General features: G+C 39.5%; 1 protein-coding gene across 7 annotated transcripts; it reads right to left on the reverse strand.

The window, feature by feature from the left end:
- Positions 1-10,094: 10,094 nt before the first annotated feature.
- Positions 10,095-108,748, reverse strand: LOC109402290 (protein Teyrha-meyrha). Of its 7 annotated transcripts, none has more exons than XM_062860847.1 (11): positions 107,339-108,748; positions 95,378-95,608; positions 95,119-95,308; positions 82,627-82,698; positions 13,101-13,327; positions 12,803-12,994; positions 12,288-12,600; positions 11,944-12,196; positions 11,675-11,894; positions 11,518-11,592; positions 10,095-10,929 (listed from the first exon to the last, which is right to left on the reverse strand). In XM_062860847.1, exons 1-11 carry the CDS (start codon positions 107,453-107,455, stop codon positions 10,858-10,860), a joined length of 1,962 nt encoding a protein of 653 aa, XP_062716831.1. In that variant the 5' UTR covers positions 107,456-108,748; the 3' UTR covers positions 10,095-10,857. The 7 variants fall into 7 exon arrangements, 6 of the variants coding, with proteins under 6 accessions (XP_062716831.1, XP_062716830.1, XP_029713045.2 ...); XM_062860846.1 differs by having other exon boundaries at positions 95,119-95,323; positions 107,339-108,746; XM_029857185.2 differs by having other exon boundaries at positions 11,675-11,882; positions 107,339-108,744.
- Between the last annotated feature and the right edge of the window lie 35,431 nt (positions 108,749-144,179).

Raw genomic sequence — 144,179 nt, forward strand, 5'->3', positions numbered from 1 at the left:
AATAAACATATTGTATATATTAAAAAAATTTGTTTGAGAAGAATAAATTTTCTTCGTACAATCACTGGAACATGGTGGGGTGCTCATCCTACTGATATGATAACTCTTTATAAAACAACCATTCGTTCTGTTATGGAATATGGTTGTTTCGCTTTTGGATGTGCTGTACAAACACATTTTTCCAAACTTGAAAAAATTTAGTTTCGAAGTTTAAGAATCTGCTTAAAACTGTTGAATTCTACTCATACAAAATCCGTAGAAGTTTTAGCTGGTGTTGTTCCACTCAAAAATCGTTTTCATGAATTAAATAGTAAATTTTTGATCCATTGTTTTTCAATTAGTCATCCACTAATCGATACATTAAAAACACTCAATGAAATCAATCCCTCTAGCAAAATTTTAAGTTCTTTTATTTTCTGTTCTACAGAAAATGTTGTTCAAAATTTTTCCCCCGGTTTTCATGAATATAGTATGAGTGTCCATTCATATCGTCCTTGTATTGACTTATCATTACTTGAAGAGTTGAAACACATTCCTCATCAGGATTATCCTCGATTTGCCAATTTGTTATTTAAACGAAAATTAATTGGGATTGAAAATGATAAAATTTATTACACAGATGGTTCCATGATTGACGGTGTTGCAGGGTTTGGAGTGTTTAATTTGCATTTGGTCCATTTTTATAAATTGTTATCCCCATGTTCCAATTTCACAGCTGAATTAGTTGCTCTATATTTTACATGTAATTTGATTAAAAATTGTACACCTAGCATATACATGGTGTGTTCTGACAGTTTGAGTTGTCTTTTGGCTCTAAATTCAATAAACTTTCATTTCAAAACTAACCATATAATTTTGTCAATCAGAGGGTTACTACATGATTTAAATTCTCGAGGTTATTTTATAAAATTTGTTTGGGTTCCAGCTCATTGTAGTATTTTTGGCAATGAACAAGTCGATTATTTGGCAAAATTAGGTGTTTTTCGTGGAATAATTTATAATCGTGATATTTTTTCCTATGAATATTTCTCCAAGCTGAAGAAATATTCATTGAACAATTGGCAAATTTCTTGGAATGAAAGTGAACAAGGACGATATTGTAATTCCATTTGTCCAAGAATTAAGAATCATCCTTGGTTTAAAAACTTGGATGTTGGACGTAATTTTGTTTGTTCTATTTCAAGATTAATGTCTAATCATTATATTTGTAATGATTATTTGTATCGTATGAATATAATAGATTCTAATCTTTGTGCATGTGATAAATCATATGAAGATATAGATCATATTGTTTTTGAATGTCCTCGTTATAAATTACCTAGACAAAAACTTATGGATAGAATGGTTTGCTTGAGCAATGATATTCCTGTGTCTGTTCGAGATATTTTGGCCATTAAATTTCTGCCCATCTTAAAAATAGTATATCAATATTTAAATGAAATTTTTTGTCAAATTTGATGCTCACTGTTTTGTTTTTCCTTTTTATTTTTAGAAACCACTTCCCTAGGATACGATTCCGATGATTCCGATCAAGTATTTGACCCCTGATTTCCATACGTGTGGTGGCCCATTGGATGTCGTCGGCTCTGGCATGGAACAATTCCGGATGAGCCTTTAATATTAAGTTTTCTTTATTTTGTAATTACTGTTTTTTTTTTTTAAAGAAAAAGAGGTTTTATGCCTTTTTGAGAACGATTTCGTAATGTAAGGAAATCACTCAAAGGGGCTTTTCCCTCTTTCAAAATCAGAAGTTAAAAAATAAACATAATTATAATAATAATAAAATCCGACCGACTTCTGTAAGTTGAACACTTGGTGCGCATAACAGATCACAGTTATAAGCACACAATGCATGTTGGGCATCTACAAACCAGTTAAACGGTTGGTCAAACCTGGAGAAACGCGTTGACCTGTAATTTAACGTAGAAGGTCATGGGTTTCTCAGGGCGTTGCTGGGGGTCTAAAGGCCATTCGCAACTCAGCAACTACTTTGTCAGGCGGTTTCTGAGTGAGGAACGTATATCGCCATCATAGCGAACCCATACCGAGTACCCACCGGCAAAGGCAATTGGGTTACGGAATGGTCCAGAAAAATGGCGGCGATATGGACTACGGGTAAATATGCCGTCCAGGAGTTGGTCACTACTACCTATGAGGACTTCGTGGTCGCCAATAAGGCGACCTAATAGGGCGAAGGCCGGTGGTAATAGCGGGTGACTTCAATGCCTGGGCCGTAGAATGGGGTAGCCGTTTTACGAATCAGCGGGATCAGATCCTGCTAGAGACACTAGCCACTCTAGATGCCGACCTGGCTAATGTCGGTACCAAGAGTACCTTTTGTAGTATTGACGTTACTTTTCGTAGTCCTGTGATAACAAGTAGTTCGAACTGGAGAGTAGACGATAGCTACACTAACAGCGATCACCTGGCGGTTCGCTACAGTATCGACTACAATAACAGCAGGCAGTGGGTAGAGGCAGAGAAGGTTAAGCCGAAGCCAAGCCCTCGCAGGTGGAAGACAACATACTTCGTCGAGGGGTATTTAGGGAGGTGCTCCGCCGTGAGCGAAACCTACTAGACGGCGACGTGCTGGTGGCGGTGCTCTTGCGTGCGTGCTGATCCTAGTCCTTGGCCTTCTTTCGTAGGACAGCTGGTGATGAGGAGAGGGTCGCCCATGTGGAACTTTGGGGAATAGCAAATTCCCTTAGCGTAGGTAAGGCCCCAGTTTCGGACGGGGTTCTGACCGTAGACTTTATCCTGTCGATTACAAAATTCGCCTGGATAGCGCTTCAGCGTAAGATAAGGGGGATTCGCTATTGTGCAGTAGTGACTCTGGATGTAAAAAAACGCGTGTAATTGCGCCAATTGTCCGACTTTTGCCGATTGCCGATGCCAGTAGGCATCAATTCTTGATGCTTGCAAAACAGTTGAGCGCGGGAGTGGGGTTGACCCTGCGTCGAGGACAAAGGGAGTGGTGAGGACCACTCGGGAAACTGGCCAAGCTACAGCATGTTATCGTGATGGACTCTCCAGAGTGAGTCATCGATGTTCGTTGCTGCAGGCTACGCAGCTAACCTTGAGAGCACGATGTGCACTAGCCCCTCTCTGAAGCAATGCATTCTTGGTGGATCCGGAGACGAAGGGTTTGACAACCATGGGAATGTTGTTTAGTTCTGGATATAGTAGTTCTGGTTTCTACTTTTGTTGTAGCAGACGGCCTTAACCTCACACTACTCGGATCTTCCTGTTCGGGTGTTGAACAGATATTCCCTTCATGGTTCAGAAGGAAGGAGGGTTCAAGGGGGTCTCGGGTGATTCAGGGGGTTTCAGAGGCGTTTTAGGGGGCCCCAGGGGGTTTCAGGTTTCATCGGATCTCAGGGGCGTTTCAAGGAGTCCCATGGGACTTTATGGAGTACCGGGAGGTCTCGAGGGCGTTTCAGGGAGTCCCAGAGGGTTAGGAGAGGCTCCTAGCTCGTCGAGATGTCGAGACCGATGTTTGGAGTCCCAAGAAAATATATTTCGATGAACAATTTTATATAGGGGGATTAGGGGAATAATGGACACCCGGGGCGAAATGGACACCCCTGTTTTTGCCGAAACCGTTGACTTTTATGTAAAACTTTTAATGCATAAGTCTAAAGGAACAAGTCATTGTTCTATTTTTCAAAAGTACCATTTATATCCCTTCAAAATAACCAAAATATCATTGAAATTGAAGTATGCTTTTCATATGGTGGATTTCTTATAATTTCGAAGCAGCAGCAAATAAGGTATTGCGAGTGTTTGAGTATGTCCACCATAAAAACAAGTGAATTGTTAGCTTATCTACATGTATACGCAGATTTAGCAATGGATGAAGTATTACATTTTTGATCAAAACTTACTCAAAAAAGCAATTTCAATGCAGTAGTCGATTCGGGGCGAAATGAACACTGGCAATTATGAATGAATGTACGCGCGTTGCATACTGTTAGGTGTTTTAGAGAGTTTGGAAAAAATCAATCCGATTATTTTAGCCTAAAATTTATTTAATTAACTTTGATGATATGAAAACTCGTCTAAGGTGGAGTATTATATCTGTGGTATTAATATCCGTAGGCAAATTACTTTATGCCCCGATGGGTGTCCATTTCGCCCCGTACCTTTCCGGCCAGCCCCAAAAAACACACGGTTTGAGGAGCGGACCTGGTGTGATGGTTAGAACACTTGACTATCACGCCGAGGACCTGGGATCGAATCCCACTCCCGACAAACTCGCAAAATGTGAGTTCTTCCTTCGGAAGGGAAGTAAAGCGTGGGTCCCGAGATGAACTAGCCCCGGGCTAAAAATCTCGTTAATACAGATAAAAAAAACACACGGTTTACAATTCACTATTTCTTCACAATTATGACATTCTACCTGCTGCAAATTATTGAAATACGTAGGAAACAAGTTAAAGTTGTAAGCTAACTGATAATATGTTAAGTTTTTGTCTGTTATACAGGCCTAACATCGTGCCTAACATACTCATTTGCTTAGGGTGTCCATTATGCCCCTAATCCCCCTATTTTGTGCAAAATGTACACTTCAAGGTTCAAACTCTATTGTAAAGAAATCATCAAAAATCATGTCCGTGAAAAAAATACATGAAAGCAAATGCAAAACGGCTAATATCTGAAGAATGATAGGCTGTGGAAATATGGAGCCGTCGGCAAATTTTTGCACCTTAAAAATAAAAAAAAATACCGTCTTCACCATGCCGCTAAACTGAAATATGGCCAATATTACTTTTAGGACTTTTATACATTATCGTAAAAAAAAATACATCCATTCAGAATGCTAGTTCATAGAAATATTTTTCAAATGACTCTAAACGTCGATCTCAACATCTTGACGAGCTAGATGTTTTTCCATGTATTTTCAGTCCTGCCTGCCCCATTGTGGAGTGTTTCAAGGGGTCTCATGGGCTTCTCAGGGCGTCTCAGGATGGTAACAAGGGGTCAGTGGCATGTTAGGGATTTTCAGAGATGTTTCAGGGGGTCCCAGGGGAGCAACAGGGAAGTTCCGGGGTTTCAGGGGCATATCAGGGGAACTCAGGGAGGTTTCAGGTGATCTCAGGGGAGATTTAGGAGTTCTCAGTGGCGTTTTAGAGAGTTTCCGAGGTCCCACGGGGTTTCAGAGTGGTATCTGGAGTACTCAGGGGCGCTTCAGGGGGATTTTGGGGGTACCATAAGGTCTCAGGAGCACTTCAGGGTATCCCAGCACCCCGCTAGATTGATATATGTTCGTAGACCATACCAACCAAATGCTACCTAAATAATCTGTAACATTATCTTCTTTCGGTCACCCCAGGAACATACGTTTACACATCGATTACCACTGATGTTTTCCCGTGGCACAATCGATGCCCCGCCAATCGAATAATCGTTTTAAATAATCAATAAATTACTCCTAAATTAGACTCAATGAATATTTTAGCGAACAGCGGTAATTTATTGCCGAGGCCGTTACATGGTAGGTACCTAGACCTTAGCTAATTTCCTCGGTAATCAGAGCACGGGAAATTCATTCAACTTGGTGGAACAACCATTCAGATTGAGGAATTTATTTACTGGCAGCAGCGGACTTCCATTCCCAGCATGGTTCAGCCGACTCGGAATCTATAGCATCTGGCTTCTTGAGAGGTGACTGTGATGAGATCGTTTCTTGCAAAGGCAACACGTGTGGAGTGGGATGAACAAAAGATGCTTACTGATAAAAGTATCGCTGCTAACTGTGTTCGCTGCAAGTTGCAGTGGTTGGGTTGACGCAATAAAAACGGGTCTGTTTGGAAGTCTATTGGAAAGGCGCGAAAAATACCACTATAAATCACTCGATTTGCTCAATTATATGCAATTATCGGCTTCAATGGTGTTCGCTTAGTAGCTGTTTATCGGAGGAGATCGAAGTTGGAGGCACGGAATAAAATAGAGAAATACGAGTGTTTTGCTAATAGAATCACGTTTATCGATGGTTCAGAGTGATTCATTGCTGGAAATATTAGATTCAAAGACGCATTGAAAATTTTGGTTGAGCAATTATTCAAATGACTTGTTTCAATTTAGTGATTGAACAAAGTTTCAACCAGATCAGATCAACAAACTCTCACGATACATAGTGGGACGAATTCTAAAAAAAAACGAAATCTCGTTAGTTTGTACTAAACAATTCAAAAATGAAAGTAGGTACTGCTTTAAAATGACGAGATTGCAAATATGCATTCTTCGAAAGAGGTGGAAACTGCGAGCAATCTTATGATATATGTGGTAACCATCCCTGGTAGGAAGTTTGGCACGGAAGTACCTTGATGAAAGGAAGGGAGAGGGATGGACGAGCGGCTAATTACAGCGTATGTTTCCCATTTAAGGGGCGGCTGATCGACGTCCGAGTGCCAGGGAAGGACTCTAAGCACAACTGTGCACTATGATCCTCCCAAAAGTAGGAGGTTGCTGTCCGGCCCTGCGAGCCAGCTGTAAAAAGAATTGCAACAGAAAACCTGCAACAGAATAACACGATTCAATACCAACAACGACCCCAGTGAACAGAAAGGCGATTGGAAACTTGGTGCGTGGAACTGCCGATCAACTGAAGGACCGTGGGTTTGGCATCGTAGTTCTGCGGGAGGTGTGTTGGACAAGATCTATGGTAAGACCCTTTACAGGGAATACTACCATCTCCCAGTGTAGCGGTAACACACGTGACATGGGAACAGAATGTGCAAGTTGAGGATCAAGGGCCGATACTTCAACTTCAGCATAATCAATGTGCATAGCCTTCACTCCGGAAGCACTAATAATTTCACGGACGCATTCTACGCTCAGCTTGAACGCGAGTACGGCCGCTGTCCATGCCACGGCGTCAAGATCGTCATAGGAGATTTAAACGCTCACGTAGGCCAGGAGGAGGAATTTAGACCGACGATTAAGTTAAGTGCCCAACAGTTGACAATGAAAACGGCCAACGATTCAATGGTTTCGCTACGGCACAATCTAGAGCGACTGAATCAACTGGATGACGTCCCAGCATACGCGTAGAATCTCAGGACAGCGTTGCCGGACGAGAGCTAGTTCGATGTGGCCCCTCTAGAGGCCTGCGTAAGAACAGTAAAAGCAGCCATCAATGACGCAACCGAGAGCACCATCGAGTACGCGATGGAAAGAAGTCGACGAAACGAATGGTTCGACGAGAAGTGAAGAACGATTTTTAAGGAGAAGAACGCAGCACGAGCGGTAATGCTGCAGCAAGGAATCCGGCAGAACGTGGAACGTTACAAACAGAAGCAGAAACAGCAGACCCGTCTCTTTCGGGGAAAAAGCACCACCTGGAAGAAGCGGAGTGTGAGGAAATGGAACTGCTGTGCCGTTCCCATGAAACACGGAAGTTCTACATGAAGCTCAACGCATCCTGCAACGACTTCGTGACGCGATCCGAAATATGCAGGGACGGAGGCCGCTTGACGGACGGACGTGAGGTGATCGTAACGTGGAAGTAGCACTTCGATGAGCATCCGAATGGCGTGGATATCGCAGGCACGGGAGACCACGACAGCGGAGGGGACGACTACGCCAATGCAGCAGAAGGCCGGAAATGAGCCATCTCCCAGGCTGAGGGACGTTAAGCTCAAAACCAACAAAGCAGCTCTGCCGTAATTCTGCAAAGTGACGTAAGCGCCATTCAAAATGTCGATATTTTTTGGTATGTTATATATAATATCTGGTGTAAAAATAACACTGTGGTGTGCCTGCTATTAGAATGCAAGATCTAGTCGTAATCTATCATCTATGGAAAGAAACTTAGAGGATGAGCAAGAGGTGTATGCATAATAACCACAAAATGGGCCAAAACTATCAATGTCGCTTACGTCACTTTGCAGAATTACGGCAGAGCTGGTATGGATGGTATGTATCGCAGCTGAACTCATCAAGATGGGCCCAGAAAAGTTGGCCACCTGTCTGCACCAGTTGTCCGGTTGACCAGCTACCGGAGGAATGGAAGGAAGGGGTAATCTGCCCCATTCACAAGAAAGGCGATCATTTGGAATGTGAGAACTTCAGAGCGATCACTATTTTTAATACTGCCTACAAAGTGCTATCCCAGATCATCTTCTGTCGTCTGTCACCTAAAACTGATGAGTTCGTGAGAAGTTGTCGAGCCGACTTTATCGACGGCCGTTCGACAACGGACCAGATCTTCACCGTACGGTAAATTCTCCAAAAATGCCGTGAATACTAGGTCCCAACTCATCACCTATTCATCGACTTCAAAGCAGCATACGATACTATGACAAATCATGGACGAAAACGGCTTTCCTGGGAAACTGACTAGACTGATTAAAGCAACAATGGACGATGTGCAAAACTGCGTAAGGCTTTCGGGTGATCTATCCAGTTCATTCGAATCTCGCTGGGGACTGCGACAAGGTGACGGACTCTCCTGCCTATACTCTTTAACAACGCTCTGGAAGATGTAATAGGGCATCGCGCCACTTGGGCGGTGGCTTCTATATTCGTCTGTTTTCCACTATAACTCAGTCAAATTTGAACCAATTGATACAACTTTTGGAATGTGATAAGATAGGTATAGTATCTACCCGTGTACAACATTTCAAGTCAATTGGTTCAAAATTGACTGAGTTATAGTGGAAAACAGACGAATATAGAAGCCGCCGCCCAAGTGGCGCGATACCCTACGACAATAATGTTTACATTTAACAAGTTGTGTGGTTGCGTCAACAGGTTCTTCGTCACAGCTTCTAGCTGAAAGAGTGTTCTTTAAACAGCTACGAAGCGCTGCTATTTTGTGTATTTGGCAACATTACAAAATGTATTGTATAAAAGCAGCTGTTGTATTGCCTGGGACTTTTACTCGATTTGCACATCTTCCGGCATTGAATTAACGTGCAATAAAAGCAACTCAAATAATTTCACAGCACAGAGATGGATAACTGTAAAGAATTTGTGTAGTAGCTATATATCCCGCTTAAAGTTTGTTTTGATAATAATGTTTACATCCGACAAGCCGTGTTGGTATACCAACAGATTCTTTATTACAGCTTCTAGCTGTAATGAAATCGCAAAACGGCCTTTAAAGCGCTGTTGGTTTAGGGATTTGTCAGTATAACGAATTGTACTGTATAGTAGCAGATGTTTTGTTAGTGGGGACTCCTATTCGATTTGCTCAAGTTTACACATTTTCCAAGAAATCTCCCGGAGTAAGAATAGAGTGGAGTAAAGGCAACCTTTACTGAAAACCGAGTTTGGTAGCTGTATGGTGCTCGTTTTGCAGTCGTATATTAGCTTACGATTTATATTTGACTAGCTTCCCTTTTATTCAGCTTTGACTGCTTTTATTCGATGGTTACACAACAGAAAGCAAATCACCGAAGCTCATAGCGCTGAAAATGTTAGTTAGATAAGACCCCAATCTTAAATGTAATCAAATGTATGTATGTATGTATATTTTCATCAGGAGCTTGTTATTCCAATTGATATCTTGGAGAGCAACACTCTGTTTGTTGCAGTAATTGAGTATTGAAGCTTCGTGTACTATAATATCTCAACAAAGCGACCGGTTCCCGTACTCACCTTTCATTAAGTCATTGTTGCGCCATTCAAAAACAGGTAGCATAACGATTTTACGACTCCGTGCATATTGGTTGTTACGTTTACTGTTTGTACATTTGTTGTAGGTTTCCTAAAAGCAGCATACGTTGCTCATGGCAATCGACCTAGGAATCACTGTCACGATTTTTACAACTTCCATAAATGTGCTCTAAAACTTTTATTGACGAGCATTTAGTGAAAAAACTAATGCGAAAAATGAACCTAACCCGCTAGCTACCGAACTAGCTCCAAAAATACCGCAAAGCCGGAAGATGAACAATATTAGTGTAATAATTTTATTTGAACAATAATTTGCCGAACAAATGTGTCTGGATCCACAGAGAGGTGTGAAGGTGTGAATTGTACGGATCTTCCGGCTGATTTTTTTTTGTTGCGAATGTGATACGATGTAAAGATCGAAAATAAAATCGTTCCCAGGGACTGTTTCACAAAGAAATGAACGATTGTTTCCATTTGAGTTTTTATTTTTATTGATTATCAGTTGGAATTTTCAGCTTTATTGGATTGGACATAAACAATTGAATTCATTGCCTCTTCCGCTTTTTTTTTTGGTTGAATTGGGTTTTTGTTTTTCATGGCATCATTATTGCTAGAAAGTTATGATCAATGCGAAAAATATTTCTCTTGGAAGTGGGACAGAATATCATTACGCTATGCTTGATGCAATAATTTATCTTAAAGTTCAATTGTCATTAGAGTTATGTACACAACAGTATGGACTTCTATGTATTTCGACTAACTGCCTTCCATGATTATCTAGGACGAGTATGTATAGAAATAACAATTAAGCCTTGTTCACTTGGCTCTGCTTTTTTCAGTGTGTACTTTTATAAAGTGATTGATATCCCAAAGATACGCTGGATGATGATGATGACTTCTATCACTGGACAAAGATTAATGTTTTACACTCAATTTTGAGTATGGTTAGATCAGTTGATCTTCTTTTGGGGGACAGTTCACCATGTGATCGAATTGAACATTTATTGCACATTTTATTTTTTTTTAATTTTATTCCGAGAAAGGGTTGTTCAGTAAGAATACGAATATTGGCCATCGGTCACGATAGTGTTTTTTATATTTTTCGCAGAAGTTCTGGCTTACAAGTTTGTTGATATTACTGTACACATTATACAACTTTAAAATAATTTTAATAATGAGTGAAAATAAATAATGAGGAAAATGGTTTTGCAATAAATAAACGGTAATATTTTAACTTTATGCATAAATTTTTCTAAAGTCTGAGTTGGCGGTGATGATCTTGCAACGTGGACACGTTTTCGAGGAATCCTGTTGGGGAATGGAGAATACGATTTTTTATTAGTGAAGTTGACTGGAGTGATTTGAATGCATATAGGGGAAAATGGAGGGGGGGTTGTTTTCGAAAGCTGTTGAACTCAGAATTGGCCTCAAATCCTTCACCACCAAGCTGATTTATACGCCCAAGTTTCAGGAAATTTATCCGACGAAAAAATCCCTCATGACGAAAAGAACAAACTTGCCGATAATACCAATCGTCACAATATGATTTTTCCGGTTTATGGAAAAACATACAATATTCATCTATTTCGTGAGGGGTCCAAAACTTGTTTTTTTTTTAAATCACGTACATCTATTATTTGAATCTCAACGTAAAATGTACCGAAATACTTTGTCGAAGACAGCAAGTGATCCGACACTTGTGAAAAAAGCTTAATTTTTTCAAAATGAGGTTGAATAAAAGGCTGCAGAAGATAGAGTAATATGATCCTAAAAACATCAATATTGTAAAGGTTTAACCGTTTGACTATTGTGGTCAAACATAGCATAAGTCTGGTGTGTAGCTTCCCTAAGAATCTGTCAACAGTAAAATCCATAAATAATAATGTTACAACATACCGTTTCGGTGATCCAGCATTCCTCGCAGAGATAGTGACCACATATTTTTGAAATAATTAAAGCTTTACACTTTTCCTGTGAATTAGAAAAATAACAGAGAAACAAAAAATGCAAGTCAATACATTATCTCCTCATGTCCTGGAATCTACGAGCTAACCTTACATATGAAACATTTGTAGTGTGGCGAGCCTTCCAGCTCTCGTATCCGAGCTTTGAGCTCCTCGAGCACTTGTGCCTTGGAGGCCGGTTCCGTCGGCTCCGAAGTGCTCACGTACGAATCGGAGTTGGGCGTTGTACCGGCCGTTCGGATCGTCATCGAGTCCGTGGCGGAATCTATTTCCACCGACGAAGTGGCCTCTTCCGTGCTGTTGAGGAAGCTGAATTTATTTGGTTGAAAGCAAGAAGACTACAACAGAGATGACAAACCTATTCTTTTCATCACGTCCCGCACCCATACCGGGGTTTCCATTGCAGGGATGACTGCCCAGTGCAGTCAGGGTCGTTTGTCGGGATCGCTTGATGCACTCCTCGTCGTCCGTATTATCTACGATGACCTCTTCGTCGTGGTCGGTAACCATGTCCTGGCTGTGGTCGTGATCTTGTTCGTAGTCGACGTCGATCCTCTGGTCGCTACTGGTCGGAGTCACTCGGGTTATCGAGTTGTCGGACGTAGCCGTACCTGAAGAGGCGATCGAGCGAAACAAGCGGAATTCAAGCTTCACTTCAATGAAGATTCCAGAGACGATAGGATGGATGGGTTGAATACTTACAGTTGAGGGGTAGATTTAGTCGGGTTTTCCTATCCCAATGGGGAACGATTGAACTAAGCGATGTGATGGCACTTTCTTCCATCGGGGGAAGCTTGGTCATCGGAGGGTCGGGTTTTATTGGGGCGTTGTTGTTATTGTTATTATTGTGTAAACTATTGTTTGTATGATGAATCACATTGGATGTCATGTTGATGGCTCCATTGGACGTTTCGTCTCCGTAACTTTCCACGTCGACAGTTTCGTCTTCATCTTGAGCTGTAGATTGACCGCTTTGTTGTTGCTGATGATGCTGTTGTTGATGTTGTTGCTGTTGCTGGAGAGAACAAAGATGGTCGTTGCAAAATAATTTACTTCTATTTTAATAGAATTATACATTGATTATTTTAAAATTGAGAATATCTTCGAACTTTTTGTTATGCAAAGTTATGCAGCATTTTTAGACTATACACCGAACCAACAATTTGGCTGATATAATAAGTACTATATAATACCTATATAGCCGACACGACACTGACCTTCCTCACACAATCTTCGATGTGCTGGGCAATTTCCTCCTGCGTCCTCTGCAACCGTCCGTGGCACACCGGGCAGGACTGGCAATTGAGGTTACCCAGCTGCAGTCCGAATCCATCTTCGCCGTCGAATTTTCGCTTCCGCAGCTTACCCCGGAGGCGATCCTGACGCTTGTTGCGAATATTTTTAAACGTCTACACGCGGGGAAAAGATAATCAAATTTAGGAAATTGTGTTACAATTCCAATCCGCTCTCGGAAATTAGGGTGTGTAAAGTGTCAGGTCAGAGCTATGTACGTACCTCCCATCGGCTGGTGCGTCCTTGGAGGGTGTTCTGCATCGCGTGCATGTCTACGCTGAGAGTTCGCCGAAGTTCGAGTCGTTCCGCTGCCGAGCTCATTTTGGTGAGCCGTGTCAGTTCGGCGGAGAAGTGGGTCTCTAGGTCACTTGGTGCCAGCTGGATACCACAGATGGGGCAGGAGTTGGGAGGAGGCGTTCCGACGAAGGCCTTCTTGGGAGGGCCGATTCCTGCAAGTGGATAAGAATGAAGGCTTATTTCATAAGCGAATGGAATTCTGTAGGAACTAGTGAATAAATCGCTTTAAGAGTAACCAAAGATTGGTCAAATTACAAGAAAAAAAAATCAAAAAGAATTCACAGAAGAAACTCTGGAAAAAATATAAATAAGGAACATATAAACATCGCCAATTGTAGAACACTGTTTCTGAAAATCTATATATATATATATAGGGGCATCTGGGGTAATACGCACTGTCGAGGCAAAACGCACCCCCTTTGTTTTTCAGAGATTATCGGTTTCAGAGCTTTGAAACCTTATCAGTCTAATAGAACGTCTTAATAAATGAGCATCTGGAAAATTTTACATATCTGCATTACGTAATTAGTGAGAAAAATGAATAAAATTGAAAAGCACGATTCTGATGTAACTTTCCCGATCGTTTGTCGAATGATTTGATGGTGAAAACCGACCAAACATCTAATACTGTTATGTTTATTCAGTTCATTGAGGGCAATGCTAAGCAGAGGAAAAATAACTTCAACAGTTATCTACGTAAATTATATGTTTTAAACTATTTTATTTTTTGCTATTGATTGGGGCAATATGCACTCCATTGGTTGGGGCAAAACGCACCTATAGAAAACAAGCTGTAATAATATCTATGAGTGCTCTGTAAGTAATCGTAAACTAAATTGAGCTATTGTTTGTCTTAAAACCTTATAAAACATGCATTTTGTCTAAGAAGTAAAAAGATTTCTAAACTCGACGGTGCATCTTGCCTCAATGTTGTGGTGCGTCTTGCCCCTTTGTTTGAGTGCATCCTGCCCCATTGTTGTAGTGCATTTTACCCCGAGCAAGGGTGCATACTGCCCCGCATAAACATACGAAGCCGTAATGTTAGTCTTTACAAAAAAACTTTATTTTCAAGAACTGAACTGTATTAAGGCTGAAATTTTGTTTGGTTTCTCTTAGAATGAAAGTATGTGCAATGAATGCATGCATTAAACCAATAAATTATTGCCTTTTTATATGCATTTGGACGCATCTTCCTTAAGTGGTGCGTATTACCCCAGAATCCCCTAAATGAGTTTGAAGTCCCTTTGAGGCAACAAAACTCAAGAATGGATGAACCAATCAGAATAACCCTTGCATGGTTCGATTCGTATTCATGACGGCTATGTTTATAAGAAGTAAAAGTTGTGAAAATCAGCTTAAAAAGTTAGAAAATCGATAAAAACCTGCTTTTTTTATGAACTGGGAAGAAAATCAACACGATCGCAATAAAACCGATCTAGAGTGAAATGAACTCAACAGTTGTCAAACCACCACAGCATGGCAAGACAAAGTTTGCCGGGACAGCTAGTTTTATTATAAATCATACTTAAGTAACTTTCGCTCAACGTGTCACGATATTGCTCCAATTAGGTTAGAAAATTATACATATTTTACGTCAAAAATATTGATTGAAAATGTTGTACCGCTGATGACACGAAAACTGCACAACTGTTAAGATACATGTTAAGAAATTGCTGTTACGAAATAAGCTATGCTGGCAAATCGACCACAACTATTAAAGTCACACCAAACTTACAAGAACAGGAAGGATGTTCTTAACCTAGTTCTTAACAGTTTAACATGGTTTAAAATCACATTTATTTTTCACAAATATTTTTCTTATCACACTGTCATTATGCATCTAGGATCCAATTGTTGAACACTGGCATAGCCTACGAAGTTATCATGACTGCCAGATATTTTTTTTCACTTTACCTAACCGTGCATTTCAAGGGGTTTCAAGGGCTTTAGGAAGGATCCAGGGGTTTTCAATGGGTTTTAAGGGCGTTCCAGAGGTGTTCCAAAGGGATTCAGCATGGGATTCAGAGTGTTAAGAGGAGTATTTCAGGGTGTTCAAGGGGGTTCAGGAGCGATCCACGGGTTTTCAAGGGATTTCAGGGTCGATCCAGGAATGTTCTAGCGGGTTGAGTGGGTCACATGGATTTCCAGGAGCGTTTCAGGGGCTTTCAAAGGCGTTCTCTTCTTCAATCGTTTTCGCTTCTAGTCAAATCTTTTTAGTCATTTTTTGCATGTTCAAAACGATTTCAGTCCACCGAGCTCTCTCTTCAACTGAAAAGCGATTGCTTGTCATTTGAATGAATTGTCACTCAAATGACTAACTGGGCACAAAACACAAAAAAAAACACTGAAAAAAATCCGCCAGAGTGAAAAATTATCGGGTCAAATTTTATCAAATGTTTGACAACTGTTTGAACCACACCGGATAACTGTCGGGTCTATGTTGGGTTTGGTGGCCAAAATAAAAACAGATCAATGATAGGTTTAGGTCGGATTATACGTCATCAATAACGAACAAAGCTTGAAACGTTCAACAATTAGCGAGTATCGTCCAACATTAGGATGAGTGAGCTTTAGGAAGCGTTCAACATTTGGGTTACAGACTTCCCTTACAAATGTTCTATTTTCTCTTAGAAAATGGAATTTACGGGAACACAAATTTAATGGAAAGTATAAGGAATGAGTGGATCTAGACGTTCACAGGATATTTTTCAACAAGTGGAATAATGCACGGAAAACAAACGAAAACAAAAATGCCAGTACTAACCGTTCAACAATTGGCGAATTACCTTATTAGGGTTTTTATTTACGGTTTTTTTTGTCACAGTAAACCCATGAAGCAATCTAAAGTTCGATAAATTTTTGATCTATAAATACCATCCAATTGTAAAATCTGTCATAATCGATAATCGACAGCACACACATGTAAGATAAACAGATGTGTTTATAATGATGCTTAAACCACGACGTAATTATCGCAAAACCTAAACTTTTAATTAAAAGCTGATTTGTTTTTAATATCCGATTATCACCCTTGGTGGTAACCGTATTATGATTGACATGGTTGGACTAATGTGTCTGAACAAACATGTTCAAAAACTGCAGTGAAAAAAGTAAACGATTGGGCGCAGTTCACAAACTAAAAAATGGCAAAAATCATAATCGTCAAGCCATCACTACACGCAAATGTCTGGAATCAAATGACTAAAACACGCCAATTACAGGTGACCGCAAAAAGTGTTCGCTCTCCCCTGAGCGACGGCACTTCCGCCTTCTTCGACCGCTTCGAAGCGAGTGACAGTTTTCTGCGGTTGATTTTTCAACTCGACTCCACCAAACCCCATTCGGCAATCTCTGCGCCACCACCACATGTCCGGCGGCTGCAAGGCGGGAAAGGTGTGAATCCATTCCAACACAATCTAATCTGGTACTGCTGCTGTTGTTGGCACTGAATTTAATGAAAAACTGACCCCTCTCAATTGCGTCGATGTCGTGGCGTTTTTCGAAGGGATCCAAGCCCAACCAGCTCTGAATGGTTGTTGGGCACTTGAAATATACGCACACATGGTAGGGGGACCAAGTGCCAGATCTCCATCAGGATTGTTAACAGCAATTATCGTAATCGTCTTTGCCGATGTCGAAACAGCAGGCAGCAGGCTACTCTGCTGGCTGGGTTCGAGGCAAACCAACAACCATGCCACCCTACTGTTGCCGGTTCGCCACAAAGAGCTATAGTTACAATCAAGCTCTCTGAGAAATTCTTTCGGATTAGCATAGTACAGGAAATAAATCTAACGTGAAAGTGTTTTATGTTCCGAGCCATTTGTGCACTCGTTTGCAATAGATGTGGCAAAACAGCACACATGCCTTATCCCAAATTTGGGTGTTTGTCGATGAAAGGAAGAATCGTAATATGTCGTCACGAGAGCCACTGCTACTACTACTAAAAATTTTCCTATTTTGTTTGGGTGGCAACTGTGCATACCTTCTTCTTCTTTGTTTTTGATGTTCGTATACAAACATGTAGTACATTTCTATCCAAATGTTTTCCAAGAAAACTGTATGTACAAAATATGAAATGATAAGCAACCAAACTTGACAACTGAAGTTGAGGATATCACACTGTTTTGTTATGTTTATTTACAGAGTGCAATGCACAACATTCTTTTAAAACACAGACAATTATTTTCTACTCGACCTACCTATAATGTCGGTAGGTGACCGATAGATAAGATCAATGAATATGCAATTTAGAAGCCAGCACAACAGAGTTGCATGTAGATTGTTCATTCAGCATGGGCAAAGCTTTCGGATACAAGACAGATTCATAGCAAAGCATAAGCATGGATAACCGCACACATAGTTAATTTCGTGATTGTCCGGAACAATCGAAATTACCCAGACTAATGAGTGAGGCTTGAGACTAGCTGATCACTCTCAATGTAGAGTTCAACATATAAAAACATAATAACAGCATTGGCCACGTCCTTGTCACCATCGTCAGCACCACGCTAATGCGTAATACAAAAAGTGGCATATTTTACAAAATACAACAGCGCGTCTCGTGGGTTCAAACAATCGAAAAAGAGAAAGAATGTTAATTCGACAACTAAAAAAAATCCTCTAGAGATTCCTCTTGGAATTCCACCAGAGATTCCTCCAAGTATTCCGCTAGAGAGATACAGGGGATGGCCAAAATGTTTGAGATAGGCAACTTTTTTTCTCTCACAAAAATGTTCAACATGCTGTAACTTTTCATAGAGTGCATTAAAAATTCTCAAATTTTGACTGTTTGTTCACCTATTATATGTGCATGATTGGTACAAATTTAAGCTCGATTGATTAACCTTTCGCGAAGTTTGAATCGTTCTGGTAAAACGCTATTTTTTTTAACAATTAATTTTTGAATTGTCATATCTCGGAAACCAGTGAACCGAATTTAATTGAATTTTTAACATTTATCAACAATATATTGATACTTGACACGAAGCTATAAAATGTAATATTTTCTCACGATTAATAAAGTTATACCGGTTCGAAATGTTCACCCATATAGAGGAAAATAAGTGAAACATACAATATCATACACAAATTACTAAATGAATAACTTCAATCCAAATAGGCTCTTACACATCTTATCAGAGATATCTTGAGAACAGAAGCAGAAAATCTTTGGATCTCTCTCTCTCCTCTTCTTGGCGTAACGTCCTCACTGGGACAAAGCCTGCTTCTCAGCTTAGTGTTCTATGAGCACTTCCACAGTTATTAACTGAGAGCTTCCTCTGCCAATGACCATTTTGCATGCGTATATCGTGTGGCAGGCACGAAGATACTCTATGCCCAAGGAAGTCAAGGAAATTTCCTTTACGAAAAGATCCTGGACCAACCGGGAATCGAACCCGTCACCCTCAGCATGGTCATGCTGAATACCCGTGCGTTTACCGCCTCGGCTATATGGGCCCTGTGGATATCAACACCAAAAATTTAATGACAATGATGTAAAAAAATACATTTTTTCAAGAAAGATCAAAAATTTTCAATCCATGTTTACTTTTTTCAACGTTTAAAAAGTACATATGTTTTAATGACATGAGAATATTTTTTTTGTTTTTATTTTTGTGTATTTTAACTAGTTGCTAATTCTACACTCAATGACATGTAAAGCATCAATGTATTGTTGATAAACGTTCAAAGGTTCATTAAATTCGGTTCACTGGTTTCCGAGATATGACAGTTCAAAAATAAGTTGTCTAAAAATAGTGTTTTACGAGAACGATTCTTGTTTTGCGAAAGATTAATCAATCGAGCTCAAAATTGTACCAATAATGCACATATAGTAGGTAAACAAATAGTCAAAATTTGAGAATTTTTAATGCACTCTACAAAAAGTTACAGCGTTTTGAACTTTTTTGTGAGAGAAAAAAAAGTTGCCTATCCCAAACATTTTAACCACCCCCTGTACCTCAAGGAATTTCTCTGGAGATTCCATCGGGGATTCCTCCACGAATTCTTACAGGGATTCCTCCAGGAATTCCTGTAGGGATTCATCCTTAGAGTTCCCCAGTGATTTTTCAAGACAAACTTCAGAAATTCCTTCATGGATTTCTCTAAGGGATTCCTCATGGAATTTATGCATGAATTCCTCCAGGAGTTCCTCTGGAAATTTCTAAATAGTTTCTCTAGGAATTCCTCCAGGAATTTCACCAAGAATATTTCCACGAATTAAACCAAGAATTTCTCCAGGAAATCCTTCAGGTATTTATTTTTGAAATTCTTTCAAGAACTTCTTCAGTAATTCCTTCAGGAATTTTCCAGGGATTCCTCCGGGAATTCTTTCAAAGTTTCCTACAAGAAAGATTCCTCCAGAAATTCCACCAGGAATTCACCAGGAATTTCTTCAGGGATTCCTTTGAAGATTGTTACAGAGATTCCTACAAGAATTCTTTCGATGATTCCTCCAGTAATTTATCCAGAAATTCCAGTCACAGACTCATGAAGAAATTATTCATGGCATGATTCCTCGGAAGTACCTCAAGAATTCCTCTTGAAATTTCTCTAGGAATTCATCCAGGAATTTCTGCAGTAAGTCCTCCAGGAATTTCTCCAAGGTTTCCTCCAGGTATTCCTGCAGGAATTTCTCCTGGAATTCCTTTGGAAATCCCTCAACGAATTCATCCAGGGAATACCCCTGGCATTCATCCTGGAATTTCTACAGGAATACTTCCAGGAAATTCTCCAATTATTCCTTCAAAACTTCCTTCAGAGAATTCTCCCAGAATTCCTTTAGTGGTTTCTTCAGGAATTCTTCCAGGTATACTTTCAGAAATCCCTCTTGGAATTGCTTCAGGCATTTTTCCAGGAATTTCTCAAGGATTTTGTACTAACTATGTTATCGAGGAGGTAGTCCGAAGTGTTCAACTCCGTGGTTGCGATACGAATGTATTTTATTCAAGTCTAAGAAATCTATTGAGCCTTAATTCTAAGCTTCATAATTGGTTTCACAGAGATAAATCGAGAGAATGAGAGAATCGGTAAATAGGAGGCGCATGGTAACATCGATATGCGTTAAAATTATATTGCCAACCCGTCGGTAAGTGAAATTCGAGAATTATTTAGCCTGGGAATATTGAGCTTGGGAAAAGAGCATCGTTGGCGGTTGCAACATGGGCTATTGCACTTGGGTGTTCTTGCCCACGTTGCAAGACCTTGACGATGGGAATTATTGTTGCTGTGCCACATCTGTTGGCAATATGCAACTCAACTAATTTATGCACTACAATTTCACCAAGAATTCCTCTGGAAATTCCACCAGGAATTCGTCCAAAAAAACCTCCAAGGATTCCTCCAGAAACTTGTCTAGGAATTTCTCTCGTGAATCTTCAAGCGAATTCTTCAGACATTTCTCCAAGGATTCCTCCCATATTTCCTCTAAAGATTCCTCCAGGAATTCATCTAGGAATTCCTCCAGGCAGACCTGCAGAAATTCCTCTAGAGATTTCTCCTTCAGAGTTTGCTGGATTGCTGGAAAAAGATTCAGCGATTGCTCCAGGAGTTTATTCAGGGATTGCTTCATGAGTTCCTGTAGTGATTCCTCTAGAAATTCTTCTCTTGATCTCTTAAAAATATATTGAGAGGATCGGTAGAAATTTCAGAAATCCGTTCATCATCTTTTAAAGGGATTCACCCAAGAATTTTTCCAGAACTACCTGAATTGATTCAAGGATTTCTAGAGGAATTCCTACAGAGATTTGTATTGGGATGCTTTAAGATAATTTAAGAGGGAGTTCTCCAAAAAGTCATCCAGGAATTCTTTCACAATTATCTCCGAATTTTTTTTAAGGAGTTCATCCACAGATTTATTCAGGAATCTATCCATTAATTACTTCCAATTTTCAGATTTTTTTTATGTCCTTATATAGCCATAAAAATTTTCTGAGGGGGGCTGCCCCCCAGCCTTTTCTCTAGCTACGCCAACGGTTCTGGCATCCAGCGGCTGAGTTTGAAATGCTACTCCTCCGGGAGCTATGCCTAACGTGACAGCCACACTACGGTGGATAGGGGACTATAGGCCAAAACCTAAAAAAACGTACCTAGCAGAAACCGAAAATGAAAGAATACTTATGGATTTAACTACAATGACTTTTAGCGCAAAACAACGGACAAGAATTGGAACTTGTTGTACTAAACCTAGCCCAGCAGGGTAAAGTGGCACGACTAGCCAGTGCAATGAAGCTTGAGATCATAAGACTGAGTGAAGTCCGTTGGTCGAACTTAGGAGAGCACACATTGGCATCGATTCAAATTCTGTTATGGCAGATATAGTATATATACTGCTATAGTACATGTATATATTCTGGCTTACGAGGTGAACACATGCCTCGTCACCGTGCCGACGTGATATCCAGATCCTCATGGGCGACTTTAACGCGAAGGTTTTATTTTATCTGTATTAACAAGATTTTTAGCCCGAGGCTAGTTCATCTCGGATTCAACGCGGTGGTTGGTTATGACAACTAGGATTATGAGCACGTCATGGTCTCGGATAAATGAGCGAGAACAAAGAGTTGTTTGTAGAGTTTCGTGGTTACAGTGACATGGTGATTGGGTGATCGCTCTTCCCGAGCAGAAGGGAATAACAACAGTATAAGAAACTGTGTTATTTGTGCAAAATAACTGAATAATAAAATCGATTATTTTTAAGTTATTACCATAACATATTGTGTTATAAACTTGTCTGTCATAAGCGGCAAAATAACAAATTCCATAACAAAAAAATGTTCCTGGAAAACCATTTCAATAACTTGTTTTGTTAGTTTCATTAACAACTTAATAATAATGAATTCGGAAAACATTTTAATAACCAATTTTGATATTAATAAGTTATTGATAATAATCGTAGAGCAGAATTTGCTATGATATCAAACGCGTTACTGAATAAGTTATAATACTTATTATATAAAATTATTCGCTTTGTCTCATAAACCCGCCAATAACATGAGGCTCATCACTCTGACGTGAGAAATATTTTCAAATGATCGAAAAATACTATATTCAGCTTTTAATTCATTCTAAGAGATTTGAAGTCGCAAGATAATCGAACTTTGGTAATTTCTATATTATCAAATACGACGAGCTTCGATTTACACCTGTAATTTATGAACTGTTATATTTCAATTGTTTTCGGAGCACGTGTGACCTTTGTTTTTTTCAGCACAGAAGCAGAAGAATTTTTTGAATGCCCACCAGTTTTGCAGAAAATTTTTGGGATATTGGAAATATTGTACAGATTATTACAATTTTCCTGGAAAGATTGTTTTAGTTTAGCCGATTTTTCCCTGTATTCAAGATGTATGTCGAATATTCCTCCTGGATTCTACAAGAATTCCTCCAAAAAATTTGCTATAATTTCTCCTGAAATTCCTCTGATGATTCCTACAGGACTTTCACCAGAATTTTTTGCAATATTTTTTTCTAAAATTCCTCTATTTATTCCTCTAAGGATTCCGTTAAAAACTCCTTTTACGTTTATCAAATGACTCTGTCATAAAATTCTTTCAAAAATTTGTCGACAGATTTAATCATAAACTTTTCCATAAACGACTCCAAAAATCTGCCAGAAATTTCTCCGAGAGTTCTTTGATGGAATCTTTCATAGATTTACAAAGACTCCTCTAGAAATTCCTCCAGAATCCTGCATAGAATCCCTTCAAGGGTTTCTTCAGAATTTCCTGTGATCATTAGTCCTCAAGTTCATCTTAAGTTTTCTCTGAAAATTTCTTTGAGGATTTCACCATGAGTTTTTCCGAAGGATTCTCCAGGAATTTTTCAAAAGATTCTGCCAAGAATCCTAATAATTTCTAAGAAAATTGCGCCAGTAGTTCTCTTGAAGACTTCTCCAGGGATTTATCGAAAGGTTCCTCCAGAACTTCCAAGTGCTTATCCGAAAATTATTTAAGGAACTCTTAAAAGGAGTCGTTTAGAAATTTCCTTCTTAACTGAATACAAAAATGGAACAACACACAGGGACAGGTCATAATTGTCGAATTGTTGCTGTGATTTCAAAACTTGTTACTGTTGTGCTATTGCTGATAAGTTGATCAATAGTACAACAATAACTAAACTTGTACTTCAACAAAACATGTTATTTAAATGTAATTTAGTTAATGTATATCAATAGCTTGATTATAACAAAATGAGATTGTCCAACAAAATTTGTTATGAAAATGCTATGCCTTGATAATTTAATAATAACAAAACAAGATATAAAAACAGGTTATGCGATATCGTAGTTATTAACTTGCTATTCTCCTCTGCTCGGGTTTCCCTATCGATCAGTGTACAAACTGACATGGGTTTCTTGTGATGATGTCACAGAAAATCATATCGACCACATCTGCATCAGCCGAAAATGAAGCCGGAGCCTTCTTGACGTACGGATCAGGCGAAGCGCCGACAATACCTCCGATCATCATCTCCTAATCGGCGAGATGATGCAGTAAATTTCTAGGATCCATCAAGAGGAGGAGAAAATATGGTGCTGGTTCAACAAACGTCGACTGGAGCACGCTGCAATGTAAAAGTCCTTCGTAGAGGAGCTGGAGAACCATGCTGCGATTATTCCGGAAGCTGGAAGCGCAGAGGATCAATGGAGCGCCATCAAGAACGCCTTCATCGCCACTGGCTAGAATAATTTGGGTGAGCTACGCACCCGAAGAAAGCAGTGGATCACAGATGATACCTGGAGAAAGATAGCGGAGCGAAGAAACGCCAAAGCCGCGATAGAGCGAGTGAAAACACGAGGAGCCAAAGCCGTAGCCCGTCAGCGCTATTCGGCTCTCGAGAAGGAAGTGAAACGCTCATGTAGACGGGACAAAAGAGGGTGGGCGGACTCCTAGCCGACGAAGGCGAGAAGGCCGCAAACACCGGTTACATCCGTCTCCTCAACGATGTTTTACGTCGCCTTAGTGGGACTAAGATGAATACTACGATGCCCGTGAAAGACATGTCTGTACAGTTATTGACCGACCCTGCTGACCAGTTGAAACATCACGCCATCGACACCTGTGACGTGTACTGTGTATCTTTCTCAAAGTCCTCTGCAAAGTTTGACGCAACGGTCCTGTGTGCACCATATTGTCATGCTCCGTATCATCCTTGAGCAAATCAATGAATTCCAAGATTCTCTCAAATTGGTGTTCATTGATTACGAAGAAGCTTTCGACCGTCTCAATCACGAGAACATGTGGGAATCCCTCAGGCGCAAGGGTGTCCCTGTGAAAATTATCGGCCTCATTGAAGCACGCTACAGGGCATTTTCGAGCAGAGTGTTGCACAGCGATGTCTTGTCCGACCACATCCGGGTTGTTGCTGGTGTGAGGCAAGGATGTATAGGGCACTGCATGAAAATCTCTCCTTCTCTTTCACTCTTACAGACATTTTGCCACGAAACGTCAAAGTCCCATACAAAATCAAAACAGTGCAGTGCCCTATACTATCACCGCTACTGTTCCTCATCGCAATCGACGAGATCCTGGTAGGTGCGACTGATCCTGCACCAAATCTTGGGTTGTTGTAGCAGCCCATGACCATGAAGCACCTAAATGACCCTGAATTGGGTTTTTAAATTAAGAAAAATTCAATGATTTTTTATTTTTAAACAAAAGAGCACCTTTTTCTGAGCCGCTATGATTTTTTTTCAGATTTTTAGAACTTTATTTTGGTATTTAAATTCAATTTCAAAGAGATTTTTTTAAATCACCTTTTGACAGCTGGGCAACTGCTTGACAGCTCCGCTCAGTACAAAATGCGACGAGGGGTGATTCGACAAATCGCTCCCATACAAAATTCAAATTGATTTTTAAATAGGTTCCCGGGCTCCAAAATTGATGAAAATTTGGATTTCGGCTCAGTTTGGCATGCAGATTCAGAATATGGAATTATCTCAACACCACTAAAGAAGCCAATTGACTGATAACGTTGCTCTTATAACTCAACGGCGCTCTGATATGCAGAGCAAGCTAGATGATCTTGCCAATCGCTCCTCGGCGGCAGGTCTTAACATCAACGTCAACAAGATTAAATCGTTGGATGCAAACACGGCCAACCATTCCAGTTTTACGGTAGCTGGGCAATTAGTGGAAAAAGTTGAAAGCTTCCAATATCATGGTAGCCAAATGGCAACCGATGGTGGCACTAAGATCCACATAGGTGCAAAGATCAAGAAGCCGAGGGCTGCTTTTGCAAGTTTAAGAAATGTATGAAAAAACAACCAGATTAGTCGACGCACCAAAATCCGTATTTTTCACTCGAATGTGAAATCTGTGCTGCTATATGTATCAGTAGAGAACACTGAACAGCTGCAGGTCTTCATCAATAGATGCCTGCGGTATATATTGTGGATTTAGCTCTAAATTGGTGTCGGAAGTAACTCCATTGACTTCCGCTACCTTCCCAATGCGTTAAACATAACATCGGAAGTAATGCGCTGAATGGAGCATTAAATTTACTATACAACGCACTAGTTCAGACGTTATGTGTAACGCATAAGAAAGGCAGCGGAAGTCAAAGAAGCTACTTCCGACACCAATTTGGTGCTAAAACCACAATAACTCGCGCATAGTACCTCACAATTGGATGTCCAACGTGGAGCTACAATAGAGTTAATAAACTATAGAGGACGAATGTCGCTGGCGTCGCCACCGCAACATCTTTTGCTGGTGGAGATAGGGAGGGATATAAGTGTCAAAGCGAAAAAGTATGCAGTTTGACAGATAGATACCCGACATGTTTCGAAACGACCACAAAGGGAACAGCAGCGACATTCGTCCTCTATAGTTTATTAACTCTATTGGAGCTACATCGTCAATGGCATCAAAAGCCGATAGCGACAGAAATTCGGGAGCAAAAGTGGAGGTGAGTTGGCCACATTCTACGCAGGAGCGGAAACGATATCTTCAAGCAAGCGTTAGATTGGCACCCAGCAGGACATTGCAGCAAAAGGAGACCCAGAGGCTCATGGCGGTGCAGCCCCAAAAACGAAATCAAGCAAGTTGACAGAAATTTGACCTGGCCACAGGTCAAGGCGATGGCAGGCAATCGCCCAGGATGGATATCTTTTGATTCGGCTCTCTGCACCACCACTAGGTGCTTAGGACTGAAAGGGTAAAAGGCATGTTAACAATCACTTCAAATTCCCTATCTATACAAGGCATGGTGTTCACTGATTAGTGTAATCTTCTGTAGTGCAACGATTGTACTAATTAGTTTTGCGTAGAACTAGAAATGGTAGGTAAAAGAATTCATAATAATCCGCTATTGCGTATATGTCCCTAACAACGAGCTTCTAGTGCTAGTAGCTCTACGGTAATTAGAACATATTTTTATGTTAATAAATCGAGCCTTTTTTTCTCTGTTTGTCAAACAGATTTGCCTTTGGACTGAGCCCCGGTATGGCAATAGAGTGCGGTATTTATCAACCAGTTCCTGTCAGCGCAGTGTTATACCCGGATTCAGTGCAACTGTAGCTGTGCGATATAAAGTTTATAAAAGTGTTATAGCTTGCAATTTACGCTGCTCAATCATCGGACTTTTCAGCAGTTGTGTCGTCGGGTATGGATCGAGATCACAGCGATACACATGTTGGCAATGCTCCCGGAGAATAATTGTCGGCCATAAATTAGAGGAGATTATTATTTGTAGTAATTTATTTATTTACCTTACGTATTTATCGTATTATGATAGTGTTGGACGGCTGGCTGGTTGGGATATAGCAAGTTACAATCTCGAATGCGAGGATGAAACAAAAATTACCCATCCATTTACGGTGTCGACTGAGGGGAAGGTCACCATCACAATTAAAGGCCTTCTTTTTGCTCGTTGCAAGTTTTTGCCTCAAAATCGAACTCGAACTAATTGTCATTTAACCGACAACTCTCCACGCCGAGCCGAGCAGACAAACGATGGCGAAGGGGGAAATCGTTCAACTTGCTTTGAGTGATCCAATTAAGCGCGGTAGTAAGAGATAAATCAACTTAAGGAATGGAAGCATTTCCACCGCCGTCGGTTCTCCGACCGACTCGTAGATAGTGTGGAACTGTATCACAAATCAGATGCTTGCTTGCAACATGTAGACATTGGGGCACCCCCTTTCCGAGGTGGATGTCAAATCGACGACGAGTAGTGAAGTGACTGGTGTGGTGTTATGAAAGGCTGCTGGACTGGACAGTTGCATGGCAAATAATTCGCACCGACTGTTGCGAAAGCGCGGGGTCGCCCTTTTAGGCAACCCCGATGATAGTGCTGCCGGCGCAAAAACAGCAGCATCGTATAGTCTGTCCGTCAGTGTCACTGAGGCGTAAAATGAGAACCACATCCAATAAACTTTCATAACTTGTTAAATGTGATTTCTTTATTATTGAATTATTTTGCTTTTAGCTTGTCCTTTCTTGGTTGACATTTTTTTAGTTGCTGTTTGTAAGAAAGTGTATTGCTTTATGGAGCGTGTCTCGACATATCTCTTTCCAACATAAGGTTGATTGCTTAACTAAGAGTTAACTTTGAAAGATGCTATTCAAGAAGATGTTAAGCTTTTAAATACATACCAAGAAGATGTTGAGCACTACTTGAGCCAATAATTCCGATATGATTAAAGCGAAGCTATTCAGTAAGATTATGTTGTGGGTATCCAAGTAACGTGCATGTCATACAAGAGTTAAGGCAGCGCAAGCTTTGTTGTATAAAGTTAATTTGAAGTTGTTCTAACACAATGCTGGAATAACGCCAAATTAAACTCTCTACTCTACAGCCAAAACTTACGCTTCCGTAACTGTTATATGACATATACAGGGGATAGACAAAATAGTCGGAACAGGCAAAATTTAAACTTTTCAAAAATCGTCTAACTAGCTGTAACTTTCCGAAAAGTGCATCAAATATTCTCAAATTTTCACTGTAAGTTCATCAACTAGTTGTGTATCAGTGGTCTAAATTTGGAAAAAAAATCTGGCTATTTTCCATGAAGTTATAAAGATTCTTGAAAAAGGTATAATTATCCTATAGCCAACTTTGAGCTGCTATATCTCCGGGTTCAATGAACCGAATGCAATGAAATTTTGACCATTTATGACTTATATAATGAGCTATGAAAAATCTTGAAAAACTTAGCTTAAAAATCTTAACACGGAAGAAAATTATAACGATAAGATTATTTTTCTAATAAAATACCAAATTATCCAAAACTTCAACATCGTTTCAAAATTCAAGATGCTTATTATAGTTCATTTAAATTCCCTCTAATTTGACTTGAATATAAATATGTTCTTGAAGAAAGTAACAACATAGCCGGCAATAAATTGAAAAAGTAATACTAAACATCGACCATACTAAAAATCGACCAGTCTACCTAAAAAAAAAATAAATTAATTCGCTATAACTTTTTTCTTGTTATAGATTTCAAGTTAAGTTAAACGTTCTTAAGAGCTTATTATATAAGTCATAAGTTGGGCTGCAAAACGGTGAGTCGATAAGGAGAGCGTCCAGCATAGCTCTGGTCCTCGCAAGTTCCTACCTCATGCTTCCACGGGTCAAACGATGACAAAGACCGTCAGCTAAGAGTTGTGTGCTTAGCTGGTAGTGCAGCCTGGGCACTGTTGTCCTTCTGACTTCAGCTAGATTGAGGAGGTACGTCCCGAGCGTCTGTTCACCAAGGAGGTGCGGCTCAAACAGCGTCTGTTCTGGCATTCAGCGGCTGAATATGAAACGCTGTATCGCGTCAGCTATACCTAAGGTGGCAGCCCCACCAGCGCGATGTAGGCAGCGCGACCCCAGTAAGGTAGCCTGTCGAAGCCTTTCAACACTACGAAAAATGAAGTAAGAAATAGAATATGCGAACGATACTCTCGGAAACCGACCCGGCAACGAAATAAGGACTATGATTGGAAGCTCGGTATCTGGAACGTCAGGACCTTAAATGAACCTGGACGAGTGAGCCTTTTGGCTCGTGAATTGCAGAAAATTGGTGTGTGCGTGGCTGCTATACAGGAAGTGCGGTGGCCCAAAACTGATGAACGTGAATTCAGGGCGGTGGATCCCGTCGCCAACACATCGTTCAAATATAACATCTACCACAGCGGCAGCGATAAGGCAGAACATGGGGTCGGATTCATAGTGATCGGGAAAAAGATAAAGCGAGTTATGAGGTGGAAGCCGATCAACGAGCGAATCTGCGTATTGAGGATCCGGGGAAAATTCTTAAACTACAGCATGATCAATGTCTATGCGCCGACCAACGAGAAAACCGATGATGTGAAGGATGCGTTTTATGAATGTCTTGACAAGACCTATGGAGAATGCCCAAAACACGACGTTAAGATTGTCATCGGTGACGCCAACGCGCAAGTCGGAAGAGAGGACTTTTTCCATCCAATCATCGGTACGGAGAGCCGTCACTCCGTCACTAATGACAACGGCCTGAGATTAGTCAACTTTGCTGCCGCCAGGGGGATAGCCATTAGTAGCACCTACTTTGCACGCAAGGATATCCGCAAGCACACCTTGAGACATCCAAACGGCGATACTTGCAACCAAATCGACCATGTGCTGGTAGATGGCCGACATTTCTCGGACGTAATTGATGTTAGAACTTTTCGAGGTCTCAACATCGATTCAGATCACTATCTCGTAGTTAGTATGATTCGAGCTCGGTTATCAACCGTGTCGGACTCTAGGAACCGGCGGTCGATGCGTTTCAACATCCACCGGTTTTCAGCAGACGGTACGGTAGCTGACTATCACCAGAAGCTGGACGAGCGGTTAAGTGAGAGCAACGAGAGCGATAATCTCAACACTCTGTGGGAATCTATCCACGGAGCGATAAGTACAGTAGCGCGGGAGGTGATAGGTAATGCTCAAAGACGACCTAGAAACGGGTGGTGAGACGAGGAGTGCCAGAGGGATGTTGGTGTCGGGGACCCGGCAGAGCAGGGAGCGATATAGGGAAGCAAGAGTAGCCGAAAAACGAATCCACCGCAAAAAGAAAAAAAGAGCACGAGGAAAATGTGATTGCTCAGGCGCAAGAGAGTATGGAACAGAATGACATGCGGAGATTTTACGAAACTGTCAATGGCGTGCGGAGAAAAACAGCGCCTTCTCCCGTCATGTGCAACGACCGTAATGGAAACTTGCTGACAGACAAGACAATGGTGGCTGCCAGGTGGAGAAAGCACTTCGGGGTATTGTTGAACGGTGGGAGTGGAAGAGCAGCGGACAGAGTTCGAATCGACGACCACGGACATGCTGTGGAACCTCCAACGCTAGACGAGGTCAAGACAGCCATTAGGGGACTGAAGAACAACAAGGCTGCTGGGAAGGACGAACTCCCGGCGGAGCTTCTAGTGAGCAGCTTAATCAACTCTTACACCGTATTATATTAAAGATATGGGAGGAGGAAGAACTGCCTGATAGTTGGTTGGATAGTCTCATTTGCCCTCTTTTCAAGAAAGGGCATGCTATTCCTCTGTACTTCGCGCACTCCAAAGTACAGAGGAATAGCACTCCTCAATTCAGGGCCCATATAGCCGAGGCGGTAAACGCACGGGTATTCAGCATGACCATGCTGAGGGTGACGGGTTCGATTCCCGGTCGGTCCAGGATCTTTTCGTAAAGGAAATTTCCTTGACTTCCTTGGGTATCTTCGTGCCTGCCACACGATATACGAATGCAAAATGGTCATTGGCAGAGGAAGCTCTCAGTTAATAACTGTGGAAGTGCTCATAGAACACTAAGCTGAGAAGCAGGCTTTGTCCCAATGAGGACGTTACGCCAAGAAGAGAGAGAGAACACTCCTCAATTCAGCGTACAAAATTTTGTCCGGAGTTCTGTTCCACAGGCTGAGGCCGACTGAGGAGTCCTTCGTCGGCGTATATCAGGCAGGATTTCGTGAGGGCCGATCAACGACGGACCAGATGTTCACCCTGCGGCAGATTCTCGATAAATTTCGGGAGTACAACTTGCAGACCCATCATCTGTTTATTGATTTCAAGGTGGCGTACGATTCAGTGAAGAGAAACGAATTATGGCAGATTATGATCTAACATGGATTTCCGGCGAAGTTGATTAGACTGATTTGTGCGACGCTTGACGGATTGAAATCAAGTGTACGGGTTGCGGATGATATTTCGTCATCGTTCGTAACCTTTGACGGACTGAAGCAGGGCTATGCTCTTTCGAACTTACTATTCAACATAGCACTGGAAGGAGCGATAAGGAGAGCTGCTGTGCACAGGATCGGAACCATTGTCAAGAAGTCGCATATGCTCCTGGGCTTCGCGGACGATATCGACATTATCGGAATCGACCGTCGGGCCGTGGAAGAGGCGTTCGTACCTTTTAAGAGGGAGACTGCGAGGATTGAACTTACGATTAACACCACAAAGACTAAGTACATGATTGCTGGTGATCAACGTCGGTCCGGCCAGTGGTGACGAAGTGGTGCTAGGTGGGGAAAAGTTTGAAGTTGTAGATGAATTTGTTTATCTTGGTACTCTAGTGACGTGCGATAATGATGTTACCCGCGAGGTGAAAAGACGGATTGCGGCTGCAAATCGGGCCTTTTTCGGTCTGCGAAACCAGCTGAGGCCCCGCAGGCTGCAAACGAAGACAAAACTCGCGTTGTACAAGTCTCTGATTCTCCCGGTCGCTTTATACGGTTACGAAACTTGGACGTTGAAACAAATTAATCGGAGAGCCTTTGGAGTCTTCGAACGTAAAGTACGGCGAACAATACTCGGCGGTAAACTGGAGGACGGCATCTGGCGGCGTCGCATGAACTACGAATTGTACCAGGTATATAAAGAGATGGATATAGTGAAGCGAATACAACACGGTGGGCTGGACACGTAGCTCGTATGCCGGAGTAACGACAAGCTAAAATTATATTCAGCAGAGAACCAAGAAGGGGTCGTCGGCTTCGTGTAAGGCCGCGCACACGTTGGGTTTTTGCAGTTGAGGAGGACCTAAGGACTCTAAACATTCAGGGCGACGGGAAGCGATTGGCCCAGGACCGAGGCCAGTGGAGGTGGATACTGCATTCGGCGTAGACTCACCGCTACAAGTTGTAGCCCATCAAGTATCAAGTAAGTAAGTTGTCAAAATTTCATTGCTTTCTGTTCATTGAATTCGTTGTTCGAAAAAAGTTGCAAATTGAATAATTATCTTTTTTTTCTAGAATCTTTTAACTTCGTGCAGAATAGCCTGATCTTTCCCAAATTTTGACACAACTAGTTGATCAACTGGTCGGCGTTAAGCCAGGTCGGACCATTCGTTTTTGAATGATTTTGGGGATTTTGGGAATATGTTTTACAACAACTTGAAGTATCAAATCAAACGCATCATTTTCTGAAATACTGTAATTCTTTTATGTGCTGATACATCTTTATCAAAATAACATAGGAAAATTCAGAGTTGTTAAATTCCTTCGCTTATATTTACCTGCCTAAAAAATCGTCTAGTCCACTCTGGCTTAACGCTGATCAACTTACAGTGGAAATTTGAGAATATTTGATGCACTTTTCGAAAAGTTTTAGCCAAAGGAAACCTTTGACTTTAAGAGATGCAAGGAAGGAAGGTGTAAGGTACTGAACCGGCTGGCCGTCTTGAAATAAGAACATGAAAGCTCTACCAAAAACAATGCTTCCTGTAAAGGTTTAGTGCCTAGATTCGAACGATACAGGAAAAGGGACAGGAACATCCTGATGAACTAACATAGGATTTTTGAAAGGTGCAAGTAGTACTTTGACAAACACCTGAATGGTGCAGTGGTATATATCTGACGGATAGCGGCAGTCGATTGGCTTAGGAAGTAGTTATCTTCCCCAAAATCGCACCGGTTCACTCACAAGCCTCAGAAACATCGTCCCCTCCATCTCGTCTTCACCGTCCGCCAAATCTCTCACCCTCGTTCCCTCACTTTTGTGGCTTATGAGATGATAAATATCAGATTATATTATTTTCGTAAAATATTACAAATTGTTTGCGACCCAGATGTTATACACCAATCCTCATTGAACGTCACTCGGCCCTTCTTTTGTGCGCTCCCATTCCGCTTTCTCGGTTGGTAAACTTCCACCTATTCTGCATCCATCCGCCGCATGAGTCGTTCGTTTTTTTTTCGCAATCTTTGTCAGCTTCGGAACAAATGACGGGCAGTTGAAAGGGGATGAATGGCATTTTTCTCCTCGTTTGGAACTGAGGAATACAAGCGAAAAAAGAAACCAACAGGGGATGGGCCACGGTAAGATTTTGTGTATCTATTTAATAAAAAGTTGTTGACTTTTTTTTATTGCCCTGTCTTGTCCTGACACCACTGCTTCCCATCCTCCCTACAATTCCGCGCGGACGAGATTTTCTACGAGTACCGTTCGGCTGACTGGTATTGGTTTTAAGGATTAGCTTTACAGTCGAGGGTGAATATCCGAGGCGCGCCAACTCGAGGAGCCGCAGGTTTCGCTGCTCAGCAGCAACAGAGCTAGGGCAGTGAGCGTGTTAATCCTCTGAAGTCATTCACACTTTGTTTGGATCGTTCTTCACGGTATCTCTCTCCCGGTCAGGGTTGGTGAATTCGATCAATTGAAATAAATTTCCAATGCAAGAGATTATAAAATTTGTCAGCAAGAATAAAAATAAAAAGCACTGGAAAATCTCTTGCCATCGGAATTGGACCGCACTGTACAATTGTGTCGAAAGGGGAAAGATAACTGACAGAGATTGAATTTTTATTTCATTTCCATCAAAGCATAAAGTTAATTTAATAAATCGCCAACCGGCGAGAACAGACTGCTAGAATGTAGCGAAAATGTGTGAAACTTCTCCATTCGTAAGCTTCTTCACACTTGGTTGGCGGCGTTGAAAGGTTGGTCCCCGAAGTGGTTGCTGGAAGTTGATTAAATTTGAAGATTTTAATCGGTTTTCGAGCAATTCACAGTGAAATCAAGTCCGCGCGGTCGGCTCCAAGATCAAGCGGTTCTGCCGCACATCTGTCGTAAGCCCGAAACAGCACAACGCGTCAACGTGTTCCAGGGCCGAACGGAGGCTGTTACTGTCATTAGAAGATTAACTACCGGTTTTGACGGGTTGTTCCCGTAGCCGTAGCTTCTGGAAGTGGCATTCTCTCTCTCGGGCTGGGTCTTGGAAGAGAGGATTAATTTTGTTCCACCTTGTCAGTCGCGTGAACGGGTGGGACAGCTGATGGGAGCTGTCCTGCGCAAGATCGGAGTTCAGGCGACCGATTATCGAGGCGCAGAAGGCTCCGGCTTCTTTTGATACACTACTGTCTGTTCACACTTTTGCGGTATTGTTAAGCCGTTTTGTCCGGCCGAGAAGTTTGACGAAGCGATTAAACTTATGGGTTGGGTTTCAACCGTAGCCTATATTCGTTTGGTTAACATTTATCACATTTGACAACTGGTGGAATTGGATACAGCGTGCCCAAACTGAGCTGTATCCGATAGAACTGTATTAGTTACGCTACTGATAAAGTACATGTGAAAGTAATTAAGAAATCCAGTTAGTTTTACAGCATGAGTTTACGACTCAATTTAGTTTGTTATTTTTACATCAGACAAGGGCACGGCTATGACAAACATATATTTTCGCACCATCAGTCCCCGTATCAACTGTGAACATTTTCATTAAATTTTACCGCATAAATTATATTTAACGTCATTTGTTGATACTTTCAGTTGACTTACAGCGGGAAATTTCTTTTTCAAAGAAAAATAGCCAGAGGTCTCCTTTGTCACTCCAACTGTGACCAATATATGGCGATTGTCCAACTGAGTCAAAAATGCTCCGTAACCAACAATATACGGTACCGACGACTGATTCGGTACGACCTCTCAACAACTCTCATCCCTACCTCCTCGTATAACCGATTAGGCAGTGAGCAACCTGTTCTCCAGTAGGAGAGTCTATTGCCCATATTTGGGGCGGCTGTTAAACGTCCGAGTGCCAGGGAAGGACTCTCAGCTCAACTGAGCACTGTAATCGTCCGGAATGTAGGGGGTTGGTGTGAGGATCTTCGAGCCAGTCGTAAAAAATATAACGGTAAACCATCAGCAACAGAATAATACGAACCGAGACTATCGGCAACGACCTCAGTGAACGAATGGACTAACGATTGGAAGCTTAGTACGTGCAACTGCCGATCCCTCAACTTCATCGGGAGCATTCGCATACTTCCCAGACAACCAATTTGCACGTATAATGAAGTTTATGTTCATGTTATACGTACTTTTATGCGGTAAAGTTACATCGCATAAGATGCAGTAAAAGTGCCTTATGCGTACAAAAGTGGAGGCGCTATACGTGCATTGATGGGAAAATAATGACGCTTTATGACTTGAAGCGATATCTTATGCGATGTACGGTATGCACTATTGCGACGTAATATAGCACCTTATGCGACTTAAAATATTTGAAATAAAAAAATCTTGTCACCTAAGTATCGAACTAATAACCTTTGGATTATCGAGCCGCACTTCACACTTAGCACCGAACACTACTTATGAAACACACTGATTAAATGTATGACATTCTAACTCACCTCAGTGCTTGTTGGAATGCACTTGGTTTCCATGCGCTGTACGTGTTCGGCAGGCTCTTTGGAAATCAAAATGATGTAGCATGATTTCCTGCACAGTTACCACTACTCCTCTCTTGCTAGCACCACCCATTGTTAATTATAAGGTCAACAAAACAGAAATGATGACTTTGTAACTTGTTTTGTAACCATAATGATGACTTTTCACTTTCTTTTAGCTTTTTGGCACTCCAACAGCACCTCTTTCATTGTTATCACATATCACATCGCAATATGCCAACGTTAACGATTCTAGCTTATGCGAGTTTGTATGTACATTTGAACGAGTTTGTTTTCATTTTTATACGATTTAGTTTGTACACCAATGCGAGTTAAACTGACATAATTAGAAAAGCACCAAGCGAAGTCGTATAATCATCGCAGTACGCAATTATGCGAATTCAATTGACATTTTGCGAGTTTATTCGAACGCTTTTGCGAATAAGCAAAGTTCGTCGCAACAAAACATCGGAATAACGTCTACTACGATGTAGTCATGCATTATAAAAGTTAATTTGCACTCTTATATGATATTACCAGATACATCGCAGTAAGTTCAAAAAATAACATCATATGCGATGAAAATTGTCCCTCAGCCGTACATATATGCGATAGTGACTCAAAATAGTACTTTACAGTATGCGGCAGGAAAAAATGCGAAAGTGTTTTTCAACTTCAAACCTCATTTTCGTCCATTTGACATTAACCAATCTATGTTTCAACGTTCCATGATCTATAATAGGCTAGTTTTCTGAAAAGTTAATTAAAAAATTTCCCATTTTGGTCACTAACCTTTACAGGGCGGCGCCTGAAGATGAAGACAACCAGAATTATCAAACCGCAGAAAATCGCACAGGTCGCTAAATTTCGCATCTGATAAAACAAATTTTTTGATTTTCTCTACAATATCATCAAATATATGAACTTATTTCATCTGGTATGTGAAACTACATGGCTCTGGATCAGTGTGGTCTGGTTGTTCATCGAATTTTAGCTAATTTTGTTACTGTTATAGTCATTTTGTTTAATGACCATTGGGCGCGCAGTTTATTGATATCCGCTTATTAGGCCTACATTATCACATGTTAAACATCAAATATGTTCATTTTTATTTTTCAGTGCTAGAATATAGACATTGACTGATACACTGTCATGAAAAAATAGTCATATATATCCCATATTTAGCGTGTAATAGTGCCTTGAACTTTTCGCATTTTTTCCTGCCGCACCCTGTACACGATGTGCAGCGTGCATCCTTATGCGACTCCTGGTTGTCTGGGTTGTCGATCTATACTGAAGGACCATGAGTTCGTAGCGCTGCAGGAGGTACATATGTTGCACAGCAGCAGTGGTGCAAACGTTTTGAAGTAATCGCAGCAGGTAAGAGCAGCGGCAACATACTGAAACTATCGTGCGACGTCCATACGTCTATGGAGTGGACGTCCGTACGCCCTTAACTAACTCACTTCGGACTATTCAACTCTCAGGGTAAGCTTTATCGCACTAAAGGATACTTACGCTGCATGAAATGGCAACCTTCTAATAATTTACACCTCTTATCACCTCTAAGCACATGTAAATTAACAATTTAATTCGATACATACAAAATTATTTTATTCAACGGTTTAGCTACTCTTTTACTCTGACTCACTGCTTTTCCGGATCTTTGGCAACCGTAGCGATCTGCGTCTGTGGCGTTCGTCGTAGCTTGACCGGGTACGTAGTTCCCCATCCAATGTATTTGTATTTGTATTTGTATTTTAAATAATTCATCTGACATATTAGTCTTATAAATAACATTAATAAAATTAATTAATATCACATACATACATGTAAACGACATTTAACACAGATTTTATACGATTAGCGAAAATTCTTGTCGGTTCATTAAAAACGAAAAATTTCTCCACATCTGTAAAAGCACGAATACGCTGAGAAGAGAAGGGCTCGTTGAAGCCATACACGGTCCGGTGGAAAGTTGGTTGCAGTAACGTCGAATTTCGAAGATGTATGGTCGGAACACGGAAGTTTAATGAAGAAAGCAACGCTGGAGCATCGATTTCACTATTAAGTAGTTTTGCTACAAGTAGCGACTGCTGTATTTTTCGCCGTCGCTCCAAGGTCTCCAACCACAGTAGTCGGCATCTATCTGGATAGGGTGGCAAGTTATCAGGATCTCTCCAAGGCAAACTTTTCAAGGCTAAGCGGATGAACCGTCTCTGAATTCGTTCAATTCTTAGGCTCCACGTGACTTACGGATGCCATACGACGGAGGCATTTTCCAAAATTGGGCGTACTAGTGCACAGTAAAGAGATTTCCAACAATGCGGGTCAGAAAAATCCTTGGCTATTTTGGAAATGAAGCCTAACTGACGCGATGCCTTCGATACTATTTCAGAGCGATGAAGATCGAAAGTCATTTTAGTATCCAAACGAACACCTAGGTCTGTCACACTAGTCACTCTGTTCAGGGGATCTTCAATATGATATCGAAAATCAATCGGCTGTACTGTGCGGTTGAAAGTAATCACCTGACATTTTTCCACGCTTATAGTCAGCTTATTTCTACGGCACCAATCTGCAAAAAGTGTCAGCGAGTTCTGAAAATGTCTGCAATCATTTATACAACGCACCACAGTATACAGCTTCAGGTCATCCGCATAGATCAGCTTCAATCCTTCGTCCAAAACCAAAGCAGCATCATTGAAGAAAATAATGAAAAGCAACGGTCCAAGATTGCTTCCTTGCGGAACTCCGGACTTGTTGGAAAACGATGATGATACACAGCCGTCGATCTTCACTCGAAGCTCTCGTCCTGTAAGGTATGACTCCAACCAAGACACCAAATGCGAAGCGACACCGAGGCGAGATAACTTTCGTAGAAGTATTCCGTGGTCAATTTTATCAAACGCTGCCTTCAAGTCAATGTAAATAGCGTCCACCTGGGCATTTGCTTCCATTCCCCTCAAACACTTTGATGTGAAAGTCAGCAAGTTGGTAGTGACCGATCCGCAAAGCTCATTCATTGAGCAGAGATGCTCATTGAGTATGCTCGCGCATTGGCTTTTGTCCGGCGGGATATAGATTGCGCAAAAAAAGATTTTCCTACCTTTAATTGATGCCGACACGCAAATTTGTTCCAACCTTCGCCCACTAGCCATGTACTACGCTACTGACATATTGCTGGGAAATGCCAATTAAAACTCCTCCAAATCGAGTTTTATCGCTGTTGTCGGGGCTCCGATCACAGCGGTAAACGTTGAAGACTGTACCGAAGAGCTGTTGCGAAGTAATGCAATCGTTCAAACCGGTCTCCGTCAAGATGATTACGTCGAAATTGCAGTCGGTTGTCACAAGAAGCAGGTCATCTATTTTCGTCCTTAGGCCACGGACGTTTTGATGATACATCCAGATCGCATCGTTTGTTTCACCAGATGATTTACGACTAGAAGCAATCGACAGTGACGGAAGAGTATTGTTCATAATGCAACAGTACTTGCCTGCATCAGTGGGTTGGAAGACCCCGTCACCACACACGGACACAGGACCGGGATGTCTGCAGGTCGCTGGCAGGAGGGGCTCGACTGTACCGAGGTGTCGTGGCACAGTTCTCCCACAAATCTCGTTTCAACATTTCTCGGACTTTATCATAAAACAATATAACTTTCCGTCATAAATTAAACACTTTCTCAGCGTGACACAAAAAAACCGAAACCTCCATCCAAATTCTTTGCCTACCAAAACATGCAGTCAGTAACGAAACCTTTTCCTTGTTTCCATAACCTTCTTAAAGTGCTTCCATATGCGCGCAATAAATTACACGCATATGCAAGACTCGAGTAGTTTACCAAACAACTCTAGCGCGTCGTTCTGCCATTCTTGTTTAACCTACCTACTTCCTATTTTCTGCTGTACTCAAAACTTAGTTCTTAAGTGTCAAGTAAAATAAAATTCATTCCTATTCGTAACTCCACACCGAGTAGTCGCGTTGTGAAGATATATCTCTGTATCCGAAGTCCGACATGCCTCATGGCGACCGTGACGAGAGATAAGTGATTAAAGTGCGCCTTCGTATAAAATCCATGCGACAGAAGTGCAAAAGTCGTCCAAAAATAATAACCGTCAAAGTGCAGCTTAAGCTATGGGAAACGAATCGTCAACCCCGAAACCGGTGACTCACGAGCAGATCGTGAGTATCATCAACGCCAGCAACGTAAAAGAAAAAGTGCATAGTGAAAAAACCGCCAAATCGGTAGAATTAATCGCATACATTCTACTAACGGTGATATGTGTAGCCACCTTGTTCCTAGTGTATCGACTCATCGTCAAGTACGAGCGAATCAAAAATCAAAGGGTCGTTGATCGGGCAATAAGCCTAAATAACGTCACCACATCTACGGCACCAGCGCATTAATCGAAGAACAAGAACAGACAGTGGACAAAAGTACGCGAACATTTAGACGCTAAACATAGAGGGAGTCAAATTAGTGAAGAGTGAAGAAGAACGATTTAAGTGAACTGACAACATAAGACGAAATGAGTGAAAAGATGAAGATCTGGCTAAGCGTAGCAATTTTGCTAACATCATTAATAGTGGGATACCTTCTGTGGGTATTCCTAAAGGAAGAATTTAGTGACATTCACATCTTACGATGTTGAACATTTACACAACCAGAACCCGAACATAGTGCAATGCGTGTGTGTCAAACCGCTCGAGAAGCATCGGAAAGGTAGCATTGACCAAGAGCAGACTTATGCCGATGTCAGCTGAAACCGCCGCTCTTCCAGAACCAGCACATGCAGCGAAACAACAGGTGGCAATGGACACTGGCAGTAAACGATAAGTAGAACAAATCTTTATAAATCTCCTAATGTTATGCCGAAAAGGGTCATTATTGAAAAAGTAGGAATTCTACTAAAAATAGAACAGCATTTTAGAAAATCTATAAATCAAAATATTTCCAGTAATACTCTTGACGCACATTTTAATAAGGCTATCATTTTATTCGCTGAAATAGATGAGCTTCTTTTAAAAAACCAAGACGAAATTCCAGATAAAGAATTTTTTACTTTTACTAGACAATCAAGAAACGCAATAGAATATATTAAAGAAAGTGTCCGAGTTAGGAAAGTAACCAAAATTAATAATTTAAAACAAGTGGAAATGGCCACCGAAAATCCTTTTGATGCCAAGCTAGCTGCATCGGTCTTGATGCCATTCGACGGCGATGCCGAAAAACTTTCCGCTTTCATTGACGGTGTAAAATTTTTGAAAAAGGTGTATACCCAAGCACAACACGAAACGTTAAAGCTATTCCTTTTAACGAGAATTTCAGGTAAAGCCCGAGATGCATTACCTAACAATATCCAAGAGACTACTATTGATGCGATGATTGATCTCATCAAATCTGCCTGTGAAAGTAAAACTACTGCAGAACAGATATTGGCAAAAATTAAATCAGTCAAACGCGGATTGTCAAAACAACAATATTGTCAAGAAGTGGAAATTCTTTGCAATAAGCTTACCAATATTTACGTGAGAGAGAATGTTCCTCACGCGACCGCTAAAAAGTTAGCCACCAAAGCAGGTTTGGAAACTTTGATTAACAGTACATCTAACGAGACAGAAAAAATAATACTGCAAGCAGGAACATTTTCGACAATCGAAGAGGCAATCCAGAAAGTAAATGAGCTACCGGATAGTGTCGAGTCCAGTAACAGCATGAATCGTGTATTCCACGTAAATTCAAAAAGAATCATGCAAAAACGACAAACTCAGAACCGAGGGAACTATAATGTTGCTCCTCGTGGTTCCCATCAAAGTAATCAGCGTTACGGATCATACCCGATACGTTTTAATAACAATCAAAGTAGACCGTTCCCAAATAACAACAACTACCGTTACCGAACAGACAACCGTGGTCATGCACGCGGTTATCCGCGACAATTTAACAGAATATATTTTGCTGACAATCAATCGAGCTCACCAATGCAAAACGTTTTTCCCAATCCGCCCCCGGGCGTGCAAAGCCAAGGTCAGCATTTCGCAAACGCTAATACAGTACAACCACCGAATATGACTCAACCAAATCAACCTTTTTTTGGAACAGTAGGGCAGTATACACAATCAATGTAGCTGCCTCCAATTTCATTAATGTGCCAATTAGCGTATCTAATAAAAACTGTTCGTTCCTGGTAGATTCAGGAGCAGACATTTCATTATTGAAAACACGATGTATCTCACGTCCAATATCAATTAATCAAAATAATACTTGCGTTTTACGCGGAATAACACCCGGTGAAGCTACTTGCAGAGGAACAATCAATTGTTTTTCTTATATACAAAATACAGCTGTGAATAGCCTGTTTCATCTGATAGAAGACGATTTCCCGATACCAACTGACGGTATACTGGGAAGAGATTTCCTTACTACATACCGATGTGAAATAAATTACGATACGTGGATTTTAGCAGCATACGTAAATAACATCCGACTTGAAATCCCAATTTGCAATAATCTAAATGGGTCTGCGTGGATACCAGCTAGATCTGAAGTATTTAGATTGATAAACAATTTTAATGTTCATGGAGATGTCATAATTAATTCCGCTGAGCTTGCACCAGGCGTGTTTTGTGCCAACGCCATTGTGAATAGTTCCGCACCTTATGCTAAAATTATAAACACTAATGAATATCCTGTGCAACTTGCAAATTTTAATTTAAAAACTTCCAATCTTAACGACTTTTACATAGCTAAAATTGACTGTAATAATACAGATAGAATCGAAAAATTGAATGCAGAACTAAATTTTAACGATATACCTGCATCCGCCAAACAATCTTTACAACAATTATGTCACGAATACAATGATATATTTAGTTTAAAGGATGATTTATTAACGTGTAACAATTTTTATCAACAAAAAATTAGCCTAAAAGATAAATCACCGGTATACATTAAAAACTACCGGAATGCACAGTGTCACAAGGAAGAAATCTGTCGTCAAGTAGATAATTTAATTGCAAACGATATAATTGAACCTTCGGTGTCTAGTTACAACTCACCATTATTACTTGTTCCCAAGAAGTCAACTACTTCCGAAAAGAAATGGAGATTAGTAGTTGATTTTCGTCAATTGAACAAAAAATTGCTTGCGGATAAATTTCCTCTTCCAAGGATTGACGATATTCTCGATCAACTTGGCAGAGCCAAATATTTTTCGACGCTTGATCTCATGTCAGGTTTTCACCAGATTGAGATCGAGAAAAATTCCAGAGAGTTCACCGCGTTCTCGTTGCAGGAACGTGGACATTTTCAGTATAAAAGATTGCCGTTTGGACTAAATATAAGCCCAAACAGTTTCCAACGAATGATGTCAATAGCACTCAGTGGCTTGAGTCCCGAGTGTGCATTCTTGTACATTGACGTTGTTATTGTCGTAGGTTGTTCAATTGAACACCATCTGAAAAACTTGAGGAATGTTTTCGAATGTTTCAGGCAAAGAAACCTGAAACTGAACCCTTCAAAATGTAATTTTTTCAAAGCAGAAGTTACATTTCTAGGTCATAAAATCACTGATAAAGGTATCTTGCCTGATAATTCAAAATTTGATGTAATAAAAAATTACCCACAACCTCAAAACGCAGACCAAGTTCGAAGTTTTGTAGCCATGTGTAATTATTACAGGAGATTTATTCCTGGTTTTGCAAATATTTGTTGTCCTTTGAACAAATTATTAAGAAAAAATACAGTTTTTGTGTGGTCAGAACAATGCAAGTCCGCCTTTGAAACATTAAAGACTATGCTACTTTCACCACAAATATTACAGTATCCAGATTATCAAAAACCATTTATATTGACTACAGACGCATCAGATTTCGCTTGCGGGGCAGTTTTGTCCCAAATGCATGGAAGCAATGATCTACCTGTTTCTTTCGCCAGTCGCGCGTTTACAAAAGGCGAAGCAAATAAGCACATCATTGAGAAAGAATTAGCCGCTATTCACTGGGCTATCATGCATTATCAACCCTACTTATTAGGTCGTAAATTTTTGGTGCGTACTGATCACCGACCGTTAGTTTACCTCTTTGGAATGAAGAACCCTTCTTCAAAGTTGACGCGAATGAGGATTGATCTCGAAGAATTCGACTTTGAAGTAGAGTTCGTCCCAGGTAAAAGTAACGTTGTGGCTGACGCATTGTCTAGAATTAATATTCCTCTCCTCTCTCCTCTTCTTGGCGTAACGTCCTCACTGGGACAAAGCCTGCTTCTCAGCTTAGTGCTCTATGAGCACTTCCACAGTTATTAACTGAGAGCTTCCTCTGCCAATGACCATTTTGCATGTGTATATCGTGTGGCAGGCACGAAGATACTCTATGCCCAAGGAAGTCAAGGAAATTTCCTTTACGAAAAGATCCTGGACCGACCGGGAATCGAACCCGTCACCCTCAGCATGGTCATGCTGAATACCCGTGCGTTTACCGCCTCGGCTATATGGGCCCTTAGAATTAATATTACATCAGATAAATTAAAGTCAATTAACATTTTACAAGTACAGACCAGGTCAATGCTACGCAAACCTTGTTTAGTCAACAATAACATACAAAGCAGAGTACCGGAGCCTGATCAACTCCACGTGTATGAAGCAGTTAGCAATGAACAAATACATAAACAAAAAAAATTGCAATTTTCATTACATCAAAATAAAAATAAATCAACTATGGCAATTCTTCTCGAAAAAAATTTCAAAACGAGTCTAACTCTAGCGTTAGGTCTCACAATTAACAATGTTAACTTGCCAGAAATATTTAAGCTGATTGAAAAGGGTACCCTACAATTAATGAAACAAAATAAAATCGAAAATGAGTGTATTGCTATTTCGACTAGCGATACCATATTTAATTATATAAGTATCAATGATTTCAAAACAATAGGAAATCAAGTTTTGAAAAATATTAAAATTATCATTTATCATCCTCCTAGAAAAATAAACAACCCAAACGAAATTCAAGCTATTTTACAACATTACCATAGTACACCAATCGGAGGTCATGTTGGTATTAACCGATTGTACAAAAAATTGAAAAATTTATATATTTGGTCAAATATGAAATATTTAGTTACTAAATATGTCAAATCCTGCGAAATTTGTAAAAGGAACAAACATTTTTCGTCGGTCCAAAGTAAAATGATAAAAACTTCAACTCCATGCAAATCATTCGACATAGTTGCAATAGATACGATTGGACCATTCACAATGAGTAGCAAAGGAAACAGATACGCAGTTACTATACAATGCGATCTGAGTAAATACGTCATAGCTATACCTGTTCCGGATAAATCAGCTGACACGATTGCCAGAGCAGTAGTGGAAGGATGTATTTTGATATACGGACCAATGAAAGCAATTCGAACAGATCAAGGTACAGAGTACAAAGGTATCTTTGAATCAGTTTGTAAACTGCTCAATATCGATCGCATTCTAGCAACAGCATATCACCCACAAACTTTGGGAGCGTTGGAAAGGAATCACAGATGTTTAAACGAATATCTGAGAATCTTTGTCAACGATCTTAAAGATAATTGGGATGAATGGTTATCTTTTTACTGCTTTAGTTATAATACTACTCCCAACTCGGAACACAATTACAGCCCTTTTGAAATAGTATTTGGAAAGCCCGTAAATACATTTGATCAGATAAATCTAGACCAAATCACTCCTATTTATAACCACGACTCATACGTAAATGAAATAAGATATAAACTACAGTTTATACACAATGAAATCCTAAGAAAAATCGAGAATGTCAAACTATCAAGAACAGAAGAAGCAAATAAAGATGTAACACCAACAAAATTGAGCATTGGAGATAAAGTGTATTTAAAATTGGAAAATAGAAGAAAATTAGATATTGTACAAGATGGTCCCTATATAATAATAGATCTAGATGAATCAAATGCTACTATAAAACATCAAACAACTGCTAATATTTTGAAAGTCCATCGAACAAGATTAATTAAGCAAAAATCCTGAAAAATCAAGAATAACAGAATGCTAAAACGACCGCATAAAGCCTATAATTTGTCTCAAAATTTAGAATGGTTACACCATTCTTCCTAAGGAGGGAGGTGTCGTGGCACAGTTCTCCCACAAATCTCGTTTCAACATTTCTCGGACTTTATCATAAAACAATATAACTTTCCGTCATAAATTAAACACTTTCTCAGCGTGACACAAAAAAACCGAAACCTCCATCCAAATTCTTTGCCTACCAAAACATGCAGTCAGTAACGAAACCTTTTCCTTGTTTCCATAACCTTCTTAAAGTGCTTCCATATGCGCGCAATAAATTACACGCATATGCAAGACTCGAGTAGTTTACCAAACAACTCTAGCGCGTCGTTCTGCCATTCTTGTTTAACCTACCTACTTCCTATTTTCTGCTGTACTCAAAACTTAGTTCTTAAGTGTCAAGTAAAATAAAATTCATTCCTATTCGTAACTCCACACCGAGTAGTCGCGTTGTGAAGATATATCTCTGTATCCGAAGTCCGACATGCCAGGGGCTTCCATAGGACTGGCAGGCATGCATCCCGGTGGTGAACAAGGAACAAATGGAATCGCCGAGGGCGCTGGTATATAATTGGAGAAATCTGCGGTGCCAGATGGGATCCGTGACGAAGATGGCATTGGGTAACTGGAAGCGATGGGCGTTAACGGCAGATAATCGTTCTAAATACAACTGTACTTGCCTGCATCTGTGGGTTGGAAGACCCCGTCACCACACACGGACACAGGACCGGGATGTCTGCAGGTCGCTGACAGGAGGGGCTCGACTGTACCGAGGGGCTCAGGGGCTTCCATAAAACTGACAGGCGCGTAGGGGGGATCGTTGGGGTTCTTCGGTATTACAGGAGCTCTTGATACAGCCGTGTGGTAACATGGCAAGGCACTTTGGAAAGCGGTGCGAACACCAGAACTACTAATGACGGTAGTGTAAATCTTCTAGAACACTTTAGGATCGTATGTACCGAAATTGGCTTGTAAGAACTGATTTGCCTTCTTCACTATATCCGACAACGCTGCTCGGCTGCGAAGCACTACTCTTTTACAATTAGCAGACCGACTTTATGCAACGTGCCACAAGAAATATAACTTTTTAAAAACACTCCGTTCTGATAAACTTTCCGGCTAAGAATGAGAGACACTTCTAGGGGTAGAGCCCGCTAATATCCCCGATCGGTAAACGATTTCCAGCACGCCTTACGCATCAACACGCGCCAGGCGATTCCATCAGTTGCATCAGCTTCTCCGCAGTCGCTGGTTGAAAAGCAGAATCTTTTTCCCTACTCTAGAGCGCCCTATCGGTTCTAACGAACAACATGTGCTGTTTTTTTAAAATTCGAACAAAGTTAATCTTTATACAAATTAGCTCGTCTTTTGACATTTTAACCTATTTTTTCGTTTTTTTATTCTACATAATAATAATACATTTCCTTGTTCATTTATGTCAAACCTGAATCAAAAGTCTACCAATTGATGATTAAAGGTGTAAACTTCGTTGAAGGTTACAATACGTGCGCTGGCAACAGTATTTAATGAATGGTACATCGGAACCCTGAAAATGCACAACGCTTATTTGCGAAGATAGAGGTCTACCACGAAGCTGACTTTCTTTCATTTCCCCTTTAACGAAACGTGTTTTTGGAGTGTGGTACTCATGGTTGACAGGCCTAGCCGGCGGACATAGCTTTAATGTTGTGGAATCGCGTACGGCTGTACGGAAATCCTGGCTGTCCGCTCACAATCGGTGTTGCTGTGGTGTAGTATTCTGACGTCTCCTCACTCTTACCTTCGTGTTCAATTTTCGCAGTGATTGGTGTTTCTGCTAGCTTGGCGTTGGCTTCGTGTGGACTAACGCCCGTTTTCTCGTGCCAAGCAGCGTTTATCAGTGATCGCCGTCCTACAATACCCGGATATAGGTTACTACGACGCGGTTGACGCACTCTGCGGTATTGACCTGCGAACAGTAGAACGTTGTCTTCATGTGGTCGATTTTGTGCTATGCAAGCCGTTTCGAACTGCTTTCCGTTATCGAATAGTAGCAGCCAGCCGTGGCCGGGAGAACTTCAGACAAACTTCTTCCACCAGGAACTCCACCATCTTCTGCGAATCTGCTGTACGCATAGGCTTGGCGGTTACGTACTTGCTGGCCCAGTCGAGTACTACCAACAGCATCGTGTTTCCTCGTTTGGGGCGTGTGAGCGGACCGACAAAGGCCACTGATATCATCTCCCACGGCTGCTTCCACTTACGGTGAACTGCTCCAACTTCGTGCTTGCAACGGCAGTTCTTGAACAGGGGGTCGTTCGTTATACGAAAGTCTGGGAACTTATCTCCTTCGCTATTCACTCTGTCCACTAGCTTTCTGTAACACGGATCTTGAACTTAGTCTACAGTGAAAGCGGATTCTGCTACCGTCTTCGAGAGAGCATCTGCAACACATTGATGGATCCCTTCCTATACCGGATCTTATAATCAAACGCGTTCAGACGCAACAGCCACCGGCTCATCAAAGCCGTCGGGTTCTTCATTGACTTGAGGTTGACTGAGCGCTGCGTGATCGCAGTACACGATGCACTGGATTCCTTCCACGTAGCCTCTAAATCTCTCGTTCGCTCGGATCACCGCGAGGTACACCTGCTGTCCGGTACTGACGACCGCTACGGTACAATCTAGAACCTTTGAAGCAACGGGATTCCGTAGTATGCAGCACTATGGACGGGGGAGCCTCTTGACCGATGGCCGTGAGGGAATTGAAAGGTGGAAGCAGCACTTCTATGAATTCCTGAATGGGCAAGCAGATAGTAGGCACGTTGGACCAAGGTAACAGAGAAAACGACTACGTCTGTGCAACCCTCGGTCAACTAAGCTGAGGATGTAATCATCCATTTCCATTTGGAATATGAGAGCTTCCAAACGATCATCATTTTGAATGCCGTCTACAAAGCTGCGTAAAAGGGTTTCGGGTCGGCTGTTCGGGTCCGTATGAAGTTGATCATCAATATTAACTTCTTTTCCCGATCAGCCTAGATAGCTGTGTAATGTCGGTAGCGGTTGTCTCAATTGGCTAAGAATAACACTACGGACCACCTGTTCCGGGGGTAAAAGTCCACTAAACAGGGAACCAGGGATGGGAACACTCACTTGCAACGAGTTACATTCACTTGCAATTTTCTCAGCCCAGAAGCGTGCAATCAAGAAGCGATGTATGGGCGACTTTTGCATTGTGATTTCGTCTAAAATTTTGCCGAACAGATTAGGGGTCGCACACGAATCCCAAGGTCGTGACAGAGCTGTGAAAGCGGCTCTCCACGAGGTGAGTGTAATTTACACTGTGGTGCATAATTGATCGGACAAACGCCGATTTTCATACAAAATGGCCAAGTTTGAGATGCTGTAACTATGGTTTGGTTTGGTGGAATGAGCTCAATTTTTGACACGGAACTACGAATATGCTGAATTTTGTGTTATACAAAGTATAAAATGTTTTCGTTCACAGGTCTGAGCGTGACAAGGCGTTGAAAATATTGCAAAAGTGATCGGACAGCGGTACCCCTTTGAGTTACACGCGTGCCGCTGTCCGATCACTTTTGCAATATTTTCAACGCCTTGCCACGCCCAGACCTGTGAACGAAAACATTTTATACTTTGCATACACAAAATTCAGCATATTCGTAGTTCCGTGTCAAAAATTGAGCTCAATCCACCAAAGCAAACTATAGTTACAGCATCTCAAACTTGGCCATTTTGTATGAAAATCGGCGTTTGTCCGATCAATTATGCACCACAGTGTACATTCACCTCGTGGAGAGTTGCCTTCGCAGCTCCCTCACGACTTCGGTAACCATGTGCGACATCCACTCTATTCGGCAAAGTTTTAGACGAAATCACAAGGTAAAAGTCGTCCATACATAGTTCTTCGATTACACGCTTCTGAGTTGAGAAAACTGCAAGTGAGTGTAACTCTTTTCAAGTGAGTGTTCCCATGCTTGCAGGAAACCCCAATCCAAGGTGTCAGGCGACCCGTGCTGATGGATGAATGGTTGAGGGGGTTTAAAATATGCTCGATATTTAACGGAGCCTATAACGTAGGTAGATCGCATTTTTGTGTTGCGTTATGGTTAAAGATCTACCAAACCGAACCCTAGTGACATCCGGTTTGCCAAGTTGGGGTAATGTGTAATGTGGGGTAATGGTAATAAGGATTCATGGTACAAAGTCCTTGTTACTGGTGACAGTTTCTAAAATTGCATTTATTCTGCCTTGCTGATAGTCAAAGAATCGGACTTTGCCCACCCAAGACTACACTTGACGTTAGGAAAACAATCATGCTTTACGTATCTAATTGAGTATTAACCTATGAAGGACTGTTAAGTTCTGGTAATTCAAGGACTCACGTGTATTCTTATTGCAGAACACATTCTCTAATTTGACAGAGTTTTGCAACTAGCCTAAAGTCCCGGGTTTTTCTATGTTGACCTGGGACTAAACTAGAAGCAAGACATGGATGGGGCTAGAGTTCTGATGCATGGATAAATATCAGTACCACCGTTTTGTTTTTCGCAGAATTCAAATAAATTGTGTTTTATTAGGGGCGCTCTTTCACTGAGATTCAAATCTCTATGATAACGGGATTTCTTACACCTCTGGGATAACAAAACAGGAACTGTACAGAAATCGATGCTTCATTGCCTCTCAATGACAATAGGGCACTGCATTGTTTTGATTTTATATGGGATTTTGACGTTTCTTGGCCTTGTTGTTTACAAAATTTCTGTAAGAGTGAAAGAGAAGGAAAGATTTTCATGCAGTCCCCTATGGAGTAGTACGACATGCACTAAATGCTAAGGATACGGGTATTGCCACAAAAGATCTAAATACTGGTCGCAGTGGCTCACCCGAACAGAAAAAAAAGATGGGTTTCGGGTGAACTATTCAGGTCATTCGAATCTCGCTGGAGACTGCAACTAGGTTACGGACTCTGAAGCCTATTCTTGAAAATCACTTTGTAAGATGTAGTGTGACTAGAACAGCCGGTGCACGATTTTCACAAAATTCGGTCCATTAGTGTGCTTTGCGGACGACATGGACATTATCGCCAGAACATTTCAGGTATCAGCAGGTCGGCTCCTGAGGCACGATCTCCTCCATTTGGGAAATTTGTGCCATGAACATTTGGAACGGTGGTAGAGCTGTACACCCGCCTGAAACGCGAAGCAGTAAAGGTCGAACTGGTGGTTGTTTTCCCCTACAAAGTAGATGCTGGATTGCATAAATGAACACGACAGGATTCGTCTAAAGGGGAAGTATTGTCAAGATAAGCGGGGAGACCTACATACGTGGTAGTGGAAGATTGCTTCTTCTTTGTTTCCTTACTAACGACTGAAAACTATGTGAGTCGTGATATTCGAAAGCGTAACATCCATGGAAGTCGTGCCTACTACGGGCTCCAGAAGAAGCAGGTCAAACAAAATTCACCCCTGCGTCAACTGTACCATGTACATAACGCTAATAAGACTGGGGTCTCCAGTTAGCCTAGTGGTTAAGGCTATGGATCGCCAATCCGGAGACGGCGAGTTCGATTCCCGTTCCGGTCGAGAAAATTTTCTCGACTCCCTGGGCATAGTGTATCATTGTACTTGCCTCACAATATACAAATTCATGCAATGGCAGGCAAAGGAAGCCCTTCAATTAATAACTGTGGAAGTGCTCAAAGAACACTAAGTTGAAGCGAGCCAGGCCAAGTCCCAGTGGGGACGTAGAGCCATAAAGAAGAAGAAGACCGGGTGTTCTCTACGAACACAATACTAGGGCCATACTCGAAGAGGACCTGCGGAGTTTTCAAGTGACGCGTGCAAAGGACGGTCTTCGGCGGTATGCATTATGGCGGGCCTGCTGCACTCAACGGCGAAGAAGTATCCAGAAAGTTGTCAAATCCGGCAGGATTCGCTGCGTAGGGTATGTTGTAAGAATGCCGGAAAACCCTGCAAAGTTGGTGTTTACTACTGATCCGGTTGACACAAGACGACGTCGAGTACAGCGAGCATGGGCGGAGCAGGTAGAGCGTGATCTAGTGGCGCACTATTGTTCACAGATCGAAAAAAGAGTGTAAAATTCTGTGACATATGATGCACATAATTGGAGCGTGGGATATCACAGAAGTTTACATGACATATCATGTAAAGTTCATGAAATATCATGTAAACTTCCATTATATGTCATGTAATTCAGCATGACTCTGAGAGTTTACATGACTTATAACACAAATTTACATTATATATCATGTAATCCATCATAACATTAAGTTTACATGACTAAAATGAAGTTTACATGACGTGTAAATCTCATTATTTTTATCTGTGTTGTTTATGTCTGATCTTAGTTGTGGTGTTGGACAAAGCTTTAACCATGGCGAACACAGCATCCAGAGGGTGACCAAAGCCTAGTGGAGCATACAGTGAGCAGGGTCTGTTGCGGAAATGCCGGATAGCAACCATGTAGAGATTATGAGACTATGTGGGCTGTTTAGGGCGAGAGTTATTTGGAGACTGTTGTATGATTGAGAAGAAACAGCTGTGAACCGTGTTTTGCGGCGTCCAATAATCTTCGTAATGGCGTTGAACTGAATAAATGACTGAATGGGGTAGGGAGAAGAATTGTGAGAGTACATGACCTTCCTCATCAAACACAAATGTTACTCGAATATACTGTACACCCATACAATTACAATAATAATCCATAATCCATCGCAAGAGCTCGTTTAAAACTTTCTTTCAATGCCCTTTATGGTGCAATTTTTACAAACCTTCTTGCGGAGCGGCATCAATAAGACCCGATAACTATCCCAACTGGCGATGCGCATCGGTTGATGATGCCGCTGACCCAACCGAGCTGCCCCCGGTCAACCAGAAAGGTTTTAAGCTTTATGACCCTAGCTGCCGCCGGTATCTTCCACGCCTGGCAGAATGCACTTCCTTTCTCTCAATAAATTCTTTGGACGTGAGTAAAACCCCGCAATAATGCATAAACCCGAAAGGAAGACAATTCTCCTCTGAATTGCTGCCCCGATCATCATCGTCTTCATTAGGGACTATGACTCCCTACTGCTTTTGACCGTTCACAGGCAGGAGAAGATCTTTCCGCCACCGCCACGTCCGGATTCGCTTCTGTCGGGAGTCGGGAGGAACGCATATATGCATCAAACGACGCGTATGGTTTATGATCATTTAGTACATTGTAAAAGTTTATTTTTACAACGCTTTTGGGAAATGGGTTTGGGTATGTTGGTGGCGGTGGCGGCGGCAGTGTGGTTCATATTAGCCTCATCATAAGGAAGACCGGAGTTATCAAAGTGCATTCGGGGGATTGAGAACAAATACGTTAAAAGCTTTTAGAAGATGTTTGAAAAGTTGGTGTGAACTAAGGAAGTGGAAGATTCATGTGTCAATCAAGTCCATTACTATTACAATAGGTACCGTAAAAGTGGGTAAGATTGATTTGGAAAGGAAAAAGGATAGTTTGACTTAGTATTTTCTTTTCTTTTTTCCTGGCATGACACTCCAACTGAAACAATGTTTGCTTCTCAGGACCTCCACAGTTATTCACTAAAGGATCTATGTATTTGAATAGCGACCTTCCTTTCTGACAGCCATCAGGATACTGTACGCCCAGAGAAGTCAACAACATTTCATGAACGTAAACATACCGGCAATCGAATCCAGACATCCTCAGCATGGTCTTATTGAATAGCTACGTAGCAGCCTCTTTGACTACATGGACCCAGCCGTCATGAGTCACGCTGGAACTATGCGAAAGGACTGCCCTCCTGGTTCGCTGCTGACCACTAATAAAATCGTTAAAATATTTGCCGCACGTACAGACGAAATGTAAATTGTGATAAAATTTCCCGTACGTGATTTCCAATGTGACGCGATTTGTGATATTTCGAATTCAAATACAGTGGTGCTGCCGGGAGCGGTTGCATCCGCAACAGCAGGACCAATTTGGTGCAAAAAGAGGGTGAGTTATTGATATTTCGACTTCACGGGGCGAGCTCATTGCTGCGATGATGGTTTGGAGTCGAACGACTGCATGAACTGATATTGTAAATTCAGAGTTCGGGTTCGAGGTTAGTTCACTGCTCCGACCGGCGCGCGGTGCTGGCTGGGACGCTTCGGATGCTGATGGGCTAACATCGTCAATCGTCAGTCGCACCACTAGGATTCCAAAAACCTATATTGCCATCGATCAACGTTCGACATCGATGACGACGATGGTCGCGTCCTCCTCGGTGTGCTGTCAACGACGGCGGCGACGGTGGTGACGACGATAACGAGTGGCTCATCGCATTTGCATCACAGAAAAATTAGATTCATTTTACCACTGATTGAAACCCAGATTGGAAATCTTGCAAACATGCAAACAAACTTCACCCTTCTGGAAACAGGAAAGAAGTCCACACGAAGCAGTGCAGTGTTGGCTGGCTGGCTGACTGACTGTGGTGTATGTGAACATTGTTCGACCGTTTCTGTCGCAGTCTGCTAATGACCTTACGGGCTGAAATGATGAATGAGGAGGTGGTTTTGCGAGACGTGTCTCTTTTTGAAGAGTCATTAGTGAGCACTTCATTCATAAATGGCCGGCATGTTGGAAGTTGCCACTTATTGGCTACATGTTGTAGGATGGATTGCATGGTAGTGATTGTCATGAGGTGAAGCATTTTTTGTATTTGAACTTGTTTTTAAACTTTTTGTAATTTTTAACTTATTATTATTATTATTTTTTTAACCTAATTTACAGCTCTATTGTCCACTGGGGCACTACGTGAGCAATTTCAATTGACAGCTGCACTTACATTTTTTTTTTTGTACAGCGCCTAGATTCTATTCTACTTTATCGAACTGGTTGCCTTTCTGCTGCTTTCACTTTTCTACTTTATACCTAGTAGAATGATGAGCACAAGGATGATCATGGATGGCCGTTGTTCCTTTCCAGTCCGATTGGGGGTCCATTATGAGTAGCACTTCGCCGATGTCCAGGTATCCGGGTCCGTTTGAGCCATGGGGCTCAGAAGAGGGTCAGTGTCAGTTGCTCTCGGGGAAAAGCAACTGATGAAAAATTGCAAGTGCCGGGGCTGGGAATCAAACCCATGACCATCCGCATATGAAGCGAACGTGTGACCAACTACGCCACGGGCCCCGGCTAAACTTATTATTATGGTCTTAATATTATATTTGTATAAAATTCATTAGTAAATTAAGTCTTTAGCATTATCAGACGTTAACTTCTTCTTCTTCTTCTTTATGGCTCTACGTCCCCACAGGGACTTGACCTGCCTCTCTCCAACTTAGTGTTCTTTGAGCACTTCCACAGTTATTAATTGGAGGGCTTTCTTTGCCAGCCATTGCATGAAATAGTATATTGTGAGGCAAGCACAATGATACACTATGCCCAGGGAGTCGAGAAAATTTTCCCGACCGGTACGGGAATCGAACCCGCCGTCTCCGGATTGGCGATCCATAGCCTTAACCACTAGGCTAAGTGGAGACCCCGACGTTAACGTCAGACACATTTATTTGAAGTTTTAGATGCCAACTAAGCATTCCACATAGTGTTCAACAAAGGCGCTGTCCATAAACTACGTTGACTCATTTTTGGCAATCTCAGACCCCCTATCCATTCGAAGAATTTAATCCATATTTTTTTTCCAAATTTGTGTGAACTGTAGACTTTTGGAAAAGCATACATTTTACGAAAACTAGCATTACGAATCATATTCGATGGGGTTTTACGAAACAAGATTATCGATGTAGATGGCACGAGTGAGTCTTAGAAATTTTAAAATAGTTGTATCTTGGGATCAAGACCTAATAGAGGAAATATGTTTTAGACAAAGTTGATCAATATATCCAGAGGAACCCAATGATGAACTGGTTGATACTAGGTTTACTCACAAGGTGGCACTTGTGAGTCTTGGAGGCTTTCAAGATTGTATCTCGAGAATCATGCTACATGGGCATTAAGAGCCATCTTAAGATTTATGAGGGATTCCTTGAAGACGCTCACCAGAAATTTTATAAAGGATTCATCAAAGTAGAAATTGCGAAAATCGAGTTTTCTCAGAAATTCATATAAAAATTTCTCAAGGCTTTTCTTAAGACATTCTTCCAGCTATTCTAGAGGAATGTAGAATTAGCTTGAAGTTGAAATACACTACCCGTCATAAGTACACAGATCGAAAAAAGAGTGTAAAATTCTGTGACATATGATGCACATGATTGGAGCGTGAGATATCACGAAAGTTTACATGACATATCATGTAAAAGTCATAAAATATCATGTAAACTTCCATTATATGTCATGTAAATCAGCATGACTCTGTGAGTTTACATGACATATAACACAAATTTACATGATATATCATGTAAACCATCATAGAACTAAGTTTACATGACTAAACTGAAGTTAACATGACGTGTAAATCTCATTATTTTTATCTGTGTACGGACTCACAAAAAGTATTACAACAATATTGCATCACCCTGACTCACCTCGATATCTCCAAAACCTGAGGACTTACACACTCAAAACAGATTCGCGGGCTCGGCAAAATCGCGCACAGCCGTCGGCCCGTGGCAACACCCCTCGTTTTGACCGATATGAACATTATCCTCTCTTTCTTTTATTTTTATCATTGAAACGATTGCACATACATATTTTCGACCTTCGGCTTTTTTAAAGGAAATCATTCAGGGAATCCAGAAAAAAATATTATTTTTTTGATACAGTGTTGCCAGATATCATATTTTTCAAACTAAAAATCGATTTTTCTCAAAATACGTATATTTTGATTTTAAAAATTTTGAATGTTTATCAGACGTTTTTCGATCGAAAAAGCTTAACTCCACAAGGTCATTTGCGTCGTTCCTGAGATATAGCGTTTTTTAAAAAAAAAATCATTATTTTCATATAAAGTATCATATAAAATCAGGTGCAGTTTATAAATTTCGCAAAAAAATCATTGTTCGATGCCATATAAAGACGTTTTGTGCTGATTTGAACTATATCAAGTATAATAAGAAATAAAAAATGTAACAGTGTTGCCAGTTCATCAATTATGGGTCTATCGTAATGGACTAGCATAACCTGTTGAACTAAAAAATGTATCTTTTGAGATCATCCATTCTAAACAAATTCCATATATTTTAACATTATCTGAACGGAAATGCTGCCAAATATGTAACATTCATTGTAGAAATTTTAATTTTATGAGAACTTTGCTATGAAATCTAATTAACAAGCCAAAAGTATTAATTTTTTTAAGGTTAATACATTTGGCAAAATATATTCAGGAAAACATTTGGTGGGTGTATTTATAAGCAACAGTGCTGAAAATGTCATTTCGATATAACTACATTCAATGATCCACAGCTAATTTCAGGAGCTGAACCTGAAAATATGGAATATGATAAAATATGAAGTATGATATCCTTTGGAACTAGATAATATTAGATACTACGCATCGTCGCGCAGCTGGTAACAAAGAATTCAGTATTTTTATTTTATATTCGAAGGTTCAACTCCTTATAAAAATCCATGTAAAAATATTTTTAATTGATTTTTACGGCAGTGTTGCCAAGTATGCTAGTATTCCGCGGAAACGCAAACATTAGGTGCGGGGATGCTTAGTATTGCGTTTACTCTTACTGTTAATGCACCACCCGTGTGAGGGGATCGCAGAATCATCATCACTTATTGTCCCGGGCAGAGAAGTGAAGAACAGTGTTGAGTATTGTGTTGTCTATTAATGTGATTGCATATGGTATGATTTTTTGTTTGTTCTTTGTGGCGATGAATGAAATTAAAATTTCTGAGTGAAATGGATTAGGGGCGTTTGCTCCCTAGATGGGGTGGTAACTACTTTTATTAGGCTTTTTTGCATGGAAAAGACATCGGTAGTACGCGAAGGTTAATTCCGATAAATCAAATCTATTGATCGATCAATTATCCATTTATAAGGCAGTGGCAACTATATTGCCACCTACTGTTTTTATTTTTTTTCGGTTTTATATCAATTTATCCCGAACTTCTATTTTGGTTTACGCAAAATTGGGATTACTAACAACGCCTGGTATTTTTTTGGTACTAAACAAAGCCTAAACAACAATTTGGGAGCCATTTGTAGTCTCAAAAATGGCTAAATTTGACCGCGTGAAGAAAGTTAGCTCAAACTTATTATAAAACTATAGATTTGGTAAATATTTTAAGAAATAATCAAATTATGAGTTGATATGAGCTGAATTACACAGTTTATATGATGGGCTAAACCCCAATCCACTCTAAAATCTCGTTTCCGGCTTTTTGTCGTAGTCAAAAGAAGAAAAGTACCCCGAATGGGCAGTGGCAAGAATATTGCCACCAGCGCTGGTGGCCTAAACGGGCAGTGGCAACTATATTGCCACCTCAAAAAATCGTTTTTGGGGTAAACGGGCAGTGGCAACTATATTGCCACCTAGATTTTTGAGAGTTTCTTTCAAACAAAAATTGTTTTGTACATGTTTTCATGTATATAATTATTTCCATAATAGTATGCGCTGACAACTCTTCTAGTTTTCTCGGCCTTATAAAGGGTTATAGGTGACTCCCAGATCGACAATGTATCGTATCATATTAAGGATCGGTATATTCGCCTCACTCCATTCACATTCACTCCTCTTTGATCAAACATGCAACCCCATCACCAGTGGGAAGCCATGCGCAAGTTGCTTGACATGGATATTCGTTGCCGTTCGTCGCAGTTTGGATCGCAAGCGTATGAATTAATGGCGAATGGTGAAGAATGCTGTGAGTGATCGAAGTGGTCGCTATCGTCGCTGACCAGCAAACACACAAACTAAAGCGACAATCGTTCGCTGCGACCAAATACGGAGTAGCAATCATGAATTGTGTTGCCTCATACTCATGCAGTGTTGCCAAATATGCTCGATATGTATAAAAAACAGAAATCATTTGTTTTTATTTGGTGTTTTCTATTTCAGGCCAAACATGTCTAAAGGTCCTATCTGCAGAAGAGAGGCTCTCTTTGGTTTCCCTCTCTTTCGTTAATATCGTAGCTGTATATTTGTATTATGATTGTCGCCTTGCATTGAACGATGGTCAAAACAATCGTCTGTTGATTTGTACGGAAAAAAATAGTTGAAAAGTGTACCATTACATTGCAATAATTGAAAGAGAAAGTGAACAAAGAGAGCCTCTCAAATGCAGATAGGACCTATTGAAATGTTTGGCCTGATTTACGAACTCTTTCGTGTAAATTAGATGTTTATAATAAAAATGACATGCGTGGCAACACTTCCATCTACAACATTGTTGAAATGAATAAAATGACAATTGAAATGAATTTCACAATAGATACATTTTATATTTTAACAATTTATCCTCATCTTTTGCAATAAACCTATTCTTTTTATTGCTAACTATCAAACTAACAATAACTGTCAATTATCGGGTCATTTTGTCAGATAAAAACGAAAACACAGGCAAACAGCCGTAACATTGGCGAAATTTCCATAGACCACGGTTTTAACGATTTTTTTAAACCTTCATAGTTGTAATTTTTACAACCAGAGGTGCGCGCATCGTTTTTCTATGCGCTCGACGTTTCACAATAGTGCCTTCTGTTGACGATATTGCACAATGCAGTGTATCGTGAAATATTTCCACCAGGTGATGGTGGTGTGAACTAGGCGATGGATTTTCACGAAAACTTTTCTAGGTGTTACGTCTGTTTGTCTGTGAAGAACAAACAAAAAAAAATCCTGAAGAAGTATCAGAAGTAATCCATGGAGGAATTTCTAAAAGAATTGGTGGATTTTTTGAATAAATTTCTATTTAATTCATGTAGAAATCCCTGGAGATATTACTGTAGAAATCCTTGGATACATTCTTGAAGAATTCTTGGAGTAATATCTGAAAGTATCCCAGGTGAACTCATGAAGAAATCCTTGATGAAGTTGCTGAATAAATTCATGGAGGAATTTCTGGAATCACTCCTTGAGGAGTTCTTGGTGGTATTCCTGTAGGAGTTCATTAAGACATATTCCTGAAGAAATCCTTTACCAAAATTAATGGAAGATTTTCTGAAAGAATTCTCGGAAGAAAGCGTGAACATATTTTCGAAGAAAGTCCCGAAGAATGTCTGAGAAAACACTGAAATTCCTAAAAAATCTCATAAGAATTTACAAAGAAATTTAGTAAAAGTTTTGTGAAGAAATTTCAGAACTATATAAAGAATCCACAAAAAAAAAATCTTCAAAGTTTCATTAGAAGAGATCCTGGAGGAATTTCTGGTGAAATACATGGAGGAGTACCTCCTGAGGAATCTGTATGAATTTCTGCGAAAATCTCCGAAGGAGTATCTAAACACAAATGGAAACACAAAAATTAATGAAAGAACTTCGAATTTCGGGAGGAGCTTTTGGATATATTCTATCTAGAAGTTTATTGAAGAATCCCCGAAAGAATTTTTTGAATGAACCGATGGAGAAAATACCTAAAAAAACCTTGAATTAATTAATAAAAGGATTTCCTGGAGCTATTTATGAAGGGGGAACTTCCATGAATTGCGCTTCACGCATTGATAAAAGATGAAGAAAAGTGTGACACACACAAAGTTCCACACAAAAAGTATGCCGGGGTTGAAAATGATAACTTTTGTGTGACGTAATTTATTGACTTTCTAAGGAATCAATGCATGATGCAATGATTCCTTGTTTAATTTTTGAAAGTTTTCTATAGAAACTCTTTAGTAAATTTTAGCACGAGCATGAGCATAGATGACCGTACAATTCGTAGTTGCTACCCCGTTATTGACCAGAACAATCGAAATTGCACAAGGAACCAACAAACGGAGCTTGGGAGTAACTACAGCTCTCAATGTGCACAGTTCGAGAATTTCAAACTTTATTAGTTAATAACGGCGCCGGCCACGTCTTTACGGTCATCGAGGAAGGAAAGGAATGTTAGTGTGACGTACGTTGCTACTAGAGACCGAGATCATCTCATCTTCTCCACGACTGTCACGGGAAGGAGTTTTTGTTAGTGGGGAGGGGGAGAGTCACATGATTTGGATTCACTTTGGTAAGTGATGTGATTCATGCAACCTTTACTTGAGTCAAAACATTAATTCATTTTGACTAAAATATTGCAAATGTCGACACCGAGGATGACCAATCATTCAAATTTTTGTGTAAATGCAAAAAATGAAAGAAAAATATTTATTATCAACTGAATGTGCATTGGGAACTAGCGCCGACACATGACGTGACGAACTTTTCAATATTTTTCAGATAAATACACAAAAAAAAACCAGAGCAGACTTTTATACATCCTTTAGCATTCATTATTATGATAAAATGGAACGACCTCACCAATAAACATCCTTCGAAGTGTCCAGTGCGTATGTGCTGCAGCATCTTCCACTAACTGGCCTCTTCTCCGAAATCACACTGAACCGCTACAACTATACACGGGTACGACTATGTGCACATTCAAATTGACGACGACGACGACGCGGCCGGTCCGAATGAAAAAAGCGGCCTCCAAAATCACACTCCTATAGAAACTCTTTAGTAAATTTATGGAAAAACTAAAGGTACCACAAAAAAAGCTGAAAGAATATTTGGAAGATTCTTTTTAAAGAAATCCCTGAAAAAAATCTGAACTCTTGATTTACTTTAAAAAGGATCGCTGTGAGAATATCTGGAATGACTCGTAAAGTGTCAGTGAGAATAAAATCTTTGTCATTTTTTCATCGGCATGGGATATTTTTTTCGGCCGCGGCGCAGTACTTGTTATATATTTTTAAAATACGGAAACCAGTAAAAGACATAAATTAGCAACAATCTGATTTAAATTGATATTCTAATAGTAATAGGCTCATTGTCAGGTTTAAATCTCAACATGTTTAAACTTCGCAACAAATCATTTATATTAAAATAGGAACTCCTAATAGCCCATTAATAAAAGAAAATATGGAATCAGCTTGCAAAATCGATACAGCTTCGCTAAACGCCCAAGGATCATATTGCTCTGAGCTCATGCAATGCGAACAATGCAATTGTTCAAACGAATTATTGAGGGCTGATATAGACACTAGCAGCGTCTGGTAAGTTCAACAAACCAAAACCAACTCTTCCAGTAATTTGGGAGTCCAGCTGCTCATTTCAAACAGCAATTTGCCTACCGGCGCAGTGAAGTTGCAGCTCATCATCAACGATCAACATTACTTCTATCGTTCGCCAGAGGAAACGTGCCCTCAGTCAATAATCTGGAGGTGTGATTTGCGTGACGATGATGTAATATGTTGTGAATTGAAAGAGGAAATATACTCCAGACTGAACTGGTCACCGACTGGTATCGGTCTTGCCGTCCACTACAATTCTGTCGATATCCACACAGATTGCAGCTGGGAGGTTGATAATCACGAAGGATGACGATGATATCTTGCTCGACTTGGGACATGATGTGAGCGTTGGCCCCTCCGTGCGAAAGGTAGATACGCCTAACGAATTTGTAATTCGCTCACTTCTGGTCGCACTTATTCGGTTGACATGTGGGGTGGCTGCCGGTCAGGATGTGGGACACAATTTTGCAGCATTGATTTTCACACTCCCACTATAACAGCTAGAGTCGGAGGCATGTCTGCCGTAAAGTAGATGGATGACGAATGTAACCGCTGTTGCTGGCTTGGCTGTTGGCAGACAGTTTCCCGCTCTGTCGAGCGCCAATAAGTGACACGGTTGCATTCCTGTGCCGTCGGGTGTTGTGGCTTCGTTTGATGTGGTATTGGGATGGGAGCTACAAGGCCTTGTGATGTGCCACGGGAGAAGGGATGAATGACATCTCGGTACTACGAGCTTATTGCAGAGCAATCCAGTTTTTACATTTATTATTTTCCTGTTCGATAAATTGAAAAATTTCCACCCTCCCATATCGGTGTAATGCTTCGTACCTTGGAGGGGTTGAAAATTGTGGCATATTACGGTAGCATATTCTCGGGAGTAATGCAATTTTAAAGGTGGTGAGACTAGATGTCACGTTGGATGAGAATAAATCGCGAAGGGTGGCAGTGTAGATTGATGTGATAACTTCACAGCTTGATAAACAGTTTACGGATCAGTGTGTCACTACACCATTTATCAATTTTTGCATATGTATCATACCATACTGATAAGTTATCATTTTTTTCTTGACGGATCTTTCTACTTTAACAAAGTCTATTTCTAAGTTTAACGGGTGGCAACTTAAAATTGGAATGACTATTGCTTTAAAAATACAAGCGTCCTTTCCTTAGTGAAATGTTTAGTTATGCAAAACAGTCATCTATCTATGTTTAAAGTCAGCGTTTTTTTATTTTGTGTCAAATTATTCTGTACCGGGGTGGTTTCGACTGGAATTGGTGCACTAATAGTGTGATTCGGCATTAACAGTCAACAAACTTGCATTGATTACTTTTAAATCTTTGCCGAGGATTGTTCGATTTAAAATCAACAAGTTAAAATTTTGATTGCTAATTGTAAAATGTGGGGTTTAAAAGGGTTAATCTTCCTCCACTTGGGCATCGATCTGGATGATTTAGCCTCTGCTTACGGGAATTTTTCGATGTTGCAGAGGACCTAATTGCTATAACTGTGCTTGACACTGTTTGCTACGCGAGGTTCCTAGTATGGCGAACCTTTTACTCGATTTAAAATCGAGCCCTGAAGAAGGTCCACTCCCCGGACCGAAACGTCGGCAAAGATTTAAAATTAATCAATGCGAGTTTGTTGACTGTTAAAGCCGAAACACACTCTTATTATTCTGTATTGCTTATTTATTTGTTTATTTATTTATTTGTTTTTACTATCAACAGGCTAACTTATGCCCTAATGATATTGGATCTACATAAAATCAATTTAAAATTATTCCTAAGTACTGCCCTTGACAAGTGAAAGTCGAAACCGTCAGCAACCCTATTGAAAAGTCTAAGAAGGCCACCAAGGGATCCGTAAGCGGCATAGTTCGTGCGACGGACAGGAATTTCCAAAAACCGGTGATTTCGTAGAGCTCTACTTTGCACATGCAGTTGGATATTGGTCAGCAAAACCGGGCAATCGATCCTTGATGTTAACACATCAGAGATGAACAGAGCTCGGGCCACATTCCGACGAATCGCTAAACTGTCCAAATGGATGAGTTGACAACGACTCACGTAACTGGGTAGACGAAACGGGTCTCTCCATGGAAGGCGTCGGAGAGCGAAACGGATGAACCTTCGTTGTACAGCTTCAATTCTATCCACTCCGTTGCAGTAGTAAGGATTCCATACCGGCGAACAATACTCTAAAGTTGAGCGCACCAGAGAGCAATACAACTGCTTCAGGCAATAGATGTCGGTGAATTCTTTCCCGACACGGAACAGGAAGCCGAGGTTTCTTGACGCCTTTCCGACGGCATACGATATGTGCTGCTGAAAAGACAACTCACTATCCAGCTGCACACCTAGATCCTTAATGCAATTAGTCCTTTCAATGGAAGTGCCAAAGAGATCGTAATTGAACTGCAAAGAATCCTTTTTCTTCGAGAAAGTTATAACGGCACACTTGTTGGGGTTTACTTTCATCCGGTTTGTAGCGCACCACTCTGCAAAATTGATTAGCTGTTGCTGGAGAAAGCGGGCATCGGCAGGTGAACTAATTTGAAAATAAATTTTCATATCGTCGGCGAAGGACAAGCGAGGAACCTTCAATTTCTTATTAACATCATTGAAGTATATAAGAAAGATCAGGGGACCAAGGTGGCTACCTTGGGGAATCCCGGAAGGAGCATCAAAAATACGTGAAGTTACATCTCCAATTCTTACGGTGAGCTGGCGGCCGATGAGATACGAACGCAGCCAACTAACAAATCTACCGCCGAAGCCTAGTTTTGCTAATTTGGCAATCGCAATTTCATGATTTATGCTATCGAAAGCGGCCGAGAGGTCCAAATAAAGCGCATCAGTTTGTTTAGCTTTACAGAAGCCATCAATTATATACGACGTAAACGACAGAAGATTGGTTGTAGTAGATCGCTTTGGCATAAACCCATGTTGATTTTCATCGATGTAGTGACGACAATGCAATGGTTAAAGATCGGCTCAAAAACCACAAGTTCAAACAGTTTAGCAACTGAGCTCAGGGCGGAAATACCACGGTAGTTCTCGACGCACATTTTATCCCCTTTTTTATGAACAGGGAACAAAAATGCGGATTTCCATAAGGTAGGAAACTTGCCGCTGGTTAGCGACAACCCAAAGATGCGTTGGAGAGGAACGACCATGCTAACGGCACACTGTTTCAGCAAAATGGGCGGGATCCCATCGGGCCCCACGGTGCAAGCAGCTTTGAGTTGGTTCATGGCCCGCATGATCATTGATTCATCAACCTCGATGTGTGTAAAAGACTCGCCGAGAAAGGGCACGTCTTCGACTGCAGCTTCGACTTGTCGGGGAGTAATTGCTTCATTAGAAAAAACGCTTCCAAATTTATCGGCGAAAAAGTCGCAGACGGTTTGAGGGTCAGAGCTCCAGTTACCATCGTGTATCATCGTGGTGGGCAGGCCAGCTTCCTTTCTTTGGTCGTTTACGAACTTCCAGAAAGATTTCGGGTTTGATTTCAATTTCGATTGCATATTTTTAATATATGTTCGATAGCAGGATTGGCTCATGCGTTGATATGCATTGTTTAGTCGAACATAATAGTTTCTTAACGACAAAGTCCGGTGCTTGGAATAATGTCGCAACGCTGCCCTTTTTGCAGCTTTCATTGATCGTAGCTCCGCTGTTTGCCATGGAGCATGATTGTGCTCAGAACTAACTCGCTTCGGCACATGACGATCAATTACGTAATTCATAATATTGGAGAATGTTTCCACTGCAGCATCAACGTCGTCAGTATCTAAAACATCTACCCAATCTATGGTCGATAGGACGTCAGAAATGGTGTTAAAGTCCGCACGTTTGAAATCGTAGTACACTGCTGCGGCAACTTGACGGAAACTGTACCTCGCCCGGTCTTCGAGAACTAGGTGGAGAGGAGGGTGGTGACGAGCGAGTTTGATGAGCGGAGCAGCAGCCTCAGAGATCACAGGAGCACGATCGGCGTTGCTAACGAAACAAAGGTCTAACATCCTTCCGTTGGCGTTCTCGACTTGGTTGATTTGCTGCAACAAATTGGTGTTATACGAATCAAGCAAATGAATAGTACTTGATGAAAGCGTAGAGCGATCGGAGTCCGGGTACAAGAAACCATGCCGAGAGGGCTGCCATTTTAAGGGCTATTCCCATTACACCGGGCCGGGACCGTGCCGGGCCCCGGCCGTGCCCCGGTCATCAATTTCTGACATGGGATTACTATGGCGCGTTTCACATCACACCGTGCCGGGGCTCGGTCGGGCCCCGGCCGGGCTAATGAGAAGCACGCCATAGATATCGTTAGAAAGTAATCGATGACCGGGGCACGGCCGGGGCCCGGCACGGTCCCGGCCCGGTAAAGTAAGAAGAGCGCTTTATACCGGGAAGATTGAAGTCGCCGAGTATCACGATTTCGTCCACTGGTTTGAGGGTTGAGCGTATTGATGCAATTGATTCAATGTGTGCTGCTATCAAGGATGAATCACTAACGCGGTCGGGGGGTAGATACTACGCATATGAAAAGTGAACGATCTACTAGACGAATTTCGACCCACACTTGTTCGACACTTAACCACGAGTTATTCGGGACCATGCGCGGCTCCAATTTATGGCGAATTGCAAGAAGAACTCCACCGCCAGAGGTTTTGTTACTGTTGGATGAACAGCGGTCGCAGCGGAAAACGGTGTACTCGTTATCGAAAACCTGCGATGATGCGGTTCTGTCGTTCAGCCACGTTTCAGTAAGAGCGATAATATCGTAACTATGATCAGCACTGGCCAACAAATATTCGTTAACAGTACCGTTCATTCCACCCACATTTTGGTAGAAAACATGCAAGTTTGTGGCACGCCCGTTATCACCACTATTCCGATCATAAACTGAAACTTGATCACGACGATGAGCTTCAGTGGTGCCGGACGAGTCGACAGATGGCACGGGATCGCAGCCGGTAGATCGTGTTGAGCTAGAATCGGAATGGCCTTCAGGGGTAGGTCGACTGACAAAACACGCATACTTGCCTGGATTGCTGAAAACGACATTGAAGCAGGGAGCAATACTTTAACGACTTCTACGGCTCTATTGTTTGCCAAAAAAAAAAAAAAATCCGTACAGAGGTTGATAGTAAACCGTACAAATGTTAGAGTAAGCTGGGGCAAAAGTTCGACCCTAGTTGAAATTCAATATTTTTCAAAAAACCAAAGCAGATATAAATAAATGAATACCGTCTGGTGATTCTACCACCCATGAGCTAACACTTTGCTGAACAAAGTTACACCAAATGTCTTTTCAATTTTAAGTTACAATACTTTTTGTTTGTGTGTGTCTTATTCAAACTCTTGCCCCATCACTGGGGCAAAAGTTCGAATCGAGTGTTTGTGGAATTTTGCTAACCGTAGTACACTATTTTGACACTTTGATAATCGGAATACCTGAAACCAATTTATATTTGATGTTGGAACTGGAATACACTTTAAAGTTCGATCTGGATTTTACCCAAATCAGGGTTAAATTTACTACACCAAAAATTAGTAGTTTCCGACAAATTCAGATAAAACAACTTTTTTTTTTCAACTTAGATCGAACTTTTTCACTTTCCATTATTTTTAGAGATAATATAGATATTTTGTAGAATTTGAGGTTTTTACCTAAAGTTGCCACATGACTCGAACTCTTGCCCCACAATTCGAACTTTTGCCCCACTTTGTGTAAAATATGATTTCCAAATCTTTTTTGCAAAAAGTTATACATACTAAAGTATCTTCAAAATATACCTTGTTACCCCCCAAAATAAAATATCTGATTCGATTTCATTACAATTCTATTCCATGCGTTGGAAGGACCATCGCTTATTACAATTTTTTGATCAAAAACCAACATTTTGTTATAACTTTTTCAAATATCGATCAATTTTCATAATTTTTGGAGTGAAAGACTCTTTTTCAGAAAGGCTTCGAACAACCTTGACACCCGAAAGAAATATTAAAAAAAAAAAAAAAGACGCGGACACCGTCTTCAGCCAGAGGCTGCACAGACTGAATGAAACTTAAACACTAGACAAGGGACACACGGAGCATGCACCAGTGGATACGGAGAAGAAACTATTCTCACGAAAAGTTTCATCGCCCGGAGCGGGAATCGAACCCTCACCCCATAGCATGGTGCGATTAGAAGCTTGGTGACCCTAACCGCACGGCTACGAGGCTCCACAATTTGAATTAAGTTTAAAAACTTCAAAAGAAACTTTTGCCCCACTCGAACTTTTGCCCCACTTTACTGTAATAGTATACCATTATAGTTCCTTAACTTCCCTCAGCATGAGAGTTGGACCATTTCTATCCTCTTCTGCACTGGCGTAGTCGTTTCCTCCATCGCAGTGGTCTTCCGTGCCTACGTTCTCCACACCATTCAGGTGCTCGTCGAAGTGCTGCTTCCACCTTCTAGAGGCGTCCGTTTTTATCTCTGCATATTTCTGCTCGTCACACGAAGCCGTAGTGGGATGCATTGAACTTCTAGTAAAACTACAAACAAACAGACGTAACACCCTTCAAATCGGATTGGCCATGATGTGCCGATGTAACGATCAATTTAAATTTCATTTGATGTCTGCGATCTTTCCACCAGAGGCGCTAGTGTTCGATTGTTTTGACGTTTGACAGTGTAGCCGCTGCTGAATGATGCAAACGAAAATTACAGGCGATTTGTGTAGTAGTGTGCGTATAAACAAACTTCAAATTGAAATGCATCATGTCAGACAGTGTCTCGCGCGGTTCTACCAACATGTGGCAGTGTGTTCATGAAAGACATCGGACAAAAGTTTTAATGAATTTCCTTTTAGAGTTGCGTCTGTTTGTCTGTGGTAAAACATTTGTGTTTCTTAAGAACGGCACAGCATTTCCATTTTATGGCACTCCGCTACTTACGGCTGTGTCAATGATGGATGATTTTACTGACCCCAGCAGTCCTTTAAAGGGGCCACATCGAGCTAACCCTCGTCTGGAAACGCTACCTCGAGAGTGACTGAGGTGACATCCAGTTACTTGAGTCGCTCTAGGTTGTACCGCCCAATAAGCAACCATTAGCAGTATATTTCGCCTTTTTGGGCATATAGAGCGAATATACGGCCAATATAGAGCAGGTCAGTTATACACTAGCACTATATTGGCACGCAAGGCGAATAATAGTGCCATTTTCTCAAAAACTCTGTAATATTTGTGAATAATTTTCTAAAGAAATTGTTAGAGGTATCTTTGAACAAATTTTTGAAGAAGTTTCTGCACAAAATAATGGATATTTTTTTTGAAAAAATGCCTTGAAAGTTCTGAAATACTGTTACATGATCATTTGATTTGGGGCTATCCATTAATTACGTAAGGGTTTATAGGGGGAGGGGGGGTTTGAGAAATCTTACGCGCCATACAAAAATATTTAGGTTCTCATACAAAAAATCTTACAAGGGGGGGGGGGGGGGGTTGGGTTTTGTGTCGAAAAATCGAATCCCCTTACGTAATAAATGGACAGCCCCTTTGGGAAGTTTTCTTCGGAGACCGTCGTAATAAAATTGAAAATTCTGGATTCACTTATTTTTTTTAACATCGCAGCAAAAGGCGACCGAGCAAATAGCGGTACAAACCTACACTATTCGTACAGATATTTATTATGATTTTTAGATACAAAGGGGTTTTTACGAGATTTTTTATATGAACCTCTTAAAAAGCACGTGTAGAGGACTTGCTACAGTTGGCAGTGTAGAATAAGAAGAGCTGTTTTCTTTTTGTTATTTGCTGAGCATCGTCCATATCATCTCGGACACTTGATCGTTACATTAGGCACTATGCGAATAAACGTTTATAGCTGTATTTTATCCCTCCTATTAGGCATTGCTACTGCCATAAAACAGTAAACCATGCAAACTGTTTATCATGCAGATGCACCCGCTGCTGCACAAACATTCGCAAGTTAGGCTGCCGTTGGCTGTGGACAACGATGATAGTGTTTGCGTATTGCTTCAATTAAAGCTAATTAATGGCTGATTAAATTAGAAATTGCATCCCAACTACCGCTCTATAGGACGGTTAGTGCTCTTTAGGCACCTAGCCGTGTGGATTTGAATATTGGAAATCGTAAAATTGGTCAGCCGCAAAATGGTTAAACGACACCTTTACTGTTATTATTCAGGTCATATGTGTTTGCAGGTATAGGCCAACAAGTTTCGTAGTCGGGATACGAATCTGATTAGCTCACTTTTGATTAGGCTCATTAGAGCCGTCTCGGTTGTAGATTTTTATTGTAGTCTCATCATGATTTGTTAGGCGGGATTCAGAATACCTACAACTGCTTGGTGTGACGGCATTTGGTCAGTGTCGGTGTCTTTGGTTGCCGGCCGACCAGTTCAACTGATGTGCGCGGCGAGATTCAGTTGCTTGATGCCAAATTAACTTCCTATCTTCCGTGAAAAGTTATGAACCCGGATCTCGGTTGGTGTGGAGTATCTTGGTCTAAATATAACGTACGATTTAGAAATTTACGCGATTATTCGGTACACACTCGGTTTAAGAAAGCAATTCTGAACCGAGAGAAATCATTGACTCGAAGTTGCTTCATTTCAACTCAAAGCCTAACGCTGCGGTTGAGGACGCAAAACGTACAAACAATGTGAAGATCCAAACAATGAGAGGAAAGAATTTCCAGCTGCAACCATATGGTGCTGTTTCATCGGCATAGCGAATGGATTGTCGTGTTTATGTTTATGTTTCAATGCGAGTGCCGGCTAAGTGCAATGGTGATTTACGAAGTTTTGTTTTAGCTTGTTTCGATGTTCTTTTGATACCGCCGAGGTTAGAACAACAGATTTCCTTAACGGCTTTTGAAAACACATACGTTCTCTAAATTGCTAATTTTTCCAATAAAACATAATATTGTTAAAACTTAACTTGCTATTCTTATTTTCAGTCAAATATATTATTGTTATAACTTAACTTTGCGAAGGTTTGAGAGTTGAAGTGTTTTAAAACGTTTGACGAACTCGCAATATTTGTTGTTGAAAGTATCTATTTTGTTTAAAAAAACAAAGTTTCAAGCCTCTAGCACTTCACGTTTCGGATTTTTTTTTAATTAAAACACTGGGTTTCTATACAGAACTGAAATATTAAAAAAATAAATAGGTTACATTAAAAGATGTTAAAACATTAAAATAACGCAAATACGTATATATGTTTAATCAAAAAAATTTTTTCCCCGCTAAATTCCTCACCTCCCAACAGTTTGAATACTATTCAGGATGTATAATTGAAAATTAAGGTGAACAATTTTGCGCGAAACTTGCGCCCATTGAAAACAGGCATTTAAAAAAAATGTGCAATTTTAGTACAATAAAAGCTATACTACTGCTTTCATATATTTTCTAGTATTTCATCGTTATTACAATGAAACTAAATCAACAATTTCTCAATTTCACGGCCGCTTCTCACATTTGCCAGATCGTTCTATATGTGGTCCAGCCATCTTATACGCTATGCGCTACCCTCCAGGCCTTCTTGTGCCATCCGTATCTCTTGCGAATTCCAACCTTAAAGGGTTGTTTTTCGACTTCCTCACAACATGACCTGCTAGCGTGGGACACAAAAAGACATTTTACTTCTGTACACCTTTTGAGTTCCATTTTCGTCCCATATCAACTGTGCAAAATTTCAGATCGATCGGAAAAACTATATTTTAGCGCCAGGCATTTTAAGTTTTCATACCATTTACTATGGGGAAAATCACTTTTTCAAAGAAAAATCGCCACAGGTTGTCCCTTAACCCCTAAAAATAAGTCGATGAATGATTTCTGTTGTAAATTTTACGAGGAACCAACCCTCCGAAGACCGCAAAGCGATCTGAGGCAAGTGGAGAAAGTTATTGACTGAAAACCGAATGGCATGCAAACGCTGTTTAACATGTAAAGAATAACAATAAATAATAATATCTCGTTATTTTATCGATCGGGTAAGGCCTAAACTTTTTCCACGAATGTCGCATCGATTTGCTGTCTTCGGAGGTCTGATCCCTAGTAAAGTATTCTACAGAAATCATTCGTCGACTTATTTTTAGGGATCTAGGGGTGACTCCTAGCGATTTTTCTTTGCAGGAGTAAAATTTCCCCATAGTAAATCGTATGAAAAACTAAGAATGGCGGGCGCTAAAATATAGTTTTTCCGATCGATCTGAAATTTTGCACAGTTGATATGGGACCAAAGTGGAACTCAAAAAGTATACAGGAACTTGAGTTTTTCCATTTTTTTGTATTTTCTCATATAAACCGTGTACCAGGCTAATGACCTGCCCGCGTCGTATCCTTCCAGCTTTTATAACCTTCCGCATGCTAGATTTGCCGTAGTGTCGCGAGCCAGTGGTTCATTCTTTGCCGCCACACACATCATTCTTCTGCACACATGCTTGAACACTCTGAGTGCTTGCATGTCCTCCTCGATTACAGTCCAGGTATCGTGCGCGTAGAGAACCACCAGTCTTATAAGCGTCTTGTATATGGTGCTGGGGCCGCAGGTTCTTGTGGAGCCCATTGTAGACCCGATGACTTCCACTGACGATACGCCTTCGTATTTCGCGGCTAACGTTGTTGTCTGTCGTAAATAAGGATCCGGGGTAGACGAAATCTTCCACAACCTCGAACGTGTCCCGTCTATCGTAACATGCTGTCTAGGTATGCCCTGCCGTTTCCGGTTCCACCCGCCAGCACAGTACTTCGTTTTTGACACGTTAGTCCGACATTTGTTGCTTCACGTTGAGGCGCAATAATGTTTATGTCACTCTCGAAACAGACAAATTGGCCGGGTTATATGAAAATCGTATCCCAGCTGTTGAGCCCGGCTCGTCGCATAACACGACTATGGAGTCAAACCTATGAAATACAGGGGGTGATAAAATCGCACCCTTACTTTAGTTCTTATCTGCTGCTGAATAAGCCTTTCTCACTCCTGAATCTTTTGCTCAAGTTTAACTTTAAGTTGCTTCTTGTTCATTTCTTTGAAGACTTCAAGCGACTGCTCAAAAAAAAATCTTTTGAAACATTTTAAAACAAAATCGCATTCAGTGTCCCAATGCACACATTTCTAAAGCCACATAACTGTCCCATTGACAGCGGCACGCGTGTTGACTCTCGTTTTCAAGAGCCCTTCGCAGAAGTCTGCGGTGTGTCCTCCTGTCTCTGGCCGCATTCACACATAGGGCACCGCCTGGCCTGGAACGAGCATGCACACTTCACAGACACTGAACGACATAATAAGTGCAATAAAAACGAGAACTCACCGGAATGAATTGATCAACAAAAATATAATAAAATAAAAAGTCATTCATTATACCATTTCGGGTGGTGCTCCCGGTGTGCTGCTGACTACTGGAAGGGAAGCTGCGAATCAAAGATGAAAGGACAAATTTCCGTTTTTATGATCTTGCCGTTGCTCTTTTACTTTTGCAGCCTTGCTCGACTGGTGAAGAGCCGATTGTCCCTTCGGTGAGCGGCTTTTGTCCCCTCGATCCCATGCATCGTCAAAAGGTTACACCAACCGGTAGTCCGTTGCAATTCATGTGCGACGTATGCAAGCAATCGTGGAGTGATTTTTAACAATGGTCTAATTGACAAATTACTAGGGGATGGAAACTGTTTCATCGCATAACGAGACCCGTCGAGAGATACATACGGCTACGAGAGCCTATCTACAAAAGGTTTTCCCATGTCTTTCATGTTAGCAGTCAATAACCAATTCTGATGGATCACACTTCCCATGGTGAGTCAAGCTGAAGGGCCGACGCCGCTGCCGGCTGTGGTTTTCCAATTTCAATTAGCACAAAACAAATTCATAAATAATTTTTCTCGCTTACTTCATGCCTCACCAAGCGTGCAGAGAAACAGCATCAAACAACATCCTTTGGGTGGATGGTAACGGTCGACGAACAACATCGGCGTGGTCCATGCAAACAGTCCCTGTTACAAATTTTTGAGTGGTTGTCTCTTTGATTTTTCCCTCGGGGCAATGTGGAAGAATCGATTGGAATAGCCGAAAACAGCCAGACGGGACCGGCTGGCTGTGCTGCCCTTCAAAAGTGGAATGATGCTGTTAGATTCCGAAGGGGATTAAGGGTGAGCATCGATTATTTTATGAGCGTTGTATTGTTTGATTTATTGTTACGAGCGTGCTGACGCGAGTATAGGATGATTTGAAATGTTCTATTCTAGAAGGATTGAGTTGTTCGTTATCAAATCGGTAAAAATAGTCCTTATATTAAAATTTACCATCTGTTTATTTGAGTTTTTTTTTTTGTAATTTAGGTTTTGATATTGTGCTTGAACTTCACTAATCGTAAGAAACTAGACAGAACATGTTCCTATCGTTAATATCGATTCTGATCACTACATGGTGATGGTTAAACTGCGCCCAAAACTCTCCGTTATTAATAATGTACAGTACTAGCGGCCGCCGCACAGTGGAGCACCTAGTACATCAAAACTGATCAAAATTATTTTGACGTATTTTCGCAACCCAAATGCAACCCAAATTAGTAATGAAACGTATTTCATAGTTTTCAATGAATTTTATAATAATAAATTCACCTAGCAGTGAGAAACAACCAATCTAACTGACTTCAACAACATCATTTTTTAAATAATACCACCATTCCATAGAAAATCGATATAGTGTGTCTCCGAGCATCGTGATACTTGGTGGTTTGGTAGTTTATCGAATAGACCCTTATTTTTTTTATTTCATCATTGGGGCGACCAATTTTATAATTGTAAAAATCAAGATTTTCCGAAACCAAAAATTTTCTAAAAATCACAGCTTTTGAACCAGTTGACCGATTTTAAACTTCTTTTTTTTTTTTTTTTGCTTGAAAGCTGTTGAATTCTAGTTTTCAGCAAAAATACGTTCAGAGGGCCTAGTAGTGTTTTTAGGCAAATAATCTATCTATATCTATATCTATTCTATATATTCTATATATATATATAAAAATGCAGTGGCATACGTGGGACCGCGCATAACTTGCGAACGGATGGTCCAATTTGGGTCGTCTAAGTTTTGTTCTGTTAGTTTTCACCCAAGGAAGGTTTATGAGGCCAAAAACATGGGAAAGTTGCGAATTTTTGAAAATCGGGTCTTCATACATTTTGAACGGGGACTTGACCGCTTGGCTAAAGACTTGAAACGTCAAAAAACGCAGTAGGCAAGACAAAGTTTGCCGGGGACAGCTAGTATCATATAATAATATAATTATCACGATTTTTTTAAAGTGTTGCAACTTTAAACATCCGGAAGGTTTTCTTTCTGCATTTGAAAGAGGAACAATAGTTTTATCATACACTAAAAGAAGATTTCCCGGAAACAGCCGGAAAATCAACTTATTTCATTTTGAATATACGGTAAAGGATTCCATCATTTTTTTTCCAATATTTTCATATTTTGTATGTAAACTTAACGCCAATTTCTTTGGGTTTCAAATTAACAGAATAACCATTAACCTTCTTTAACAAACTGCATCGTTGAATTGATTGACTATCAATTTTATTCATTTTGTACGGTCAAAACTTGCACGCGCTGTGAGTTATATCAAAGAAAACAGCTAAACTTCAGCTTCACTAAACCTCTTCTGATAAGCGTAAACAAAACATTTGGACACTGCTTAGCAGTCAAACGATTACACGATAACTACACTTGGCAAAAACACAACGGAAAACCCCATTGCTTCATTTTGAGTTTTTCCACTTATGATCACACACCAAAAATCGTTTAGAGATTTCAGCAAAATGGTTTGCTGAAGCAGAATCAGCATATATACGTTTTACTGAAAAAATCAGTAAATCGCTTGTGTTAGCTGTAAATCAGCAAAATCGTCTGAACTACTGAAAATTCAGTTCATTTTTCCCGACCGGTCGCCACCTCGGCAATCCACTTGTCAAAATAAAAAAAAATGTAAAAAAGAGAGCATCGCTTGTTTTTACGGCAACACAGATTCAGTTTTTGATTGAACAAGAGACGTTTTTTTCAAGAAAAAGTTTGTATACCGTGAATTATTTTACAATTTAACACATTCAAACAGGTATGTATCTGAATTTAAACAAATAACACTAGAATTCCAGAACTTGTTTCTCTTAGGCAATGAACAGAGTACACTATTTCCAAACATTCGAAGTCATCCGAGGGTCCAATGGCATCAGCATCAGCATCCTATTGACCACACCCGATCCACAAGTTCCACAATTTACATTTTTTTTTTCAATTATCATGAATAGAAAGAAATAAAATAAGTCTTTGCCTACTGCAACTAATAAGTGGATTTCAATCTGAAAAGTGAATTTTCTTTTGTTTTGATTTAATTTGCTGAAATCCATCAGCAATGTGCTGCCGAATCCCACGTCGGACGAAATTGCTGAATCTTCAGCAATCCTCATAAATTTGCTAATCTTTTCAGTAAATTTTTGACGTTTACGATGACATCCGACATTGCTGAAAATTTCAGTAATTTTTATTGCTGAACGGATTGCTGAAATTTCAGCTCGGCAAAATTCAGCAAAACTTTGCTGATTTTCAGCGAAAAAAATTTGGTGTGCAGGTTTTGATATGATTTACTTCAATGTGCGCCGATTAAGAGATGATGGTCAGACGCAATGTCGGCACTACATTTGTTTCGCACATCAAGAAGACTCCGCCATCACGGGAAACCCATGTCACTTTGTGCACTGGTCGATGAGGAAAGAGCGATCTCTCAATCACCATGTCATTGTTGCCACAAAACTCTGCGAACAGCTCTCCGTTTTCGCTCATTTCTTCGAGACCATGGCGTCCCAGTTGTCGGAGCCAACCTTCGCGTTGAAGTCACCCATGAGGATCTTGATATCACCTTTCGGAATCTTGTCCACGACAGCATTCAGTTGACTGTAAAAGATCTCTTCATCTTACAATTTGGCAGCATTGGTTGGCGCGTAACATTGGATCATGGTAAGGTTTCGAGCCCGTGTTCTGAATCTGGCTACAATTATCCTCTCATTAATAGGTTCCCACTTCATGAGCGCAGCGTGGGCGTGAGCGCTGATCAGGAAACCAACTCGAAGGTGGCGAGGAGCGTGTTCACCTCGTAGGCCAGAGTATAGCAGATTTTGACCAGGCGCCAATGTGTGTTCTCCAAAGTTCGGTCAACGGACTTCGCTTAGTCCTAGGATCTCAAGCTCCATACGGCATGCCTCATTGGCTAGTTGTGCCAGTTTACCCTGCCGGGCTAGGGTTAATGCCTAGGTTAATGCATTCCAAGTTCCAATTCTTGTCCGTTCTTCAGAGGCAAATGGTTAAAAAAAATCTATACGTAGTGCAACTACAGTTTTTAATCCTTTTCTAGGAATATAAGAGACGATACGTAATGAATGAATGTTACCTTCCAGTCTCTGCTTGCAGCTTGGCACAAGTGAATATTCAAACAGAGCAACTCATAAATCAATTTTATTAGCGAAATCTTTCATCTGCTGCCCACATTTGGGAATACTTTCACTTCCCGCTTCTCATTCAAAAACCGAAGAATATTCTGTTCATTTGAAAAATATAACCCTTTTTCGGATCCAGAACCCCAGTGAATACTTGAGAGGGAAATAACAGCGAGAGGTGATTATTTCTAGTCCCACAGAGTCGCTTCCAATCTAAAGGCAAAAAAAAAGTTTATTACTTTCCACCTAGTGGGCTGCCATAATCCGGTACGCACAATTGCCGCTCCTTCGACCCGGAAGGCCACACCCGGCATTATGAAGACCTTGTCATAGCTGGACCCTTCGTCCGATTCCAGACTAGCCACCGCACTGTGCGCCTGAATGCATCTCAAGTACCTAACCTACCGTTCCAATCCAACACTCTCTCCAGCGCAAAAAAAAAAAAATCCCATTTAACGCTTAACGCATCACTTTTTATTCAATTTCAAACTTCCGAGTCTCGTGCGTTGGTGGAACTCTATGAGAATCCCCCTTCCCCACCATCCGTGGAAGGGTGACGAGTGGCACACAGTTGGAGTAAGAGACACATTTGGGCAGTTTTTTTTTCTCGGGAAAAAGTAGCAATAAAAAAGTGTTTCAATTCTACGAGGGTGATTTTTTTATGCCTGCTCTCGGGGAAGTTGTTTCTTGCAAGGATTATGTCCGGAAGAAAGGAGAAACGAAGATTTTCGAGAGGGACTTAAAAGATCACAGGAAAGTTGATGCTTGACTTAAGTTGTAATATCCTTTTGGTGTCGCACGGTGATGCCAGCGCCAGCGCCCAGCCACTGAGGATTGCAGTCTGTGCTCCGGCTGCTCGAGGCAACCGATGGTGAAAATTGTTATTCTGTGTCTTATATCCGCAAAAATGGCAAAGGAAAAAAAGTGATTTTAAACCGGATGCAAGGAAATATAGCCATTTTTTGGTGAGAGAATAAAAAAGAATTTAATTAAGTGAAGATGGTGCGACGAGATTGGAATCGGAATTAAATTAGATTCTGTTTGTGCATGTTCAGTGTCATCTGTCGGAAACATTGGGCAGGAGGGTCAAAACCCACCGCACAATGGAAAGATTGAACGTAGGCAGCGTTTTTTGTTGTAATGTTCTAATATGTACACTTTTCAACGGTAAAACTGTAAGCTATTTCTATTTTGTTTAACCCTCGAGTGATCGCGCTGTTGTATTTTATACAACACGTTGAAAAAATCTCGCTTTTTGTACTCATCATTATTGTGAAGATGGTGTCCAACCACGCGAGCTACGGAAGGTTAAGATTATATTGGGGTTGTGCTCTTCAAAGTGCTTGTTTCAACTGGTTACCACAATAAGTTTGCAAGAGCGCAGCCTTGTGCTGCACATCATTGTCAGGTGCATAAAACATCCACACATCGTTCCAATCCATGCATTTCTGCGGTGCAGCAATCACAATTTCTTCTTGTAGCGGAGGAATCGTTTCTCATCTGGCCTTGCCAACCTGATCCGCTCTCTGTTGAGTCATGTACCAGCCACTAGCATTTGGCTTTTGGTGGTATTACTCTCGTTCGTCAGTTGTTGACACTAGACGCCGCCGCCAGTCAAATTGCAATCATGATCCGGCGCGCCGTTGTTCATATTTTTAAGACGCCGCACAGTGGAGCACCTAGTACATCAAAACTGATCAAAATTATTTTGACGTATTTTCGCAACCCAAATACAACCCAAATTAGTAATGAAACGTATTTCATAGTTTTCAATGAATTTTATAACAATAAATTCACCTAGCAGTGAGAAACAACCAATCTAACTGACTTCAACAAGATTTTTTTTAATAATAATACCATCATTCCATAGAAAATTGATATAGTGTGTCTCCGAACATCGTGATACTTGGTGGTTTTGTAACACTAGTTTACAAAATAAAACGAAAGTCGTGAACTGCTGTCAACGACCAAAGTTTTTGAAGCATAATTTAGCGCTGATTTCGAAACCGTGCTTCAAAAATTTTTAAGTAGAACAGTTTTTGAGTTTTAGCTCAATATCGAGTTTTATAACTTTTCAAAATATAGAATTTAATAAAATGAAAATATCTTGCGTTTTATTCAACCAATTTTAAATCTTTTTCCATAAATTAAAAGCTGAATATAATACCATTCGATCATCTGAATGCAGGTTTTGCATCAGATTGATGAAATTCAAGATATTGGCGAGTATTGGGGACGATCACCTTAAATTTTAGCAAATTTTCCAAAAATAAATGAAGAAATGTATTTTTTTCAATAAGTTAAAAACAATTTAAAAATTATTTCTCAACGTTTATTTGGCATATCATATGTAGGCGAGTTACAGTAAAAAAATCAGCTCAATCGGAGCATTGATTACGGAGAACGAGATGTGTGAAGTAAGCGACTTTGCTTAAAAATAGAACAAAAATCGATTTGAAATCATCAACCTTGTATGAAAAGTCGAAAAAATTTCCGCTCTACTGTAATTTTTTTCCTTCGCGTTTTCGAACTCAGGGCATGATTCTACACCAAAAACGATCATCAGCTTACCGAGTTCAAAAATGCTGTAAACTAGTGTAATTTATCGAAAATAATTAGACCCGTATTTTTTTTATTTCATCATTAGGGTGACCAATTTTATAATTGTAAAAATCAAGATTTTTCGAAACAGAAATTTTTCAAAAAATCACAGCTTATGAACCAATTGACCGATTTTAAACTTCTTTTTTTTTTTTGCTTGAAAGCTGTTGAATTCTAGTTTTCAGCAAAAATACGTTCAGAGGGCCAAATAGTGATTTTGGGCAAAAAATATCACATAATAATATAATTATCACGATTTTTTCAAAGTTTTGCAACTTTTGAAATCGGAAACATCCGGAAGGTTTTCTTTCTGCGTTTGAAAGAGGAACAATAGTTTTATCATACACTAAAAGCAGATTTCCCGGAAACAGCCGAAAAATCAACTTATTTCATTTTTAATGTACGGTAAAGGATTCCATCAAATATTTTTTGTTCAATATTTTTATATATTGTATGTAAATTTAACGACAATTTATTTGGGTTTCTAATTAACAGAATAACAACATTAACCTTCTTTAACAAACTGCATCGTTGAATTGATTGACTATCATTTTTATTCACTTTTTACGGTCAAAACTTGCACGCACTGTGAGTTATATCAAAGAAAACGGCCAACATCCAGCTTCACTAAACCTCTTCTGATAAGCGTGAACAAAACATTTGGACACTGCTTAGTTGTCAAACGATTACACGATAACCACACTTGGCAAAAACACAACGGAAAACCCAAGTACTTCATTTTGAGTTTTTCCACTTATGATCAGGTTTTGATATGATTTACTCCAATGTGCGCCGGGATGAACCTGCCTACGGCAGTAAATCCCGGAATAAAAAAAAGAAAAAAAAACAAGTACTGTCCTGCTTAATCAATTGATTACAAATTTTCCATTAATGTACGGTAAAGGATTCCATCAAATATTTTTTGTTCAATATTTTTATATATTGTATGTAAATTTAACGACAATTTATTTGGGTTTCTAATTAATGTACGGTAAAGGATTCCATCAAATATTTTTTGTTCAATATTTTTATATATTGTATGTAAATTTAACGACAATTTATTTGGGTTTCTAATTAACAGAATAACAACATTAACCTTCTTTAACAAACTGCATCGTTGAATTGATTGACTATCATTTTTATTCACTTTTTACGGTCAAAACTTGCACGCACTGTGAGTTATATCAAAGAAAACGGCCAACATCCAGCTTCACTAAACCTCTTCTGATAAGCGTGAACAAAACATTTGGACACTGCTTAGTTGTCAAACGATTACACGATAACCACACTTGGCAAAAACACAACGGAAAACCCAAGTACTTCATTTTGAGTTTTTCCACTTATGATCAGGTTTTGATATGATTTACTCCAATGTGCGCCGGGATGAACCTGCCTACGGCAGTAAATCCCGGAATAAAAAAAAGAAAAAAAAACAAGTACTGTCCTGCTTAATCAATTGATTACAAATTTTCCATATTCATTTTTATGCTATTATTGTTTATTCCGTTTTTTGTTTCTTATTTTTAAACATCAATTCACGATATGTGATTTTTAATTTTCAAGTTGGAAAGATTCCAAGATCATATCCGCAGATCGTTTGTTTTCATTTGTATCTTTCGCTTGTAAATCATCTTGTCTTTCAGCCTGCGAACGCTCGCTCAGTTCAAACGTGACACCGAGCTGCATCGTTTACCACTCGTTGCTTATACTAATCGTTCACTGCATTGTTGCTACTCCGCGTGGTTTGAGGTTAAGTTGTTTGAAATATGAAATAAAGCGATTGAGATGAACCGCCATCATCGATGGCAGATCTCTCTTTCTGTCTCTGCATGCGTGTTCGACACGATGGAAGCATTTTCCAGTGGCGGTCGTACACGGAAAACTCTCTACAAGGTATGCGACCATTTGTTTGATGAAATAATTAAATAATCGTTTCTTGCAACAACAACGCTGCTGTCGACCTAAAGTGCGGCCGATGATCTATTTGAGGCATCTTTATGGTCGCCGTTCAGTTAGTGATCTCTCGGCATTATTGAATGGCTGGGTTCCGGTTGGTGCATTCTTCACAAGTTTCCTTTACATTTGAAACCGTTCGATGCTCAACCCATCCAGCCTGCGAAGATATATGGCACCAGGGCCTGGTCGTAAATTTGTTCTCCATGGTTTTCCGAAGCGGGGAAATTGTTAATTCGTGGGATTCGTGGTGGAAAATCTTAAGAATCCATTAGGTCAGAAATGTTAATTTAAACAATGTTCGGTCGTGTGATGATTCTTTAAGTTGGGCGCATCATTGTGAAACACGAGCCGTTTTGGCGGTGTTTCTATTAAGGAATTATTTTGTAAAAAGTCAACTATGAGTCAAACAAGTATTAATCACATTTTGATCAGATTGAATGAAAAACATTCACAGAGTTTTGTAAGAGTCATAGCTACTCAAACTTTCATATTGGGGATAAGTATGAAATTGACACTTACTTCTGATTGTCTTGTTTTGATCATCTACATAAGACAAAAAATGGTTCTTAGGTCCGAACAGTGACAGAAGTTCTGTGAATGAAATTACAAAAGTTCGATATTATTTGGGGAAGATGGTATGGGAAAATTATTGATTTAAGTTATTCAAAGATCATATTTCATTTTTTTTTTACTTCTGTAGAGCCCTTCAACCATCGCATTCATTATTTTGACATATCGTGGTATGGCTCATATTTCATAAGCATCAAATTTCATATGTTGTTTAAATTATGATGTGCTCACAACCGTATTCTCTAAAACGGTCGCTATGAAATGAACAGATAGCGCCACCGTAGCCTTGTGTGTTTGATATAAATAGCTCAACTACTGTGCATTTGCATTTGTAAATCAATTTTTATTCAGTTCATTTTGTGTGTTCTACATTGATAGTGTTTAAGTGATTTATGTTTCCATTTTCAGCCTTAAGTTTAAGTATTTTGTATCATTGATACTTGTTTCCTTTCTTTGTTTTGTGTTTTCGTGTTTATACAATGTGTATGTGTGCTTTTTTAATTTTATAACCTACTTAACCTAACTGCAAATTTGATAACCTAATTAACAAGCGCTCTTATGAGCGGGTATTCGGAGGCGGTGGCACTCACGTACAGGCTGTCGATCGCGTCTTCGATGCGGTCCCTGACCGTTTTGCAGCCCGCTGCACTGTGCATGTCTCTGATTCTGCTGTCGTAGGGAACGTCCAGGATGATTCGTAGGAGCCGGTTCTGAACGACTTGGAGTTTTTGTTTGTGGGATTCCGCGCACGTTCCCCACACCGGCATTGCGTAGTTGACTACCGGAATTATGATGGTGTTCAGTACAGCCAGCTTGTTCCGGCGCGACAGTCGGGATCGTCGACAGATGAGTGGGTACAGGGAGTTAAGCAGCCACATGCACTTCTGTTTCAGCCCATCGGTGTGGGCCCGGTACGTCAGTTTATCGTCGAAGACGACCCCGAGGTATCCGACCTCGTTGGCCCAGTCTATGGGTTTGTTGTTCACCCGGATGAAACAGTCCGGTGGTGGAAGGAGCTTCGGTGACTGACGGTGCCGGAAGAGAATGGCCTGGCTTTTGGCTTCGTTCACCTTTATTTTCCACGAAGCGAGGTATGTGACATAGGCCGTCACCCCCCGCTGGAGTCTTGATCGGTAGATCGCTGGAGTCCTGCCGTTTGCGACAATCCCGCTGTCGTCCGCATACAGGGCCAGACTGCACCCTCCCGGTAGTTCTGGGATGTCCGACGTGTAGATGTTGTAGAGGATTGGGCCCAGCAAGCTTCCTTGGGGAACGCCGGCCGGGACAGCTTGAACCTCCGATGCTGCACCGGTTAGATGGACTCGGAAGGTTCTGTTCGACAGATAGTTCCGAACAACTTTGCAGATGTACTGCGGGATGCCGGCCTGTACCAGTTTGTGGACCAAACCGTCATGCCAAACGTTATCGAAGGCTTTTTCTACATCGAGGAGCACCATGGCGGTGTTGTTTGAGAGCGCTTTGTTACGGTGAATGATGTTCTCCACTCTGACCAATTGGTGGACGGTGGAGTGTCCTTTCCGGAAGCCGAATTGTTCCGGGGCGATAATGTGGTGCTCCTCGATGTACGCCGTTAGGCGCTGTAGGATTAGCCTTTCGAAAAGCTTGCTGACCGAGGACAGCAGCGTAATTGGACGGTAGCTTGTGGGAGCGGTCGGGTCCTTTCCAGGTTTCAAAATTGGGATTACCTTCCCAACTTTCCACCTGTCCGGGAAGTAGCTCAGCTCGAGGCACCTGGTGAAGATCTTCGACAAAAGGCGGAAAGCTCTGCCAGACAGATTTTTCAGCACCAGGTTAACGATTCCGTCATTACCCGGGGCCTTCATGTTTTTGCCACGGCGCGCCGCAGCCTGGACTTCCTCCTCTGTTATCGGGACCAGGGCCGGATCTGGGCCGGCTTGTTCGTCGAGCTGATCCACTGAGAACTCAACTACTGTCACTGTGTTACAGTTCATATATGGTGGCGCTGGGTTAACGTTAACCGTACTACTTTCTAGCTACATAGATGACATATTAGTGCATAACTCGAGAAAAGAAAAAGTCGATTCATCTTTCGACAACATTGTTTCAGACATGTTATCGAAAGATGAACCGACTGTCTTATTTCTTATTTGCAAATGACAAACAAGAAAGACAAAACGTTAAAATGATAAAAAAAAATTCAGGAGACAAATGTTGAAATGTAAAAATGGGGCAGAAAAAAACTGAAATGACAATTTCGCAGGCCCTCCAGCGAGACAGGAGTGTTTGCGTAGGCCCGTAAAAATCTCCATTGCGAATAACATAGGAGAAAATACGACTCGATACAATCGGCAAATACTCACGCTATAAAATAAGGACTACGATTGTAAACTTGGAACATGGAATTGCTAGTCAATTGGTTTCGCAGGATGTGACAGAATCAGGGTATGAAAAACGGATCACGCCGAAAAACAAACGCTTTGTCCTAAGCGGTGCATGTTGGTAACAAAGGCGCTCCGCAACAAACGCATGTCACGCGATGGGAAAAATAAAACAAACATCGCTTACCGTGCGTGTGCCGATATTCCGGCTTTTCTGCTAAAATTTTCGACTCACATCATCGAATTCATAAGCATGTGGACGAATTAAGACTCTTGCAAACCTCAGAGTCGAGTTTCAGTTGTAAAACAATGCGAAAATCACGAGGTGAATAGAACAAGACAAATATTCCTACCGTTTTTGTTGTGGCATATTGCGGTGGCATATTCTGCGTACACTGGACAGAATAATCTTTTACGACGAACTTCTTCTTCTTCTTCTTGGCGTAACGTCCTCACTGGGACAAAGCCTGCTTCTCAGCTTAGTGTTCTATGAGCACTTCCACAGTTATTAACTGAGAGCTTCCTCTGCCAATGACCATTTTGCATGTGTATATCGTGTGGCAGGCACGAAGATACTCTATGCCCAAGGAAGTCAAGGAAATTTCCTTTACGAAAAGATCCTGGACCGACCGGGAATCGAACCCGTCACCCTCAGCATGGTCATGCTGAATACCCGTGCGTTTACCGCCTCGGCTATATGGGCCCTTTTTACGACGAACTACGTCCCCGCAATTTTGACATCGTGGCGTTGTAGAATTTGCTGGACTGGACATAAAGTGTGGAAAAGCGGGCATCGAGCGACTTCCTTCTACCCAGAGATGCCAGATTATTTTTTCAAAAAATCTGTATCAATACAGATTTTTCTGTATCTCCGTATTCGAGGGTATAGCAGACACCGACAGTCCTAGATTTGAATAGAAACTACTAAAAATGTACTACATTTAGACGATGTTTAATTTTTACTGGTATTTACACTCCCGATCAAAAGTTTGGGGTCACCCCCTCAAAAACATGTCATTTTTTAGGCCCATATCTTCGCCAATTTGCGTCCGATTTCAAAACCCTAGGGCTCATTCAAAAGATAATAAGTCAAAGAAACTTTGCACATGATTTAAAAGAAACTTTTTCAAAAAAATTTGTATGTAAATTTAACTCAAAGTTGCCAAATTTTCTAAAAAAATGAATATAAACTTACGGCAGTGTCGCTGGAAATTGGGTTGACCAAATTTTAAGATGAGAGCGGTAATATAACGCATTTTATATTAGCTTTCATCTGCTTTTTACAGAACTAAGCTAAAAAAAAAATCTAGAAAAAAGTTATTAAGTAAATTAATCTATGCTGTCATCGGCCAAAAGTTTGGGGTCACTATCGTAAAACATGGAAAAGTGATTTGTTGATATCTTTGTCATCTTTCATTCAATTTTAATTCTTCATGGCTTGTTTGAAACAAAATGAATGATACTTACTGCATAGACATTGAACCACACATATTTGTTGAAATTTACATACTAAAACTTAACGTAAAGTTGCCTCATTTTTTGAAGTGTGATGAAATGTGATAACTTTACATAACATTTTCATATACAAAAATCGCTAAATACGTTAAGTTGAAGACATCAAACGTAAATTTAGTTAATTATCTTTGAAATGAGCCAAAAAGAATTAAAATTGAACTACAGATGACGAAGATATCACCAAAGCACTTTTCCTTGTTTTACGAAAGTGACCCCAAACTTTTGGCTGATGCATCATATTGAGGGGTGACCCCAAACTTTTGGTCGATGACATCAAGAGTTTACTTACTTAATGACTTTTTTTTCTAGATTTTTTAGCTAAGTTCTGTAAAAAGCAGTTGAAAGCTAATATAAAATGCGTTATATTACCGCTCTCATCTTAAAATTTGGTCGACCCAATTTCCAGCGACACTGACGTAAGTTTATATTAATTTTTTAGAAAATTTGGAAACTTTGGGTTAAGTTTACATACAAAATTTTTTGAAGAAGTTTCTTTTAAATCATGTTCAAAGTTTCTTTGACTTATTATCTTTTGAATGAAACCTAGGGTTTTGAAATCGGACGCAAATTGGCAGAGATATGGGCCTAGAAAAATGACATGTTTTTGAGGGGATGACCCCAAACTTTTGATCGGGAGTGTATATTTCTAAAAAAAATATGAAAATGTACAAAGTGTCATAAATTCTTTAAGATTTAAGCAGCAATTTATAAAGTTTTCATTAAATTTATCAACAGTTAAAACGAGAAGAATGCAGCATGGGCGAGAATGTTGCAACACCGTACGTGGGTTAATGAGGCACGTTACAGACTGGCGCGAAACAGGCAGAACTCAGTCTTCCAGATGAAGAAGCGCCAACAGGAAGAACGAGATCGCGAAGCGATGGAAGAGCTGTACCGCACTAAGGACACACGGAAGTTCTACGAGAAGTAATATCAGTAATGTTTATCAGTCGTCTGTTGGAGGTATCAGCGATCATGATCTTGTTTGTGTTGACTATCGGTTTAAAAATTCAAAAGCAAAACCTGTGGAATACTGGGCCCGAGACTACCAGAAAATCAATACTGACTCTTTTCTATCTGATCTACGCAATTGCTGTTTTGATAGAATATACTACTGCTCTGATATCAACGAAAAACTTACATGCTTCAATGAAATGCTGTTTTCTACTATTGATAGGCATGCTCCTTTGAAGAAAAAGGTTGCTAGAGATCCTAGTTATCCATGGATAAACAACTATATTAATCGAATGTTTAAAAATCGTTCTGAAGCTTATGAGTGCTGGAAAAAAGATAAAAATAATACTCGGAAATGGAAGAATTTTACTTGTTTACGAAATTTGACTAATCGTGAAATCAAACGCGTTAAACGCGAATACTTCACTTCTGAACTTAACGCGGACTTACCCGCCAAAACGTTATGGAAAAATATAAAACGCTTAGGACTGACGCAAACGAATACCAGAATGGGTGGTGGAGATGTGAACGCTACGACCCTCAACAATTACTTTGTTTCTCATTATACACCAGTCAGTTTTGTTGAAAATTCTGATAGTACAGAGTCACAGTCAGAGTTCTCTTTTCGTGGAGTAACTTGCAACGAAGTTCTCGAAGAATTTGCTACAGCATCATGTGATTCGATCGGAGATGACCTAATTCCTTTAAATATCCTAAAAATATCTTTACCAGTTACCTTACCGCTCATTACTAATTTGATGAATTATTGTATAACCTGCTGTGAGTTTCGCCCGAATTTCGCCCGATTAGCATCTTGTGTGCTTTATCGAAGATTTTTGAGTCGATCCTCTCTAAACAACTGAAGGAATACCTATCAAATAATAACTTGTTGTGTCCCTTACAATCAGGATATCGAAAATCTTGTAGCACTGTGACTGCTTTGATTAAGGTTGAGAACGATATTAGAGAAGCGCTAGATAAAAAGATGGTCACAGCCATGGCACTACTTGATTCCAGTAAAGCTTTCGATACAATTAGTCATAGCTTTCTTTGTGATAAACTGAAACAAAATTTCAAACTGGACTCTTTATCAGTTGGTTTACTGAATTCTTATCTGTCACGTCGTTCACAATACGTGTACTTCAATAACACAACATCTGACAGAATATTTGTTCCCTGTGGTGTACCCCAGGGATCCATTCTAGGTCCGCTTCTATTTTCTATGTACATCAATGATCTACCGTTGATGCTAAATTATTGCAAATTCCATCTTTATGCTGATGATTGTCAACTTTATTTATCTGATTCAATGTCCAATTTAGCGCATACTATCATGAAAATTAACAGTGATATTCAAAGGGTTTTGGATTGGTGTAAAATCAACGGGTTGGTATTGAACTCGAAGAAAACACAAGCAATTATTTTCTGTAATCAACGTACAAGAATAATGTGTGCTCCCAAAATAAAAGTGGGCAGTGACCAAATTGAATACTCTGATACTGTGAAAAATCTTGGATTAATTATGGATAGCAAAATGAGCTGGAAAGACCAAGTGAACGCTGTATGTAATAAAGTGTACAAAGCTCTTCACTCTCTCGTTGCTGTAAGAAGTAGCACTCCACAGCATATACGTCTGCTTTTGGCAAGATCCCTTATAGTTCCGATTTTTAATTATGGGGATGTCTTATATTCACTAGTCTCTAAAATGAATTTAAGGAAACTTCAGCGAGCTTTCAATACAGTTACAAGATATGTTTTTAACCTAAGCAAATATGATCATATATCCGGGTATGCAAATGCTATACTAGGTGTAAATTTCACTAGTCATCTAAAACTTCGGGTTTGTACACAAACTTTTAAAATTCTAAATGACCCTCCAGCCTACCTAAAAAATTTCTTTTCATATGCACGATCTATGAGAGGTATGCACGATTCCGAGATGCTCTTCTTGTGAACTAAAAGATTCGTTTCGTCATCGTGCAATTAGTGCCTGGAATCAATTACCGAGAACGTGTAGGTGTGAGAGAAACTATAATTCATTTAAAAACAGTGTTAGTTCATATTTCAATTAATAGTAAAGTACATCGGCATTATTTATAATCAATAATAGCATATACTTTGAAAACCATTAGGAGGTTACTTGTGCTGTTATACTCTATTATAATAAAAATAAAATAGAAAATAAATAGGTAAAAAAAAAATTGAACTGCTCCCGCAGAGACTTTGTGCCACAAACCGACATGTGCCGTGACAATCACGGGAATCTTCTCACGAACGAGTGTGAGTTGGTCGAGAGATGGCGGCAGCATTACGATGAGCAACTCAATGGCAACGTTGCAAGCCCCGAAGGTGGCATAGTAACAGATCTAGGAGTACGTGCACAGGACGAAAGATTTCCAGCCCCTTACCACCAAATGATAGAGGAAGAGGTTTGCCAGTTGAAAAACAACAATGCCGCTGGAGCATCAACTATGTACCAAGTGAGTTATTAAAATACGGTAGAGATGCCTACATGACACTCTCTCAAATTTTAAAAATATCAGGCGGGATTCATGGGTGAACGCACTACAACGGACCACATGTTTACCATCCGCCAGAGGTTGCGGAAATGCCGCGAATACAACGCGCCCACACATCACTTGTTCATCGATTTCAAATTGTCGTATGATACAATCGATCGAGACCAGCTAAGGCAGATTATGCATGAGTTGAGTACGGATTCCCGGATAAACTGATACGATTGATCAAGGCAACGATGGATCGAGTGATGTGCGTAGTTCGAGTGTCAGGGACACTCTCAAGTCCCTTCGAATCTCGCAGGGGGTTACGGCAATGTGATGGTATTCCGTGCTTGCAGTTTAACATTGCTATAGAGAGCAAGGATGGAAGAAAATCACTTCTAACGATAAATGATACAGGATACGAAAAATCCAAGATAGCCTTGTTCTTGCAGTAGCATGATACCGACGCCTCACACCGTGCTCGTATCACAGAGAAAATCAAAGCATCTGATGCACGCTTTATCGCATGATGACCCGTTATCGGATCATGTTACAAGTCGTGATAAATTTTGTTCATCTTGATTTATGCCACTTATGTTCCCGGAACCCGAATTCATCATTAAGAATATTACATTCATATGCATATCATAAAGCTTCAGCAATAAGAATGCACAAAAAGTGACCGAAAATCGAAATTTATCATTTCGACTTCATGATAACGATCGCATCGCGGCCGCACATGTCGAGCGATTCATTATCCGCGGAGCATGGTTTGTTATGAATGCTTGACGACAAAATTCCATCGTTGTTGCTATGATCGCGCGATGCCCTAACACCGCGACACATTCAAAATCTTATCATGATCACTAGATTTCCATCCTTGAGAGAGTGTAATAAGGAGTGCGGGGATAAATACGGGTGGAACGATTTTCACGAAGTCCGTTCAGCTGCTTGGTTTCGCTGATTATATTGATATTATAGCTCGTAAACGTACATCCGACTAAATAGTGATCTGAGTGCCAAACGAATCGGACTATTTATTAATGTGTCGAATAGAAAGTACATGATGGCAAAGGGCTCCAGGGAGGAATTATCGCGCCCGCCAACCCGAATTTTCATCGACGGTGTTCAAATCGAGGCGGTTGAAGAATTCGTGTACTTGGGCTCACTGGTGACCGCCGACAACGAAACCAGCAGAGAAATTCAGGAACGCATTGTGGCAGGAAATCGAGATAACTTTGAACTCCGCAGAGCTCTACGATCGAAAAAAAGTTCGCCGTTACACGAGGTTAACTATCTACATAACGCTACGCTACGTGCAGAGGACCAACGTGCCCTTGGAGTTTTCGAACGGAAGGTGTTGCGTACCATTTACAGCGGAGTGCAGATGGAAGACGGGACTTGGAGAAGGTGAATGAACCACGAGCTGCATCAGCTACGGAGAGAACCAATCATCGCGATGCATCGATGCATCGTCTACACCGTGTAAAGCGGGAAGCTACGGTGGGCGGGTCACGTCATCAGGATATCGGATAGCAACCCGACTAAAAAAGTTCTCGAGAGTCATCCGAACGGTACAAGAAGACGTGGTGCGGAGCGAGCTAGGCGGGTCAATCAAATGGAGAACGATCTGTAGACCCTTCGCAGAGTGCGGAACTGGAGACACACAGCCATGGTCCGAGTAGAATGGAGACGGCTACTATGTACATCAGAGGACACTCAGGTGCTCAGGCCTTAGTCTGACCGGTAAGGTAAGTATAAAACAACGAGCAATCAACTTGAATGTATTTCTAACTAAAAGTATCGGGTGAGCTATGCGCCGAAGCCGCATATTGGATTGAGGAACTGAGGCGACAGAAAACCACCGAAGTTTCCGATATCCGAGTTTTTATACCAATGACGAGTTTTTATACCATACAAAAATTGGCGATTTTATTTGATTTTTTTGGTGGGAGGAATATACATAGTTTTTTATTGCAATTATTGATTTATTTGTGGAAATTCTGACATTTTTTGTTGCTCAAAAATCAATGGGGCACGTTCGGTGTAGTACTAGATTTGTAGTAATGAGCTGATTTTTAGTATGGTGAGAAGGTCAATTCTCCATTTCTGCAATGAAATGGTGCAAAAAACTCTTAATTCGATGCTGTTTGAGCAAAACTTTGAATAACTATGTTGTTTATGATGCAAGAAGTGGAGAAAACAACAACAATGTTGCCCAAAGTTTTGCTCAAACAGGATCAAATTATTTCGCATAATTTCATTGCAGAAACGGAGTACTTCACTGATCTATCCTATTATTTGTGACAATTATTTATGCACTTTTTGATTTATTCAGTGAACTTTTATAGTTTATTAGTGCTTCCACACTTATTTATTTATTGGCAATTTTCAAATCAGACGTTTCGTAAGCCCCGGAGTGTGGGTTCGATTCCAGCTCCAGTTGGGGAAAACTTTTCGTCAAACGGAAAATTCTCCACTGGGTGTTATGTGTGTTGTTCGTTGTCTAATGTTAGTTGCTTGTTCAGTCTGTACAACCTCTGGTGTAGTGTCTTTCTTTCTTAATAGGCTGCCTTTACGGCATACGATCTACTACATTACATCAATTTTTAATCTTGCTATTTTCCTGTCTTTAGTGGAAGCATTCCGGATTAAAATTTGAAGTATTTTCGTAATGATATACGGTAACTTTATTAAGGGTAAAAAGAACCTTGTACAAGTACAAATAATAACATTTTTGAAAAAAAAAATAGTAGCTGTAACGAGCGTATCATTTATGCTTTATTCACTATTTAGCACTTAATCCTATTTTAGCCATTTTTACCATTAAGTCCTCCGATATAAAAATGTATTGAAATAGAATCAGAAGTACACAATGTGAATATTAGGAGATTGACTGTCTACCCGAGCAAAGTTTGACAGCAAATTGAAAACAAATTTTGATGTTGTGATATTGCAAATTATGATAACTCGGGTTGTTGTCGTTTTGGTCGTTTTAACGGTTAAAACATCAAAAATGGGAGCAGATAAATGTTCCCGTAACAGCAAGTTGAAAACAATTCCTGCTTTCAGTGATAGCAAACGGATAACTGATTTTGCTATCAGTACGAAAAATGAAAAAATCGTTGAATAGTGGAGTTTTTCGATTGATATGTAAAGCTCAATGCAATAAGATAATTATCTTTATAATTGCACTAAGAATATATTTTTAGAGTTAAGGACAGACTTGTTGGGATCCCAAAATGGCCGCCACAATGGCTGACTTTGGCACCTACTCACGATTTTGAGCGCACAAATCTCTTCTCGTAAACAAAACCAACACACCTGATTTTCTTATTTTAAGCTTATTACAAGTGAGCAAGCACAGAATAATGAAAAGCGCTGTTGTTTAAAGCTTGCTTCTTGAGATTTGTGCATTTGAAGTTTTGATGCACTGTTCAAGCGGGATTTCACGACGTTTGTCCTTAATCCACAGGGTTGCTTAGAAGTTTTGAAATAACATAAAAACTTGATATCCATAATAGTTTGAAGTGACAGCAAAATGAAATCAAAATTTGGAATCAAATTTAGTCAAAACAAACTGATGCCAAAATGTGATATCAAATTGCTGCTGTGTACAAATCGAGTTTTCAATTTGCTATCATTTTGTTGTTAGACTTTGCTCGGGTAATGCCTCTTTAATAAACAATTCTCATTGCAATAAGATTTTTTAATGTCCTACAATTATTAATTCAACGATTTTGAGATGCATATTGTAGTCAAGTGTAAAGTGTGTGTTCTCTTACGTACCACCGCATTTGTGGGGTTACAGATACCCAATTTACATCTTCGATAATTTTGAAGTAAGTTCCTAATTGTTAAGCGTTTTTTCAACGTAACTCAGTAAAAAATCTCTAATTGATCTAAATTAAGAAATTTAGTAGACTCTGTTCTTATACGATTTTCGAAATAAGACATACTACACCATGCATGTCCAATTTATTTTTTTAACCCTATTCCAGGAATTTTCATGGGAGTCCTCCACGGATTTTGGTAGCGATGCCTCACAGGGTGAGAGAAAACGCCAAAGGGATTGATGCCAAAATTCACTACCATTGTGCAGATTTTTAAGGAGATTAACAGGGAAAAAGGGAGAAAATGCATGAAAAATAAAATTAAATAATTTCAATGATATATTTTCATGAAAGTTCAATAAGTTATATTTATTGTGGGGGCTTAACCTTTTCTGTTTGTTAGTTGGAGTAACTCTGAGATACAAGTGATTTTCTAAATGCACAATATCTTATTTTTTTTTATGCTTAAGCGCACCTACAGCTGTTTAAACAACTGCGTTCAAAATATCAACTACTAGATCGAAGCTATTTATACTATTTCAATAGATTTTTAACATCGTTAATTGTCCCGAAAGTCTTCATTGCGACGCACCGAACCGGTCGTATTTACACGAGTTTTTCAATTACATTTCAACGTCCCCTATAGATACACTCGTTGCCTCCCGCTAGCCCGTGGGAGGCCAAAATTTACGATTCTTTGGATAGATTGTGCTTTTGTCTTTCCTAAGTTCCTATTTAGATTTACGTCACCGAGTGTCGAACCCTTTTTACTGTTCTGTCTTGTGAATTTTTGTCGCTTCACCATTCTGGCACCCGTGGTAGTTGATCCCTGAAAAATGTTCAGTAATTCGATCCCGAATATCATAACTTTTCCGAAAATTGCCTCGTTTGGGTACGAGCCAAAGCGTGTGCGGAGGATGAGCGGGTGAGGTCAGAGAGCATGAGAATTTTTGGATAAGTGGCAAGGCATGTTCACCACACTTCGGGTAGTGTGGCTACATGAATGAATGACGGCAACCTTTTTTTTCCCGGCGGAATCCTGTCCGGATGAAAAATGGTGTTAACAGATTTCGACCGAAATGTGGCACGCTTCGACAATAATAATAAAAATTAATTATCGCTTTCTTTCCCACTATTTTTGGCAGTCGTAGACGGTGAAAGGTGCAGAACATAAAAGCGATTTATGCCGATTCATTAGATGGCTGAAATCCCGCAGCTATTTGTGGCGATTTGTAAATGTATGTTCACTCTAATTGAGGGAAGTAAAGTGGTACTCACGTCTGAAGCCAGGTGTTTCAGGACTCCGCTCCGGACTGCATATCCGATCTCGATCTCGGTCGCCCTCTTCGCTGGTTTGGCCCTCCATGGATTCATCTTTGGCCGGTGGTGATAACGATGCACATGCTGGACTGGACGAGTCCGACGTCCGGAACGATTCCGAACCGGTACTGCTACCGAACAGCAGCCCCTTTGAAAAGATATTCTGACATCACTCATCGTAAACTGTCCGCTTGGTTTGGTGCATTTAAATTCTTACTTGGTCGATGCCGAATCCGAGACATTTGGGCGGTGCGAAGGCAGACGGAAGTGGCAGGTTCGAAGGAAACGGTTTGACGAACGCTCCCCCTCCACCGAAAGGGCTCGTTCCGTTGGCTGTCGATACGGCCGGGTTGAGTGGATGTAGGAAGTGAGGCTGGAAGCCGTGCAGCAGATGGGCACCGTAGCCACTCATTAGCGAAAGATGGTGCAGGTCTTTGGCGTCCGGTAGCTTGAAGGGTGTCATGATTGATTTGTTAATTTGAGGAATGGATTATGACGCGTACGCGTTTCATATTTGCTTTATGGTGTATAATGGAGCAAATTTTTCAGTTTGTGCAGTTAATGTCATTTATTTTAAACATATCTGCGACGTATACCCCCAATCACATCATAAGTATGTTATACGACAATGTATGTCAATGTGTATGTCTTTAAACGATTTCGTTTAATCGAGATCTTAAAAACGTACTATTGTTGTATCCGAACTCACAAATGAATCATGCCCTTACCATATGAAATCATGCAGTTTTGGCAAGCTTGACCTTGTAAACCTTAAAATCCGTATTTCGTTTTTGATAAAAAAACATGATTCCGAGATCATCGCGCTTAATGTTTCAAGTACACACGATGAGTGAGTGAGGCGCGAAACGCTATATTTCTGCTTCTACTGTTTGGATCTTTATGAAAATTTGAAACAACATTCTTAAGAACCCGTTCTTTAACATAAATGAATGCAACAAATTCGATTTATTTGTCCGACCTCAACATATACAGTTAGGATTTGTTATACACGGTGGGTAGTACAATACGCCACCGCGGTTTTTCGGCTGCCTTACATTCGATTGGGCTCATTTTTTGTGTGTAGTGCGGCATATTGTAAGCTTATTACCATCTGAAAATAAACTGAATTGGTTGAAAGACAACAGAGAAATTGCGGTGGACGTAAAGTGGATGGCACCGTGTATAACGAATCCTGACTGTATAACCTCTTAATTACACGAATATGCGAAGTTTGCAAGTAATTCAGTAACTAATAGCAAGGTGTCTGTGAGAAATTTTATCGGAAACATGAAATCAGTATCGATAAGTCATTCACTAAATGAAAGCTAAGAGTCTAATCTTTTATTTGGAGATAAGATGAAAATGTTCTATCGGGGTGTCTGTGATTTATAGAACAAATTCCCGAAAAACACCCATTTTCAGGTACTTTTTACGATAATGTTATATGAAAAAATAACTCCTGAAAGATCATTCCTATATTCTAAAGCGTGTATCCGCAATAATCAGGACACAGAAGTTCGGTTGTAGCTCTGTATTGAATCGATAAAATTGGTCAAATAATTGACTGAGAACTCTTCAATGTTTGTTTATTATTAGTGTTAAATTTCATAAATATCGATGCATAATTTACTTTTAACTGTGGATGAAAAACAAACAGACGTGGTTTAAGCTTTTTGTACAATCATGACCAATTTCAATTCGCATAATAGATGGTTATTTTACGCTACAGTTCAAAGTTCTGCTAGAATAATTATGAACTTTCGTAAGCAGTTATGATACATACTTATAGAGACATTTTCTTGCAAAATTATCAACTTTGATCAATTGGCTTGAAAGTTACTGGTGTTAACAGGGGTGAGTGTTAGTGAAAATGTTTCGTGTTTTTCATGTGTGATGTTTGCCTATTCATAACTTTCGATTCCTTATCTGCATTATACAAACTTTTCTTACCTATCTGATTTTCATCAAACTTAATACTTTTATGATTGCTCTTCACAAAATTCAAATTAACTTTTCATTTGGTCTTTAAAATTGAAGCTTTCCTCAACAATACGGTCAAAAATATGAGTCCGCGATATTGCCGTGAAATTCACATTACCCAGCTAACACAAAGTCTTATATGATGTTGAAGAGGATGCTAAAGTGGAGGCCATATGCGTACCTCTTTTCATTCAGCCACGTGTAAAGTATGTATGTGTATATCGCCTCCACTTTTGCATCCTATTCAACATCATATGCGATCATGTGTTGACTGGGTAGCAGCCCGCGATGTTTGTGAAATTTTGCCGCGTATTTCCATTGTCCCTAATTATTGGTACAGTACTTTCAATAGTACAATCGCAACAATAAAGGGTGCTGGATAATTGCTGTCTGAGGGGCTAAAATCAGTCCCAATATATGTTTCGACTATAAAATTGTTGATAGCGCATCGATTTTTTTTTTTGAAATGTTGATCGAATGGTTTGTGTTTAAAGTTTCAACATAGTACAAATGCTAATGTGTTAAATCAGCTTGAAAATATGAAAAAATAGTACTAATTATCAAAGTTATAATATTTTCTGTAGAACAATGTTTCTTTAAAAAGGTTTGACGTGAATATCATCACAGTCCAACTGTTCGGGGACGATTTTTTCCAAAAAAAATAAACACTTTTTTCATGCACAAAATGTATAAAAAATTACAAAACTGATGTTTTTTTTTTGGAAAATCTTGATCGTTCATGGACACGACACATGAATAGCGAACACTTAAAAAAAATAATTGGTTGATATTGGTTCAGAACTGTTTCCGCAATCGTAGTCACCGTACCGACGTTTTTGGAAACACATCGGGTCTCACGGTGCTTCATTTACCGTTATTATCAAAAAAAAATAGACCATCAAAACCTGAAACGCCATTCTCTTTCTTCATCATTCCTACACCTCTGGGCAAATTTTTAAAAAAATCGTTAGACGAAATTTTGAGTTACGCCCTTTTAAAGGGCCTAACCCCTAAAAAATCAGAGTTTCTATAGAAAAACATCATATTTCGTAACAGAAGCATGTTTCTGCCATCAACATTTGAAACGCCAATCTCTTTCTTTATCATTTGTACACCTCTGGACAAATTTTTAAAATAATCGTTAGGCGAACTTTTGAGTTACGCCCTATTAAAGGGCCTATCCCCTAAAAAATGAGGGTTTCTATAGAAAAACATCATATTTCATAACAGAAGCATGTTTCTGCCATCAACATTTGAAACGCCAATCTCTTTCTTTATCATTTCTTCACTTCTGGACAAATTTTTAAAATAATCGTTAGGCGAACTTTTGAGTTACGACCTTTTAAAGGGCCTAACCCCTAAAAAATGAGGGTTTCTATAGAAAAACATCATATTTCATAACAGAAGCATGTTTCTGCCATCGAAATTTGAAACGCCAATCTCTTTCTTTATCATTTCTACACCTCTGGACAAATTTTTAAAATAATCGTTAGGCGAATTTTTGAGTTACAGAAGCATGTTTCTGCCAACAAAATTTGAAACGCCAATCTCTTTCTTTATCATTCCTTCACCTCTGGATAAATTTTTGAAACAATCGTTAGCCGAAATTTTGAGTTACGCCCTTTTAAAGGGCCTTACTCCTAAAAAAATTGGGGTTTCTATAGAATACCATCATATTTCATAACAGAAGTATGCTTCAAAGTCCAAAATAATGAACAGTATCATTAATAATGCTACAATTTGATACTATGCACTAATATTGAATGCATTGTGTATAAAAATTAGCCATAACGCCAGTATAAGTGAAGTATTCTTTAACCTGTAGGATACGGACGTTGTTGGCTTCATTTACTATTATAGCCAGAACAATATACAATGAAAAACATAAACGACAGTTCATTTACTTTTTCATTTATATAGTTAATGTACACCCATAAACTGAATTTCAAAAATAATGTTGGTCAAATTCTCCAGTTACGCCCATTTGAAGGTCATAAGTACTTATAGTAGAATTATTATAAAACTTAGTTTCATTTGATCACGTTTATTCTTCGGTAAAGTAGTTTAGAAGTTAAATATAGAACTATCATTACAATTGATCATCTCAATCCTTAGTTTTGTATGTTTATTAGTTGAAAACAGCATTCACCAATAAATCTAACGAATGGGATAGGCACATGCCATCGCTTGTTTTGTCTTTAAAAAAGCAATACAAAAAACTTACGTCCCACGCTATGAATGGCAGTTGATACAAACATGATTGCTTCCTACATGTTTGAAAATACTTCCCTTATATTAGCGTAATGGCGAATTTGTATACAAACATCAATACAAATAGCCAATATTAGCGCATAGTTTCAAATTGTAGCATTATTAATGATACGTTTTATTATTTGGGACTTCAAGGCATGCTTTTGTTATGAAATATGATGTTTTTCCATAGAAACCCTCATTTTTTAGGGATTAGGCCCTTTAAAAGGGCGTAACTCAAAAGTTCGCCTAACGATTATTTTAAAAATTTGTCCAGAGGTGTAGAAATGATAAAGAAAGAGATTGGCGTTTCAAATTTTGATGGCAGAAACATGCTTCTGTTACGAAATATGATGTTTTTCTATAGAAACTCTGATTTTTTAGGGGTTAGGCCCTTTAAAAGGGCGTAACTCAAAATTTCGTCTAACGATTTTTTTTTAAATTTGCCCAGAGGTGTAGGAATGATGAAGAAAGAGAATGGCGTTTCAGGTTTTGATGGTCTATTTTTTTTGATAATAACGGTAAATGAAGCACCGTGGGTCTTGTACCATTTGGGCAGGTGTACCTATTTTGGACACTTGCCACTATAACCAAGTCAATTTTAAACCGGTTGATTTGAAATTTTGTATAGAGTTAGGCACGTACAGTATCTAACTCTGTACAAAAATTCAAATCGATCGGTTTGAAATTGACTTAGTAATAGCGGCAAGTGCCCAAAATAGGAACACCTGCCTGAATGGTACAATACCCTAATTCCGAGATAATCGCTTTAAATTTCAAGTATGATCTAGGCTCTACACATTTATGAGAGAGCGAGGCGCAAAACGTTATATCTTTGCTTGTACTGCTTGGATCTCTATGAAAATTTGAAGCACCATGCTTAAGAACGCATACTGTAAGATAAAAGAATAAAACAATCGATTTTGTGCTCGTCCTCAACATATAAACCCCTTATATGTGTTGTTGGGATGGGATGGGATGGGATCATTCTTTTGCAAAGAGTTACACTTGCCACTATCTTAGTTCAAAATCATGCTATCAAAAACAATGTATGGATGAATTTAACCTTGTATAACATTATGGTCGCACAAGCATACCGAAGTCGTCAGCAGCGAGCTGTTAAGGCAACTCTCCACGCCGTGAATGTAAATTACAATCACGCCGTGGAGAGATGCGTTTTCTGCCTTCTGTAGCCTCCAATATTGAAGCTACGCTAGTACATTGTTCTACAAAGTTTCACGTGAAACAAAAATAAAAAAAAGTGTTCCATACTTTGATTTTTGCTACGATGTTTCTGAAACAAGTTAACAGCAAGTGAATGTAAGTGATTGAAAATGAATGATCCCATCCCTGGTTGTGGTGAATTATGGAGTATTTGCCTTTTTTACTTCTGTTAACAACGAGGGGGAGAAAATTATTTGTAGTTTTCTAAAATACAAATATTAAGGCACTAAATAATAGTTTCAAGTTCTTATGAAACTTTTAACATAATTGAACGGCTGATATCGCTTAAATCTGGTCAGTAAATAATTGATGTTACATACAGAGCCGCAGCGTGGTTCCATGGTGCCTTTGGCAAGCATCCAGATTGGCGTCCCACGACAAATTGGACATTGTTAATTTGGAAAAATTGGTAGTTATTATTTTTTCTCCAACTTTTAAGGATCTTGATCTTTCGCAGAAATATTTTCCGCTCGATTTTTATTTTTATTTTTATTTTCAATTTTTTTTTATTCGTGTTTTTCTTTAGAGATTTCAATGGGAGTCATTCAAAAATCTTCACAATTTTTTTTCTCTTATACGAATATAAGTACGAACACATTTTGCATTTCAAAAATCTCACTTAGTCTAGCACAGTAATTAGAAATGACATTCCAGAATTCCAGCATAAAAGCAGGCTTGATAATCCTCCTCGAAATCAAAAGAGTTTTGCAACTTGCTCTAGAGCGGTGTTTTGCTTTTCCCTCGTCGCGAGGGAGCGAACGAACCCCAAACAGAGAGGCAATAAAAACTGTGCGAGGAAGAGGGGAACGAAAAAAGAGCCGATGATTATTTCGGGTTTTTGAGTGCGATTTTCGCCTCGAGAGTCTTGCTTTGTATGGGAGTGGAACTCGCGAGAGCTTTTTGAGTGTGAGTGGACGTGAGAAACACAACAAGTAATTATGAGTGTTGGACGAACTCCTCGCTGCGCGGCAAGCTCACGCTCGATGCTGTTGAGGATTTGCGTTGTGATTTCTGAGTTTTATTTTCACTCCTCAGACAATCGCCAAAATCGCTTCCTCATTTTCTCGCGAGGGAGTTTCTGTCAAGCCTGCATAAAAGCTGCATAAATTTCTTCAAGAAATCATAAGTATTTTTTTCTTTTCTTAATTTTTTGTTGAATTAAGTTTTGTTTTCTAAAATATTTAACCTTTCAGAGCACGTGGCTAGTTGATCCTAAAACTACCACGTACTTTTTACAACGGTGCGCGTCCTGACGGGTTGATTGGGTTTCTGGTAGGGGTGTGCCGATATCGATAAATCCGATATTATCGCTAATTATCAGGTCCAAATTATCGATACGATATCCGATAATCAAAAAACCGATATCGACGATATTGCTTGCGCGATATCGGATGCAGTGCTACAAAGATTTGGAGTTATCATGAATAGATAGTTCAACGCGAGGTTCCATTATGCGTTCAACGACATATTTTGGAGTTAGCCTCTATTTACTTAAGGGTCCATAAGGGCAGGAGGAGGGTGATTTGAAATTTGTATAGCAGCATTTTCCTATTACTGAGAATATTTTAAATGTGGGTTCCCGTTGTTGTATCAAGCTGCAAAAAAAAAAATAACTAGAAATGCTATGCCAGTTCCTTCTAAGTATTTGTTTCCGGAAAGTCCTAATAAATGAACAAGATCCCAAGTAACCATGGTGCTGAAGTCTTAGTTCATGCAAAGTAATGATTGCTCTAAAAACACCGTATATCTGCATGCAATAAGGCTTCAGCACCGTGGTTACTTGGGATGTTAATATTTTCACTTTTTAAAAGTTACTGTAAACTGATACTGACAAATATAAATAAAAAGAGAATAAAATTTCATATTTTTTTCATTATCGGATATCGGATCCGATATCGATAATTGAAAACCGATATCGTTTCGATATCGATAATTTGGAAAACCGATATCGATAATATCGATAAATTAGGTCGCGGCACACTACTAGTTTCTGGGGTTTTCAAGAACCTTCAAACAATCTATTTTACCAATTTCTAGCCATTTGTTTGTTGGTTTTACCAAAGCTTTCTATTTTGAGGAACTTCACCAAAGTTTCTTCAGAAATTTAATCAAAACATTTCCCAGAAGATCTTTAAGAAATTTTTAGAACCCATTAGACGAACCATGGACATGGAGGAATATCAGGAGGAATTTCTGAGGAAAGCTTTATATGATTTTTCGTTGGAATCTCCGGAAGAATTTCTGCTGGAACCACTGATTAAAATTATGCAAGAATCTCTAGAGGAGTTTCTGCAGGAATATTCGGAGAAATACCTAATGAAATTCCGAGAGACATTTCAGCAAGACCCAATGGAGTTCATGGAGTAATTCTTGCAGGAATTTTTAGAGGAGTTCGTGAAGAAATACTTGAAGGAATAACAAGATAAGACCACTGGAAATTTTTTTGGAAGAATACTTGGAAGAACTATTGAAGGAATCTCCGAAAAATTTTCTTACAGAATCTATGGAGGATTTTCTAAACCAAATCCATGGAAGGTATTACGAACAAATCCCTGGGGGAATTTCTGAAGGATTCCATGGATAACTTTAAAAGAAACCCTTGAAGAAATTTGGGTTGAAATCTCAGTAGCAGTTTTTCTAACGGACAAATTTCTGAAAGCATTCTAAACTTATGATTTTGTGGAGGAATTTATGAAGAAATTCATGAAGTGTTTTCTAGAGGAATTCTAGCAGAAATTTATGGAGCAATCTCCAGTGAACATGGAACAATTTCGAATGTAATCTATGCGAGATTTGATGTGAAAAGTGAAAGATTTTTGCTTTCTAATGGAGTGTAGGGGGATTAGGGGCATAATGGACACCCGGGGCGAAATGGACACCCCTGTTTTTGCTGAAACCGTTGACTTTTATGTAAAACTTTTAATGCATAAGTGTAAAGGAACAAGTCAAGGCTCTGATTTTCAAAAGTACCATTTATATTCCTCCAAAATAACCAAAATATCTAGTTATTTATTGAATTTTTTGAATTATTTGTGGAAATTCCGACATTTTTTATTGCTCGAAAATCAATTATTTATGGGAAATTTTGATTTATTTATGCTCTTTTTGATTTGTTTATGGAAATTTTATAGTTTATTATTGCTCCCACCCTTACTTCTTTATTGGCAATTTATGATTTTGGTATGGAAAATGATGAATTTTCTATGAGTCGTTTATATTTTAGCCATATTGTTTAATTTTCACTGTTTGTTTAAATTTCCATTATAACACTCACACATTTTTCGAAACAAAACTAACGAATCCAATTTGAAACTCCTGAACGAACTCAAAGAAAAACAATCTCAGGCGAGATTCATAAAGCGTCTCCTGTGCCCTTTTGGAGAAATTTTTGAATATATTTTTGGAGAAACTCTAGGAAACATTATTGGAGAAAATTTTTAAGCAACTCTAAGCGAAACATATGGAGAAACTCAAATCATCCTGGAGAAAATGAACCTGAAGAAACTCAATGAGAAAGTTGTGACGACTGGAAATTATAGGAGCATCTCCTAGAAAAATGTACTGGTGTCACTCTAACAGAAATTTCTTAAACAATTTTAGAATAAATTCCTCGAGCAACAAAAAGAGAATTTTCAGGAGTTACTACAAACAAGATTCCAGGACCAACTGCATCAAGACACAAAAGATGCCTAGAACGCCTGAGGAAAATCAATTTTCTAAAATCTTCAAGAAACACCTGGAAATTTTTCGGAAAAATCCGAAAGCTATTCTAGGAGAAATTCTTCGAAACAATTAATGAGGAATTCCTGAAGTAACTTCAGGGCAGTTCCAAAGGCAAATCTAAGAGGAGTTCTTGGAGGTGTTCCAAGAAAATCCTACAAAAACTAAAAGAAATTACTCGAAAACCTTCTGGAGCAGCTCCACAAGAAATTTCAGGAGAAAATCCAGCAAACTTTTTGTAGCGATTCAAAAGAAATTCTTATAAAAGCTGCTTGACAAGTTCTTGAAGTGGCTTCAAGGCAATTCTAGGGGCAACTTCTCCATTGTTTGTTTGAATTTCAATTTGAAGCTCAAACGTTTTTCTCAACCAAACTTATGAATCTAAATTGAACAGTTCAGATTTTTAATAAGGTTGCTTTAGAATTGTTCTTGTTGTTGTTTTTGTGCATCGATGTTTTATGCGGCCCGCAGGTCGATCTCAAATTGTAAATTTGGCCCGCGGTATCCTCCAGCCTGAGCACCACTGTACTAGACAGAGAAATGGCACATATTTCCGAAAGATACGGTGGATTGCGTAGCAGCAATGAAATACCTACGTTCCACAGTTATAGAAGAAGGTTTTGTTACGAAGGAGGGTTATGATCAGGGCCAAATTTAGGGGGGGGGGGGGTCCAGGGAGAGCCGGAAGGAATTTTATGAATTTTTGTTATTGATTTATTTTTGATCATCTCTACACTTTAATATTTTTGCTTGAAACGTATTTCGGCTACCTTTTCTTTAGGTGAAAACATTTTGTAAAAATTTTGAATTTTGGAATTTTTCTATTAAAAACTTTATTTTCCGCTTGATGTGTAACATTTTGGAAAATTATTAAGAGTGTATTCAATTTCATTGAATTCTTTCACTTTGAGGGAATGATTGGTAAAATGATTTTAATGTGTAAATTTTTGCGATATAATACAAAAGAAACAATGACATCTGAACTATGATCAAAACATCTAGTTCTAGAGGATTTTTTTAAATTTAAATACGGATCAAACGAAATCAAAAACCAATTTTAGATATGCATAGCAGACCCAACTAGGGTGACCGAGGATACTATCGGCAATTTTTTTTGTCAAAGGTGGTTTTTGTAGGATAAATTGCTTGAAACTTGGCTGTACAATTCAGCTTGATTGGGAAAGTTTTGACGCCAACTTTGAGTTTTAGTAGGTTTTTATCTTGACGAAAAAACAGTAACAAATCGAACCCTTGATAGAGATTTCAAACGGATCGAAACGTCACGTAAGATTTAACTTGTTTTTAATTCCTACCAAGACTGCCTAACCATCTCCCAAAGTTCTGAATAGGATAGTGGCTGTAGTTCCAATGCCATGAGCACACTTACTGAATTCGTTTTGGATTTTAATCACTTTCTTTATCGTTTTTGCATCTAAATTTCAATCTAGGTTTTTATGAGTCATATTGGCTACCGTAAAACGGGGTATCATTGATCAGCGGGGTAACATTGATAACCCATCTCATAAAATCTTCAAACTAACAATTTCCATTGCATTCGTTTCTGCTAACGAATTGTTTTTTGTATTCTGTTACAGTTTAACGACTGTGCTTCTTATCAATAAAATATTTGATTCATTAAGAGTAGGCTTTAAATTACTTAAGCCATTGCCTATTTCGTTATTCGAGGTTTAGAGACTTTAAATCCTAAAATAACTCAAAAAGTACATGACTTGTAAGAATTTAGACAACATATTTTCAGATTTAGTAAGTAACTTTTGTTTAGTAAGTAAGGAAATTTCAACAGATACTAACATTGCTCTTTTGGTTGATCAGTGTTACTCTAAATCAACAAAATCTAAAATTAGACTGAAAACCCTATTTGAGCATGATTAAAACAATACCTTTTTAAGCAGCTCAACACATATTAAGAGGGTCAGTCTAGGAATCAGTACTTGTTTTAACAATATGAAACATGTAACGTTTGCCTTGTAAATCGAAATTTTAATTAATGTTACCCTGGATTACGGTACCAGTATTTTTTGTAGCATCGCTGATAGGCATATGTGTAAAAACAATAACATCAATATTTTTTTTATAAAGATGACGATTTTTTTCTCATTTTGTACCATTCTGTATTATCAAAAATATGTTTCCTTTTAATCCTTTAGATAAAGAGCCCCTCAAAACATTTTAACCACGGGCTTCTTGCATATCTTAATCCGCCCTCGTTATGTTGTTGTCCCCAGAGGGATGGATCAGTGGTGTAGTGGTGTTCTTCAAAAAGAACAAATTTGACCACAACGATATTCAAAATTTTCAAACTTCATAATAATGCTGATTTTATAACATATTGCTACAAATAACCATGCATAAATGATGTTGCAGTACGTTCCAGGTCGAGAACTCAAACAAAACGAATTTGCGTATAATTCTATGGTAACTTATATGTACTTGTGCTGCGAAAACAGAATTTATGGGATTTCTTAGGAATGTTTCATTATTGAGTTATTGTACACTAAAGGTGTTTATTTCGTTCCCAAAATAAAAACCACCGATTTTCTTCTGCGCGTATGAAATAATAAGAACTCAGAAAGAAAAGAAAATATGGGTGATTTGTGAATCGATGCCATGTCAATGTATAGCACAATAGGCTTACTCATGTCAAAATTACAGGCCTAAAAATAACCATTTGGCTGTTGTCTATGCTTGTTTAAGCACTTTCGCATACACAAGACAACCTAACAGTCAGTGCCCATTTTTCAAATTTTCTCGTTTCAAGGACCGTGCGTCTCCATATGGTTTTGGTTGATGGGGACGCAAAGTAATTTTCGCATTTTTTACTGCATAATTAACTTCTCGCTTCGACTGAATCTTTGAACATTCCGTTACTCGTATAAAGCCTCACATACCATCTGGGGTAACACTTTTAGAAGCTCCATTATCACCATAAAGCACAGTTCATAAGGGTTTGTTTAATCTCCTCAGGAAGTCTTACTCAACATACATGAGAATTAAATGGTCTTTGAATTCGAAGTGCGTCACTTAATCCATTCGCTGCTTGGGAGAACACGACTAGCGCTGGCGATGACATGTGCGAAGATCCATAGCTGGGATTATCCATTGCACGGTCACAGGTGATTGCACCATACAAATCAATAACGAACAAAGACTAACAGTGTCATAAGCACGGGTCAACATTTATACACTAAACAAGCTCTGCGACAATAATTGTGTTGCTATTCAAGCTCACAGGTGTTTCGTAATTCTTCGTTGCAATCACATTCCCCGTCAATGCATATCAAACAGGATGGGTGTGCTAGTCGTAAACAATACACTAATGTACACTAATAAGCTCGATGTATTGTACAACACGATCATGAATCAAAGGGGCTCACACAGTTTTCTTCATCATCCCCAATGACTGGTCTATCACTATCCACTCCACGCGGTACGTCACCGGATATCACTCCACTAGCTCGCATATGAACTGCAACTAAATCTAATGTTACTCACTGAACTGCAGTTCGGTGGACAGTTGCCCAAGGTAGTCATTTAAAATGTTCACTAAACAGAGAGCTTCATACTAAGCACACTCACACTCACGACGGAGGCTCCCTAGCAGTCCGGTGCCAACGTGGGAGCTCTCCTGTCCACCAGGGTGGTATCGGGGAATGTACTGCCCAGGACAAGGGGTAAGGGGTTGGAGGGGTAATCATACACTTAGCGCAGGGGGTGGGGTCGGCTCAAAAGTAGAACGAACGTTGTGTTGTCGTCACAATTAACTAACTCGCGGCGGCGGCGACGGCAAACGATGGACAGGCAGTAGCAAAAACGAAAATCACGTCCTTCCGCAACTGACACCTGAGATGTACTGAAGTTGTAACGCAGATGCATGCAATCAATCCTCGCAACGGTAATGGGCCGCAGTACGCCTGAGCGCCAGCAGGATAGAGTGAGATGGACGTATATACACAACAAGGGAACATGGCAAATGAGGGCTGGGTTTGGTGGAAAACGTGTCTTGAAAGAGTCTGCCGCAGTAGATGCAAACCAGTTTCTGCTGCTACGGAGTTCATATTCCAACAGACTCTTCCTCTCTCGCGCTTGTTATCTACTGCACAACGTGGTCTGAACGCTGGTTGGTGAGTTTCACTGCGAGAGAGTATCGTTTTGCTCTCGAGTGTACTGCCGCATGGTTCGCTATGTACATTCAACACATAGCGGAAAAATCAATGGCCTGGCCCATCCGCACTTCGTTAGCGCAAGCGTATTTGGGGGCGTGGCTTGTCATTCGAGTAGGTATACTATACTGATTTTTCTGCTTGCTACTAGTGTTATTATGAACTAGGTCGACTGCAATATGAACTCAACCCCGTCAGAGTGGGTGACTTTTCCCGGTGGTTGCTACTGCTGGGAGTAGAGTTGTGGGAGTGCATGGAAAAAATAAGCCAGGAAGTGGACTCCTAGCAGTGGCTTTTCTTGGTGTGATTGGTTGTTGTGATTTTAATAAACTGATGGCTACGGTTGTGGTGACGATACGGTTTGCAGGTTGATTGACACTGATTATTGAGTTCAAAATAAAAATGACTTGAGATATCGCAGTATTTGGATAAATTTAACGACTGTTTGAACATTTTTTTTTGTTGAAAATAAGGTCGAAATTTTTGTGTGTGATCATGAAAAAAGTGAATTTGACATTCCATTACGTCACGAAAAAAAATGTCCCTTTTTCAATAATGTTTACATATAAAATATTGAGATCTGTGAATAGCTTGAAGATTATGTGTAACACTATCAAAACCTCAAAATAAAAAGGTGACTCACTCTTACATGAACAATCATGTGCCACATAGAAAATCAAACTTGTCGGATGATTCAATTACAGTTAATATTCGAAACCCAAGCACACGATTTCAAAATATAAAACCAGGAAAAAGTACTGGAACGGTTTACCTCCTACTACGATACTATATAAGTCAAATACTTTATCTTATTTTGTGTTGACTATCATTTAAAAAGTGTCTCATATTTTCAGTAGAATATTTTCACCAAAATAGGGGAACTTACGTATTCTCGGCAGTTTTGTTCTCTTCGTCAAGTTTTTTTTTTAAATCTGTAGGTATCAGAGTTGGCCTCAAATCCTTCCCAACCAAGCTGAGTTATATGCCCAAATTTCAGGCAATTCGACCCACAAAAAAACCCATGACGAAGAGAACAAACCTGCCGATAATTCCCATCGTCACCCTACACAGATAAAAATAGTGAGATTTACACGTCATGTAAACTTCAGTTTAGTCATGTAAACCTAGATGTTATGATGGTTTACGTTATATATCATATACAGGGGATACTCAAAATAACTGGGACAGGTAAATTTTCACTTTTCAAAAAATGTTCAACTCGCTGTAACTTTTCGAAAAGGGCATCAAATATTCTCAAACTTTTACTGTAAGTTCATCAACTAGTTGTGTATCAGTGGTTCAAATTTGGAAAAGATCGGTCCATTCTACACGAAGTTTTAAAGATTCTAGAAAAAGGTATAATTATTCGATAGCCAATTTTGAGCTATTATATCTCCGGATTCAATGAACCGAATGCAATGAAATTTTGATCATTTACGACTTATATAATGAACTTTAAAAAACAGTTGACCTAATTTGAAATTATTAATAAGAAAAAAGTATGGCGATTTCATTTTTTCCGTGTTTTTTCAGTAAAATTATCTTTTTTTCATATGCATCCCATTACTTTTTCAATTTAATGCCGGCTATTTGGTTGCTTTCCTTTGAAACATAAATATATTCAATTCAATTAGAGGGAATTTAAATGAGCTATAATTACTATCTCGAATTTTGAAACGATGATGAAGTTTTGGATAAATTGGTGTTATATTAGAAAAATTAACAAATCGAAATAATTTTATTCGTGTAAAGAATTTTAAGTTTAGTCAAATGTTTTTAATAGCTCATTATATAAGTCATAAATGATCAAAATTTCATTGCATTCGGATCATTGAATCCGGAGATATAATAGCTCAAGGTTGGCTATCGGATAATTATATCTTTTTCTAGAACCTTTAAAACTTTATGTAAAATGGTCCGACCTTTTCCAAATTTTGACCACTGATACACAACTAGTTGATGAACTTACAATAAAAATTTGAGAGTATTTGATGCCCCTTTCAAAAAGTTACAGCGAGTTGAACATTTTTTGAAAAGTGAAAATTTTACCTGTCCCAGTTATTTTGAGTATCCCCTGTAAATTTATATATGTCATGTAAACACACAGAGTCATGTTGAATTACATGACATATAATGGAAGTTTACATGATATTTTATGACTTTTACATGATATATCATGTAAACTTCTGTGATATCCCACGCTCCAATCATGTGCATCATATGTAGCAGAATTTTACACTCTTTTTTCGATCTGTGTGTATATCAAGAAAAGTTGGTCCAACCAAGAGTGAAACGAATTTCATTTATTGTGTAGAGCGGCCTAGTACTTATTTTTTTTTTTAATTTTATTAGCATTCATTCAAAACATTACATCTACATTCAGGAACTCAATTAAGGTGAATATATGACGAAGCCAACCTAAGATTTTCAAGAGCACAAATCTGAAGAACCGAATGTCGGTTTGCACTGGAAAGTTGATCGATTGGTTACCCGCTGGTGGTGACCAATCGATCAACTTTTCAGTGCAAACCGACATTCGGTTCTTCAGATTTGTGCTCTTGAAAATTTTAGGGTGGCTTCGTCATATACCTTAAGGGGCTCCATAATTTTCAGTTTTATTATGATTTGATTTTTCAAACCTTTGTTTGTTTGTTTGTTTATTTTCGACACATGACACCAGGGTGCATTTGTGTCGCATCTTATATACAGGTTGATTCCGTTTTTATCACTATCCAATTTCGTCAACATATTGTTCCGTGTTTGTCAACACTCAAAGTTCCATCAAAACTTTTCCCTCCAATACTTGTTATTTATAGTTTAACATTTATTGGGAGGCAGAGCATTCATCAATGATTTAGAAGTACCGTAATCCGGGGTAATATTGATCAGAATTTTTGATCTTTCTTGAATAATTCTCTTGTTAAAGCAAACGTTACATGTATTATATGTATGTGTTAAGCTACATGTATTATGAGTATGTGTTAAGCTACACGAGTATTGTAAAACTTTAAAACATGTTTGAATAGGTTTTTTAATTTTATTTTTGATTTTGTAGATTTAGGGTACAATTGATCATGTCAGTGATCAATGTTGGTTTGTGTTAAAATGAGAGTTATGTTTTGAGAGTATTGAGATTTTAATTCAAGATTTTGACTAAAGGTTGTTATACTTGACTTATTTCCAAATTGGTCCAACCATGATCAGTTTTTGGATTGGTCCAACCATCATCAATTACCCTACACACTAAATCCGGGGTCGCTGATTTCGAATATGTTGTCCAAATTCTTACAAGTTATGTACTTTTTGAGTTATTTTAGGATTAAAATGCACCAAATCGCGAATAATGCCTAAAGGCAGGCAATGGCTAAAGGAATTGATAGCCGACTTTTAATAAGTCGTACATTTCATTGAAAAAGGGCATTTTCATAAAAATTTCGTTTAGTAAATCCAACTCAAGGTTACCATATTGAAAAAATACAGTGATTTCGGACCTCATATTTTATTTAGTATTCATGTCAAGCATGAATGTTTGACAACGTATCTCATTGCATTACGAAACACAGTTATGGAAAAATTGGTTTATTCCAATGTTAATGAAATTCAATTTTCATGAATTGCATGTCATTTAATAGCTAAATGATAGCAGATTACGAATTACGAACATTCCATGAGGTCAAACAAGCCGATCAATGTTATCCCGCTGATCAATGATAGCCCGTTTTACGGTAACCTCATGTCATCATAGGACATAGAAGACGTATGCGCCACAGTAACTTACAACACAATATTATTCAGCTGTAAATATTAAGCTTCTCTCACGCTTAATTTTCATGTCTTAGATACCATAATTGGTTTTCCTTCCGGGTATTTCTTCAGAGTGTCCAAGTGAGTATTCCTCCAGGAACTTCCTGCTGGAGATTTATACAGAACTTTTATCCGGGATATCCATCCAGGAGTTTCATCATTCGATTACTCCAAAAAAAAAATAATAAATGCAACCTAGCAGTAACTCCTGCAAGGGATTCCACCTTGTATACCTTCTGTGGATTCTTCCACATTCCCTAATGGATTTCTGCAGATCCAAAGATCAGAGCCGTAGCGTGGTCCCATGGCGCCCTTGGCAAGCATTCAGATTGGCGCCCCACGACAATTGAACATTGTCAATTTACAAAAAAAATGTGGTCATTCATTTTCTTTTTTCAAAGTTTCTTTATGAGGACTTTAGTGTTTCAAAGAAACAAATTCCACTTTTTTTTAATTTTCTGTGTTTTTTTTTCACTTCTATGAGTTCCAGAGGTTTTCAGGGATCCTAAAACGATCTATTTTACAAATTTTCGATGATTTATTCAATTGGCAATTGGAATCTCTGTAGTAAGTCCTACAGGAAGGTATACCTGATGAAAACCCGAAAAAAAATTCAGCAAGAATTTCCATTAGAATTTATGGAAAAATTCTTGCAAGAATTCCTGGAGCAGTTCCTCAAGAAATGCCTGAAGGATTTCATGTAAAAAAGTGGAAAACCCTTGGAAGAATTTCTGAAATGAGAATTTTTTGAATTAATCCCTGAAAAAGTTTCCTAGGGAATCTCACTGGAGGATTTTCTAATACAACTTCCAGGAAGGTTTTATAAAGACATACCTAGGGAAATCCAATGGCAGATTTTCAAACGGAATACCTCGATAAATTTCTAAGAACATGAACCAATTTCGAAAGGGATCATTGAAAGATTTTCTAAGCGATATGAGAGATTTCTTCTTTCTAAAGGAATCAGTAGAAGTCTTTGGAAACTGGTTGAATTATTAAAAAAAAATCTGTAGATGGTTTTCTAAAAAAAATAACCTGGAAGAATTTCAGAAGGAATTCTCAGAGACATTTATGAAGGAATCTCTGGAGAGATTTCTAAACGAATCTGCAAGAGTTTCTATAGTAATCCATAGCAGATCCATAATCCTAATCCGTAATCCTTAAAGATATTTTTGTAGGAATTCTACAAAAATGTCTGAAGGAATCTTTATAAAATTTTTTTGGAAATTCATTGAAGCAACCCAGGCAAAATATTGAAATAAGTTTTGAGAAATATAAGTATCATGCCCTGAAGATTTTTTGGAGGAATTTGGGGAGGAATTTCTGAAGGTGTACTTGAAGAAAATTATCTCTAAAAAGTTGTTTTGAAAGAATATCTGCAGTACTTTTTTCTTTTAATTTTTTTTTGTGAAAGGTAATAAAATCCTTGGAGAAACATCCGGAAGAATCTTTTAAAAAATTTTCCAATAATTTCTTAGATAGCTTCCTGATAGCCTCCCAGGAGGAATTTTTAAGGGAATCCTTTGAGAAATTTCGTGATAAGTAAATCTCCAGAAGAATTTCTGATTTGTTTTTTTTTTTCAGAGGATTCCTGAAGAAGTTTCCAAAAGAATTTCAGGAGAAATACTTCAAGATTTATTTCATAGAAATCCCTAAAAGTGTTTCTGAAAGCGTTTTTGAAAGACTTTTTGAAAGAAACCTAGCAAGAAATTCCAAAGAAAGATCTGATGAAATTTATTGGGAGTTCCTAAAATATTTAATTTGTTTTCAGGAAATAAAAATAAAAACTCACTTATAGTATTTTAGGTTGAAACTAATGTTCTGCCCGACAACAACTCAGCAGCGCGAGACTCGGACGTAGTCACAGGGTCGGCGCGCTACCGGGCAACCGGAGGGGCTTCGCGGATCTATTAGGGCGCTCAAGGATTTAAATCATTAACCCTCTAATACCCAATCCCGCCTTTAGACGGGGTATAGTTTGAGCATTTTTGTAATTTTTGTTTCGTGGAAAATCCAATTTTTTATATTTTTGGCTAATATTTAGGACTGTTCTGTATATCTCAAAATAATTTTTGGTGTACTTTAAAGCGTATTTACATTTTTTAAAAATCATTGAAAAATTAATGTTTTAGTCACGTTTTAGAAGTCATTGTTTATTTTGTATTGAATCGCTACAATTAACATATTTTAAATTTTTCCCATATAATTCTATCCTTGTTTAATAGTTTAAGGGAATCGAATACACTCTAAAATTATTTTCCTTAAAATTACACGGAAAATACAATTTTCTGTGAAAAATATTTAAAATAATAATATTTCAACAATTATCATAAAATCTCAAAATGTTTTCATCTCGAAAAATCCGTTCCTCAAATTGGCTTCCAAGAAAAATATAAAAGTTTGGGGATGTTCAAAAATAAAAATTTGAAAAATCAAAAACTGAAATTCACGAAATCGAGAATTAAAAAGAATCATCTTCCAAAACATGTTTAAATCGATTTTATATGACGAAAAATGATATTTAGATCAAAATAAATAATTTGGGTATTAGAGGGTTAACACTAAAGCGGTTCGAATCTACGGTGTATTCTGGTGTTCTGTTGTTTGGGTCACTGGTTCACTGTACGTACCTTCTTTGGCTGCAAACCTGCGAGCGCTCGCGACGGGGCTGCTGTTCCAGCGATGGCTGACCAGGCTCGTTGTAGTCCACCGACAAGATGGTGGAGCAGCTACCGATGTTCTTTGGAATCCCGAACTTACAATGGCGTTTGGAGATGGATGGCGGTTTGTGGAGTTGGTTCTAGACTACAGGCGCTTCCTTCAAACGTAGTCGGTCGACGACGGCAAGGTCGCCCTCTGTCGAACCGAGAAGGGAATCTCTCCTTGGTAATTAGGGCTTTTGCCCGAGAGCTAGTTCCTCCTTAGCGTTTATGGCCCGAAGCCAGAGGAACAGTGTCGGTCCTTGACGATTAGATTTGGGCACCTTACGGAAACCCAGATCGTGGCGTGCACTGGCGGTCCTTCGACGCGCCAATCAGAAGGCTAGTTATAAAAACGGTACAAAAAAAGGTCCTATCGCAGGACATTCCAGGATCAGTCTCGATCTATCTGGTATTGGAGGGTCTAGTTACCTGAATTTGGAATAACCTTGGCACACCTCACTATTGGCCTTACTATTGGCTTTGTTCACTCCACTATTTAACTTTAGCACGTCTGATCTACACGCTCGCCTGTTTTAAAGTGGGCGATGGCCGCCCCCCGAAAGTCCTTCAAACCCTTCAGCCATCTCATTTGTTTCGTGACGTCATTAACTGTGACTTGATTCACGCCATGTTTAGCTGTAGAACATGTTTGCAGTAGAGTGTCCATTTCCCGGCCAATTTTCGTGTCCCGGGATTCGGGACAAAATACTTAGCTAATCCCGGGAAATCCCGGGATCCCGGGATTTTTTAAAATTTCAATAAAACCCAGAAAATTGATTTGTTTAACTTTTGTGCAGTTGAAATATTCATTTTTTAAGTTATGATTATTTCTGTATCCATCACAAGAAGTATTATAAAATGATTATACAATGAACTGCACTACTACTTGATGTACAAATGTCAATAACGAAATACATATAAAAGTATCAACGTTATGTTCGCCAAGAACAGTCTGTTTTCAACTATTTAGTAGTTAATTTATTGCAAGTAATTTTCTACCGATATCTAATAGTTTAAGAGAAATAATTATCATAATCTGTATTATATCGCTACGGAAGATGTTTGTATTGTTGATATGTATCGTAAAAATCGCACTTCAATATAACTTTAGAGAACCTTTTGAACTCTTAGTTTCCGAATATTTCAATACAAAAGGTTGGACTCTTTTTGCAATTGCGGTATTCCATAATTTTAAAACTTTTGTACTTGTTATTGAGATTCATTAATTCTCTTCTGAAAAAATCAATTTTTTTACATAATATAGTAAAAGTTTGGTCTCAGATTTCCAAAATTACAATGTAATATGGTATGTGGGCTATGTCCAGTTTGTTCTTGCTGCTACTGAATAAACCAATAAATAGAAAAAGATGAATGAAATGCATAATATGATACCAAATTTATCATGAATGATTGATTTTTTTTTTTTTCAAGTATGACCTAGTGTCCAGAGCCCGATGGTGGTGTGTGAGAAAACCGCTCATATTTCGAAAGTGAAAATGGCCAGATAAAGTTTTTGCCTTGATATTTGGCAGTTTTATCTACAAATTGTCTTCATCCCGGGATTCCCGGGATTGTCGGGATTTCTGAAATGATATCCCGGGATTCGGGAAATCCCGAAATCACTCAAATCCCGGGAATTCTTGTCCCGGGATGTCCCGGGAAGGACACTCTAGTTTGCAGCCCAGTGGTTTTCTAATCGCTGAAGTATGTGAACCTACCTAAATCCTCGACTGTTAGTCGAGGCACATATTTAAAAAACTTATTTGAACCTTGTAACAACAACGGTTACAAGGTAATCTTAGATACAGGTGGGACTCGATTATCCGAAGTCGGGTTGTGATGCTTCTTGAACATATACATGGGAAACGAAATGCTCTATAAAGCTTAAATTTTGACATTTTGTCAAGCCAACTTTAATTAGTGATCAGTCAAATTTTCAGCTTCTTACAGCATTCCGTTTGCGAGATATTGTTTTGGCAAGCGTTAAAACCCGACTCCGGATAATCGAGTCCGACCTGTACTTTGAACAGTGAAATCTTGATAACATATACTTTGTTTGCTTTTAGCCTTATGTCTTTTCAGCGCCCCTCCGAAGCAAGCGCCCTTGGCGGGGGCCAACTTGGCCAACCGCACGCTACGGCTCTGCCAAAGATCCAGAAATTCGATCAAGAGTTTTTTTTTTTCAAAAAAGGAATCCCATCAATATTGTAGGTTTGCCACTAGGAATTGTTGGAGAATTGCTTGACAGAACTCCTTCAGGATTGCTAGGAACTCCAGGTGGATTTTTTGAAGAACTTCTAGAAGATTTCTATAACTTTCAGGTGAAATACAGGGGATGGCCAAAATGTTTGGGATAGACAACTTTTTGTTCTCTCATAAAAAAGTTCAACAAGCTATAATTTTTCATAGAGCGCATCAAAAAACCTCAAATTTTGACTGTTTGTCAACCTATTATGTGTGCATTATTGGTACAAATTTGGGCTCGATTGATTACTATTTCGCAAAGTTAGAACCGTTCAGGTAAAACACTATTTTTCAGACAACTCATTTTTGAGGTGTCATATCTCGGAAACCAGTGAACCGAATTGAATGAAATTTTGAACGTACACTAACAATATGCAAATGCTTCACAAACTATTAAAACATAGGTACTTTTTAAACGTTGAAAAAAGTTATCATGGATTGATACTTTTTGGATTTTTCTTGAAAAAATGTAATTTTTTTACATCAATGTCAATAAATTTTAGTGTTGATATCCAAAGATTTTCCAATTCTGTTCTCAAGTTATCTTTAATCAAATATATTAGAGCCTATTTAGATTGAAGGATAAACACATTTAGTACTTTTTGTGTGGTAATGTAAATTTGACTTATTTCCCTCTATATGGGTAAAAATTTCAATTCGGTATAACTTAATTCGCCGTGAGAAAATATCACATTTTATAACGTCGTATTGAGTATCTATATATTGTTGATAAACGTTAAAAAATTCATTCAATTCGGTTCACTGGTTTCCGAGATATGACAGTTCAAAAATGAGTTGTCTAAATAATAGTGTTTTACCCGAACGGTACAAACTTCGCGAAAAATTAATCAATCGAGCCCAAATTTGTACCAATGATGCACATATAATAGGTTGACAAGCAGTCAAAATTTGAGATTTTTTCATGCACTCTATGAAAAGTTACAGCATGATAATTTTTTTTTGTGGGAGAAAAAAAGTTGCCTATCCCAAACATTTTGGCCATCCCCTGTATCTCCTGGAAGATTTGTGGATTCTTTTTTTATTATAGTACAATTTGGAATTTGATGATTTTTTTCATAGGTAGGGTTCATATATATATGAACAAATTGTTTTCCACAAAATTTTCCACTGTTGAGGGAAATCGGCTGCAAAAGTCGGAAAAACTATTTTTAAAGTCTGGAAAAATTCCCAAAAAAAATATTTGAGGAAGTTTGATAAGCTATTTTTGGTATAAAAATCAAAGATGGCGTACCCAACTTTTTATACCTGCAAATAGTAGCTCTATCTTCCCTCTTTTCAACAACGTTTCATTTTGAGTGAGTTTTAGAAGAAACGCGTTAGACCAAGCCCACTCATGGGCTCAATCAAGCGTTTTAACGTTAAGTAGAGCCCCGAGCAAAGAAGCGAACCGCACCGGTCGCTGCTAAGTAGGGCTCGAAAGGGAAAAGTTTACGTACGGTTCGTAGCAGGGCTTAGAATATAGAGACACGCAAAGTACGGTCTCTATCCGTAGGCTCGTGCGCTCTCTCGCGTTTAGCTCTCTGGGTAGCGTAAAGAGGAGACGAAAGAACATGAGTATGGATTTGTTGCCAGGTATATAGTTTCTAGAGAATGATTTTCTTGTTTTGTATAGGGAGGAATTTATTTTAGTTTGCATCAAATATTTGAAATTTTCAACCAATCAATATCATAGATCGTTACACGAATAACACAACAAATTGTCTGACATAGAGTTGTGATAGAGTGACAATACAAACGCAGAAAAATAATAGGTTTAAATTGACAAGCTTTGCTTAAGTATGTTATGAATAAAGTTTTCGCTTCTTCGCCAATTTTAGGATCATGCATATCGAAAATGTATTGATTTTCTCTTAAAAATAGTTACGATTGCTCATAATCGCACCTTTATTTTTGATTCGGCCGATCGTTTCGAAAGTAATATTTGAAGAAATGTATAGTGATTCAGTGATTTTTGCTGTTTTAACACGTACATGTTTGAGCCGGGTTTACTACGCAGCAAGTAAAGCTTAGTTTCACACATTTAGAAACATGTCCAAATAAATAACTCGCGAAGTTCGTTCTGACAAGTTTCAAAATTATCGTCATCCGACGCAGATTCCGGTGAGAAGATGTGCGTATTTTCTAACCCGAAAAGAAACTATTTGACGGTAATAAGTGACCACAAAGTTTTCTTTCTTCACTTTCCGGGCTGAGATCCTCCGCTATGAAAGAGCTGTGCCTCGCGTTTCGTTTTGTCGTGTATATTTCAAAAAGGCAAAAGAGTTTTGGTTTGATTGCTGTTTTTGAAAATGGTGGTCGTCAGTGGGTGGTTTATTAAATATAAATTTAAAAATATGAATTAAATAAACGAGACATTAGGAAGAAAGTGTGCGAAATGGGTAACTTCACCGTCCACGCATCCTTCCTCCCCTGTAAATTCGAGAAGTACCTTGCCGAAATAAAATATTCTGTACTCCAAGTATTTCGAAGAATCATCTTTGCGCGTAAATACAACGCAGTAGACCAGGCCGCTTTGATGCATGTGTCATATCTCTGATATGCTGCAAGCATCAGTATTGACAAGAAAAGTAACACGATTGCTTTCCAGGGTGATTCCGCGTATGTATGAGATTAGATAAGAGTAGTTACGATTTTTCAAAGATGCATTGACTGTATCTAACTCAACTCAGATATCATAGAAACACTACAGTTATTTCTTTTTGTAAAAACTAAATCATACCGATAAAAATCTTAAAAAATGTAGTCGAGCTGCCAAGTTTCACCAATTAAAATAGGCGGTGTGCAGGACTGCCATATTGTAGGTTCCTCGTTATAGAAAAAGCAAGGCGTTGGATGTTAAAATACAACAATTGTTGTATGAAGTGCCAAAAAGGAGAGTGGGCTCATTATGTACTTTGACAAATACGCAGTCTACTTCAAGCGCATAGAATCTGCTTCCAACAAAATATTCATATACCAGCATCCAAAAGATCGCAATATATATTAAGATTTGCGAGTGATGCTTTGTAACTAAAAGGTTGTGACTGAGTATAGAATTAGCTGATGTTAAAATACACGTTTATGAAAAAAGGTTGCGCAAACTTATCGCAGACTGTTAGAAGACAACTTAATGTGTTGGAAATGCAAGGGATGTAATTATTCAATAAACCTTATTATTAAAAAAGATGCTTATAATCTCAAATTCAGATAAATTTCTTGCGAGGCAACATGAATATTGAAGAGATGGATATTATTTTCGATAAAAATTCAACCTACAAGTCATACAGTAAGCAACAAACATATAATTTAAAAAAAGATTGCCTGAATTCCGGGATTAAATACAATCATAAAATATTGAGAAAATGATATCTTTAAACGCACCAAAACTGGTACAAATCTCCAAGGAAATTATTTATTTGAATTCAATTTTTACTAACAGTTTTCAGTCTTATCCAAATCCCATCTTTCATAATATGAGCACAAATTATTATACTGAATAAGATTTGCAATAACCCCATAGAAATATACATAATATTGCGATGATTTACAGAAGTGCAAAAAACCGATGGTACGGAGAGAATAGAGACCACCGATCATTATTTTACTAACATGGAAACGAACGAGCGGTGCGAAAATGGGTTGATAACGAAATTAAAAATCGTTAACGACGTGCTGTTGCGTGTGTAGTATTAAGCCCACGGGTGGGCTTGGTCAAAATAGCTGCTACTATACAGTACACTGAAATATGACTTGCGGTAATGACCAGCATAAAAATGTTTTCATATTCAGTTGTATGGCAAAACGTGATGATCGACCAACAAACGCTTCTTGTATGCTTTTTGTTTCCTTCCATATCAACCGGTTCAATGGCCAAGTGGTTGCGTGCGAGCCGGGTGATCTGAAGGTTCTTGGTTCGAAACCGGCTGCCAACAGAAACTTTTTTTAATTGTAAATCTGGTCCATGGTAAAACTGAAAACATTAATCTGTTGAATTGAAACAAAACTCAGTCTGCACAAATTTAGTGGCGTTGTTTATTTAAATTGATCCTCAGAATAGTAACTCCAACCGCAAGCCGTCTTTCAGTGTACAATTTATAACACTAAAAATCCCTAAACCAGCGGCGCTTTGAAGGCCGTTATGCGTTATCATAACAGCTAGAAGCTGTAATTAAGAAACTGTTGGTATACCAAAACGGCTTTCCGGATGTAAACATTATTGTCAGAACAAACTTTAAGCGGATATATAACTACTACACACATGCTTCACAGCTATCCATCTCTATGCTGTGAAATTATTTGGGTTGCTTTAATCCAACTCCTGAAGATTTGCCGTAAGATGTGCAAATCGAATAAGAGACTCAGCCAATAAAACAGCTGCTTTCATACAGTAAGTTTTGTAATGTTGCCAAATACACAAAACAGCAACGCTTCGTAGCTATTTAAAGAACACTCTTTCAGCTAGATGCTGTGTCGAAGAACCTGTTGGCACAACCACACAGCTTATTTAATGTAAACATTATTGCGTTTGACGTTTCACAAGCTGCGATAGTTCCAGTACCACATGTATTGCGTCACGATATACCTAATTATATTTAATCGATTGACTTGGGAATGCCGTATAACTGTTATTTAACAACTGTGAAAACGCTGAAAAAGCGCCTTCTCAACATGTTATACAATTAGTGGTTACACAGTAGCCGAGAAAAGAGCTATGACTCGGTGGCAAACAAGCTGCGCGCCCAGCAAATGCATGTGGATTAAGTTCGCCAGATTCATTGGTATAGATCTTCCATAGAAGCTTTCGTCCATATGTACAACCAAGCCGTATTGAAGGCGCTTTTTTGACGTTTACATTCACAATAAATGTTTGTTGGGATGGGATACTGTTAAACGTTTATCAGTGTTTGAAGGTTTCTGTTCCAATTTAAGAAATCGATTTCAATTTGTAAAACACGTTTCGATAAGAGATTCAAAGCCAAATTTGAATTTTACTATATGATTGATTTACCGTAATTACTTATTGTATTATATTATAATCGGCCATAAACATCATTCGCCACAATTAATCGCTTATTAGCTAATTTTCCAAACGTGTCCATCTTATCCACCCTACCGGTCTGTTTCACCCGCACTGTTGAATTTGGAGAACATTTTTTAATTATCCTAGAAGGTATGGAAAATCAAATTTTATTGCAAAATCGGTTTTCAGACTGTAAAGTACCTTAATTGAAGATAAAAATTTAATCATCGCAATGTTTGCACTGTCAAAATGATGTCAAAATGAGTTTTTCTTAAATATGTCCGTCTTATCCCCACCCCCCTATGGCTTAAAAATCTTGGTTTTCAAAAACACTCGCTATTAATTTTTGCTTTGCATATCCGAGCATTTTCCCGTTAAATATATAAACTTTGATCTATCGCTACTACACCATCGTAAGAAAATTAATCAAACTAATCTCCTTACGTCTCCCACATAATAAAATGCCGGATCAACTGATACTGTGTCCAGACAAACAAGTTGATCCGAGTATATCTGCCTTGTCCATACTATCAGACACATTCCAACCGAGATCAACCCCAACCCACAAAGTCATCAGTCCACACTACTTTTCTCAAGCAAACTTTCTTATTCTTGTAGAACTAATAATTACCAGCAATTAACTTCCCGAACAGGCTGCAACCATTCCTGAACTGTGGAGTTCACTGTCTTCACAATTCACAAAGGAAAGCAATGTGGGCACTACAGGCAGAATCTCATCCAGAACCATCAGATAAATGTCAATCTTGTTTCTGTGTTGGAAGTCCAACCCATCCCCAATGGCACCGAACTTCGAAAGAGTATCAGAAAAGCCGATTCCTCCTCCGGTTGCGGTGACTATTTTCCATCAACACCTTTTTCTTCCTGCAGAACTGCCACAAACAACCACATCGTCCACATTGAAAGGGGGATGCTCGTCCAGCCGAAGTCGGAAAAAGCGAGCTAGATAATGTCAGTTAGTAGAGTAAACACATGTGTGCACCATAAATCACTTTTACGCTTATCCTATTTAGTTTATAGTGGCTCTGGCCGCAACTCTTGCCAGTGTGTTTCTGTCGTCGGACTGGTTGGTGTTGGGGCAGTTTGTGGATCTGGAAAGGAACCGACTGTCTGTCGCTAATATGGATGGGTGTACTCTCTCCAAGCTTGAGTTATGCTTTGAGATGGAGCTGTCTGTATTTTCAAGTTGAAGAAGAAAGCATTCCAAGTAACTTAAACATTTGAAGCAGTCTGTTTGCAGATGGTGTCCTACGAAATGAGTTTCTTGGCACGACTTGTTTGAAATCAGTTTACAATTTTACAAGTCAGCATGGGTGCCAAGCAGATACTCGACCAACAAACATTGAATAATATGTAGAAGCTGCTTTCTACATACAGTACCGACTGGTTTTGAGAATTGAGTAATAAAAGAAATAAAAATATAGGTAAACGTAATTCACGTTACAATCTAAAAAAAATTGTTTGAAATGTTTTGCTTCTTTTTCTCATTCCAGTGTTCTTTGAGCATTTTGACAGTGCAAACATTGCGATGATTAAATTTTTATCTTCAATTAAGGTACTTTACAGTCTGAAAACCGATTTTGCAATAAAATTTGATTTTCCATACCTTCTAGGATAATTAAAAAATGTTCTCCAAATTCAACAGTGCGGGTGAAACAGACCGGTAGGGTGGATAAGTTGGACACGTTTGGAAAATTAGCTAATAAGCGATTAATTGTGGCGAATGATGTTTATGGCCGATTATAATATAATACAATAAGTAATTACGGTAAATCAATCATATAGTAAAATTCAAATTTGGCTTTGAATCTCTTATCGAAACTCCTGTGTCATTTTTCTGGCGGCCATGATCCCAGAGGAATCCGGAATAATTCCGTAACAGAGTGGTGTACCGGTACCATATGGTGTTCGTTGAAAATTAGCATTAGCATTAGTATTAAGCGAGTCGCACAAATTCGTAGGTAGTACAGCCCTAGACCGCTGTTATGAGGGTTGCCTCCTTTCTGCCCGAACCATAGCACAAAAATTTGGGACTAATCTCTGACTCTCAGACAAGACTGACGCAATCCTCCAATGGTCGAGAACTGTCCTGGCCACGTCCTTGCGACTGCTGAGGGATAGGAAAGGATGGTTAGGTGGACACCTAAGAAAGGTTCTACGGCTCTACGATCTCTCAGGCCTAGGTTTTACGGGAATTTGGGTGTTGTTAGTTGAAGGGTAAACTTCAAAGGATACGTTTGGTAAACGTTCAGGCGCACAAAATATTATTGACACTAAACATACAAAAAAAAAACACAGGAAAAAAACTTACATCAAATCTTGATCCTGGAACGTTCCTACAGGAGCCTGGCTACATTTATAAGGGAAATAGCAAGATCAAAGTTAAATGTGGTAGATCTTTCGTCGTAACGCATCATTCCAAGGTAATCTACCCACGTGTGGTTATATGGGGGTGCTCAATAAATACAACCGTTTACTTTGAGGTCGTTTTACAGAATAGTCTTTATTAATCTAATGTCATCTATCTTAATGTCAATGCCTACCTTGATTAATATTATTCACTACAACTTTCGGGCATCCTGACAAAACCGATGTCCTCATCGATACTTTCATCATTTGGCATATCATTACACATCCACTTTCTCATATTATTGGGAGAGCAAACTGAATTGAACGGAACACTCGAAACTTGAAATCCATCTATATCAGATATAACAAAACGATCATTTGGCAAATTTTTTTTAATCTGATATGGCCCTTTAAACTTAGCATCTAATTTATGTGAATTATTTACCTTCAAAACGACAAAATCTCCTTCTTGATAATCGGCGCATTTAATCCTCTTTTTATCCATCATCCTTTTATTATATTCTTGAACTTCTCTATTTTTAATTTGTGCTCTGTTTCGAATGTCTTGTATATTTTCATTTTGTTTATCAATTTGTTTATTTTTTATAAAACGTTCAATATTACAATTTTCATTTTCTATAGGATTTTGTTGTGTTCCAAACAATAAAACACTTGGAAAGTTATTCACAGATCTGTGATAAGTATTATTGAAAACATATTCGATTTTATAAAGGATTTTATCCCAGTTTTCCTTCGATTCATCACATAACTTTTCCAGCATTGGAGTCAACGTCTTATTCATTCGTTCTACTTGACCATTTGATTCAGGTGTTCGTACTGCCACTTTAACATGATTGATATAATGAGATTTTACAAAACTTTCAAATTTACTGCTTGTAAAACACGACCCTCTATCGGTTACAATTCTTAAAGGTCTGCTGTAGAAATTCATATAGTTTTTAAGATGGTTGATAACTTCGTCTACATTTGTAGTTTTTGTTGGAAATAATTTTGTAAATTTTGAGAAAGCATCAACTATAACCAAAACCATAGGCGCCAACTTGTGACGTAGTTGGGGGGGCGAAGCTCTCCAAAATTGAACAAAATTAAACTTTTTTTAGCTCAATGCACTAGTTTTCACGTAAATATGCCTAAACTAGATGAACTGCGTCGAAATTTTACGAATTTGGTTGATTTTGAGAGGCCTCGCCCCCCCAACTACGTCACAAGTTGGCGCGTATGACCAAAACGTTTTTCTGTCGATTTGATGAAGGCAATTGGATGGGACTATAGTGATCAATATGAATAGTATCAAAAGGTTGATTTCCTTTATCGACTATTTTCAAAAAACCTTCCTTTTTCTCAGATGGACTATGAAAGATGCAAGTTAGACAATTTTGAATATATTTCTTAACAATTTTTTTCATACTACTGAACCAGAAATATTTTCTTATTTCCTGAATTGTTTTTTCAATTCCAATGTGACCGCAATTATCATGATGTAATCGTATCACATTATCTATCATCAATTTGGGAACAACTAATAAATTTTTCTCACCTTCTTTTCTAAACAAAACACCATTCAATAACAAAAAATTTGGAAAAGTTGATCTTTCTAACAAATGTTTTATATTCATAATTTTATTGTCTTGTTCTTGGGCTATGATTATGTTATTTTCAACTTCACATTCATTTAAAACATTAATTGTTTCTCCTTCTGATGAAGGCTTATTTACGCTTTTATATATCGTATTCTGTCGACTGAGGGCATCAACATGCTTCATTTTTGCTTCATCTCTGTATTCAAGGTCAAAGTTATAATTTTCTAATAATAATGCCCAACGACTTATCTTTGGATTCAATTCTTTTTTAGACAATGTTTGAACCAATGCACTACAATCAGTAAATATTTTAAATTTTATACCCGACAAATAAACATGAAAGCGTTTGATAGCATGTACAACAGCCAAAGTTTCGAGTTCAAAGCTATGCAATTTTGATTCGTAATTGTCAGTAATTTTACTAAAATAACTGATCGGATGAAAGTTTCCATCACATTGCTTCTGTAGCAGTATCGCACCAAAACCATGGGAACTCGCGTCGCAATGCAGTTGTGTTTCTGCAGAAGGATTATAAAGTGCCAAAATAGGAGCTGAAATCAACTTTTGCTTGAGCGTTTCAAATGCTTCCAAATGTTATTTTTCAAAGTTAAATTTAGAATCTTTTTTCAAAAGGTTGCATAGAGGACGTGCAATTGTAACAAAGTTTTTGACAAATTTTCGAAAATAACTTGTAAGCCCTAAGAACCTTTGAACTTCTTTCACATTTTTAGGTATCAGAAATTTAGAAATGCTTTCAATATGTGAACTGTTTACTTTTCTACCATTTTTGTTCAGTGTGTACCCTAAATATTCAATTTCTTCAAAAATAAACTTACATTTTTCTAAATTTAACTCCAGTAAATTTTTGCTTAGAATTTCTAAAACTTGTTGTAAAATTTCCAAATGCTCTCAAAAGTTTCACTTGCTATCAAAATATCATCTAAATATACTACTATTTTTCCGCTATCAATTAATTTTTTGAAAATTTTGTTTATAAATCTCTGAAAAACAGCCGGGGCATTGCATAAACCAAATGGTACTCTTAAGGACAAGGTACAGTAAAACCTCCATGAGTCGATATTGAAGGGACCATCGACTCATGGAAATATCGAGTAGTGGAATAGGAATCCTTTGGAAAGCATTTTGGAGGGACCATCATAGTAACCCATAAATTATTTTTCACTATGGAAAAAATTACCCCCATGAGTCGATATCGAGTCAAGGAACGTCGACTCATGGAGGTTCGACTGTATTTGGAGTACATAGCTCAAAATTTCTGAATCACCGTTTTTTAGAACCGTTGAACGGATTTGGATTAAAATGCATCACGCTGTTGACAACCACTGAACAATTAGCGTGATGCATTTTCATCCAAATCCGTTCAACGGTTCTAAAAAACGGTGCTTCAGAAATTTTGAGCTATGTACTTCAAATACCTTGTCCTTAAATATTCGTATTGTCCATTTGGAGTTACAAACGAAGTAAATTTGGTTGACTCTTTTAACAATTTTATTTGATGAAATCCAGATTTAATGTCTAAAATTGTAAAATACTTTTTATTTCTTAAGCTATCAAATATGTCCTCAATAATAGGTAAAGGAAAGTTGTCACGAACTGTATCCTTATTAAGCTTTCTCAAATCTACACACATTCTTAAATCATTATTTTTCTTTGGCATTAACACTATAGGACTTGCAAATGGCGAATTGCTTTCTTTTATTATCCCAGCATCTAAAAGTTCTTTAATTTTAATTTCGACTTTTTGTTTTTGGTCAAATGATAATCTACGAGGTTTAAAATGAAATGGATCTCCATTTTTTAAAATAATTTCGATCTCATATTTTGTTTCAGGCGTTGAAGGTTTACTAAAATCCAAATAACTTTTTTTGAAAATATTTAAAAATTGTGCCAACTGATCTTTTGTTATCTTCCCGATGTTTTCATCACTAATTTCAGAAACATCAGAGCTGATATTAAAAATATTTACCTTTTCACTAGAATCAATTTCAGGCTTCGAGTTTTCAACATCTAATGAACATAACCGAATGTTTTGATGAATTATGGTTTTGATTTTTGAGTGCATAATAACATCCCGTCCGATGGCATCGTGAAGACCAAGCACCTTATCCGGTACTACAACGAAGTTAATTCTGAAAGAAATGTTTTGAATATGAATAATATTAATACATTCACCTAACGTCTTAAGCCTATTTCCACCTATACCCTGGTAAAGTTTACATTTGTTATTTTTAGTTATATTTGATTTTTCTACTAAGCCACGGCGTATAAGTGAAATAGGGCTTCCAGTATCAAAAAGAGCTTTAAAATAATTATTAAAATTAGCAAGTTTAAATTCTACTAATCCGTCATATCCTTCATCTACTACTTTGTCCTCTATGTGCTCGTCATTTATAACTGCATTAACAATAGGCCAGTTCGTTGATTCGTGCTTCTCTATTCCATCCTTGGGAAACGATGACGTAGTTTTTTCCTCTTTTTGATCGGAGACATTCTTACAATACACAGCAACATGTCCAGGTTGATTGCAGGAACAACATACGGCAGGTCTCTTGAAGGTAGTTTTACTGTCCATTTTCACCATCCGAAGTGTTTGAATGATATCAGCAACCGTCTTAAAATTTTGAATTCTAGCTTGGTTCTTCAATGGCAAATCAGTAATTCCTTCTACGATGTATGCAACCAATTCCTTTTCAGTTAGTTTCAGTTTCTGTGCAATCAGCATCTTCGATCGGCAATAATCAGCGAACGGCTCTTGACCAAACCATCTGATCTTCTCCAAACGTTTGCGCAACTCAAATCCATTGAAAACTGATCCATACGTTTTACAAAGATCTTCCAACGTTTCTTCATATGTTTTCAGCATAAAATCAGCTCGTGAGTGTAGCCAAATTTTTGCGTTACCTTTTAACTGTTTGATGACTAGAAGCTTCATAATTTGAGAATTGAGTGCCAGAGCACGCTTGGTGTTTTCCAGTATAGTAATAAAATGGCCAACATCTTCCTCGTTTCGACCCTCGAAATACGGCAAAAGAGCAGCAATCTCTTCAAGGTGAAAAAAGTTTCTTGGTATTTCCAATGCGGAACCGCTAATATTAAACAATCCTTAACATCCACAACCAATCCTCTCAACAATTCTCCGTTTCCATCGTTTGAACATACTTGACCAGTTTGCAGAGACGAAATTGTAGCATTCATGATGCCTTCAGCAACGATTCCTACAGATTTGCTTGCAACTTCTTAATTCGGTCAGCAGCTTCAAATCTCCGAAAGGATGACGAAGTTTTGAACTCTCTAGTTCATCGGAAGTCTTCTGAATACGCAGCTTTATCCCACTTCTGATTTGTGGTGATATGGGGGTGCTCAATAAATACAACCGTTTACTTTGAGGTCGTTTTACAGAATAGTCTTTATTAATCTAATGTCATCTATCTTAATGTCAATGCCTACCTTGGTTAATATTATTCACTACACCACGTTTCGGGAGGGCACCATATGGTGTTCGTTGAAAACATCCACAAATCTTGAGTAAATGTCATTGTCTTCAAACACTCATTAGAAAAATAACGGCTTCATAGCTTTTTTTTTTCTAGATACGAAAATCCTCAAAAATAGATGTTGGGTTCACAGCACATTGGATAAACAGTGCAGGTCTTTGTAGATAGGGTATTGGTTCCCTCATTAAGCATGTGGCTCCCATTTTCATACTACGAAAAACAAAGGATTGAAGTGATGTTTCTTTTTTATTCTTATTTTTTGTTAGAAGTAAGCACGCATGTAAATAAAAAGAAGGGAATCAATCGGTGCTGTATTCGCTTGTTTCCGAATAGGATGAATATGGGAGCGGGAGATTACTGATGGCACATATACCCTATAGTTTGCTCACCGCGTAAAACAGCTCAGTTTAACTCTGTCGTCAGTTTATATCTCACTCAAATTAGTGATCTCCCTGATGTGATGTTCTTTGTCAGATACGATTTCGTCCAACTCAGCATTCCGTGTGTAATCTAATTTTAAAATTTTCGTGCCTTGATCATCAGTTCATTTAAAACTGAGCAGATTAAATTATCTCATTGTTTTTGACTTATTTATTTATTTACTGACTTTGTTGATGAGCAATTTTCAGGTTCTGATTTGATTGACGTGTGTGCTTATTTTGCTTCTGAGTTTTGAGCAATTATAATTTTATGAACCTTCTCAAATTATTGAGCGTGACAGTTTAAAAAATCGAGAGAAGTTTCTAATAACAAATTGCTTAAATGCACAAAATCTGACTCATTTTTTAATCGATTCTAGGCTGAGTAATGAATGATACAACATTATTTGGTATCGTACGATTCAAGTAGTTACGTTAGACCGAATAAAGCAACCATAAATTGTACATAAAAAATGTCGCAAATTTATACACGGACTTCGTGAGGCTCGAAGGACCATATAAAACACATGACAGCGACAAACTCCCATAAAGCTGATATTTCAACATTTCGCCCCCATCGCGAACGAAGTGGCAGCAACACTCTCGTTGCAGCGATACTTGTTTTTACTACATGACCAACATTGGCTATACCAGTATTATAGTCAGCCGGAATCGACCAGAAATGAGACAGAAAGAAACATGAAACCACTCCTTTTGTTTTTCAGAATGCGACGGCGTCGGCAAACGGAATGGGCAGAAATGCTACTCGCTTGCTTGCTTGGAGGTATCACACGGACCCGGACGAGAACCATACCGCCGCGCCGTAGTTTTGATTACACATTTCGGCTTCCTCGAGATACCGCAGTAAGATTGGAACATGGGTTGGGGTGGTTCTGAAATCTGAAAATGTTTAAAGTTCAAAGGTGTTGTTGAAGTAGTCGTCTGTACATTGTACATGGAAGTCGGCAACATTTTTCTTGATTTTCTCCGTGCAACCCTAAGACCACACTAATCAACGGTTGGGTCGAGAGTGCTAACAATTTCCTATTTCGGATCGTGTGCCATGTTTTTTCCACTTTTTTCCATCCACAGATGGCGATACAAGCGAGGAATGTGTGTATAAACATTTATAGCCTATCTTGCTGCTTTGATACACGCCACAGCACGACGCCCCCAAACACACAAAGTCAAGCCACCATTTTCCAATGCAGAGCAGTAGCGTTTTTCTGGGCTGTATAAACAAGCAAGAAAATTCCAACTGTGTGGCAAGATCCATCCTCCATCTCGCCGCCCTTCGTCGTCACCGTTTTGATCGTTGAACTGAAGTGTGTTATATACCGTGCCCGTAGTAGCTTTTCCAACGATTTCTGAATTCACTCAACTCCGGGTGAGCTGCCTCGCTTCGTCGTCATCGTCGTCGGTTCGGAAGTAGTTCGCTTTGTCGGTGTGTATATTGGTTTGGAGTTGAGTTCTCTCTGTTCGGGCGAAATGTAGTTGAAATGACGACAACTGGCTAGGAGAACACATTCTCTGTTTGCTATATACCGGACCGGACTGGGACTGACTCCCTATCGACCCTCTCTACTGCCATTCGCAACAACCGTTCAACGATCTTCTATGTACTGATGGAAGTGCAACTATCGCAACTGCCAAGCTGGCTGGCTCTATTCTATTGTTAGATATTGGAAAATTTATCATTTCCACCGGGCTAGGGTTGGGTCTGCTGTTGCTAAAGTGGCTACTGGCTATGGCTGCCAGCAGCGTCCACGGTAGCAGTGAAGTTCAGTCACTTGCGAACTCGGTGGAAAACAAGCAAATAATTTAGTATTTGCTTTTGTGCGGACAGTGCTAGGGCTGCCCGACGCCATCGTATGGGAACTACATATATTTTCAGGGACGGAATTAGAAAGCTGCTTTCTAGCCAATATGGCGGCGGAATTGACCGGAGGGAAAGAGTTTGCTTTGTTCGATCGTTCTACCTAGTGTTAGAGGAATTATGAGGAGTCGACTGGGTGGAATCCTATCAGTAGAATTGATAGGAGTGAGAAAATTTGTTGGGTTGAATTAGAAAAGTATGTCCCATTTTTTTTTCCAAATTTGGTAGTTCTAAGAGAAATGGTACATGACTAGTTACTTGCATGGGAATGTTAATTTGACCTTTCACTTAGGCCGTTAAAACTATTTTTTTCACGTTTTGTCCCACCACTCTTTGACTGGTCGTGATGAGGGGGTGGGGGGATAAAAATAATAAAGCATTTCATTTGAAAAGTATTAGAAACTCATCGGATTTGTTAAAGAATTTTCAGCAAGACCCGAAATTTTGGTAAATATGTTTTATCTGCCCCCTCAAAATGCAAAATCCAGCCAAAAAATTTTTGAAGGGGGTGGGGGGAGACAAAAAGTAATACAGGTATTCTTCGATATAACGTACCCTCGATATAGCGTACCCTCAATATAGCGAATTCGATATAACGTACATTTTGCTTCGATATAACGTACAACATTGAAAAATTTTATTTTTCCCACGAATAACCCTTAGAAAATGGGCCCATATAGCCGAGGCGGTGAACGCACGGGTATTCAGCATGACCATGCTGAGGGTGACGGGTTCGATTCCCGGTCGGTCCAGGATCTTTTCGTAAAGGAAATTTCCTTGACTTCCTTGGGCATAGAGTATCTTCGTGCCTGCCACACGATATACGCATGCAAAATGGTCATTGGCAGAGGATGCTCTCAGTTAATAACTGTGGAAGTGCTCATAGAACACTAAGCTGAGAAGCAGGCTTTGTCCCAATGAGGACGTTACGCCAAGAGAGAGAGAGAACCCTTAGAAAAACTACGAAATCACTCGAATCAATGTTTTGTTGCAGCATTAGCTTTGTTGCCCAGAACTAGCGCAATTTGGGGAAAAATTTAGTGTACGTTATATCGAAGCAAAATGTACGTTATATCGAAGCACAAAAAACGAAATGAATTTTTCGACAAAACTCGAGTTTTTCATTATTGGTTTTGTGAGTTTCACCGGAATAAATTCACGTCGAATACATCAATAGTAGCATGAAAAATATAAATTTTTCTCTGCTCCGATATAACGTACACTTCGATATAACGTACAAAGAGAAAACTTTTTTGTACGTTATATCGAAGAGTACCTGTAATAAAATTTGTATCAGCCTTATTGAATTGACAAATAGGACTTCTATTCAGACAACCAGGAATCGCACAAGGTTTACTTTAGGAGGAAACTCACAAAGAGATGGCGGAACTACACTCCCGACCTACCAAACACATTATCATGCGGATTCTCCCGAATGCCCAGTGTGCAATGGTTTTGAGGAAACGGCGGAACACGTTTTGTTCGTGTGCCCGCGTTTTCGCACAATGCGTGACCGCATGCTTGCCACATGCGGGGAGGACACAACTCCGGACAACTTGGTCCAGAGAATGTGTAGGGATGAGATTAGCTGGAATGCCGTTTCAACGGCTATCACCCATATCGTCTGGGAGCTACAAAGGGGGTGGCGCGTGGACTCGGAGAATGGCTAGTCCAGATGCAGTACAAGAGGTGGTCCAGGGGTTCGAAGTCGGCTTCGTAGGTCATACCGGTGCCCTGCGGTCGAGATCGACCCTTACAGCGATTAAGTGGCCGCGGAGAGGAAGTCCCGGTAGCGGTGCTGTCGTGGCGTCAGTCTACTGGGTTGGATCTGAGCCCGCGGTTGGAAAGGGGTCCCCGGCAAGGGTCGGGGTAGGTGAGACCCTGCTGTCTGCAACCTACGGATGCAGCTGATAAGGCCTGAAGGGTAGTGATACCCTTGCCTTCAGCAGGTCAGATCGGGTTGCATGTGGGCATCAGTTCTTGATGTCCGCTCAGCAGTAGGGCGCGGGCGGGGTTGACCCTGCCCGCCTTCCGAGGACAAAGGGAGTGGCGAGGACCACTCGGGAAACTGGCTAAGCGCCAGCATGCTATCGTGATGGACTCTCCAGTGCGAGTCATCGATGTTCGTTGCTGCTAGGCTACGGCAGCTAACCTTGAGGGTGCGATATGCACTAGCCCCTCTCTGAAGCAATACCTTCTTGGTGGTTCCGGAGAGACGCAGGGTTTGGCGACCATAGAAATGTGTTTTAGTGGGTCGAGGAGAGAGTAGTCCTGGCTTCTACCGGCATTGTAGAAGACGGCCTCATCCCCACACTACCCTAACCTTCCTGTTAGGGTGTCTGATGAGCAGATTTATCCCCCTATGGTTTAGAAGGAAAAAAAAAAAAAACACTTTATCATTGACGTCAAACGGACAAACCCTACGTCTCTCCGAAACCACCAACAAGGCATTGCTTCGGAGAGGGGCTAGTGTACATCACGCCTTCAAGGTTAACTGTGCAACCATGCAGTAACAAACATCGATGACTCGCTTTGAAGAGTCCACCAAGGTAGCATGCAGGTACTTAGCCAGTTTCCTAACTACTCCCTTTGTCATCGGAAGGCTGACAGAGTCAACCATCAACACGCCAGCGCCCAATTATTCTGCATGTATCAAGAACTGATACTGCTTGCACCGCGATTAGACTTCCTTAAGCCTCAGGCCCTATCAGCTAGCACCTAGGAGTTGCTGACAATGGGGCCTTCACCTGTCACCCAACCCAGTAGATCGACGCCACGACAGCAACGCTACCAGGCTGTTTTCTCCGTGACCACTTTTGCATTTATAAGGGTCGTTTTCGACCGCAAGTCGATATGACCTTCGCAGCCGACTTCGAACCATTGGACCACCTCTTGTATAGCTTCGGAACTGTACTAACCATTTTCCGAGTTCACACGCCGCCTTCTCTGTATTATTGTTATTACTTTATTATAGAGATTTTCAGCCCTAGGCTTGTTCATCTCGTTGCCTTCTCTGTAGCTCCAAGCTAATGAAACGTCATGTGACCGCCCATATAAAGATACCGAATCGCATTATCCCTGTTAAGAAGCGGCAGAGCGCATCGTGTGAACGATACGGTACTCGCTCGCAACCCTCACAATCACGATACATGTCAGTATTTAGCGTCGTGCCAAAAGCCGGGCCGCTGTACATTCTAGCTAACCCACTTCTTGCGAAGGGGTTTACTGCTCCACTACCGTTACCTACGCTGCTTTATTATTATTATTATTATTATTTAAGAGTTTTGGTACTTCTCATCAAAACGTGTTTTCACTTGGGAGCAATCAGAATGCTTTTCAACTGCTCTTTAAATGCTAGGAGCAAAAAGGTTGGGAGATATGTTATGCATTTGTAGGCTGACCAGATTTGTCCCGTTTAAATACGGGACACATTCCGGAAACTCAACAAAATGAAAATCAATGTTCAAAAACAGAACTGCATGATGTAAATAATGCTATTTCAGCTAGAAAGAACGAATAATTAAGTTAAAAACGTTAACTATGCTCCAGAGACGAGCGTTTGAAAATTTTGTTGTCCCGTTTAATACGGGACGGATGGTCAGCCTATGCATTTGACAACACATACTGCCTCTCTCTTACAGAGCCTATGCTTCTGTTTACAAATTTGTGCATCTTATTTGTTTCTTCATTTTCCCTTACTCATCCAAAAGCACCAAAGAAAACATTACTGCAGCTGGATTGGATTGGGAACTTGTCCATCAAAAATCATCAATTATTTATTATTTCGTCGGAAAATGTGTGCCGAATAGGTGGATGCTTGGGTGGATTATACGATTGTTTGAAAGAGGGAAGAAAGAATCATATTTCACAGATATTTAAAAGAAGGGATCATAATGCTCTACCACAATGAAATATCTCAATAAAAACAAGTTTTGGATGTTTAATCTGAAGCTGTTATCGAATCATTCTTTATATTGGTGATTAAAGCAACGCACGCCACCGGAACAGCTTTAGCATCGTGGATCAAGAGCAACCGAATCAAAAGCAGAAATGATTCATCAATCTCCGGATCGTAAGTTCAAACCTACATCACTACAACAATCAGCAAAAAAGTACCACCTAGCACCGGCTGGAACATGGAAGGACGATGAAGCGGGGAAGCAGGCTTGAGAGAACGAGAAGCAGACGTCAATCTATTTTTGTTTTTTTTGCTCGATGAGGCGTTACAGTTCTTTGACATTTCGTCGCGACGTTCCTGAAGGGATAGCACTAAGACAGCCCGTTATTTTGCCAAAACCTGCTGTGAGGTAGCACTATGGGCGCATATACGGCTAATTAGCATCAACCGCCTTGTCGTAAAGGTTACTATAATGCCGAATGAATGCTATTTCAAATGCTTACTGGTTACTTGGGTCCTCCGGTAGGTCGTGGTACTTGGTTATCTTGCCGTAGAACGTTGACTGTACATTATGGTCAAACGGTACAGCGATGTCGATGTGAGATACCGCTTCATTCTTTTGTCGTAAATTACAATGTCGGGCCGGTTGGCACGAATGAGGACGTCCGTAATGATCTCGCGATCCCAGTAAAGCTTTAGTCAACTATTTTCCAGAACCGGGTCCGGTTGGTACTTGTAGTATGGTACAAATTTGTCGGCCAAGTTGTGCTTTAAAGCAAGCTGTTGGTGCACAATCTTGGCAACTTCGTTGTGACGATCGAGGTAGGCAGATCTAGCTAATACTGAACATCCTGTAACGACATGTTCGATCGTTGCCTCTGCTGAATTACACTTCCTTCAGTGGTCCTCCACGTCTTCGTGCAATATGTACCGCCGATTGTTCTTCGTCGCAATTATACTGCCCTGAAGGATACCATGGGCTACAAAACGGTGAGTCGATAAGGAGAGCGTCCAACATAGTTGTGGTCCTCACAAGTTCCTACCTCATGCTTCCACAGGTCAAGACTCAAGAGATGACAAAGACCGCCAGCTAAGAGTTGTATGCTTAGCTGATAGTGCAGCCTGGGCACTCTTGCCCTTCTGACTTCAGCTAGATTGAGGAGGTACGATCCGAGCGTCTGTTCACCAAGGAGGATCGGCTCAAATAGCATCTGTTTGGCATCCAGCGGCTGAGTAAGCAATGCTGCATCAAGCCCAGATAGATCCAAGGTAGTAGCCCCATCAGCGTGGTCGTCCCAGTGTTGGTTGGGACGTTAAACTGAACTGACACAATGGCCCTCCGGCGAGACAGGAGTGTTGGCGTAGGCCCAATAAGCCACCCGTAAAAATCCCCATTGCGAATAACATAGGAGAAAATACGATTCGATACAATCGGCAAAGATCCACGCGACGAAATGAGGACTACGATTGGAAACTTGGAACATGGAATTGCAAGTCTCTTGGTTTCGCAGGATGTGACAGGATAATTTACGATGAACTACATCCCCGCAACTTCGACATCGCGGCTTTGCAGGAACTTTGTTGGGCTGGACAGAAAGTGTGGAAAAGCGGGCATCGAGCGGCTATCTTCTACCAAAGCTGTGGCACCCCCAATGAACTGGGAACAGGATTTTTAGTGTTGGGCAAGATGCGACAACGTGTGATCTTGTGGTACCCGATCAACGCAAGGATGTGCATGTTGAGAGTTCAGGGCCATTTCTTCAACTACAGCATCATCAACGTCCACGAAGGGAGATCTGCTGACGAGAAAGAAGCGTTCTACGCGCAGTTAGAGCAAACGTGACGTGCCGTTAGAGCCGCGTGACGTAAAAATCGTTGTCGGCGACATGAACGCGCAGGAAGAAAGGGAGGAAATGTACAAACCGGTAATCGGGCGAAACAGCCTGCACTCCATATCGAATGATAACGACCAGCGATGCGTAAACTTTGCAGCCTCCCGTGGTATTAGTCCGAAGCACCTTCTTCCCCCACAAGATATCCACAAAGCCACCTGGAGATCACCCGACCATTGAACAGAAAACCAGACCCACCACGTTCTAATCGACAGTAAATTCTTCTCGGATATAACCAATGTTCAAACATACCGCAGTGTGAATATATAGTTTCGGATCACAACTTAGTCGCTGTATGCATGCGCTCAAAACATTCGACAGTTATCACCACGCGTCGAAGTCGAACGCCGCGGCTCAACATCGAGCAACTTCGTAACGTAGAAGTGGCTCAAGACTACGCGCAGCAGTTAGCAGTGGCCCTACCAACGGAAGAGCAGCTTGGCGCAGCTACACTCGAAGATGGCTGGAGGGATATCCGATCCGCCAAAGGTAGTACGTCGACTACAGCACTAGGCTTCGCGACTCCGAATCACAGAAACGACTGGTACGACGGCGAATGGGAACAGTTGAAAAACGAGAAGAATGCAGCATGGGCGAGAATGCTGCAACACCGTACGAGAGCGAATGAGGCACGTTACAGACAGGCGCGGAACAGGCAGAACTCAATCTTCCGGATGAAGAAGCGCCAGCAGGAAGAACGAGATCGCGAAGCGATGGAAGAGCTGTATCGCGCTAAGGACACAAGAAAATTCTACGAGAAGCTGAACCGATCGCGCAGAGGCTTTGTGCCACAAGCCGACATGTGCCGAGATAATCACGGGAATATTCTCACGCGCGAGGTAGTCGAGAGGTGGCGGCAGCATTACGATGAGCACCTCAACGGCGACATTGCAAGCACTAAAAGTGGCGCGGTAACAGAACACGAGTGACTGTTTCTATCGGACGGTTTGTGTTTTCACGCTGCTGATTATTTGCCGATTTTCGATCGTCTTTATATGTGACAAATAGTTTCGTTGTGCAATACGTGAATCTATGAAACATATCTACCCGACACGCTACGAAGATCCTGCTGGAAATTTGGAATCACGACGAGAATTTCAACCCTACTGAAATTCATCAATTCCATAATATACTTTACGGCCATTGCGAAGCTTGAGCGACCGGTATGGAGTGCAACAAGTGCTTGCTCACTATTGATCGTAAACACGATCGCTACACAATCTGCGAGGGAAAGTGCGCCAAACGGTATCACGCTACGTGTGTAGGATTGACAGAGCCAACTGTGTGTGCACTCTTTGCGAAAAATATTCTGTGGATGTGCGACGACTGTCTGACTGAGTATTGTGCGTCCCGTGATGCAGACTGCCCCGTACCAACAGAAACCGACAGTGATGATATTGCTCAAACAAATACAGTTGAATCCGATATTGATGACCTGAGACTACAAATCGCCGACACGCTTGCTTCAATCGTGCCGTATCACCAGTTTTGTGAGAACGCACACTCATCATCTATTCCGTCGCCGTCGTTTTCGAGTACTCATCTGTTCAATGGAACAAAAGTCACCCGAGACGATAATACGAGCTCTGATATGCGTTCGCACGATTCTATTAGTGATAATACATTCTCACTATTTCTCACTAACGTCGATCGCCGTGCCACCGAAGAAGGTTTAAATCAATTAGTTTGTGAATGCCTTGATATAACGGATAGAAAAACGATTAGGATTAGAAAATTGATACCAAAGGGTCGATCGATTGATGAATTAGATTTTATTTCAGTCAAGGTTATGATGAATGTAAAACTGAAAGAGTTAGCTATGGCGCCATCAACTTGGCCTGTACCCAAGTAACACACATGTTATATAAAAGTTACGACTGCGCAAGTTTTGGTTGTATAGAAGTTTATTTTACGTTATTTCAACACAATGTTAGAATTACGTAAAATTAACTTCTATTCAACGAAAACTTGCGCTATAGTAACTTTTTTATAACATGTGTGTTGCTTGGGTAGGAATTAGATACCGCGAATTTGAAAATCGATCTGTTGTTTGGATACCGAAATGTAAAACGCAAGATTGTTAGCCATGATTAGGTAGATTTCGTAATATGTGCCGATGTTTTCTTATGTAGCCTTCTAGTCTGAATTATGTATTTTGTACTCTGAAATGTATTGTGATTGATTGTGTTGTTTTGGATTTGTCATATCGGTTGTTGTTTTGATTTCAAAATGTATGTGATTGTAGTTGTTTCGATTTTAGTATTAAGTCACATCATTCACAATGGGGAAAAACCCATGAAAACCAGGAAAAAAATCAATAACTTTTGTCGCAGTGGAGTGAAAATTGCAAACAAAATAATTTCCGCTTGGAAAATGTATGATAAATCGAATGGAACTAGTGTCGTTCACCGCACGAAACTGTATGTCGACCTATAGAGTCGATTTATCATCGGATTCTTGATTTTTCATACTAAAAGATGCATTTTAACAGTATATCTCATGCAATATATTGAAATTATGAGTTTACTCTGTCATACAAATGCATTAGAATGTACACAAGTAGTATTCGACATAAAACAAATTTTATGTCGACTCAAGTTGGTTAGTTTGGCGAAAATGGTCGATTTTCAAACAAAAATTAATAATTCTGTCTGTTACCTAGGAAAATTAAATTATTTCCGCAAAGAAAATGTCTGGTAAATCGACTGAAACTAGTGTCGTTCACCGGATGAAACTGTATGTCGACCTACAGAGACGATTTATGACCGGATTCTTGATTTTTTGTACTAAAAGACGCGTTTTGTCAGTATTTCTCATACTATTTATGAATTAACTCTGGCATACAAATCCTCTAGAATGTACACAAGTAGTATTCGATATAAATATTTATTTATGTCGACTCAAGTATTACTTTGGCGAAAATGATCGATTTTCATGCAAAAACTCATAATTCTGTCGTTGTTAACTAGGGTATTATGAATTTACTCTGACATACAATTCCTTTAGAATGTACACAGATAGTATTCGATATAAATATTTATTTATGTCGACTCAAATTGGTTATTTTGGCGAAAACGATCAGTTTTCATATAGAAATTCATAATTCTGTAGTAGTTAACTAGGAACACTAAATCGTTTCCGCTAAGGAAACGGCTGGTAAATCGACTGGAGCTAGTATCGTTCACCGGACGAAACTGTATGTCGACCAACAAAGTCGATTTATCATCAGATTCTTGATTTTTCGTACTAAAAGATGCGCTTTGTATTAAAATTATGAATTTATTGTGACATACACATACTTTTGAATGTACACAATTAGTATTCGGTACAATTTTTTTTATGTCGACTCAAGTAGGTTGTTTTGGAGAAATGATTAATTTTCTTACAAATAATTGATTTTCATACAAATTAATACTTGTAATAGTTAACAAAGCAGGCGAGCCGATTTAATCGACTCGAGTTATAAAATAGCTGTTTACGATATAAAAATAAACTTGGAATACAGTATTTAGGCCCATATAGCCACAGCTGTAAAGACATAGGTATCCAGCATGACCATGCTGGGGGGACGGGTTCGATACCAGATCGCTCCAGGAACTTCCAGTGAAATTGACCTTGACTTTCTTGGGCATAGAGTATCTTCGTGCCTGCCACACGATATACACATGCAAAAAGGTCATTGGCAGAGGAAGCTCTCAGTTATTAACTGTGGAAATACTCATATAACACTAAGCTGAGAAGCAGGCTTCGTCCCAGTGAGGACGTTACGCCAAGAAGATAGTTAGAGAGAAATTTGGAGTACAGAAGTAATTATAGTGTACATATGTTCAAAATTCAAATATTTACTTCTTTGTTAACTATTACAAGTATTAATTTGTATAAAAAATTAATCTTTTGTAAGAAAATTAATCATTTTCACCGAAACAACCTACTTGAGTCGACATAAAAAAATTGTACCGAATACTAATTGTGTACATTCAAAAGTATGTGTATGTCAAAATAAATTCACAATTTTAATACAAAACGCATCTTTTAGTACGAAAAATCAAGAATTGGATGATAAATCGACTCTGTTGGTCGACATACAGTTTCGTCCGGTGAACGATACTAGTTCCAGTCGATTTACCAGTCGTTTTCTTAGCGGAAACGATTTAGTGTTTCCAATTAACAACGACAGAATTATGAATTTTTATATGAAAACCGATCATTTTCACCAAAATAACCAATTTGAGTCGACATAAATAAATATTTATATCGAATACTATCTGTGTACATTCTAAAGGAATTGTATGGAAGAGTAAATTCATAATATCCTAGTTAACAACGACAGAATTATGAGTTTTTGTATGAAAATCGATCATTTTCGCCAAAGTAATACTTGAGTCGACATAAATAAATATTTATATCGAATACTACTTGTGTACATTCTAGAGGATTTGTATGCCAGAGTTAATTCATAAATAGTATGAGAAATACTGACAAAACGCATCTTTTAGTACAAAAAATCAAGAATCCGGTCATAAATCGTCTCTGTAGGTCGACATACAGTTTCATCCGGTGAACGACACTTGTTTCAGTCGATTTACCAGACATTTTCTTTGCGGAAATAATTTAGTTTTCCTAGGTAACAGAGAGAATTATTAATTTTTGTTTGAAAATCGACCATTTTCGCCAAACTAACCAACTTGAGTCGACATAAAATTTGTTTTATGTCGAATACTACTTGTGTGCATTCTAAAGCATTTGTATGACAGAGTAAACCCATAATTTCAATATATTGTATGAGATATACTGTTAAAACGCATCTTTTAGTATGAAAAATCAAGAATCCGATGATAAATCGACTCTGTAGGTCGACATACAGTTTCGTGGGGTGAACGACACTAGTTCCATTCGATTTATCAGACGTTTTCCAAGCGAAAATGATTTTGTATGCAATTTTCACTCCACTGCGACAAAAGTTATTGATTTTTTTTCCTGGTTTTCATGGGTTTTTCCCCATTGTGCATTGGGGCAATAATGCCTGTTGATGTTTACAAATAAATAAATAAATAAATAAATAAATAAATAAACAGATCTAGGAATACGTGCGCAGGACGAAAGATTTCCAGCCCTTAACCTCCAAGAGATTGAAGAGGACGTTAGCCGTTTGAAAAACAACAAAGCCGCTGGAGCAGATCAACTACCACGCGAGTTACTAAAACACGGTGGAGAAGCACTGATGAGAGCACTACACTGGGTCATTATCATGATTTGGGAGGAGGAAGTATTACCGGAGGAGTGGGCGGAAGGAATCGTGTGTCCCATCAACAAAAAAAAGCGACAAGTTGGATTGCGGGAACTATCGCGCGATCACACCACTGAGCGCTGCCTACAAGGTACTCTCTCAAATGCTGCCGTCTATCACCGATTGCAAGAGAATTCGTGGGGCATTTTCAGGCTGGATTCATGGGTGAACGCGATACAACGGACCAGATGTTCACCATTCGCCAGGTGTTGCAGAAATGCCGCGAAAACAACGTGCCCACACATCACTTGTTCATCGATTTCAAATCGGCGTATGATACAATCGATCGAGAACAGCTATGGCAGATTATGCACGAATACGGATTCCCGGATAAACTGATACGATTAATCAAGGCGACGATGGATCGTGTGATGTGCGTAGTTCGAGTATCAGGGATACTCTTGAGTCCTTTCGAATCTCGCAGAGGGCTACGGCAAGGTAATAATCTTTCGTATTTGCTGTTTAATATTGACTTAGAGGGTTTGAGAGCGGGGATAAACACGAGTGGAACGATTTTCACAAAATTCGTTCAGCTGCTTGGTTTCGCTGATAATATTGATATTGATGAAAGCTCGCAAATTTGAAATGATGGGGGAAACGTACATCCGACTAAAGAATGAAGCCAGGTGAATCGGATTTGGCATTAATGTGTCGAAGACGAAGTACATGATGGCAAAGGGCTATAGGGAGGAATTACCGCACCCGCCACCCCGAATTTCTATCGACGGTGACGAAATCGAGATGGTTGAAGAATATGTGTACTTGGGCTCACTACTGCCCACCGACAACGACACTACCAGAGAAATTCAAAGACGCATTTTGACAGGAAATCGTGCTTACTTTGTACTCCGCAGAGCTCTACGATGGAACAAAGTTCGCCGTCACACGAATTTTCCTATCTACAGAACGCTGATTAGACCGGTAGTCCTCTATGGCGAAGTGCTGATGGAAGACGGAACTTGGAGAAGGCGAATGAATCACGAACTGCATCAGCTGCTGAGAGAACCAACCATCGCCCACACCGCTAAATCGGGAGGCT

Source organism: Aedes albopictus, chromosome 3, assembly GCF_035046485.1.
Source record: "Aedes albopictus strain Foshan chromosome 3, AalbF5, whole genome shotgun sequence".
In the NCBI taxonomy this organism is placed as follows: Eukaryota; Metazoa; Arthropoda; class Insecta; order Diptera; family Culicidae; genus Aedes; species Aedes albopictus.

Bases quoted from the DNA above. Each gene is read 5' to 3' on its own strand.
- LOC109402290 (XM_062860846.1), bottom strand. From the start codon at position 107,455: ATGGATAATCCCAGCTATGGATCTTCGCACATGTCATCGCCAGCGCTA. The intron at 11,895-11,943 runs GTTTGTCATCTC...AAATAAATTCAG, and splicing joins GGACGTGATGAAAAGAATAG to CTTCCTCAACAGCACGGAAG. The intron at 10,930-11,517 runs GTATGTTGTAAC...ATTCCCCAACAG, and splicing joins AATGCTGGATCACCGAAACG to GATTCCTCGAAAACGTGTCC.